At 51.5% G+C, this 121,896-nt stretch overlaps 3 protein-coding genes across 8 annotated transcripts; 2 read left to right on the forward strand and 1 right to left on the reverse strand.

Moving 5' to 3' along the window:
* Window positions 1-11,443: 11,443 nt before the first annotated feature.
* On the forward strand, window positions 11,444-32,065 carry RNASEH1 (ribonuclease H1). Of its 5 annotated transcripts, none has more exons than XR_010835660.1 (10): window positions 11,444-11,646; window positions 12,776-12,891; window positions 15,831-15,995; window positions 17,615-17,714; window positions 18,544-18,598; window positions 18,964-19,048; window positions 19,546-19,670; window positions 20,801-20,891; window positions 27,526-27,573; window positions 27,721-32,065. XR_010835660.1 is itself a non-coding variant. In XM_067008224.1 (9 exons), the coding sequence occupies exons 1-8, from the start codon at window positions 11,516-11,518 to the stop codon at window positions 20,885-20,887; spliced, it is 864 nt and encodes a 287-aa protein (XP_066864325.1). In that variant the 5' UTR covers window positions 11,444-11,515; the 3' UTR covers window positions 20,888-20,891; window positions 23,764-24,593. The 5 variants fall into 5 exon arrangements, 2 of the variants coding, with proteins under 2 accessions (XP_066864325.1, XP_058934251.1); XR_010835661.1 differs by having other exon boundaries at window positions 27,864-32,065; XM_067008224.1 differs by lacking the exons at window positions 27,526-27,573; window positions 27,721-32,065 and adding an exon at window positions 23,764-24,593.
* A 6,057-nt stretch (window positions 32,066-38,122) lies between these two features.
* Window positions 38,123-50,562, forward strand: ADI1 (acireductone dioxygenase 1). The gene is made up of 4 exons (XM_059078272.2): window positions 38,123-38,685; window positions 40,451-40,570; window positions 47,158-47,337; window positions 47,988-50,562. The coding sequence occupies exons 1-4, from the start codon at window positions 38,566-38,568 to the stop codon at window positions 48,105-48,107; spliced, it is 540 nt and encodes a 179-aa protein (XP_058934255.1). The 5' UTR covers window positions 38,123-38,565; the 3' UTR covers window positions 48,108-50,562.
* A 4,703-nt stretch (window positions 50,563-55,265) lies between these two features.
* On the reverse strand, window positions 55,266-121,462 carry TRAPPC12 (trafficking protein particle complex subunit 12). 2 transcript variants are annotated; one of them, XM_067008225.1, is made up of 13 exons: window positions 121,304-121,420; window positions 120,836-120,910; window positions 112,072-113,250; window positions 104,245-104,361; window positions 93,603-93,716; window positions 92,391-92,529; window positions 80,155-80,267; window positions 72,298-72,370; window positions 70,158-70,231; window positions 66,573-66,671; window positions 61,552-61,652; window positions 58,149-58,236; window positions 55,266-58,007 (listed from the first exon to the last, which is right to left on the reverse strand). In XM_067008225.1, exons 3-13 carry the CDS (start codon window positions 113,242-113,244, stop codon window positions 57,765-57,767), a joined length of 2,334 nt encoding a protein of 777 aa, XP_066864326.1. In that variant the 5' UTR covers window positions 113,245-113,250; window positions 120,836-120,910; window positions 121,304-121,420; the 3' UTR covers window positions 55,266-57,764. The 2 variants fall into 2 exon arrangements, with proteins under 2 accessions (XP_066864326.1, XP_058934246.1); XM_059078263.2 differs by lacking the exon at window positions 120,836-120,910 and having other exon boundaries at window positions 121,304-121,462.
* Window positions 121,463-121,896: the final 434 nt, after the last annotated feature.

Consider the following 121,896-nt stretch of genomic DNA (forward strand, 5'->3'; position numbering starts at 1 on the left):
GTAGGTGGCACAGAAGGGAAGGAGGGAGGTGGAGGCAGGCAGTGTGGCCACGAGGAGGGCCGAGGGAGAGACACGAGATGGTGCCAGAGGGGAGACTGCGACCAAGAAGCCAAGAAGAGGAGCCTGAGGCTCCTGGGCCACTTTCTCTTCCTCGAATCACTGTTGCCTCAATTGATCATAAAATCCTACTTTGCCGAGAGACAATTTTAGACCCATTATAATGTTGGGAAGGCGCAAAATACCAATTAAAGTAAGCTTTCCACTCAGTTTTGGAAAACTTTGAGCTATTTTAGTCCAATTTGGTTGCGGGGAAATTAGGTTTGGGATTTCAAAAGTTTCCCATGAGGGCCGTTGACATTTTAGACTGCCTTTGGTCATATCAGTCCATTTCGTTAGAAACACACACGAGGGAGGCATGCGGTTTTTAAACATAAAACCAGTTGGAGCCCCTGTACAGGGGGTTCCTCAAATTACTCAGTTAGATAACTGGGATTCCATTTCCTAGAGGTTTTCCTCTACAGTAAAGAACAATTTTCAAACAGCTTAAATGGTTTACAGCACAAACGGCTCAATTCAAACAGCTTGCAAGCCAGTCCCGGCCAGTCGTGAGGAGGCAGCGTGGTCCTGGAGGAGCCCGGCCAAGGTCTGTTTCTCAGCCCGTCTTTAGGAGGCCGCCCTTCTGAAGGGACAGGCCAAAGGCTGAAAACCCAGCACTGCTTCCCCTGAAGCAGTCCCTTCCCAAAGGAACTGGGCCAACAGCATTTTCAGCCACAGCTTCGGCTGAAACAGTCTGACCTCAAGAGTAGACCGAAGTGCCAGATGAAACTCTTATACAGAGCAAGGCCTTAACTGGCGAGATGAAACCTTTCAATAGATCCTGAATAAAGCCTGGAGAGCTTCAAACACAAAGAGGCCGTGAGCTTGGATCCAGGAGAAAGATGTACCTTCAAACTCCAGGGTCTGCAAGAAAAGCAGTGAGCCCAATGGGGCAATGTGGGTACCAGCCCTGTCTGCGCACCCGGAGGTGTTGGGAGTCTTCTCCGGTCCCTGTAAGGGCAAGAAAAGTGATGACCTGAAGCAAACAGACTGCCAGGTATTTCTCCAGCAAAGATGCGTTTATTCAGGATCCGCAGAGAGGTGGTGAGCCGCGTGGGAGCCCTGCATGGTGAGGGAAAGAGCACTTTGGCGCAGAGGAAGAGAGAGGCGGGAGGGCTGTGCTAGGCAGTCTGCGGCTTTTCATTGGCTGAGTCCTTGCCTGGAGGGAAGGGGAACCCTTCCTCCCGTTGGGCTCCGCCGTTGTTGCAGGGCATGCGAGCTTCCCGTTCTGGTCTCCCAACTCTATTTAATTCTGCCAATCAGTTTTTTACACTGGGTCGTTCTGGTCCAGGACAGAATACGGCCAGGGCAGGGAGCACAGTTAAACGAGCAAGATCTGTTCTCCTTTAAAAAGTTACTTCTTTTTTTAAAAAAATTTATTTTATTTATTTATTCTTGGCTGCTTTGGGTCTTTGTTGCTGCACGCGGGCTTTCTCTAGATGCGGCGAGCGGGGGATACTCTTTTTTTTTTTTTTTTTTTTATTTTTATTTTTTTTTGTGCTACGCGGGCCTCTCACTGTTGTGGCCTCTCCCGCTGCGGAGCACAGGCTCCGGACGGGCAGGCTCAGCGGCCATGGCTCACGGGCCCAGCCGCTCCGCGGCATATGGGATCTTCCCGGACCGGGGCACGAACCCGTGTCCCCTGCATCGGCAGGCGGATTCTCAACCACTGCGCCACCAGGGAAGCCCGAGCGGGGGATACTCTTGGTTGAGGTGCACGGGCTCTAGGCACGCAGGCTCAGTAGTTGTGGCTCACGGGCTCCATCCAGAGCGCAGACTCAGTAGTTGTGGTGCATGTGTCATGTGGGATCTTCCCGGACCAGGGATAGAACCTGTGTCCCCTGCATTGGCAGGCAGATTCTTAACCACTGTGCCACCAGGGAAGTCCCTAAAAAGTTACTTCTTTATTGTGTAAAAGTCCCCATGAAAAAGGATGCTGTGTTGGGAACGCTTCATCTCAGCTCTGTGGGCAGAAAGCCTAGAGGTTGCCGGGGTGAGAAAGCCTGGACTTCAAAGTCATTCTTTCCCCTCCAAATCACACCTCCCAATGTTAATAATAAAGTGACAGAAGAAGAGTTACCAATGGGTCCTTGAAGATAAAATGAATGTATGGACCTTCCTGTCTGATCAAGAATTAATGGATTGAATTTAACCAGAAGGTTTTTCTCTCCCCTCCACTTATTGCTGGCAGGGTTTTTATTATTATTATCTATCAGTTAACGTAAGAAGCACGTGAGTGAAATAAATGTGCGAGCCTGAAATGAATGTGAGAATCTTGTGCATTTAATTGAAGCAAGGTCACTGGCTTCTTCTGGAAAGTCTCAAGGTCACTCTTCCTAGATAACAATATGTGACCTTTAGACATTGGTGACCTATCAGTAGACAGAAGGTAATTGCTCACATATTACTATTTAAATTATAGAAATATTTACCCTTTTGACTTTTATCATAAACTGATCATTTGCTCATCTTCAATATATTTCATCAAAAGCAACATCATCCTTCCCATTAATCTTCATGAAACATGCACAGGATGAAAAGAATTGGTGTGCCACTGAGGACATGCTGTATTTCGGTCGTATTAGAGAGGCACGTGCAGTCAGTGGATATGCACAGCCACCGTGCACAGCGGCATCAACTCCATTTTTTTTTTTAATCTGTGCTAAGTTGGCTAGTTTTAGTAGCCATTCTTCATCCTCTAAGCACTTAGCAGAATATGGACTGCTGTGTTTGTGAAAGTACCCCTGCGGTTCACCATTCAGCTCGGACACCCTGTTGAGAATTCTTCATCTGCTGAGCCCTTGGATTTCTTTTTTCTTTTTTAATTTTTATTTTATTTATTTACTTATTTGGCTGTGTCAGGTCTTAGTGGAGGCATGCAGGATCTTCGTTTCGGCATGCAGGATCTTTCGTTGCGGCGCATGGGCTCTTTGCAGCGCGCGGGCTCTTTAGTTGTGGCACATGGGTTCAGTAGTTGCGGCGTGAGGGCTTAGTTGCCCTGTGGCATGTGGGATCTTAGTTCCCCGACCAGGGATCAGAACGCGGGTCCCTTGCATTGGAAAGTGGATTCTTAACCACTGGACCACCAGGGAAGTCCCCGTCATCTCCATTTTTCAAAGCACAGAACAGAGACGTTAAGCAACTCAACAAATTTATACAGCTAGAAACCGTGCAGCTGGAATCTGAAGTCAACATATGTGAACTTCATAGCTCAGGGACAGGAGAGCAGCAGGATTGGGGGACTGAGCTGCACCTGCAATTCCTCACTTCCACCACCCAGGCCCCCCCCAGGTGCACTGACACCCAGCGCCCCACAAGACCCCCGCAATTCCACGCTCAGGGAATCTGACCCCCACTTGCCAAAGGACTGAGGTCAGGAAACCTGCTTGACGAAGCCTTGCAGAAACGACCCTCATTGTCACTCTGTTGCTACCATTGTTCTCGTCTACAGGTCCCTGTTAGGTGGATCTTGGTGACCATCTTCAAGGACATCACGTAAACGGGTTAAATAAATAGCAAAAGTCCATTGTCTCAGGAAGATTGCAGCTAAAAAGCCGTTAGCTCAGTCCTTGATCTATGTTTTCTGGGCGACAGAGGTGGGGGGTGCATTTTGTACTGCTCTTCAAGCTGAGGGACAGGCTGGTGGACTGTTTCTACAACTAGTAGAAACCTGGTAGTGTGGTGGGCAGGGGCTCCCAAGGGCATTTGATGCCCAGGGTGGGTTATTATCTTAACACCCTCCTCTAGTCCACAGAAGTATTTCTGATTATAATCATGTGATTATCATTAGTAATCGTTAGTTTCTTTTTTAAAAAAAAAAACCCTCTTTATTTATTTGGCTGCATTGGGTCTTCGTTGCTGTGCGCGGGCTTTCTCTAGTGGCGAGCAGGGGCTGCTGTTCATTGCGGTGCGTGGGCTTCTCATTGCGGTGGCTTCTCTTGTTGCGGAGCACAGTCTCTAGGTGCGCGGGCTTCGGTAGTTGCGGCACATGGGCTCTAGAGCACAGGCTCAGTAGTTGCGGCACATGGGCTCAGTAGTTGCAGCACGTGGGCTCTAGAGCACAGGCTTCAGTAGTTGTGGCATGTGGGCTCAGTGTTTGCAGCACACAGGCTCTAGAGCACAGGCTTCAGTAGTTGCGGCACGTGGGCTCAGTAGCTGTGGCGCACGGGCTTAGTTGCTCTGCGGTGTGTGGGACCTTCCCAGACCAGAGATCAAACCTGTGTCGCCTGCATTGGCAGGCGGATTCTTAACCACTGCGCCACCAGGGAAGTCCCGGTAATCATTAGTTTCTTAATTCACTCTTTTAAAACTAATAATTAACGTTCAAAAAGATGAATAAATTTCAATTTTAATGATATTTATCAACTTTAGTAAATTTTTTAATGTACAAACTAAAATCTGCACTTTAACAAAAATATTCACCTTTTAGTTCTCACTGCTCTCTTTCATTGTTTTAAATTTTAAGCATAAGTGCTGACGTAGAATGACAAGTGAAGTAATGGAAGTTCGAATCCTACTTCTTTGTGTTTACAGTCATGGCTTACAATCTTTTTTTTTACTTCCAATATACTTTTTAAATGCAAGAGGACACAGTGCCCCAGGGGTTAGACCGAACCATGCCTGAAGCAAGATCTATACTTCTGAACCACGTGAACTTATTACAGCTGAGTGCTCTTGCATTGGAACCAACTGTATAACTGGGAGGTCTTGGAATTAACTTCCATGTAAAATATAATGTTTGTGAAACGTGTTGACCTAAAACAATAAAACAGCCAGTTATTTTACCAGCAAAACGCGTTTATTTGGGAACAGTGAAGAATTGCAATTCAAAACTTGCAACCCGTGGGGAACTAGAGGCAAGCCCTAGGAACAGAGGAGGGGAACGTATTTTATAGAGGAGGGGAGGAACTGGGAGGGGCTCTTCTGAACTAAGAGCCCATTGGAGGAAACTGGGAGTTTGAAGTGTAGTGGCTTCTCATTGGCTGGGCTGTTGCCAGGCGAGGAGGAATTCTTCCGCCCTTCTGCTGGGTAGTAAAGTCACAACCATCTTCCTGCTGGAGATGCAGGTAATTCTCTTCCTGTTCAGGCTGCAGTTGTTTTAAATGAGGTTCCTGTTTATTCATTTTCACAAAAGGTTAGTAGTGAAAATGGGAAACTACACCGTTTCTAGACCAACAAGAGAGGTTTTCTTCTGGGAGCAGTATCTGTCACTGACAGTGTTTGGAAACTTTGGTTGGGTTTTATTATCAATTTAAAATGCTCTACAGAACAGGCGCCTGGGTGCTGCCTGCACCAGGGCGAGGCTCCCCCCACCCAGGCGTTGGTGTCACGGTGGGCGCAGGGTTTGTGTGCTGTGGGATGACGGAGAAATGTGACGAGGTGGAAATCAGAAGGTGACACTATGGTAAACCACATCTGCATCCAGGTTTAGTGTGCGTCTAACCCCTGTGGTGACGAGCGTAAGTCACGGTCTCAGGGTGTGCGCAGTAAGGTCCTGAGTGCACTGGGGGTCCTAGCACACCGCGAATGGCCTACAGACGACGTGGAGCCCCGGGGACTGCCATCACAGTGGGCGTCTGGCTACAATGGGCCAGACCCCTGGAGGGGACCCGTGCTTGTTCTCTCCCCCTTGACTAAAGGCGGCAAAATGATGTCTCCGGCCGCTGCTCTGACCTTACTGCCCCTGGATTCCCTGTTGGTGCTACTCATGGCTTCAGATTAAGAGCCAGAAGATCTGGGATCAAGTTCCAGTTCCAAAACTAACTAGATGACTTTGGACAAGTCATTAAAACTCCCCGAGCCTCTGTTTCTTCGTTTATTAAATAAACATGAGATCTGCCTGTTGATCTCACAGGGTGAGGTGAGACGCTCACAGAGCAGCAGAAATGGAGACACGCGGCCCGCTCCAGGGCGGGAGGGGCGCCATTCAGCAGTGCTCTCAAACCTGAGCGTGCATCGCCGTCCCCTGGCGCTTGCTAAACCACAGAGTGCCGGGCTCCGCCCACACAGTTCTCATTCTGCAGACGTGGTGCGGATGCATCGTCCTGACAAGTTCCCAGGTGACGCCGTTGCCAAGGACCGCTCTTTGAGAACGATGCCTTAGGTTTCCCAGGGTGGGCGTTGGACTGCGGTCTGAGCCCTGGCTGCACCCTTTCTGTCTGCATGGCTGCGGCCAAGGTACATAATCACTTGAAATCTCAGCTTGCTTCTCTGTAAACGGGATAATGTTAGTGTTGGGATCGGTCATGGCTGTGTGTACGCTACTTAGTACAGGCTTCCTGAATATCAGTTCTGACAATGTGAAAGCGATTCTGTGGCGTCTGTACACTCCTGGGTACGAATAAACAAATACTTCATTTCTGAAGCAAGAAATGGCTTCAGAGAGTTATCTATCCAAAATCAAACATTTTGGGAAACGCTAACATGTTTTACAGAAACATGATATATAGACTGGTAGAATTTTTTTTTTTTTTTTTTTTTTGCGGTACGCGGGCCTCTCACTGCTGTGGCCTCTCCCGTTGCGGAGCACAGGCTCCGGACTCGCAGGCTCAGCGGCCACGGCTCACGGGCCCAGCCCGCTCCGCGGCACGTGGGATCCTCCCGGACCGGGGCACGAACCCGCGCCCCCTGCATCAGCAGGCGGACTCTCGACCACTGCGCCACCAGGGAAGCCCTAGACTGGTAGAAATTTTTATTCAAAAAATATAATTTGCCGGAAAATGTAAATTGGAGTTACAAGCACATAGTTTGAATATATGATGTTACATGTGTTCCTATGTTGATCTATAATTTTTGCTAGGTCAGCAGTTCTTAAGATTTTGGCCTCAGGACTCTGCACTTATTAAAATGATTGAAGACCTTGAAGAATTTTTATTTATATGGGTTATGTCTATTGATATTTACCATATAAAAAATAAAACACAGAATTTTCATGCCCTCTCTGGCACACCACCCTCCCAGCACCTCCACGTGTTCAACAACCTGACAGCTCTCTGAACTCCATTGTTTAAGTATGTGATGGAGGCTTCCTCATGTGGGCATGATTGATTATTACCTCAGTCTCCAGCCCTCTCCCCTCCCCAGAGAACAGAGGATGGAGTTGAAAGTTCCAACCCTCTGACCACGGCTTGGTCTTTCTGGTGACTAGAAGCCATCAAGGAACCCACCAAGAGTTGTCTGCTTGGAACAAAAGACGTCCCTATCACCCAGGAAATTCCAAGTGTGGTGAGATAACAAGGTATAAAAATGTTTAACTTTCAGAGGTAATGTCAAGGACATAAACGTCAAAAACAAAACTTTAAAACTCTTAGTGAAACATACAGGGGAATCTTTTTTATGGGCAATGGTTCTCAAAGCGTGGTCCCTGGGGCTTCCCTGGTGGTGCGGTGGTTAAGAATCCACCTGCCAATTCAGGGGACACGGGTTCGAGCCCTGGTCTGGGAAGATCCCACATGCCACGGAGCAACTAAGCCCGTGCACCACAACTACTGAGCCTGTGCTCTAGAAGCCGTGAGCCACAACTACTGAGCCCGCGTGCCACAACTAATGAAGCCCACGTGCCTAGAGCCCGTGCTCTGCAACAAGAGAAGCCCGAGCACTGCAACAAAGAGTAGCCCCCGCTCGCCGCAACTAGAGAAAGCCCGTGCGCAGCAAGGAAGACCCAACACAGCCAAAAATAAATAAATTAAATTAAATTTTTTTAAAAAGTGTGGTCCCTGGCCAGCAGCAGCAGCAGCAGCTGGGATTTACTGAGCAGGCATGTGTCACAAAAAGAACCCAGGTGAGGAAACGCTTTGGATGAAATGTCCATTGTCACCGGTGATCACAGAAATGTACCTGAAGACCACAGTGAGACACCGTTGACACCCACTTTCATAAATTTAAAAGTCTGAAAAACTCAGTTATGGGGAGAGTAGGGTTCTGCAGGCTCTCCGAGAATTTCCTGCTGAAAGTAAAAATTGGTGCAACTACTTTGCAAAAGTGTGTCACAACTTCTTAAGTCCCTTCTGATCCCATCGAGAATTGATACCTTTTAAAAGCTTCTTCCTGATTGACCACGTGAGGAAGAGGGCTCCCTACCATGTTACGACCGATGTCAGCAAAGCAAAACGACACCACGTCCCGCTGTGACTGCTCGACAAAACCTCACTGCGGTTATAACGCACCGTCTTCCACATCTCTTACCCGCATACTCCTCTTTCCTATCGCCCAGGTTATTTCTTTTTATCCCTTACAACAATGGTCAAGTGCCTGTCTCATGTGTCTAGTAATTCATTCCCCTCCCTAGAGCAGAAGCTCCATGTCATCTCACCCGTGTCTACAACAGTGCCCTTCACGAACTCAAGTCACAAGAGCAATTTAAACTTTTCTAGCTGTCGCATTTAAAAAGTAAAACAAAAAAAAAATAAATAAAAAGTAAAATGGGGCTTCCCTGGTGGCGCAGTGGTTGGGAGTCCGCCTGCCGATGCAGGGGACACGGGTTCGTGCCCCGGTCCGGGAGGATCCCACATGCCGCGGAGCGGCTGGGCCCGTGAGCCATGGCCACTGAGCCTGTGCGTCCGGAGCCTGTGCTCCGCAACGGGAGAGGCCGCAACGGTGAGAGGCCCGCGCACCGCAGAAAAAAAAAAAAAAAAGTAAAATGAAACAAAACATAATTTTAAATATATTTGTTTAACCCAAGATAGTCAAAATATTATCAGCTTAACATGCAATCAATATGAATCAATATGAAAAATTAATGACGTTTACCTTCTTTTTATTTTTCAGTCTTCAAAATCCAGTGGAATTTGGATTAGTCCCCTTTCACATGCTCAGTAGGCACATGTGGCCAGGTCTAGAAGAGTGCCTGGTATATTGTTGGCACTCAGTAAATGCCTATGGAATTTTTCAGTGGACCCTGAGAAAAAACAGCAGATGTTTCCGTTACCCCTCATGTACAGATTACAGTGGAAAATGACAATAGCTATTTCTATATGAGTATGTTATATGCCAGGCAGTAAACTATCCATTTTGCAAAATTTGTTATTTCTCCTAATACCTCAATTTAAAGAAAACCCTTTTGCAGTGGGAATTTTCATTCCCATCATTCGGATTTTTCAGTTGATGGAATTAAGTCTCCAAGGGCTAAGGATGTGACTGAGGGCACATATCCCCTGGTAGGTATCTTCTGACTCTGGTCCAGAGCTCAGCACCGTATTGAGAATGGGCCAGTTTGGGCCCAGGGTTAAGGAAAATCACACACTGCGAGCCAGAGATTCAGATAGAAAACATTTTCAGATGAGTAATCAGTCAATGAAATGCCAGAAGAAACAGTTTTGTAATTGTAGAAAGCCGCACGGATGACTGTCTGAATATACTCAGATAATTCCGAACTACAACTTTGTAGGGACCGTGAGTCTTCTGTGATAAGGGACCACAGGGACTTCCCTGGTGGTCCAGTGGTTAAGACTCTGTGCTGCCCCTGCAGGGGGAACGGGTTCAATTCCTGGTCAGGGAACTAAGATTCTGCACGCCATGCAGTGGGGCCAAAAAATAAAATAAAATAAATTAAATAAAGGACCACAGCCAGCTAATTTACAAGAAAAAGCAAGTCCCAAGTAGGTCTGACCCCAAGGTCAGGGGGATAGGGTCAGGCAGCACTCTTCCATGGGCCCAGCCTCTCTCCTTCCCCAGGGAATATTGCGGTCGACAGCTGTGTCTATACCCTACACAACTGTCATTGTTTCATAGCCGGCTGAGGATCCCAGTTCTTTCAGAGCTTTGAAGTGAAGACGTCTGCTTTTGGCCCCCACTACCCTAACTACCTTCCACTTGAGCTTCCTAATCAGAAATCCGCGCTTCCAGGTGCCATCTGTGTCCATAACTTAACCTGTGTCGCCAGGAGAACATGAGCTAGAGATGCTTCTAAAGAAAAGAAGGTCCAGAAAGAAAATTTCCAAGACCTGGCCGGTGCTCATCCAGAGGCTACAGGAGCTCCAGAGGCCCTGGGCAGAGGGGGAATGAATGACCGTAAAGAGAGGGGCTGCGGTCATCCTGAGAGCGGTCACTGGTGCATCCCTGGCTTTCATCATATATCTACAGGAGAGGAGATGAGATGATCTATCATTAATTGATTTTTAAGGACAACTTTTTTGAAAGAAGCTACCTTGAAGTGCAACAAAGTTAGGGATGAGGAATGGACTAGAGCCAATTTAAATTTAAATTAGGGAAGTTGAAATCTTTAAAATGGATGTTCATTGAGTTCACATGCAAGAACACACTGACTACACCTCTGCTGTCCCTTCTTCCTGGAATATCCTACTTTCTTCTCTCTGCCTAACTCACCTGAATGAACTCTCCTTTTATCCTGCAAAGCCTTACTCAGGCACTATTGTGTTCCCTGGCCCTCCAGGCAAGGGTGCTCACTCTCCCCTGCCTGGCACACACTTTGCTGACGTCCTCTATTTGTTCACAGGTTTATCTCGGGATTCCTTGGTGCTCAGACTACTGCCTTAGTGAATTCTGCATCCCCAATTCTGCATCCCCTGGGGCCTGGGGAGCACACAGTGCGTGTTCGATAACGTTTGTTGAACTGAAGACTTCAAGAAAATTAAGTAAAGTTAATTTGAAAAGCAAGACTTGTCAATAGAGAGGACTTGGAAGTCGGTTTGCTTACCGGGCAAAATGTGAAATACTGGGCAGAATTTTAAGACATTGCCTTTCCAACTAAATTTTCCCCTTGGGTCGTAGTGCGCTAAGTATTGGACATCCTGCTGGTTACACACCGGCCTGGGTGGGGCTGGGAAAAGGGCCACCCCCTTGAGCGGAGCACCGAGGCGGCGGCGAGCTGCAGCGCTCACACCCCTTTCCCCCTCTCCCTCAGCGGCACCCACCCCTCTTTTTCCTTTGTGAACCCCAATGTCTTCCCGGCCACGACAACAGTGAGCCAGTAGACCAGCCCATCCGCGTGCTTGGCCAGTCCTGAGTGCACCGCGCACCGCGGAAGCGCCCCAGAACCACGGTAGGCCGACGTCGGGGGCCCGTGGCCGGACGTCCGATGCCCACCGCGCGCAGAGCCTGCAGCGCCCACCGAGCGCGGGGAAACGCCCGAGCTGTTGCAGGCGGCGGGGATTGGGCGAGAGCAGAGCCGCATTCCTACCCACCCCGACCGGTCCCCGCCCACGCCGCCCAGACCCCGCCCAGGCGCCCCTATCCCCGCCTCTGCCCCTCCTTAGGCCCCGCCCCCGGGACTTCCGCCCAGGCCCCACAGTCTCACCGATGTCCAGGAAATTGAAGTCAGAAAAGCGGGAGTCTGGGCCCCGCCCTAGGTCCCGCCCCCCCTAGTTGCGTCATCTCCCTGCGCCGCCGCCGGAAGTCCGGCATGTGTGATGACGGCATGTGGCCGGGAGAAGGGGTTCTCGCCGGTGACCGGCAGTGAGCGATGACCAGACTTCTGGGCGTGGTGCACAGAGTGGCTTTGGCTGCCGTACATTGCAGTGGCCGCAGCTGCCGCGGGCTCGCCATGTTTTATGCCGTGAGGAGGGGCCGCAAGGCCGGGGTCTTCCTGACCTGGTGAGGGAGCCGCGCCTCCCCGGGAGCGGGTTTAGGGCGGCGGTGGGCGGCTCCGCGGCGGGGAGGCGGCTGCCACCCCCGGAGCGCACGGCCCTCGGCCTGGAGTCGGCGCGCGTGGGCTGCCACATGGAGGCCTCGACTCCGCTTCGTTTTTGCTGGGAGTGTCAGAAACGCCACTTACAGTCTGGGGTGGCCAGAGGCCTCTACTTAATCCTTTTTCCTATCTATTACAATGAAAGAGTTTCCACAGGGTTACACGTGGTGGAACTCAATGCCTAATCTAATCTTACGGGTGTTTTTAAAAAGGGAAATATTTTTAAAAATAAATTAATTTATTTTGGCTGCTTTGAGTCTTCGTTGCTGCGCGCAGGCTTCTCATTGCGGTGGCTTCTCTTGTTGCGGAGCATGGGCTCTAGGTGCACGGGCTTCAGTAGTTGTGGCTCGCGGGCTCAGTAGTTGTGGTGCACATGCTTAGTTGCTCCGTGGCATGTGGGATCTTCCCGGACCAGGGCTTGAACCTGTGTCCCCTGCATTGGCAGGCGGATTCTTAACCACTGCACCACCAGGGAAGTCCTAAAAAGAGAAGTTCTTGTAAACTAATGTTTGTATCCCTATAAGGGGTCCTTTGAGGTAGGTGGGATTATTCTCATTTTTGGTTGTAGTTACCATGGTCAAGAAATTCTTGGGGCTAGTAAGTGACAGATGTAGGACTTGAACCCAGGTGTTATGACTCCATAACCAGGACTCTTCCCACTGTATGATATCAAGGTTTATTATCAGTCTTTGTGTGTGTACGTGAGTGCATAGTGTTCCCCTGTACAGCTGGGCTACTGAGGAATAAGCATCTCAGAAGCTGGCCTTTCTGTTGTAATGAAATGATTGAAGACCCCCAAATTTTAGTATGCTTTGAGGAAAGCCTTATGGTGCAGGTGTAGTGACTCGTTGGCACCTAGCATGACACAGGGTGAAGGGTTGGACGTGCAAGATAAGACTACAAACTGTAAGGCATGATCCTTTGCCCCCAAGGAGCTGACAGCCCCAGCCCTTGTCACACTGTTCCCAGCCTAAGACAAGGATCGTGAAAAAATAGGGTGACGGAGGGAGGAGCTTACATTGCACTTTGTTTCAGGGATGAATGCAGAGCCCAGGTGGACCGGTTTCCTGCAGCCAGATTTAAGAAGTTTGCCACAGAAGAGGAAGCCTGGGCCTTTGTCAGAAGCTCCACAAACCCTGATGGTTCAGAAGGTAGTCACGACTCACATCGTTGTAACATTTTAACCTATTCAAAGCCTTTCATATCCCAAGTGTCACTTGGTCTATGTAGCTACTCTCTAAGCAGATAGAGAAGAATATGATTGTTTCCATTTTTCCATTTTGCAGATTAGGAAACAAGCTGAAAGCAATTTAGCATAGTGACTCCTGTTGGTAACAGTATTGGAGACAAGCCAGGACTCAGATCTCCTATTCCATTCAGTGTCCTCACTATCCTTAATTCCATCTTTTAAAAATACTTATTCTTGTTATTGGATTGAATGGGCTCTAGTTGTAAAATGACCAGTGTAGTTCTTGTCACAGCATGCACCTGTATGGTGTTTCATTTTTACCTAGGATAGAGTCACACAATCGGAATTTCCTCCAGTTTCACATGTTACCGGAAGTAGACTTAATTGAAGTTTAGGGCCCAATATAAGGGATATCAGGTAGGCAGGACTGAGGGTGGCTGCTTTAGAGCACAAAGGTTTAAAATGTAGCCTGCCTTGAAGAAGTGTCTTTAACTTTACTCACAGACATTTTTTACTACAGTGGATGAAGACTGAGAGGAGGATATTTTAAATCAGCTTCTTTTGAACAGTGTCTCGAGCCCACTAGATGCTCGAGCATTGAACGGGTGCTCCTCTGGGGTGTCCTGACACTTCTGGACAAAGCGGGATTCAGGGAGACGCAGATCATGCTAGGAGTCTGCCCTGAAAGGCAAGTTTCCGAGGCAGAGGAGACAGCTCATGCACCTCCGTTTCCCAGCAGCTTTTAAAAGGGGGCGTGATGTGACAGTTCCGTTTTCTACCCAGGTGAGAAATTGGCTTGGGATAGAAAGCTAGTGTGCAAGTATGACTCGTGTCTTGGTTGGGTTCTTAATACTTCTTTTCACGGGTTTTTCGTTTTAACCAATTAGTAATTTATTCATATCTCAGTTCTTCCAGTATCAGTATGTTTCTGTTTATTAAATTCTCCAAGTCTTAAGGCAGGATAGTTTTGTTTGTTTGTTTTTTTGCGGTACGCGGGCCTCTCGCTGTCGTGGCCTCTCCCGTTGCGGAGCGCAGGCTCCGGATGCGCAGGCTTAGCGGCCACGGCTCACGGGCCCCGCGGCACGTGGGATCCTCCCGGACCGGGGCACGAACCCGTGTCCCCTGCATTGGCAGGCGGACTCTCAACCACTGCGCCACCAGGGAAGCCCCAAGGTAGTGTTTTATATCTGTGAATCTGCTTTTCTTAAAACTTTACAGAGACCTTCAGTTAGTGACTTACATAATATATATAAATGGGATTTAGCATCATGAATGTTTGAGAGCCATACCAGGGCAAACCTGTTAGCCTCTTTCCCAGTTTTTCTTTTAATATTACATTTATCCTTATTTGGGGATTACTGAGCTATTTGCCAGTTACTGTGGTTTATATAAGTTGATTTTAGGTTAATTTACTTAAAGAAAAACCACAATTTTGTGAAGGAAAAATTATCTGACAATCGTAGTATCCTTTTCCTTCAAAGTCATGTCTGTTCTTCAACAACTTTCATTTCAATTTAACTTTCTCTGTTATAGTAAATAAAACCAATTATATATATCAATATTAAAATTCTGCAAAATTGCACTTCAGCCTGTACCTCTAGGGGTACTTTTGCAGAGCACCTGCAGGAGTATTTTCAAGGTCAGTATGAGGTAACACCAGTACAGCGGAGCGGACATGTCAGTACCGCTGTGGACGTGTTGGCGCTCCCCTCGAGCTCTGCCTGGCTAACCTTAGCATTCTTCGGAGAGGGGTGGGCTGAGAAGCTACTCCGGGCGAGAAGTTCCAGCGTATGCCTGTCTAGGCGGCGCTCAGTAAATGCTGGAGCACCGTCTCCACCCCTGGTTTAGGGGTTTAGAGCAAAAAGTGCGCTCTGCAGTGTTGAGTTAAGGTTGTTATTTTGGAGATACAGTGAGTTGCTCCTTGTGTGTTTCTAGTTCCTCTCCATAAAAGGGCAGCGTAGGAAAAGCTGTTTCAGATCACCTAATGCTAGGCCTCATTTTATAGCAGCTGAGGGGGGTTAAGTCAGTTGACTGAGTTCACAACTGATAAAAGGTAAAGCTCAAATTGAAACTAGTTTTTTTTTTTTTTTTTTTTTTTTTTTTTTGGCGGTACGCGGGCCTCTCACTGTTGCGGCCTCTCCCGTTGCGGAGCACAGGCTCCGGACGCGCAGGCGCAGCGGCCACGGCTCACGGGCCCAGCCGCTCGGCGGCACGTGGGATCTTCCCGGACCGGGGCACGAACCCGCGTCCCCCGCATCGGCAGGCGGACTCTCGACCACTGCGCCACCAGGGAAGCCCCTGAAACTAGTTTTTTGAATCCTGGTCTAATTCATCTTCTGCGTCAGCTGCCGTAATTATATGAAAGAGTGAGTGAGACACAACCTGAGTGGGTGTGAGAATCCCTTGGGGATTACCCTCAGGTCCGCCCTGGCTGGGCCACTGGAGGGAAGCTCTCCAACAGTGCTGTCCCTGCAGGGACCCAATCCCATTACCTTTTGGTTTCTATTTCCCTTTTTTAATATGTCCCATTATCTGGTCTCACTTTAGATATGAAATTTGGACTCTTGTTTTCTCTGGGGAAAGAGCCCCTCAGATTTTCAAACTGTCTTTGAGCGCTAAAGGGTTCAACACCCTTGGTATCTGTTCTGTCTCCATCGAAACTAGATTTCTTTTTTAACAGCAGCTTTGCTCTCGACTTCGTATTGCCCTCACTGAGCTTATTATGGAATATTTAATTTCCCAGGACGTCAGTGTCTGAGGTGGTGTGGCCTGTCTTAAGTCTTTCCCTCTATAGAGCCACATACAGGGGGTATTTAAACCTGACTTAGTAAAGTTCTGGATTCTCAGTCATTTCATGTTGTGTCCATTGTTTCTGGCTTTTGAGTAGACTCTACCTTTCAGGGCAGAAAAATAAATGTGTACAGGAATCACAAGTGGAGGCAAACAAGCGACTTCATGAGCCCTTAGATGAAGCTGAAGGTGAAACCACAGAGCCATGTGCAAAGCATGTGAAACTGAATGCAGAACCGCTGCCTTCAGTGAGCAAAGACACGTTTTCTTATATGGGTATGTCTTTCCTGGATTTTTAAATTTTTAATACAGTAATCATATAAGTATATTCATGTGTAAAAACTTTTCCCATTTTCTTAATGAGGGAAATTTGAACTGATGTATAATATTCTTTTTTCCCCCCCTTTCTTTTTACATATTTATTTATTTGGTTGTGTCGGGTCTTCATTGCACCATGTGGAATCTTTCGTTGCGGCACGTGGGCTTCTCTCTAGTTGTGGCGTGCAGGCTCCAGAGCGCGTGGGCTCTCTAGTTGGAGCGCGCAAGCTCAGTAGTTGTGGTGTGGGCTGAGTTGCCCCAAGGCATGTGGGATCCCAGTTCCGTGACCAGGGATCGATCCCGTGTCCCCTGCATTGGAAGGTGGATTCTTTACCACTGGTCCACCAGGAGAGTCCTAAGGTCACTATTTTATAATTGGTCTAATGGTGTAGAATTATTAGAATTTTGGACATTCATAGGAAAATCATTGTATAGGCTATGCATGAAAAACTCTTTGATCTTTGTAAACACCAGTGTTCTAAGTTTTTCAAGGGAAACCAGTAGAAAATGTTTGGTCAAACTGTATGAAAACTATAAATCAATTTTTGCCGTTATGTGGAAAGCAGAACCACATGTTCTTGATCTGATCATTGAGTGATAGTAATTGAGCAGACGCTTGTGAGGCGACTGGGAGACGAGCCGTTTGCAGTGCACTGACAGTTGCCAGAAGCGCGGGGGCACCTGGCACAGTGCCTGACGGGCACTGGCAGCCGCACGGAGTCGGGAGCAGGAAGGGGTCGTGTTGAACATCACGTTGAGTGGAGCGGAGGAGCCCTGCCCCGCGCCCGTGTTCTCGGAGCCCCGGCCCCACTCCGGCTACAGGAACGCGCTCTGCTGGCCGCTCGCCGCCCCCCGCCTTGCCGCTGCCTGTTCAGTCTGCCCTCGGCCAACGCGCACCTCACGGAGCGCGGCCTCCGGTCGCTCCACTGCCCTGCTCGCTGACACCGGGCAACCGAGTTCCCCTCCGCCCTGCCGAGTGCTCCGCTGCCGTCAGCAGCCGGAGGACGGCCTCGTGTCACGCCTTCTCTGCCTTTTGCTCTTTACTGCGTTGGTCTGTTGATCAAGCCCCCCGTCTAGATGGAAAGAAGCAAAGGCGGGACCACAGTTCACTAGTTGCGAAAGGACCAAGAAAAAACGTTAGGCCAACATTTGTCGGAGGACTTGACCTTCTGGCAGGCAGGTCATAATCGGGGCACTGTTGTCTGCAAGGGCAGCTCCTGGGGGTGAACGTGGCCTTCCTGCACTGCCCCGCACACACGTGAAGAGAGGGGCAGTGGCTTTGTTCGTTGGCCTCTGTAACAGGGAATGTAAACAGCAGCGGGGTCTGGGCTTACAGAGCGATTGCTTTCACCTTTAATTCCCCCTGGCAAGCAGAACCGAAATAGGAGTGGATTCCAAGCAAAAAGCGTCAAGTGCCCCCATATAAGGCACTGGTAATGTTTTCCTGCGCGGAAAGCTTCCACAGCATAAGCACTCTCTCAGTTTAAAATGCTAATTCAATCGTAGTAAGTTTTTAGGTGAATTTCAGCTTTTAGTAACGGTGATCTGGTGGCACTCACTAAGTTTCCCGCTTACAGGGCACTCTGTCGTCGTCTACACGGACGGCTGCTGCTCCAGTAACGGGCGGAGGAGGGCTCGAGCAGGAATCGGTGTTTACTGGGGGCCAGGCCATCCTTTGTAAGTAAACCAGAAAAGCTGGCTTTTATTAAGCTTCCATTTAACCGAATCATATTCCAAAACTTGGGAAAGACTGAGGCAGGATCCACTTACTGGTTGATTGTTTGGTCGCGTTGGCAGGGGTAGTGGAGGAGTCCCACGTCCCTGGGAGGTGGCTTTGGCAAGGATGCATGAGGGGCAGGCCACCATACTGGGAGCCCTGCCTGCCCCTGCGAGTCTTGAAGATGAGTGAGCTTAGAGGTGACCCATGTTTTTCAAAAGGCACAAAGTCAAGGTGATATGACGTGAGATCATTCAAATACACCTGCCCCCCAATATGCAAGAACTTGAGTAGTAACTGACAGCCCCAGAATTCAGTGTAAAAGAGGGGTTGGACCCCTGTGAAGTAGCCACTCACCAGTGTCCGGGTGCCTGAGCAGCCCCGGGCGTGAGCAAGGTCACCTGCGCACCAGTGATGCTGCTCTCCAGCCTCCCGGCCTGTAATTCCTTCGGCCTTCACGTCGCTGCTTCACTTAGCCTGGAACCCTCTAAGGGGTGGCAAGCTCGGGTGGCACGAGTGGCCGCCAGTTTAGTGCCTGCCCAAGAACACATGCTGGTGTGTTTCAGGTCCAGAAATTAAACCTGGCTTTTGCCTTCTGGTTCCGAGTTCTCCTACAAGACCACACCATGGCACTTTTCAATAAAATGTTAGTGTTGTTGGTTTGATTTTTGTATGATTTCATATTTCAAATAAAAAAGTATACAAGCCTGTTATCCATTAAGAGACTTAAGGAATCACTTTGAGAATCAGCTTATAATTTTATTTTCTTTTGTACTGTTTTGAAACCAGAAATGTAGGAATTAGACTTCCTGGGCGGCAAACAAACCAAAGAGCAGAGATTCATGTAAGTCATCAGAGGTATTTTTCCACTAAAAATGTAAGTTTATCGTCCTTTACCATTGACTAGAACGGTGTCAGTATACTGTCTACTCTCCGTGCGGATAAGGTACTCAGAATCCACAAGAAACTTAATTTGGGGCTAGTAACAGTCCTGAAGAACAGGAGTTTTCTAGAAAAATTATGAAACTTGTTTCAAATAGCTGTCTAAGCAGGAGAATTGTAGGTGTAGCGTTATTTCACATAGACAATATTATCATTATGGTTAGCACAGAAAAAGGAATTTAGATTTTAAATTTTTTGGTAATTTTGAACATCAGTGTCAAAAGTTGAACAATTTCTGCAGCATGACAACTGATTTGTATCTTCAAGGCAGCCTGCAAAGCCATCGAACAGGCAAAGGCTCAGAACATCAATAAGTTGGTTCTCTACACAGACAGCATGTTTACTATCAATGGTAAGCACTTACATTTGACTTCTTCTAGGGTTTTTCAAGTACATATGAAGGGAAATAGGTATTTCCTTCCCCTGGAGGAGGTGCGGCACCAGGGCAGGACCCAGACGGTGAAGGGGCTGGCGTTGGGCGTGTCTGGTGCCAGGGAAACCCGTGCTGCTCCGGTATGTGCGGCGGAGGCACGCTTTGCCAGGTGCCGGGGGCGTGGCCGCGAGGTGGAAGATGTGTGCTCCCTCTGGGGGTACCGTGTGTAGGGCCTGTGGGGTGGGGGCCTGGGGGGGGCGCCGATGAGGCTGGAGGGGGCGGTGCCTCAGTCCGACGGCCTCAGGGCAGACACGGGTGAGAGTAAAGGGATGGGGCGAGCCCGAGCACGGCCCCAGTAAGGAAAGGAAAAGCCCAGAAAGCCACTCGGTACACGTGGAGCATTGGTCAGAGGGGAGTCTAGGGAGGAACAAGTACCAGAACGTTCGAGAATAATGATCTGTGAGGCTTCCTTCTAGGCATCACCAATTGGGTGCAAGGCTGGAAGAAGAGTGGATGGAGGACAAGCACAGGGAAGGAGGTGATCAACAAAGAGGACTTCGTGGAGCTGGACAGGCTGGTCCAGGGCATGGACATCCAGTGGGTGAGTGTTGTCTTAGGTGGTCCCCGCTTGTGGCCGTTAGGACCAAATGAAAGAAACTAGCTGGACAGTGTAATGGTTTCTGTGAGTGATTTGATGACTTCAGTTAAAATAGCGGGGTCCGTGGAATTGCTGTCGTAGCGTACGTTAGAGCACAGTGGAGTCTTTTGACCATCCTCTGAGTAATGCTGCTCTAACAGGCGGGTCCTGCGTGCAGAGTGCTGGGTCCCGGCACTGAGACTGAGGGGCTCCGGGCTCTCCACGTCGTCCTCGCCCGGCCGTATCTCGCACTGTTAGAGCGACCTGTGATCGTCAGCCTCCTGGTTTCTTTGGAAGCAGCCGTAATGTCAGTTCAGGCTAATTTATAATGTACCCTCTTAAAAATATACTTGTGTGATTAGACCTTAGTAACATAATTTTTCTTCCCAAAATGGAGGTATTTTTCTTACACCAGGTCACTTTTTAAAATTACCTTTTCGAACAATACAGAGCAAGTTAAACGGCAGCCATTTTTTTAACCCTACTGTGCGCTCCCAGCCCAGGACCCCTGGTGACCGTTTGGCAACCTGACAGTTAAACATGCCTTTCGGGGAATTCCCTGGTTGTTCAGTGGTTAGGAGTCCGCCCTTTCACTGCCAAGGGCATGAGTTCGATCCCTGGTCGGGGAACTAAGATCCCACAGGCCATGCTGTGTAGCAAAAAAAAAGCAAACAAACAAAACAAACAAAAAAACAAAACTTGCCTTTCAGCAACATAAGTGCAAACAGTGGTTAAATCACATGAGCGTATCCCTTTGTAACAGCACTGAGGGAGAATCAGGTGTGTGTGTGTGTCGTATACATACCCATCCACACATCTGCTCTGTCCAGAACGCTTGCCGGGTCCCACTGTTAAGTGGGAAAAAGGCAATACAACAGTAAAATCCAATTTGTGGAGAAACAAAACGGGATTTCTGTCGGTGTATCCAGCACACAAGTGCGTTGTGCCGTCAGAATTGTGCTGAGGAGGAGCTGTGAAGGGCGCCTTCACACTTGTCTTCTCTGAACGGTTGACGTGTTTTACGGTGAGGATGTAGTCATGTGTTGCTTGTGTAAAACATTGGTAAAAATAAAAGGAAACTTTTTTTTTAACAGATGCATGTTCCTGGCCATTCGGGATTTATAGGCAACGAAGAAGCTGACAGATTAGCAAGACAAGGCGCGAAGCAACCTGAAGACTGACCAGGTCCTTTAATTCTTGGAACAACTTGAGCCAGTGGCTGTTTGTCACCTTTACTTACTGGTGTGAAAAATAAAGCTGTAGGCTGGACCACTGCAGTCGATGGGCAGACACAGCTTTCAGACTAAATCGGAAAAGCAGGGTAGTGGTCCATGGCATGTGCCTTAAAGGTGGTTGGATGTGTCAGAAACTGAACATCCTTTGAGACTTGAGAATTATTTGAGGTTTTGCTAGAAGTATGCTTTATTGGGCTTGATACTGTTCTCATTAGTTTTATTGCAGTCTAGACAAAAGTGTTAGGCCTTTGATTTAATAAGGATGAGTAAAACATCAGTTTAAAAATGCAGGCAAGGGCTTCCCTGGTGGCGCAGTGGTTGAGAGTCCGCCTGCCGATGCAGGGCATGCGGGTTCGTGCCACCGGGAGGATCCCACATGCCGCGGAGCGGCTGGGCCCGTGAGCTGTGGCCGCTGAGCCTGCGCATCCGGAGCCTGTGCTCCTCAACGGGAGAGGCCGCAGCAGTGAAAGGCCCGCGTACCGCAAAAAAAAAAAAAAAAAAAAAAAAAAAAAAAAAAATGCAGGCAAGAAGCCTAGACGTATTCTATGAGTTCACTTACCCTACAGTTGGCAAGACCGATTTTTAGGTGGGCTTGTACCTATGGGCGGGTTGGAGGAAGGCACGGCTCCCTTGCTGGGCGCAGTCCTGCCAGGGCCCACGCCTTGGCAGAGGGACGGTGGGCTGGTCTTACCTGGCGGGGCACTGTGATAGGGCCGCCTGCACACGGGCAGCCCTGCCCGACCGTTAGATAGCAACAGTCAACAATAACTTCTAAAGACCAAGATTGTAAATAAATGTTTTAAATTTGGGGGGGCAGGGGGGCTATTTTTGTTAAAAGCACTATGCAAGTTAAAAAAAAAGTTTGACGTGATTATTTTTATCTTTTATTACCTTTCTGTCATAAAAACATGCAGAAAACGATACAAAACAAATGTATAGCTTATTGAATTACTGTGGTTATTATAAGGCGAGTACCCTTGTAACTACCACCCAGGTCAAGAAGTAGTGCTTTGCCAGATGCCCAGAAGGCCCTTCACACGTTCCTTCCGTCCCAGCCCCTCCCTCCCTCCAGAGCTGATCCTGACTTCTACAGAAATGACTTCCTTGCTTTTCTTTGTGGCAGTTTTTAGTCTAGTCTACTCTTTTTCTTAAACTTGGTATTTCTTTTTTTTTTTTAACTTGGTATTTCTTAAGCCTCTTTAATTTACAGGTTCCATCTCCATCTCTGTTCTTACGGTCTGTCTGTTGAAGAGCCTGAGCCATTTGTCCCGTCGTTTCCCACTGTCAGTTTTGTTGCTCGCGACCTCGAGGTGCTCTCCAGTGTTTTACTCTGTCCTCGGTATTTCCTGCAAATTGGCGGCTGGATCCAGAGGCTTGATCACAGTCAGGCTCCACCCCTCGGGCACGTGTGCTACATGCTTTCATCAGAAGGCGGGGCGGTTTCATCCTGTTGTTGGCAGCTGCCAGCGCCCGGGGCCTAGATCCGTTAATTAGGTCGCAGGACGCTGGTATGCTGTCATTTTGCTTACGTTTATTGGCTGGAACAGTTTTAGAAGATACTTCCCCTCACCTCATGCTGGCGCTCAGTGTAGAATTCATGTACAAAAGGCGAGATAAATGCTAAGAGTGGCTCCCGGTCATCCTAAAAAGGTAGCCCAATCGGGGCTTTTATTTATATATTTTTATGACATGTAAACATGTGTATATGTCATGAACTCATGTACTTAAACCTGTTTGATGGGTTTCAGTCCATTGCAGTCTTCCTCCTTATTTAACCCAAATTGCAGTGGCTTTGGCCTGTAAGAGGGAGCCTCCTCAAGTTGGCTCTTGATTTCTTTTGATATTCATTATGTACACGTGTGCACAGACACACACTGACCACACACAGACACACGCACGCACAGACTGTGCACACGGTCATAGAGAGCTTTCTTGCAGTCTGAGGTGTCAGGGTGTTCTAGACCCATCTTGTACCTGTCCTGCTCTGGGCCTGGAATTGGCTTTCTCTCTCTGTAAAAGGGTCTGTGGTCTCTTTTTTTTTTTGTTTTTTTTGTTTTTTTTGTGGTACGCAGGCCTCTCACTGTTGTGGCCTCTCCTGCCGCGGAGCACAGGCCCAGCGGCCATGGCTCACGGGCCCAGCTGCTCTGCGGCATGTGGGATCCTCCCGGACCGGGGCACGAACCCGCATCTCCTGCATCGGCAGGCGGGCTCTCAACCACTGCGCCACCAGGGAAGCCCTGTGGTCTCTTTTAACGGCAAAAAAAAAGGCGTATTTCAGAGCCTCGGCGCTCGTTGCTACACGGTTGGTGGTCATTTCTAGGCCTAAAAGATACATACGTGTGCGCACACACATTTCAAGAGAGTGTCTTCTGAGCTCATGTTGACAGTCGTAAAACAAACTCAGGATCCAGGGCATTCACCCTCTTCCATGTCACAGCTGCGTCTCCTACGCCGAGTTCCTGGTTCTCAGGCTGTGGGACTACGGAGCCAAATATTCCCTGACACTTGCTTGTTCTACTTCAACATGTACTACGTGGATACTAACCTTAATATACCATTAATTACAATGAAAACAGCACTGGAGCCACATCGTCAACTGTTACATAGTAAAATCTCTCCCCGCTGCCCTCATTTAGTCTTATTTCCCTGTACTTAATGCTCATAACCAGGGTCTAGGTCAGTGTCAACTTGGCAGCCATACTCCCTGGGCTTCTGTATGTTGAATTCAGCCTGTGTCCTTTATACTTGAAGTTTTGCAGAATATGAAATCCTTGCCTACATTTTCTTTCCTTGAGTGTCTTAAATATTCTGTTTTCTTCCAGCATAAAGTGATGCATGAAGAGCCTGATGAATCTTATTTTCTTTCCAAGTCATGTATTCTTTTTGCTTAGATGTCCAAAGTGTTTTTTCCTCTTTCTCGAGTCAGCAGTTTTGTTAGAATGTGTCATGTGTTGGTGGCCCTGGGTCAGTGTTTGCGGGTATATGGTGCGCTTTTTCTGTATGTATTTTCAAATCTACTGTTTCAAGAAAGTTTCCTTGAATTGTGGCCTAGTGCTCTGTTTTAGTTTTTGCTTTGGTTTTCTTTTTGGGGGGACCCCTGTTATCTGTATGTTGAAATCTGATTTACCCATCTTCAGTATTTGTCACTTTATCTTGAATCTTTTATCTGTCTTAGATTGCTTCCATGTCTTGGCTGCTGTAAATAATGCTGCTGTGAATATAGGGGTGCATGTATCTTTAGAGGTCTGTTTTCAAAGAAGGCAGTTAAAGGCAAGGGGTGTGCCGACCTACAGATCCCCCGGCAGAACCCCTGGGTCCAGGAGAGACCTCGCTCAGCTGAGGCTTTTGAATCCCACCCTCTGTCCTTCTCAGCCCATGTCCTCTGTAGCCACACGTGGACCTTCTCCAGCACCGTGGTGGCCTCTGCATGGGGGGTCTGTATGATGAGCAGGGTACCCCATTCAGGTATGCGACATGCTTCAACTAACACTTTAGAACCTGGGGGCCAGCTGAATGTTAGTGTCCCCAAATTCCTGTGTTGAAGCCCTGACCCCCAGTATGGCTCTGTTTGGAGATGGGGGTGTTTGTCTCTCTGTTATGAGTGCTTGTCTTATGTTTTGTTCTTGTGTGTTTATTAAAGTCTGATGGGCAAGTCCTGTATTGAGATTATTGGGTAGCAAGAGGATGAAATGTGAAAAGAAGTTGTATGCAAAACAAGAAAGGATAGAGGGCTTCCCTGGTGGCGCAGTGGTTGAGAATCCGCCTGCCGATGCAGGAGACACGGGTTCGTGCCCTGGTCCGGGAAGATCCCACATGCCGCGGAGCAACTAAGCCCGTGAGCCATGGCCGCTAGGCCTGCGCGTCCGGAGCCTGTGCTCCGCAACGGGAGAGGCCACAACAGTGAGAGGCCCACATACCGCAAAAAAAAAAAAAAAAAAAAAAAAAAAAAAAAAGGATAGAAAGGTTGTCTGGTTCTTCTCCCCATCATACCCCAGAGAAGCGGCACCCTTTATGGTGTTTTTTAAAAGGCTCTGGAAATCTTGGATCGTTCAGTTACAGCCCCTTGGCCACCACGTTATCGTGACACGACGTGACGGGTTTTTTCATGAGGCCATGTAGCTTCGCCCCCCAAAGGGCCTGTGTTCAGGGCTCGTTGTCAGTAGCAATGAATCTGCTGGGCCTCCCCCAGGACTTCTCTGTGAACAAAGTCACGAATTAGCTTGAGTTTGGGAGCACGATGCTTTCCCTCTTCCCGCTAACTCCCCTTGGCATTCACCCCCGAACCCACACAGACACATGCAAGACAAAGGGTGAGGGCAAGAGAACATTTCTTCTACAAAGACAGAGAGACCGCCAGCTATGATGCAGCCCATCCTAAGGTTTGACCGAGATGCAGGGTGAGGCTGGACATCTTTTTAAAAATTTATCAGCTGTTTGCATATATGATTTGCCATCTAAAGAAGGTGATATCACACTTTATTCAGGCTTCCTACAGGGTACTTCAGAAGAAGCAGATGCATAGCATGGTGACTCTAGTTAACAGTACCGTATGGTATACTTGGATTTGCTATGACAGGAAATCTCTCATACACACACACATTTAAAAAGGTAACTGAGGCGATGGGTGTGTTAATTAACTTGACTGTGGTAATCATTTTAAATGTATGCATATATCAAATCATCACATTGGCCCCGAAATAGAACCCCATAAATATAGTTAAGTGATCTTTGACAAAGGAGCAGAGGAAATACAATGGGAGCAAAGATAGTGTCTCCAACAAATGGTGTTGGAACCATTGGACGTCCACACGCAGAAAAGTGGATCTACACTTCTCACAAAAATTAACTCAAAATTTTTCACGCTCCCTAAATGTAAACTATGCAGAACTATGAAACTCCTAGAAGGTAACATAGGAGGAAACCTAGATGACCTTAGGTATGGTGATGACTTTTTAGATAAAAAATCAAGGCACGGGACTCCCCTGGTGGCGCAGTGGTTAAGAATCCTCCTGCCAATGCAGGGGACATGGGTTCAAGCCCTGGTCCAGGAAGATCCCACGTGCCACAGAGCAACTAAGCCTGCGCGCCACAACTACTGAAGCCCGTGTGCCAAGAGCCCGTGCTCTGCGACGAGAGAAGCCACTGCAATGGGAAGCTGGTGCACCGCAACAAAGAGGAGTCCCCGCTTGCCACAAGTAGAGAAAGTCTGTGCACATTACAAAGCCCCAACACAGCCAAAAATCAATCAATCAATCAATTTAAATGGGCCAAAGACTTCACAGACACCTCAGTAAAGGAGATATGTAGGTGGCAACTGAGGACATGAAAAGATGCTCCACATCGTATGTCATCAGGGAAATTAAAACAACAGTGAGAGACCACCACACAGCTGTTAGAGTGGCTGGAATCCAGACACCGATAGCACCAAACGCTGGTGAGGTTGTGGAGCAACAGGAACTCCCATTCATTGTTAATGTGGATGCAAAATGGTGCAGCCCATTTGGGAGGAAGATTCTTACAAAACTAAACATACTCTTAGCATATGATCCAGCAATTGTGCTCCTTGGTATTTACCCAAAGGAGTTGGAAACTTCTGTCCATATGAAACCTGCACATGGATGTTTATAGTAGCTTTATTCGTAATTGCCAAAACTTGGAAGCAACCAACATGTCCTTTCGTACGTGAATGAATAAACAAACTGTGGTCCATCCAGGCAATGGGATATTATGTAGAGCTAAAAAGAAATGACCTATCGAGCCATGAAAAGTCATGGAGGAACCTTAAATGCATGTGACTAAGTGAAAGAAGCCAGTCTGAAAAGGCTGTGTGATTCCAACTATGGCATTCTGGAAAAGGCAAAACTATGGAGACAGTAAAAAGATCAGTGGTTATGGGGGTGGGGGTGGGGGATCGTGGAATAGGCGGAGCTCAGAGGATCTTTAGGGCCTTGAAAATACTCTGTATGAAACCATAATGATGATACACGTCATTATCCGTTTGTCCAAACCCACAGATTGTACAACACCAGAGTGAAGCCTAAGGAGAACTGTGGACTTCGGGCGATGGTGCTGGGTCAGTGCAGGTGCATCGACTGAAACAAGCGTCCTGCTCTGGGAGGGGGTATATGGATAGTGGGCCGGGGGGGGGGGCGGGACGTGAGAATTCTGCGTACCTTCCTCTTTGCTGCCAACCCGCAGCTGCTCTAAAAGCAGGCTTGTACACTTTAAATGTATACAATTTTATTTGTCCGTTATACCTGTGGAGGGGGAGCTGCAAAAAACGCCAACAATGTTTTCGATGAATGAAGAAAAACGGAAAAGAAACCGTTTTCCCACAGCGTCTTCAAAATTGCTAGTAAGTTTATTCCGGGTTTATCTCCTTTTCAATGCAGTTATTAAGACTGATTATCATTTATGTATAGAAAAGCCACTGTCTTTGGAAACATTAGTAATTCCAGCTTACTAGGCTCCTACTGGGTTTAAAACTGCTCCCATTAACCTCCTCGAGTTGTCCAGGTATACAGTCCAGTCATCTAACAATCGTCTCGTTTCTTCTTTCCCGTATGTTATGTCACTTCTTCCAGCCTCGTGTCTGATTGCCTCCCGGCACTTCCTGCCTGTTTCCCGTTCAGGTGAGAAGCGGCGGGGAAGGAGGGCCTCAGGGCAGACGTGTTCGGTTACGTGTGCTTTCAACCTCGTCAGGCGTGTGGTGCCGCCTCACGCTTGTCTCTGCCGTACCCCACCATCCGAGAGCACACTGTCGCGTTTATTTCTTGTAGTCGATCTTACGAAGGATAGGCCCCCGGGCGTCACGGCCCCCAGCCTGTGTCCCCGGCCCCGCCTCCACCTCCGCCTTTCACGCCCCCGTGGTGCCCAGGTTCTGCACACGGCCAGCCCCCCGCCTCTGCTCCCCGCCTTCCAGACGCTGCCGCGGCTGCTGCTTTCTCCTTCCTCACGGTTGCGCATCCCCGAGGACTCCCTGACCTCAGCCACCCGGCCCGGAGGTGTGCACCACGGTGGCCCTGGCTGCATGGCTGTGCTTCCCAGTCCGTGTGCGGAGACACCCCACTGGGCCGCAGGAGCTCGCCGGGGAGCTTCGGGGTCGGAGGGAAACGCAGCCAGACTCCAGCCTGGGGAGGCTCGCGTTCAGCGTCAGGCCACGCCTCCCGGTGACGCGCCCCCTTGCGAAGCGGGGGTCGCAGTGGCTGCTGGCCTGAGGAGCCAGTAGGTGCCGGGACCCACCGAAGGCCACGCGTCCGCCCTGGGACGGGTCCGCCGGGCGCACGTCCCGCTCGCCCACAGGTGTGGTTGCCGAGGAGTGAAACACGTTTCTTTTGATACGTATGTGGACTGACTCTCCTAACGACTAAGTTGCTGGGCATAGAATTTAGCTGTTTAGACCTAACTTCGTCCGGGAACTGCCAGGTGTTTGCTTTGGCCGCAGGGGGGCGTGGAAACGTTTACGGAGGCGTTAAGGATGCGGTGAATGGAGAGAGCTCCAGAAGCTGTGGGCTCTCCTGGTAGTTTTCTTACTGTTCCATATAAATCACTTCCTGCTTGTCTGTCTTTCCAGACAAGAAGTGGAATGTGAGTTTCCTGTTTGGGAGAGATTCACATTTTTGCATCTGTAACAAGGGCCTCCGTCGCACCTGTGTTCCCTCTGGGGTTTAGACGTGTCCTGTCACGTCCCAGTGCCACGTGGGCCCTTCCAGCGTCACCTGGTTGAGGGTCAAGGAGACTGAGAGCCCCCAGGGAGGGCGATCCCAGCACCGCAGTTCAGCAGCTTCAAGATGCTCGTTATTTGAGGTTTCAACATCTCTGAATTTGGGGTGTCTTATGGTCAGGGATGTGTCTCTCTTTAGCTGTCTCTTCACTCCTTCGGGGCCATGAAATAACTGCACTATTATGGCTGGGGGGCCTTAGCTGTGGTGGAATAGGTGGCTCAGTCCACAGGCAGTGTCTCGGGTTTGGGTGCTGGGGTCTCTGCCCACAGCGCCCCCTGCCCTGAGTGTGGAGGAGCTTCAAGGAGACAACAGACCCAGCCGCCGTGCATCTCCTGGAGGGTGGTCGGGTGCTGATAGCTCTTGGGTGCAGAGGCCACGTGGTCTGAGTCTGGGAAGTGGGCTGGGGCTGGGGGACAGGACACGCGAGAAGAACCGCCCCCACCTGGGGAGAAGACAAGACGGGGGCCTCAGCGGCTCGGCCAGGGCCAAACAGCACCTCTTAGACAAACGTCAAGTAATCAGGGTCCGGTTGGAGGACGTGGAGCTGCACGTGTGCTCGGGTGCCGCCATGGGCTCAACTGTGCCCAGAAAATTGTATGTCGGAGCACTGGTCCCGGCACAGAATGTGGCTGCGTTTGGAGACTGAGCCTTCAGTGAGGTGGTTGCATTATAATGAGGCTGTTTGGGTGGCCCTCGTCGCACAGGGCTCGAGAGGCACTTGCAGCCGGAGGGCCGCGTGAGGACACGGCCAGCAGGCGGCTGTCTGCAGGGCAAGGCGAGAGGCCTCCCAGAAACTAGCCCTGCCGGCATCCTGATCTTGGAGCCCCAGCCTCCGCGACTAAGGGCAGGGAAGCCTCTCTACTTAAGCCCCGGGGCTGTGGTGTGTTTCGGCGGCAGCCCGAGCAGATGGGTGCAGATACATTCGTGAACGTTTGGAGGATTCCATTTCAAAATAGAAATGGCGACCGCAGGTGGTGCAGTCGTGATGACTGCAGATTGTTGACTGAGTTATTGTTGCTAAGTTTCTCAACTAGTGTTAGGTGTTTAATACAAACACAAATTGAACGTAAACATTGAGGAAGAATCACCTCACACCTGTCAGAATGGCTCTCATCAAAAAGAACACAAATGGGGACTTCCCTGGTGGTCCTGTGGTTAGGACTCCAAGCGTCTACCGCAGGGGACACAGGTTCGATCCCGGGTCGGGGAACTAAGATCCTGTACGCCACGCAGCCCAGGCCGAAAACAAAACCCCACAAATTAAAAAAATGTTCGCAGGGCTTCCCTGGTGGCGCAGTGGTTGGTTAACAATCCGCCTGCCAATGCAGGGGACACGGGTTCGAGCCGTGGTCCGGGAAGATCCCACATGCCGCGGAGCAGCTGAGCCCGTGCACCACAACTACTGAGCCTGCGCTTTAGAGCCCGTGAGCCACAACTCCTGAGCCCGTGCGCCTAGAGCCCGTGCTCTGCAACAAGAGAAGCCACTGCAATGAGAAGCCCGCGCACTGCAACGAAAAGTAACCCCCGCTCGCCGCAACTAGAGAAAGCCTACGCACAGCAACGAAGACCCAACGCAGCCAAAAATAAAAAATAATAATAGTAAATTTATTTTTTAAAAATGTTGGCGAGGGTGTGGAGGGAAGCGAGCCCTCCTGCACTGCTGGTGGGAATGTAAATTGGTGTAGCCACTGTGGAGAACAGTATGGAGGTTTCTCAAGAAGCAGAGCTCCCATATGTAGAGCTGGAATTCGGGGCTTTGTGCCCCAGCCTCTAGTTTGCCAGCTCTCAGTTGGCAACTTGTGCTGGGCCTGGGCGGGGCTTCGGGTGGAGCTGGGAGGGACCCCAGAGCCAGCAGTGAACAAAACCTGGGCGGAGCCTAGAGGAGGCCGGGCCCCAGCAGAAGGCGGTGTCCACCTGTCCCCCGCCACAGCAGGGGCCCGCCCCGGGCTCCGGACGCGGCCCGCTTCCCGCCTGCGCTCACGCTGGCTGGCTCCGGCGCCCGTGAGACACAGCTGCCCGATGGGCACGGGGTTTCCAGCCTGGACCCTCCCCAAGCCCGGCCGACTGTCCTCGGCATCTGCCGCCAGACCCCTGGCAGACCTGCCAGACGTGCGCACAGCCAGGCGGTCGGCTTTGTCCCCACCCAGCCCGCCGCGCCCAAGTCTTCCCCGTCTCAGCGCGGCGCATCCCCTGCCTCCGGGCGGGCGCTCAGGCCGAAACCCTGGGAACAGCCCTGCCCCCATGCCTGGTCCGTTCCTGGTCACATCCTGTTGGCCTTCATGTAAGACGGATGCAGAGTCGGGCCAGTGGCCCTCAACCACAGCAGGCCCACCAGCCCGGGACCCAGGTCGGGTCCTGGCTTCCTCCTGCCTCCCCGCAGGCTATGCTCAGCCCCAATAGCACGCGGGGGCCGCCCTTCCCCTCCCTCCTCCCCGCCCTCCCCCTCCTCCTCCTCCACGCCCTCCTCCTCCCACGCCCCCTCCACTCCCTCCTCCCCGCCCTCTCCTCCCCGCCTCCTGCACCGCAGCCCCTCTGGGCGCCGGGACCCCGCCCTCAGGCCTGCCCTTGCTGTTCCTCAGCGGCGCACTTTCGCTCCTCCAGCCCGCTGACCGGCTCCGTTGTCTCCTCCCCACACCTGCTCAAAGGTCATGTAACCCGCAGCTTCCAGGCCACGCCTCAGACGAGTGCAATTCTGCTTCCCTGTCGTGCCAACTCTCTGACTCCCTGTCACCGTCACACACGTGTGCGCATACACACATGCACTGGGCTGCCACTTTTCTTCCTCTTCGCCTCTGTCGTGCTCCTGCCACCATCTGACCCACAGGCTGTTGTTTTTTGCTTGTCCCCCTTATTCGAACTTACACTCTGTGAAGCCAGGGAGGTTTTTTTCCTGTTTGCTTACTGTTGCATCCCAGGGCCTAGGATAGCGCCTGGCACAGAGCAGGTACCCGTAAATATTCGTTGAATGAATTGCAACACAGAGCCTTATCTGAAGGGTCTGAGCAGAGCAGAAAACCAGGGGCAGGGACTTCCCTGGTGGCGCAGTGGTTAAGAATCCCCCTGCCAATGCAGGGGACACGGGTTCGAGCCCTGGTCCGGGAAGATCCCACAGGCCGCGGAGCAACTAAGCCCGTGCGCCACAACTACTGAGCCCAAGTGCTGCAACTACTGAAGCCTGCATGCCTAGAGCCCACGCTCCGCAACAAGAGAAGCCCACGCACCGCAACGAAGAGTAGCCCCCGCTCCCTGCAACTAGAGAAAGCCCGCACGCAGCAGCAAACACCCAACGCAGCCAAAAAATTTTTAAATTAATTAATTAATTAATTTTAAAAAGAAAACCAGGGGCAGGTTCCCGGCCGGAAGTAGGAGATTAGGAACAGGCTGGAGCAGGCAGACTGAGGATGGGGGAAGGGGTGGGGAGGGGCTGGGCCGGCTCTGAGAGGACACCAGCTCCCGGCTGACTCCTTCAGGGACAGCTGGACCCAGCCCAGCGTTTAGGGGATCATCAGATGTGCTGAGTCACTGCATGCTTGGCCAGTGGGAATCTGTCACTTCGGCAAAAGTTTTACTTTTCATCAGAGTGAGATTTGCTTTCTGAAAAATTATCCTTATAGTTCAGATTTCAGTATCTATTATTTATACAGTCTTGTGGTTTTTATTACCAAGAAGATTTAGTCCTAATACTTACTTTTCTCAGTTGGCCTTCTCGTGTTTCTGCTTCCTGCCCTCAGCATGGGTGGGGTTAAAATCAAAAACAAACGGAAACCAGTCCTGAAATTCCCCTGAGCAGACAAAAAAACGACTTTGGCCACACAAACAAAGCTTAATTTAGCTTATTTTGCAAGACCACCTTGTCCTGGGTCATTTCTTGCTTAGGCCTCTGCAAATCACGGGCAAAACTCAAATGGTTTCCCCCAAATTGGTTATGAGGTAACCACTGACCAATTCCCTACCTTTAAAAAAAAATTCTAGTATTACAGCCAATCACTGTGAAGAGTCAGCAGTCACGGCCTCCTAGCTACACCTGCTGCTTTATAACCATACATCCCAAGCTTCCTTCTGTGTTTGTTTTTAAATTTTTATTGGCGTATAGTTGATTTATAATGTTGTGTTAGTTTCAGGTGTACAGCAAAGCGAATCAGTTATACATATACATATATCCACTCTTTTTTAGGTTCTTTTCCCATATGTGTCATTACAGAGTATTGAGTAGAGTTCCCTGTGCTATACAGTAGGTCTTATTAATCTGTTTTATATATAGTAGTGTGTATATGTCAATCCCAGTCTCCCAATTTATCCCTCCCCACCTTTTGTGTTTGGGTTGGAGTCCTCCTGGTTTTCAAACCCTTTTTGGTGTGTGCACAATAAATTTTTACTAATTACCACTCTGGTGCTGCATTGGTTTTACTTCTGGTACTTCTGAACGTTTGACAGTGTTTACCAGAGAACGTTCTGTGGAACACATTTAGAATTAGTGGATGCCTCTCTAGGATGGGGACAAGTTTTGTCACCACTAGGCAGTTTCTCCATGACAAACATCACCCGTTTTCAGAAGAGAGATGACATCAGCAGAGTTTCCTCAAAGTGTTTGACCTCAAAACCCTTTTTTTGAGTCATTTTCCTCAACATATGTGACTTGGAACACATTCGGGGAAAGGCTTTATTGGAACAAGTGTTTGGGGGACAGTAGGATCCCAAAGATGACAGGTGAAGATGGGAGAGGTGACCTCACACTGGAGTAAACATTCGGTTTTCTTTTCATCCTGGAGGCACGAAGGTTTGGGATAATTCACTGACGTGCTGTAAATACGCCTGCATTTCCCCCCCCAGGAAAAGGAGGCTAAGGTTGTGAGGATGTCTTCGACCTCATTTCAGAGATGTATTAAGATCAAGAGAAACGTTTTCCTCTTAATTAGTTTGAACAAAATTTTGCTGACTGGGGCCTCTAGGCAGCTGGTCCTGAACATTCCTTCTTTGTTAAGAAATCCAGACTCGTGTTCCCTTTTTCAGCTGAAAACATTTACATGCACAGATGGCTTGTTTCTCAGTTCCAAATCCCAGAACTTTTTGTAAAAATTAGTATCAGAATTTTTCAAATATACACACAAAAAAGAACAGTTTCATAGGCATCCAATTCTCAGTCACCCAGCTCCATTCTATTAAAGTTCTTGTCCTTTTATGTGCTGAGTTAGTGAACTTGCCGGGTCTTCTTGACTTGTGGGATCTGGGGCCGCCCCACTGGTTTCATTCCGTAGGTCTTACTGTTAACTCTACATTTATTGATGGATGGACCCGTGTTTCACAAAAAACTTTTATTTCTAGCTCTCTCTTTTCAAAGGCTCCTGAAACAGTGCTTTTCGTCCAGATGCTCTTTTGTAGCTTCTAGCTATTGCCATGTCCTCCATTATTTATTACGCCCAATCTCCCTGAACATTTTCTATATTTTCCGGAAAGCCTTCCAGGTTCTTCCGTTTAAAGACATTCACTCAAGTTTGGCCCTAACGGGAGAGGAGTTTAGACGCAGCCTCCCGCCGTGGCATTGGGTTTGCTCTGGCATCGCCCGGACTGGTGTTAGCCTGAGGGCCCGGGAGGGACGGGTGTTGAGCTGAAGACACAGAAGGATGAGAAGCCGAGAACCGTTTTGCTCTTTTATTCTCTCTTTATTAGAAACTCTCCAAAAGTAGGAGAATTGGGCAGTTTGTATTTGCCGTAAGCATCTGCTGCGCTGTCTGCCCAACTGTTCCTTCTTTCCCGGGGCCACGCTGTCTCCCTGCCCATCCTGAGGCTGTGATGGGGCTGCCAGGCTCGGGGCTTCCCTGACGGCTCCCCACGTGGCCACAACCAGGCCTCGGGCTCCCACAGAGACCTACGGCGTGGACACGTGGCTCTTGCTCCGCCACCTGGAAACTTCCATGAGACTGGATGTCCAGACACTACATCAAGAGCTCCTTTTCCCTGAATTACAAGCAAACAGTTTCAGACCTACTGGTGGCTGTTTCCTGACATGTACAAAAAGCTCATCCCGGTGGATGAGAATTAAGGCAAAGCACAGAGGAAAGCTAGTTCTTATGTGGAGAGAGAGGCAGACAGACAGACACAGGCAGAGACAGAAAGAGACAGACAGAGCTGTTAAGTTCCTCCGAGCCCCGAATCCAGTTGTGCTCAAGGCAAGGGATGCTCTAACCTTTCTCAGTATCATGAGCCAGGACCTCTGTTTTGTTTTGTATGCTTAAGCAGCTTGTTGGATTTCTGTCAACAGCACCCTAAACAACAGAGCTGAGGGCTGCATTTTTTTTTTTTTTAATTATTGAAGTATAGTTGATTTACAGTGTTGTGTTAGTTTCAGGTGTACAGCATAGTGACTCAGCTTTTTTTTTTTTTTTTTCTGCGGTACGCGGGCCTCTCACCGCTGTGGCCTCTCCCGTTGCGAAGCACAGGCTCCGGACGCGCAGGCGCAGCGGCCACGGCTCACGGGACCAGCCGCTCCGCGGCACGTGGGATCTTCCCGGACCGGGGCGCGAACCCGCGTCTCCTGCATCGGCAGGCGGACTCTCAACCACTGCGCGCCACCAGGGAAGCCCGACTCAGCATTTTTGCAGATTATACTCCATTGTAAGTTATTACAAGACAATGGGTATAATTCCTTGTTGTTTCTCTATTTTACACATAGTGGTTTGGGTCTGTTCCAGAGAGCTGCGTTCTTAAAGGGCAGGTGAGCGGAGGAGAGCAGCTTGGTAAGGATGCCAGGACAGTACCCGCTTCCCCCCGGGCTGCAGGAACACGGTGAAGCCAGGTGGGTCACGTTGCTGCTGCCTGAGAGTGGCTCTTGGGCCGCAGCACAAAACTACCAGCAGTGATCGTGTCCTTCACAAGACAAAGCAAAACAAAGCCCTGTTTCTCTTAAGAATGTCCTGATGAAGTAGAAAAAATTATTAATTTTATTAATCTTGACCCCTGAGTAGACATCTTTGTAATAGCCTCTAGGGCAAAGCAGGAAGCATACAGAAAGCATCTCTACTGTTCGCCAAAGTTCCCTGGTTGTTTTGAGGGAAAAAGCTCTTGTATGACTGAGCTGCAAGCCAAGCTTGCCGCCAAATAACTATGGTTATTCCAACCAGGGTGTTTGGCAGACATTATCCCCAAAATGAACTGAGCCTTATATATATATAAAGAAATTTATTTTATTTATTTTGGCTGCGTTGGGTCTTCGTTGCTGCGCGCCGGCTTTCTCTAGTTGCGGCGAGCGGGAGCTACTCTTCGTTGCGGTGCGCGGGCTTCTCACTGCGGTGGCTTCTCTTGTTGCGGAGCACAGGCTCTAGGTGCATGGACTTTAGTAGTTGTGGCATGTGGGCTCAGTAGTCGTGGCGCACGGGCTTAGTTGCTCCTCGGCATGTGGGATCTTCCCAGACCAAGGATCAAGCCTGTGTCCCTTGCATAGGCACGTGGACTCTTAACCACTGCACCACCACGGAAGTTCCGAGCCTGTCTTTTAAGAAAACAACTGACAGGACTTCCCTGACGGTCCAGTGGTTAAGACTCTGTGCTTCCAATGCAGGGGGCGCGGGTTTGATCCCTGGTCGGGGAACTAAAATCCCACAAGCTGCACCATGAGGCCAAAAACATTAAAAAAAAAAAAAAAAGATATTTACGCTGAAAAATGGAAGTACACAGGAGAAAAGTGCTTGGAGAAAGGAAGAGCAAGGAAGGGAGGTGGGACAACTGCATGTCAAAGCCCTGGCAGCAAGGAGGAACGGGAGATGCGGCGGAGGCCCGGGCACGTGGAGGGCAGAGAGTAAGAGGGAGAGGCGGTCAGGCGCCAGCCCCACGGGCCGTGGAGCCCGGGCAGAGTTAGCAAGGAGGGTTAAAGTCGAGCAGTGACATGATCTGGTTTGTGTTTTTGAATATATGCTCTGCAAAGGATGGCCTGCAGTGGGGCAGAGGTGGAAGCGGGCAGTCAGTTTGTTGTCAGTTCCATCAGGCCAGAAGACTGAGGCAGGAGGAGCTGGGGGGCAGGGACGTGAGTGGATTTGTGGTGTGTGTGGAAAGTCAAATCCACAGGATTTGCTGGTAGGTAGGACTGGATGTTGAGGGCGATGGAGAGGAAACAGGCTTTTGGATCAAGGCCCTGGTGGTTGGTGCTGCTGTTTACGGAGTTGGCAAAGGATAGAGAGAAACATGTTTGGATGTGCGGGACTCGAGAGTTCGGTTTGGTCACGTTGGTTTTGCGGTACTTGATTAGCCCTGGGACACCAGAACTGGGCGGGGTGCTGGGGGGTCGTAAGGAGCGGGCTGAAGGAACAGGGAGTGGCGGCTGTGATGAACTGGCTGATAAGAAGAGAGGCTGTGGGCTTCCCCCTGGTGGCGCAGTGGTTGAGAGTCCGCCTGCCGATGCAGGGGACGCGGGTTCGTGCCCCGGTCCGGGAAGATCCCACATGCCGCGGAGCGGCTGGGCCCATGAGCCATGCTCATTGAGCCTGCGCGTCTGGAGCCTGTGCTCCGCAACGGGAGAGGCCACAACAGTGAGAGGCCCGCGTACCGCAAAAAAAAAAAAAAAAAAAAAGAAGAGAGGCTGTGATTGGATCTGGGAACCTGAGGGAGTGGTGGGAAGGGGGAGGAGGGGAGGAGAGAGCAGTGGGGGGCAGAAAAAAAGCGGGCAGTGACGTCTCAGGTGGAAGCCTGAAGGATGAGCAGTAATTGTCACGTAAGGCGCTGGAGAGGCAGGCTCTCTAGGAAGGATGTGGGCACACACGTGCCCCCACGTTGCATCCTGTATTTGCAGTCAGGGTGCCACAGAACAGAACTGAAATAAAAGTGTGCTCTTCACACAGTGTTTCTGGAGGTTCTAGAATCAGCTGTATGCTTTGGGGATGTGCTGCGTCTGAGAGCAGTCCAGCCTAAGTCCCACACGTGTTCTAGTTACTTGATTCCCTGTTAAAGATACTGGGGTGAATGGCTGAGATAAGCTGATCTCTTTGATTGATCGATTTGAAGAGATAAACCTAGGCTGATAGAGCAGCTGGAACTTTTTTCCCTCTTGTCAGCTAAACTGATTAGAAATTCAAGGATTGGGAAGCTTGTATTTATTCTAGGACATGACATTATATAGGGAAAGGAGATGAGATGAAAAAGGGAAAAAGGAAGCAATTAAAAATTATAGGGTGGTATTGCAGACTGCTGATATTGTAAACATGGGGGGGGTGAAGAGTACAATATCCCACCCTGAACGATGCCGGGGGTCCTCTGTGGTGACTTGATCTGGCTTCAAGCCACAGCTGCGCACCATCTCAGCGGCACGGGCTTAACAAAAATCACTTCTTTTGGGCATTTGCTTTCTTCGCTGTAAAATACAAACTATTTAATCTCGGTATAAATTGCCTCACAAGATGGCGTCTGGATGTTCAAGGAGACTGTAGCCCTCAGCCCGCGAGGCACGTGCGCAGTGCTCGAGGGCGCTGAATTTTACCCGATCCCACGCACCGGGAACACAGTGCCGGCCAAGCAGCCCCTCCGCTGTACGACTGGGTTCACGCAGGGTCGGGCCACACTCGGCCTCCTGCAAGAGGAGCTGATTGACAGCCACGGTGGGCGGTCGGCCCCGCTCAGGTTCGGCTCCGTGGGGTCACCGGGCCTGAGCCGAGCCGGCGGACAGCCCTCGGGGGACACCTGCCCCGCGCTCGAAGCCCATCCGCCGGCCCGCGGGAAGGAAGCCCTCGGCCCGGGGCCTTCAGGGCGCTTCCCGCCCGCTTTCCTTTTCCGCGCCGCCCTCCCTCCCTCCCGGCGGCTCCCGGGGGAGGGGTCGGGGGAGGGGCGGCCTGCGCGGGTCCCAGGAGCAGGTCCCGGGCTCAGACCGGCCCGAGTAGGTCCGGGGACAGGTGGCGGCGCCGCCCCCTGGGCCCGGCCATGGTGCAGGCCTGGTACATGGACAAGTCGGCCGACGATCCGCGGCGGCCCCACCGCGGGGAGCCCGCGCGCCCGGTCGGCCTGGAGCAGCTGCGCGGGCTCGGGGTCCTTTACTGGAAGGTACGCGGGACCGGGGGCGCGGTCGGGGTTTCGCGGGGCGGGGTCTCCGGGGCGGGGTCGCGGGCGGGAGAGGCCTCCGCTCATACCCCCGGGGTCCAGCGCGCTCCGCGCCCCGGGGAACGGGGGCCGCCGCTATGAAGGGGCCCCCGCCATGATGGGGCCCCGTGCGCCTGCCCGGCGGCGGGGCCGAGGGTCGGCGTCCAGGCCGTGGTGCGCAGTGCGCACGCTCAGTAGCGGCGTGGGGGCGGTGCGGTGCCCAGGGCGAGGCGGGGGGGAGGGTGTGAGCGGTCGGAGCGCGGCGGAGGGTCCGGTGCCGGCGGGGTCGTCGGCCGCCCGGGTTGAAGGAGGGATGGGGAGGGTGGGAGGGCTTGGGGTCCCTGCAGGGCCCGCAGCGAGTGCGGGTCTCCGGGGGAGGGGCCGGGGCACCCCCACGACCTCCTGGAAGGCGGCGTCTTCAGGGCAGTATCGCGTCTGTTCTGAGAAGAAAATAAGTTTGTTTTACTGCAAATCCCTGCACTTCGGGTTTCGCGGTACACGTGACAGTTGAAGAGCAGGTGTGAGACAGTGGCCAACTTCTGAGTGTACCCGAAGGGTACAGTAAGACGCTGTAAAAGTCACCTCTGCGGTTTTCCAGGGGCTCAAACCCAGTTTCTCCTGCCTCCTCGTGGTGCTCTGGGTGGTGAGGCACAGCGCTGTCGAAATTAAACTTCGTTTGCTCTGTGTATTTTCGGACCTTTCTTAATAATCACCGCGCTTGAGCAGCGACAGCGGGGCAGCCTTTTTGCCTGTGCCGTCAGTGCAGCCGCAGGGCGGCAGGGAGCGCCCGCACGCGCAGGGTTTGAAGGTGGATGGAGGGAGCACGAGTGCATACCGTGTGGATCTGCTCATCTGGGGGGTCGTCTTTTAGCAGCTCATGTATCGCTGACGAGTGCTTTGAGGTGTTCTGAGTTTGCTATTCAGGAGTTGGGATACCGTGCGCATTTTATTGCAACATAAGGCAAACTATGTGAAATTCTTTGCCAGTAGTTTTAAGGAGGAGTTCATAGTAATGGTGTCTGGGGCCCAAGGGGTGTGGTTCATGAAGATGACCTTAAAATTGGACGTTAAATAATTGATGGGATTATGATAAGTGGAAACGGTGAGAGACCGTTACAGGCGTAGGAAGCGGTCAGGAGCAGGGGTGTGAGGCTGTGAAGCGTCAGGTATTTTTGAAGAGCAGCCCATAATCGTATTTGGCTTAAAATGTAGGTGTTTAAAGAACGGACTAAGGACAGAGGAGTAGAAAAGGCAGTCGGGGCCAGGTGGTAGAAGGCCTCTTGTCTTTGTCTAAGGAATCTGCCTGTTATTTGTAGGCTCTGACAGCTTCAGGTGTTTTGGCCCGGGGAAGCAAAGTAACCAAAGAGATGCTATCGAGAGATCAGTTAGACTTGCAGAGTGGATTGGTGGCAGAGGAACAGGACATAGTGGTGTGGACAGGCTTGAGGCGATGAGAGCTTCCCCTGGGCTCCTGGCGGTGGGACTGGAATCCCCCGCAGGACCATTGTGGAGAAGGGAGGTGGGACTTAAACACAACTGCGTAGACTTTAGCTGTTATGGAGAGTGGGAAAACCATGAAAAGAAATAGGGGAAGGAGGGGGAGAAAGCTTGGTTTAGTATGGACAAAGGACTAGATGATAAATTTAGAGTATAATCACATTGGAGATCCAGAAAGAGAATGTTTCGATGCATTCATGTGACCTCCTGTTTGTGTTTTAAACTCTTTTAGCTGGATGCTGACAAATACGAGAATGATCCAGAATTAGAAAAGATCCGAAAAGAGAGAAACTACTCCTGGATGGACATAATAACCATATGCAAAGACAAACTACCAAATTACGAAGAAAAGGTGAGGGAGCTCTAAATTATTTGAAAAGGGGAATCATTATATTTGCTATTAATAAACACAAGCTTTTCTTTCTTTTTTAATGTCTTCATTTTGGTTTTATATCAGAGTAATGCTGGCCTCATAGAATAGGCTGTGAAATACTCCCTCCTTTTCAGTTTTTTGGAAGAGTATGTGTAGAATGGGTTTAATTTTTCCTTAAATGTTTGGCAGATTAACCAGTGAAGCCGTATGGGCCTGGAGCTTTCTTTGTAGGAAGGTTTTTAGCTACGAATTCAATTTCTTTACCAGATATAGGGCTATCCAGAATATCTGTGTGTTGAATAATCTTAAGTAGTTTGTGTCCTTCATGGCATTTGTCCATTCCATCTGAGTTGTCAGATTTATTGGCATGAAGTTATTCAGACTATTCCCTTATTTTCCTCAAAATATCTGTAGAATCTGTAGTGCTGTCTCCTTCATTCCTGATATCGGTAATTTGTGTCTCTTCTCTCCTTTGCCCAAGTCCCACTAGAAGTTTATCGATTTTGTTGATCTTGTCAAACAGCTTTTGGTTTCATTGACTTTTCTCTATTTTTCTGTTCCCTATTTTCTTGAATTCTGCTCTTTATTTGCCTTCGTCTACTCACCTTGGGTTTAATTGCTCTTCTTTTTCTAATTTTTTAAAGTGGATGCTGAGGTCATTGACATGAAGCCTTCCTTCTTTTTTAATATAGGTGTTTGGTTCTGTAAATGTTCCCCTATGTGCTGCTTGAGTGGCATCACACAAATTTTGTTTGGTATTTTCATTTTCATTCAATTTAGACTATCTCCGAATTAACTTCCTTTTTGATTTCTTCTTTGAACTATATGGGTTTCTTGACATATGTTAGTTTCCAGTTATTTGGGGACTTTTTCCAGAGATTTGTCTTCTGTCAGTTTCTGATTTAGCTCCATCGTAGTGAGAGAGTGTATTTTGTATGATTTGAGTCCTTGTAAATATGTTGAGTCTTGTTTTTTGGGCCAGAATATAGTCCATCTTGGTGAATGCTCCATGCGAGCTTGAGAAGAATGTGTGTTCTGCTGTTGTTGGTCGAAGTATTCTGTGAAGGTCAATTATTTCCAGTTGATTGATGGTGCTGTTCAGTTCAACTATATCCTTACTGTTGTTAGAGGCATACTTGTTCAAGACTGTTATGTCCTCTTGGAGATTTGACCCTTTTGTCATTACACAGTATACACCTTTATCCCTTGTGAGTTTCTTGTGCTGAAGTCAGCTTTGTCTGAAAGTAATGTAGCTCCTTGAGCTTTCTTTTGATTAGTGTTAACATGGTGTTTCTTTCTGCAGATCTTCACTTTTAACCTACTTGTGTATTTATATTTAAAGTGGATTTCCCATAGAGAGCATATAGTTAGAGGGTTTTTTGTTTGTTTGTTTTTTATCTATTCTGACAGTCTTCTGTCTTTTAATTGATGGATTTAGACCATTCACATTAAATTGATTATTGATGTGGTTGAATTGATATATACCATATTTGTGACTTTTAATTTATTGTACTTGTCCTTTATTATTTAAAAAACGTACCCCTTTTTTCCTTCCTTGTCTGATTTTAGTTGAGCATTTTGTGTGATTCTGTTTTCTTTCCTCTTAGCTTAGCATTAAAAAAAAATGTTTTAGTGGTTGCCTTAGAGTTTTATATTCTGGACATAAAAGCCAGGAAACTCTGGGGCTCCCCTTCATACTGGGCTTCCCATGCTAGTCCACGCTTATCCTCCTGCAGTTTGTCAGAATGACCCCATAGGTGTTTCTACCAGCTTAGGCTTCAGAGGCTTCTGCTCTAGGTAAACTGATCTCAGCTGTGACTCTGGGTTCACCTCTGTCTGAGATTTCAGGATCGTGCTTTGTCCTGTGACATCAGTCCCCTGATGGATCTGAGAATAGTCATTGATTTCAGTTTGTTAAGTTGTTTTCTTGTTGTGAGCATGGCAGTGACAACTTCCAAGCTTTTACGTGTGGGACCAGAAACCAGAAGTCCTCTCCTTGACTTACCCACCTGCCTTCAAGAATTGTTAACACTTAATGTGTTGGAAGAACCTTAAAGTCACATGCTTCCTTTTCTCCCCTCCCTATCTTTGTGCTGTCATTGTCAAGCGTTTTACTTTTATAAGCCCCACACTCTATTATTTTTAAGTAGTAAATTATATGGTGAAGAGGATTAAATCATATTTAAGAATACTCTTTAATTCCCGTATAGTTGGCATTTCTGGTGCTCCTTACTCTGATGACTAAGTCCGTGTTTTCATTTGGAAACTCAAGTCTGAGTTGGTCTTGGTTGATTGATTTATCTTCTGGTGAAAGGCCATGTGTTCTCACCTCTTGGCATGTCTGGTAATTTTTGATTGGATGCCGGACACTGTGATTTTGTTCCCTTGGGTGCTGGGTATTGTTGTATCAGTATAAATATTCTTGAGTTGTTCTGGAATGCATGTAAGCTTATTGGAAACAGTTTGATCCTTTTGGGTCTTTCCTTTAAGATTTGTTAGGTAGACCAGCCTGTAGCTAATTTTTCCCCACTAATGAAGCACAGTTCCTCTGTGTCCACCACACAGAGCCCCGTGAATAGTGCGGTTTTTCCAGTCTGACTGGTAGGACAGGCGCTGTTCCTGGGTTGGCGTCAGTGCCAGGAACCGTTCCTTTCCACCCTGAAGAATCCGAATGGTTCTTTGCCCAGCCTCAGGTAGTTTTCCTCGGCACATTATGATGCGCTCTCAGAAGATACTGGAGGGAGATCCTCTGCGGGCCTTGGGGATTTTCTCTGTGACGTTCTCTCCTCGGGGGCTCCCGTCTTGCATACTAGCCCCCTGGGTCTCCCCGGGCTCTCAGCTCCGGGTGCTCTGCCTGGGTCCCCCGCTCCCTGCACCACCGCCTGAGAACTCGCTCAGCGTGTAAACTAGAGCAGGAGCAGGGGTCCCCTCTCTGGTTTCTGTCTCATGGGTCCCTTTCTTCCCTCGCCTGGTGTCTGGTGTTTTGCAAACCATTATTTCTTATATTGTGTTTGTTTTGATTGTTGGAGGTGGGTGGGGACATCCAGTTTCTGTTACCCCATCTCATATGGGAGTGAAGTCAGGGTTGTTTTAAGTTCTTAGTTTTATGGTGATTCCCGGGTGCCCGTTAATAAAGAAACTCACTGATCCTTGGCAAAATGAGAAAACAGATGTGCAGAGTTTTTAATAAGTTAAACGACTGCCTTGTTTTTGAAATTGTTATCGTTGCTTTCTCAGGAATAAGGTGACTCCTTTATGAAACAATAGCGACAATAATAGTTGTTTTAGAATTTCTTTTTCTTGACAAAGGTTGGCAGCTGTGTTGGTTCCAAGACTTTTTGTTTCGTCATGCTGAGCTATGAACTGTGAAGCTGCGGCCTTAAGTCACTGAGCTTTAGCGTCTTAATCTTATCATTGGACACCTGGAGGGGATGTGGACCGCTTCCCATGGCCATGTTGACAAAGCCAGGCCCAGATCCCAGGTCCTCCTCCTGGTCTCCGGCCCTTTCCGCTGAACCCGCCAGCAAGGCTCCCTTCCATTAGCTTGGACGTCTTGTGTGTGTGTGTTCCTGAAAAAGAAAATATAAGTAGGTGAACCAACACTTAACACGTTGACCTAAGAATGAAAGTGGTGCAGCAACACCAAAATTGTTGAAAATAGATGTGTTTTGTGGTCTTTATCGCCTTACTTTGTTTTACATCAAATTATTCTTGTCACTCAGAGTACAAATATTATAACACTTTACAAAATGGCAAAAGTTTTCACCAAGTGCCCTACTGAGTCATGAGATACTCCGAGATTTACATGGTGTCTTCTTACTTGGAATTTTAGACCTCCCATCTTGCACAGAAGGGGCTCATATATTGTAAATGCTAGTAGTTAGGTTATTTTTATCATTATCATCTTGTAGAATAGCTTCTCTCCTGAAATAAAACCCTGTTCCTAATATAGGCTTATCTCTCTTTTTCTTCTGAAACAAACTTCTTTATTATCTGACTATCTCGTGTTTGCCTTAGGTTTCCTCGTGGTTAGACTCAGGTTACGCGTTTTGGCAGGAATGCTACGGAAGTGGTGTTGTGTCTGCGCAGGCTGCCCTGGCGGGAGGCACGTGCTGTCAGAGCGTCGTGTCGCCGGTGATGCTAAACTTGGTGAGGCTGGTGCCCGTCAAGTTGCTGTGTTGTGAAGTGACCATTTTTTCCCCTGTGTAACGAATAAGAAATTTGTGGAGAGTTAATTTTCGACTGTGAAGCTCGTGTTTTCTATCAAACTTTGACTCGGCGATTTTAGTAAATCTTGATGATTCCTGCCTGAAACAGTAGCACTGTCGGTAAAAACGGTGACCTTCCAGCCATCATCCTCTTGTACTGACTTGGCCTCTCCGTTCTCTGCTGTCGATTTACATCAGTACGGGCTTAGGGAGCCTTATTTTCCTCATGGCTCTGTAGTCCATCCCTGCCATGATCCATTTTGATGTTCAGATTGTTCCAGACTTGGCAGGTGGGCACCCCTCTCAGTGGCCCCTGCCCTCCCGACGCGTCCCCTCGTGTTTATCAGCACCTCCGTGCTTTCTGGGTCGGCGTGTTCCAGGCCTTTCCCCTGACCCGGCCCTGGAGTCGGCTGTTCTTCCGGGGGGCTCGGTGCCCTCACTGCTACTCTGGGGTCAGTGTCCCAGGTCCTTCTGCCAACTGGATGAGGGGAGAGAGAGAGGGAGAGAGAGAGAGAGAGAGAGAGAGAGAGAGAGAGAGAGAGAGAGAGAGAGAGAGAGAGAGTGTGTGTGTGTATACTTGTGTGTGTATACTTGTGTGTGTATTGTGTCCGTGTGTATACGTGTGTGTCCATCTGTGCGTATCCATGTGTATGTCTGTGTGTCCGTGTACATATGTGTATGTATGTGTGCCTGTGTCTGTATGTGTGTGTGCGTGTGTCTGTGTATATGTGTGTCGGTGTCTGTATGTGTGTGTGCGTGTGTCTGTGTATGTGTGTCCGTTTGTGTTTGTGTGTGTCCGTGTGTGTGCGTGTCCGTGTGAGGGAAATCATTGGCTCACACTGATACCTCCGAGTCCAGTCACACTCCTCAGGACTTCTCCTCAGTCTGTAGAGACCCACGTCTCTGTCCTCCCACAGCAAGAACTCGGCCCCAGTCCCGTCGGTCCTGCTACACACCCCGTGGTTCTGGGATGGCGGCTGCAGCCACACCGTCACGGACGGCAGGCCGGTCCCTGGAGTTGCAGGCTTGTTCGTGGTCCTGTCTCAGACGGAGGAGACAGTCAAAGTAATGTGTTCGGAAAGTACTTAGATGAGTTCTCTCCTCCTTCTTTGGTTATGAGCATCTCTCGATTTCAGACCTACGGCCCCCCTCCCCGCCCCCAAGCTTGTTTTCAGTTTATTTATGTCTCTGTAAAACATAACTAGGTTCTAAAGCCAAAATTACACCACAGGGCAGATCCGTCTCCCCGCCTCCTCCACGCCGTCCCGCTGACCCCGTCGTGACCCGCGCTACCGCTTTCCGGGCATCGTGACGGCGCGCCCGCATGCTGTGTCTTCTCCCTCTCTCTGCCTGGGCCTTGGAATTGTTTCCAGTGTCTTACAGCCAGTACGGCAGGGAGTAGCGTGTGCGTATCGTGTGTCGCCAGGGCGTCTCTTCCGGGTGAACCCCACGAGGGGCGCGGGGTCAGCGCATGCTCAGCTGTGCTGACCTTCCAGGGGCTCCGGGCCCCGAGCAGCGGGGGGCCCGTCCGCACAGCCTCCCCAGCCCACGGGGTTGACAGGGAGGCGTTCATGCGCTTTACTCTCACCGTCAGGGGCAATTTTCCAAACATCTGGGGATTTTCCAGAAACGTGCCGACACTATTCAAGGAAAGCTTTAAAACTCCTGCGCAGGAGGGGGAGAGACGGGAGATCATAACAAGGCAAGATGGGTGTTTACTGTAGAATTCTTTCAACTTTTTTTCGTGTTTGAATACTTTTATTATAAAACGTTAGAGGGATAAAGATCTGAAAAACACAAAAGTTCATTTGGACAAGTGGAAAGCGTTCGCTGAGATGCTGACGGCCCTCCTCAGGTGCCCACGTGGTTTCTGATCTGCCCGTGTGATCAGTGCGGCTGCCGTGTGCGTGTGATCACGTGTGTGCGTGTGATCACGTGTGTGTGCGTGTGATCACGTGCGCGTGTGACCACGTGATGTGTGCGTGCGTGTGCTCAGCGTGCCTGCCGTGTGTGGTGCAGGAGCCCGGATGTCTGTGTGGGAGTCCAGGCTCTACACACCCAGGCTGTGTGACGTTGGGCTGGCGACCTGGCCTCTCTGAGCCACATCCCTCATCTGTCAAACGGGGCTGACAGAGAGCGCCCGCGTGAGTTACTAATCTAAACTACAGAGAGCGTTGCCCGGCACATGGTGCGTGCTGTGTGTGCATTCTTTCTTTTCCTGCTAGTCCGCTGGTAGGTTTCGTAAAACATTCTAGCTCCTGCCCCCTCGTACGCGGGATGGTCTTCCTCATCTTGTGGAGCGCGTGTCTGGCACCGCGGTCCTGGTCTCGGGGCTCACGAGAACCCCTCCTGCTCTAGGTGAAGATGTTTTACGAGGAGCATTTACACCTGGATGACGAGATTCGCTACATCCTGGACGGCAGTGGGTACTTCGACGTGAGGGATAAGGAGGACAGGTGGATCCGGATCTTCATGGAGAAAGGAGACATGATCACTCTCCCCGCCGGGATATACCACCGCTTCACACTGGACGAGAAGGTGGGCCTGCAGTCTGCTCTGCTGGGGCCTGGTCTGTGCACGGACGCAGACACTCAGCCCTGCCGCATGAGGCGAGGATGCTACCTCTGAGCGAGTGGCCGGCGCCCCGGGGCCCTCCGCCCGCCCAGGCCCGTACATGCCGGTCGGCGGGAGGCAGCCGTCCAGGGGTCCGGCTAAAGACCCCTAAAGATGGGTACGCCAACTGTTTCCAGTTTTTTGCTGTTGTAAACGGTGCCGTAATAAGTAGCCTCACACATTCGCCATTTTGTACTTATGTGAGTGTACCTGAGGGATAAATTCTTGAAAGTGAACCCTGGATGGACAGGTGTGCACGTTTCTACTGTGACGCAGGCTGCCCTCCCTTCTGATTCGTGGGAAACCGGTACCAAAGGAAGCGGGAGGGGAGGAGGGGCACGTGCCCAGGCGGGGCCAGCGCTCACGGCTGGTGTGTTTGCCGAGAGAGCGCGGGGTCAGCACTGAGCTGGAGCTGCAGGTGCTTTGGCCGCCCGAGCACGAGGTCTTCTCGCCGTGGCACCGACGCTGCCTTTCAGAAGATGGAAGAAAGCGCCAAGACCCAGGGATAAAACAGCAAGGAGCGTTAACCTCCGTAGCTGGTCTAACCATTGCTGCCGTGTTTGCTTGTTTTCTAGAACTACGTGAAGGCCATGCGGCTGTTTGTGGGAGAGCCAGTGTGGACGGCGTACAACCGGCCGGCGGACCACTTCGAGGCCCGCGGGCAGTACCTAGAGTTTCTGGCGCAGACGGCCTAGCGGTGCCCTGGGGCCTGGCGCACCCCGGCCCCCCTTGTGAAGGTCCCAAACCTGATGGCAACAGAAAATCCGTCATATTCTCTTTGCTTTTGTGTTGTAGACTTGATGCTAGGTGAGCTTTCCTCTGCAAGATTGTTGGATCAGAATATGTTTTAACGGGAGCAGCTGTAGAACCGGTTTGTACGTGGAAGCACCTGTGAAGATCTGGGCAAATCTGCTCGTTTTCTCTGATTCAGGATCAGTGGTCAGTGGCCCTGTGTCAGCTCGTGCCTTCAGCTGTGACCCAGTGAGTTTCAGCGCCCCAAACGCAGCCGCTTAGCTGCTCCATCTGGACCCGATTCTTGGACTTTAAGTGGATCCCAGGCAAGGCGACAGGGGATGACGGGAGTGCGCAGAGAGAAGACGCACCTCTCCCCAAACACGGGGGAAGCTGGGTGGGGGGTGCCGTGGGGGGCGAGCTGGCGTGTGAGGGGGGCCCTCGCTTGATTATGCCACGTTCTTGTTCAAGATAGAGGAGCTGCCTTCATGTTATGCTTGTGGCTTGGAGTTACCTTATATTCTGGTACATACGGTTCCTTAAAATCATCCCATTTAGATCCTTAGTGGGACGATATGTGTGTCTAATTAATTTTTATTTTATCTGGGTTATTACTTGTTCCAGGTGAGATTTCTAGGTTAAACTCCCTACAGTAAATCTCTTTTACAATCAAGCCTTTGAATTTTAACAGAAAAACTTGTACCTTTTTTTTTTAGTTAACAATTCTGAGATACAATTATACCTAATTCGTTATAATCATAGAAAAACCCTAAATTAACCTCATATTTGAAGGGCAGTTTGCTTTAAGTATTTTTTTTTAACTGGATTAAAAATCTTTATGTTAAAAGCGATCTGTCGGGACTTCCCTGGTGGTCCAGTGATTGAGACTCTGCGCTCCCAATACAGGGGACACGGGTTCGATCCCTGGTCTAAGATCGAACTGGGAACTAAGATCCCACATGCTGCGCAGCGCGGCCAAATTAAAAAAAAAAAAGCGATCTGTCATCACTTCCACATTGTTCTTGGGAGCGTGTGTCCACGGCAGAGGGAATTCTGAATTTTAGGATTAACGTGTGCTCTGGCAGCACGATGGTAACACCACCAGGGCCCCCGCGTGCTGCACGTCCTCGCCTTGATGGGGCTCCGGGGACGCCTCGGGGCAAGGGCGGCTGCTTCTGCAGGCCTGGCTCAGCGCTAGCGAGCACGCTCTTTCGTGCGTTCACGGTCGTCAGGACGCTACGTCGGGGTCTCGCAGGAGCGCACGGCTGTGAGCTGAGCTGCCCGTCTGGAGCCAGGTGCACCCGCTTGTTGAGTAAGACACAACAACACGTGTGTTATTTTACAAACGTGTCCTCTCTTGAAAGGCATGTAGCACTTACTGGAGGGCGGCGTACGGCGGGGACGTGATGAGCCAGAACGTGAATTATTGCCCTTGGGTGTAGCTTCACACTGGTTCACGTGTCGGCACTTTAAAGAAATGCCCACTTTCCCCTTGCGCCTGCTGAGGGTGTCTGCCGTGCACCCCGACCGTGCGAGGAGAGTCTGCCCGGTTTGGGCCCGCGCCGTGGTTTCCGTCCAGAGGCAGGCGTGGCCAAGCCAGGATATGGCCAGCCTTGTCCTGCCTGGATCCAGATTAAACATGTAGCAAACTGACGTTTTAGCCGCTCGGTACTTCTCCCTGCTTGAAATCCAGCCTTTAAGGCTCCTGCCTTCCTACGGGGTCCCCGCTCTGGGTGCTTCGTCCGTGTCTCCTGAGGGGGCGTGGCCGCGTCGTCCTGACGTTTATCCAGCAGGAAGGGTGGTGGGCGAGCAGGGCAGCCTCCCGGCCTGATGCGCCACTGATTGTCGCTAATTAGAAGCAGGGAGAGCTTTGCGGGTGTTGAGCTGTTTCTGCCCTTCAGATAAGAGTTCTCATCTACTCGTTCTGTTCACACCCACAGAGAAGTTGTAAGTATATTACAGCGAATTTCCCTATATTTACTTTCATCTGTGGTCACTCACGTACCAATGATATTACTGTATACGTTTTGAAATGTAAGCTATTTATAATCTGTTGAGAGAAAAAAATGCAGTCTCCTTTCGGTAACAGTGTATCTACATACGTTACACACAAAGAAAAATATTCTCAGTAGTTTTCTCTGGATAGTAAAATTATGGATTACTGGTTACGTTTTTAGTTTTGTCCATATATAGTTGATAAATTTGTCTACAAAGAACACAGGAAGCTTCTGGTCTGAACTCTGAACGTTCAGACTCCTAAGTCGGCCTCTAACAGAGAGAAGGGAGTGTGGTGGTCTGGTCAGGACCGGAACCGGGCTGAAGCAGGAAGGGCCGCGGGGGGCTCGGGGCGCCGCCACCCCACGTCTCTCTTGGTTTGCTTTCTGGGTCCCTGTTTCTCGTGTCTTGTTCCCGGGCCCCGTGTCCTAATTTTTGGTTGAGAAAACATGGCTGCTAGATTGAATTCTTGCATCGAAGCAGTGCTTTAAAATATGAAAGTGTCGGATGCCGATCTTGCCAGAACGAGGCAGTCGCAGGTGCGAAGCCCAGGGGCAGCCTCCTGTCTGTCCAGTGTGGCTTCCCTGCCACGAAGCTGGTGGCAGTCCTTAGAGAACTGGGAGGAAGCATTCGTTTGGACCCAGTTGTTGGTAAGCCCCAGACGGCTTTTCGTTTTCCCTGGGAGGAGTTGTCCTGAGTGGAGGTGGAGTCGACCTTTGTTTAAGGAGGCACTGATGGGATGACCCGCAGGAACGCAAGCGAGGGCGGTGCTCGGCCGCACCAGGTGGCGGTACCTGCTGATTTGCCGGAAGTCAGGAGCGGAGCCCCCGCCCCTGCAGGCAGGGCCAGAGCTCAGACAGGCGAGCAGGGTAGGAGGAGGTGGTGCCCGGGGCGAGCATCCCGCGGCTGGCTGGAGGCACGTGGAGGCTGGTGGGCAGGCGCTGAGGGGAGGGCTGGCGCCTGCTGCTAACGAGGCTCAGCCCAGGTGATGGGCCTCGTCCCACCGGGGACCCCGATCCTGTGCTGCTCCCAGGAGCTCAGGCCTCGCAGGGCTGGCGGGAGTGCCTCCGGGCGACGGGCAGCCGCCTGACCCTCAGTCCCGCAGGTCGGCTTCATCCTCTACCCCTCCCGCCGGGGAGCTCGGTGCAGACGCGTTTGGGGCCTGGCTCCTCGCAGCCCACTGCCCGGGAGGGCTGAGTCTCTGCCCAGCTCTTGGCGCACGCTTCCCGGGGCTGGCGCTCAGAGGAGGGGCGGCGGGCGTCTCCCACGTGCGGAAGGAGCAGCGCGGTTCCCGGATGTGGGGCGGGGCGGCCTCTATCGCTTTGCGGGGGAGCCGGTCTCCCTGGGCGTTCACACACCTCCCGGCAGCCCGGGGGCGAGGGCAGACAGCCGCTGGAGGCGGATCAGAGCAGGCTTCACGCTTACTTTGCGGGTTGCAGCTCCTCAGAAGTGAAGGCAGCGCAGGCCTTGCTGCAGGGAACAGCCGCTCCGGAGCCGCCTGACGCGGGCCGAGCCCCGTGTCTCCATCCGTTCCCGCCACCAGCGCGGGACACAGCACAGACCCCGAGTTCCCGCAGCTCTGGGGCTGCAGGACCGGGAGCAGGGGCCGGCAGGTCGGGTTCTGGGGGGGCCCCTTCCTGGCGCAGAGGGAGAGCCAGCCCTGGGGTCTGCGGCACTGACCCCTCGTGGGCCCCTCTGACGCCACCCCCTGGGGCCACTCGGCCCGTGGCACACTGACAGCGGAAGCTGAAGAGCTTTCCCTTGGAACATGAATTCAGGCTCCCTGCGTTGGCGCAGAACACCAGCCTCCCACGTCACGTCCAGGAGCGGTGGAGAGCCCTCCGCTGGCCAAGGCGGCTCCCTGGCTGCCGAGGCCGACAGGCAGCTCAGCACCGGTACTGAATCAAACAGCCCTGGCCCTGCTGACGAAGAGGGGAAATCTGATTCCAAAGACGTTTGAGGGTGGGCGTGTGTGTGCAAAGCGCGCGCGCACCCCGGCTCCGGACGAGGGGGCTGCCAGCTCCCAGCATGCGTCCCTCCCCGTCTGCTTGGGGGCCCTGAGGCGGGAGGGGAGGAGCCTGGGGGGCCTGGGGCCGCTTGCTGGTGCAGCCGGGCCCTGCTGCGTCGGGAGAACCTTCCGCAGCTTCCCAGGGAGCAGGTGCTGTTTCTCTTGAGTTTCCAGGTGTTCTCAGGTCTCCTCTGCCTTAGGAGGTCGTTGTTTTTGAAAGCATCCTCTGAAATGCGGTGGCGTCCAGGGTCCGGATGGGAGGAGGGCACCCAAGTCGGTGGGTCCGGGGCTGGCTCGTCCTGCAGCTCAGCACCCTGGGCCTGTGTGCACAGCGACCCGTTGTGGAACGAGGTCTGCTTTTCCAAGGAAAGAAGCCCTCCGCTCAGACCCCCTTTTCTTTGTCTTCGTTCTGTCATTGTATTTTAATGCCTCTTATTTTCCAGGTTTAAGATGCTTGTGTTTGTTTTGCACAACTCTTCCAAGAAATCCCCAGTTCTAAAACCCAAAGGGGATCTCATGTGAGCGATACAGGAGCCCAGCAAAGGATACGGTGAAATCAACGCGATTTGCTTTTGCACCCATGTTTTCGGGCCCGCTCCATCGTTAATTAACCCTGATGGCTGTCTGGTGAGGCAGGACGCGGGCTGCCCCGACGTTATCGATGGCCCCTGCGGGGCACGGAGGGGGCACACAAGGACACGCTGGCAGAGCCTTGCTCCCTGGGGGCTGTAGAGGGTGTAAGGCAGAGGGGCCGCCCGCGCGGACCCAGAAGCACGGCAGGTGGTTTGTTCCCGGGTATCTAACAAATCCGCGTTAATCCTCCCTGAGAGTGCTACCAGCAGGGGTCGTGGGCTGGATACTAACCACCAAAAATTCACGTCAGCTGGGACCTCAGAGCGTGACTCTATTTGGAAATGGGGCCTTTGCCGATGTGATTGGACAGGGCTCTCGGTGAGGTCCTCCTGGGTGAGGGCGGGCCCTGAACCGAGGCCCGGGGCCCTTACAAGAAGAGCAGCCACGGAGGCAGACGTCGTGTGAGGACCCCTGAGGACGGAGGCGGGGGGCTGCAGCCGGAGCCCCCGGAGGAGCCGGGCTCGCGGACGCCCGGGGTGCGTACCGTTGGCCCGCGCGTGAGATGGGGGACTTGGGTGGTGTCCAGCCGCCCCGTCCGCGGTGATTTGCCGCGGCAGCTTCGGGAAACTAACCCAGTCTCTCAGATGAGACCCCGGGGCTGGGAGGGTTCAGCTTTCCACCCACGCTCGTGGCGGCCAGCAAGAGGCTGGCCCCGGGCCGGCGTCTCCCGGTGCTGGTGTGGGGAGAACCCGGCACAGCCGTGGGCCAGGAGGGAGCCCCGGGCACTGTCCCCGCTGCTCGCAGGAGTCCCGGGTTGGCGTCCTGGGGGACGGCGCCCATCTCTGAAACTGGAACCCTTTCCCCGTCGCCGCCGGCCCTGCCGGTCCCGCCCCAGGAACGTGTCTGTCGGTGCCCCCGCTCCGCTGGTCCCCGGACCCCCCCCCCCCGCACCGGTGCACCCGGGTCACGTCCTCCCGGGGGGATCCTTAGTTGAAGGCTCCTGACTGGTGGCCGGAGTCCACCCTGCTGCCCGCCCGCACGAGGCCACCTGGCATCGCAGTCACCCTGGGTGCCCGTGTTGTCCGCCGGCCACATCGGCGCCGTCTCGAGGGGACGTCCTCCGTGCACTGTCCCGTCGTCCTCCCGGCTGAAGCGAGTCTCTCCCGCGCCTTCGCCCACCTTGCCCGGCACCCGCCAGACGCCCTGCTCTTGGGAGTGACGGGTTGGCCGTGAGGACCAGGCGAGGGGACCCAAGGCTGTGGAAGCTGCGCCGAATCACGGCGCTGGTGGCCCCGCCGACCTCGCTGAATGAGCGGCCCTCTCCCCCAGGTGGCGCCCGGGGGCTCCCGGGGCCGCAGCCCAGCTCCGTGCCGGCCGCGTGCGCTGCGTGGGGCCCCGGGCGAGCCTCGCGGGGACGGAGGGGCCGTCCCGGGCTCCACAGGTCTATTTGAGGGAATCGTCCTGCACAGCCCGTCCTGCGTGTGCGTGTGCGTGTGCGTGGTGTGTGCGCATGTGCACGTGCAGGTGCGCGTCACGGTACATGAATGCACGCGCTGCCAACCCTGACAATTCCGAGGCGGCGTGTGAAGCCCCCTTCCCCCGAGGGGCCCCAGCGCCGCCCCTGGAAAACGCACCGTAGGCCTTGGATGCGGCCCCAGCCCTGCCGGGTGCAAGACTGCCTTCCTGAACAGCACGTCTTGTTAGCGTCAGCACGTGGAAGGAAAGACTTTATCTCAGCGGCTCTTGAGTATGTGGTATGGATTGGAGTATTTGTGTTCCGGACGGGGGGGCACTTAACGCTGTGTCCCGCTTTTTGGCTTGGCTTTGCTTTCCGTGATCGCGAAGGGTGCCGTACACCCTTGTGGGCGGCGGATCTTGGGCGCCCGCGGTCCAGCAACATGAGCGCTCCTGCCAAGGCTGCTGGTGGACGACCCTCCCCCTCACTCCCGCGCGCTCCCTCCTCCCTGGGCCCTGAGGGTTGCGGAGCCCGGAAAGCCCTGCACTGCGGCTCCCACCGCCAGGCCAGGCCTCGCCCCTCCCAGGGCACTAGCGCTGTTCCCCGCGGGCCGCGGAGGCCCCAGGATGACGAGGCTGTCGGTCTGAGTGTCCCTGTGTCGTGACACTGACCCGCCGGGACCGGCTGGCCTTCCGTGGCAGCAGTGGGAACCATCCTCAACCAGGCGTCAATTGCTTTATTTCCAGAAATCGAGAGAAAACATAAAGGGTGTCATTAAACCACCATTCTAAACAAGGGACTGGCCCTCTGCAGACACCCGTGCGTCTCCCAGGACCGTCCCCCAGCCCCCTCCTCGCTCCCCTGGGACACTCACTGAGCCACGGGGTTCCTGCACCTGTTTTTCTCCAGTTCTGCAAACGTGGACCTACAAACAATGTTTGTATTTTACAAATAAGTGGCATTTCATTGTATATACAATCCTAATCTTGATTGTTTGAGCAGGTGTTGGATATGTCTATGTGAATACATGTCCAGACCATTCCTTTTAATCGCTGTATATACTCTTCAGTTATAGAGCACGTCACACTATGATTTTTAAATCACTTTTTATTTTTTAAAGGCAAAACATTTACCAATTTTGATGATTTTTTCCCTCTGGTTATAAAAACAACACACACACACAATGTGGAAAAACGTGAGGTTCAGAGTCACAGAAGGGCAGATAAAAATGCCTTTGTGCTCATCCTTGCTGTGACTGCGATTTAACATCTAGTATTACTTTTCAGTCCCTTCTGTTAACATCTGCACGTATTATGTAAATATACATTTCTTTTGCGTACTTTTCCATGCCATTAGCTTTTTAAACATGGTCTTGCATAAATGCGTCTTAGGGACATGGGGCAATTAGTGAAACCATTCCCCTACTTTAAAATTTTGACTCAGTTGCTGCAAACTTCTTTTCCAGAAAAGCTCATCTCTTTCTGCTCCTACAAGCCAGGCCTGGGTGTGTGTCTCAAGACGAGGTTCATGGACTGTCAGGTCTCCCGCCTGGTGAGCATCTGGCTGGGGGGGAGGAGGGGAAGCTGGCCCCGTTTTGGACTGGCTCCTGCTGGCTCAGTCACTCCTGGGCTCACCAGCTGCAGACGCTGTCCCAGGCCCGAGGGTGCCACAGCGGACAGGCCGCCCCGCGCCCTACAGGACACAGGTCACGGAAGGGTGGAGGCGAGCTGTCGCAGGGGCCCTGCTCCCCGCGGGCTGCCCACAGCGTTGGCGCAGGGACCGCAGGGAGGGGAGTGGGTGTCTCGCCAGCTCAGCTGCTGTGACAGATGCCACCGACAGTGGCTCTGGGGGCTGGAGGTCCGAGCTCCAGGTGCCACAGGGCTGGCTGCTCCCAGGCCTCGCTCCATGGCCGAGTCCGCACATGGCCTCTCCCCCCCACCCTGTGACTCCATCTCACCTGTGTCACCTCCTTGAAGGCCCATCTCCACAGACGGTCACGCTGGGGTGAGGGCTTCAAACCGTGAGTTTTGGGGAGCCTCTGCGGAAAGAGCTTTCTGGGCGCTTCCCAGGAGTCTGTGTGATGCGCGGAGGGGTCCTGGGTCTGGGCCCAGGGCGCGGGTGCAGACCCGGCCTCGTGGGGGTCGGAGGAGACCACACACGGCACCACCTGACGCATTTAATCTTTTAAGAAATTAAGGAAAAGGAAAACTGAGTGCGAACAAGATAAAGTACAACTGTTACCGCAGACCTTACAGACACCCAGGGCGCGCTTCCCTCACTGCCTCCGAGGATCTGCAAACGTGCGGCGCCCCAGCGGGCAGGGGTTTAGCGCTCGCCCTGCCTGTCTTGACACCCCCGGAGGGAATGGGGGTCGCGGGGTGTGTGTCCAGGATGCAAATACTGATTTATTGGGGAACCTGGAGTCTGGTTTCTGACTGGCCTCCACCTGCGTGAGCCTGTGCAGTGTTACCTGCTCTGTACACAGGGGACCGGGAAGGACGGTTCCGGAATCCAAGGGGATCCGAGCAGACGCCTCCCGCCCTGCACAAGTTCAAGGTGGAGGCCGAGCCTTGTTTACCAGCACCCCTCCCCCGCCCTACCCGCTGCCAGACTGGAAGAAAAACCCTCAAGGTGAAGAAATTAAAATGGAGTATTTTGGGGCTTTTGAAACATAAGGAGTTCTGATCTTTCTTCTTGAAAAGAGACGATTTTAGAACCTCCTTGGTATCCCACAGTCCTCTTGGTGGTCTCATCTTTTTCTCCTATTTATTTTAATGTGTAATGAATCTGTACTTCAACAATTCCATTGGGACCATCTGCTCAGTAGATGCTGCATTTGTGTTTTTACTTTATTACAAAAATGACCAGAAATACAGCTTCGCTTTGCTTTACGCAATAGATGTTTATCTCAGAGTCTTTAAAGTGAGTTCCATTTTAAAGTGTATTAGAATAGCTGGATATTTAAAGGACCCTGGCCCCAGAGTTCTTTAGTGAAGAAGCACTCAGGTACTTCAGAGACTTTAAGGGCAGGAGTGACCGTGTAAACAGGACCGCAGACGCCCTGACCCTCAGACCCGAGAGAACATGTGACTGCGCCGTGAGGCCCGCCCTCGTTCTGTGCAGTAGGGCCCCGAGTTCTCTAGAACCCAGCCCCAGGCGTCCCCGCCCCCGCCCCCTCTGCTGTGCAGGTGCAGGAGGAGGAAGGCCGGTCCGCTCACCCGTCACCAGGCCCGTCTGAGGTGACCAGCACAGGCTGGGAAGGGTCAGAGGAGCAGAGTGGACGCGGTTCGCTTTGGGGCGTGGGCGGGGACGAACGGTCTCTCTTCCCCCTTATCTATCTGTGAATCCTCTAGAACATTCAGGCTTGGAGCGAGAATGGTTTGTGTTACGTGGCTCAGCTTAGCACACGAAGCAGGTCAGCTTCCAGGAATGCACTGGAGGGGCCGAGGCGCCCTGGACCCCCTCCCTCGGGTCACGTTCACCCCGCGTGTGCAAACGGCTGGAGCGGCCTGGGCCTCGGCTGGGTGGAGAAGGCCGGCTCGCAGACGCCAGGGCAGGGGGTTGGTCGGCTCGGGCGTCAGGCGGGAACTAGGCCAGCTTGAGGCACTGCGTGTTGAAGCAGTCCCCCTCCTTGCTGGCCACGGCCTCGAGCAGGGCCTGCTTCTTCTGCAGACTCCGGGATGACTCCAGCTCATACATGGTGGTCAGGTTGAAGAGCGCGCTCTCGTGCAGGCAGTGCCGCGGGTCCTGCTGGGTCATGGCCTCCAGCTGCCGCAGTGAGTCCTTGAGTCGGCCCAGGTAGAGCAGGCACACGGCTGCATTGTTGTTGGCCTGGAGGGGGACACGTGGGACTGGATGCAGCCTCACAGGGCCCGAGGACCTCCCTGGCCCCCATGAGAGCGCCCGACGCTGGCAGACTTGTCGGCGGGGTGGGGGGCATGGGGGGGAGCCACCTCTGCTCGGGTGTCTTACCACCGCATTTGCTGGGTCAATCCTTAGAATCTCTGTGAAGCATCGGTGGGCTTCTGCAAAGTTATTCTGACCGAGGTGAAGGAAAGCTCTGGAAATAAAGCAATACACAGAGGATTAACCAGGTAAGTCAGGATGCGGGCAGGTGCGTGGCAGCAACACTGACGGGGCAGCTCCCAGAACTGGAAGCCCACAGGGAGTATCAGGCAGCACTGGCCCCTCAGGCGTCACCCGAGCCAGGTGGTGTCAGTGCTTTCCGGACGTGGCAGGGGACAGGGCATTCTGGGGAGCAAACTGCAGTGGGTCTAACGTCTGTTAGTTTAATTCAATCCCTGTCAAAATACCAATGGCATTTTTCACAGAACTGGAACTAAAAATTTTTAAATTTGTAGGGAAACACAAAATACCCCAAATAGCCAAAACTATCTTCAGAAAGAAAACTGGAGCTGGAGGAATCATGCTTTTTGACTTCTGACTATACTACAAATCTACAATAATCAAAACAGTATGGTACTGGCACAAAAACTGACATAGATCAGCGGAACAGGATAGAAAGCCCAGAGACAAACCCACACACCTATGGTTGACTAATCTATGACAAAGGAGGCAAGAATATACAGCAGAGAAAAGTCTCTTCAGCAAGTGGTGTTGGGAAGACTGGACAGCCTCATGTAAAAGAATGAAATTAGAGGGAATTCCCTGGCAGTCCAGTGGTTAGGACTCGGCTCTTTCACTGCTGGGGCCCAGGTTCAACCCCTGATCAGGGAACTAAGATCCTACAAGCCCTGTGGCATGCCCCCCGCCCCCGCCATCAAAAACAAGAATGCAATTAGAACATCCCTTCATGCCATACACAAAAATAAGTAAACTCAAAATGGATTAAAGACCTAAATATAAGACCAGAAACCAAAAAACTCTTAGAGGAAAACATAGGCAGTACACTCTCTGACATAAATAGCAGCAATATTTTTTTGGATCTGTCTCCTAAAGCAAAGGAAATAAAAGCAAAAATAAACAAATGGGACCTAATTAAACTTAAAAGCTTTTGCATAGCAAAGGAAACCATCAATAAAATGAAAAGGCAGCCTACTGAGTGGGAGAAAATATTTGCAAGTGATATGACCCATAGGGATTGATATCCAACATATATAAACAGCTCATTCAGGGACTTCCCTGGTGGTCCAGTGGTTAAGAATCTGCCTTTTGAGGCAGGGGATGTGGGTTTGATCCCTGGTTGGGGAACTAAGAATCCACATGCCACGGGATGCCTCAACTAGAGAGCCCGTGCACTGCAACGAAGAGCCCACTCGCCGCAACAAAGATCGCGTGTGCCACAACAACCAAGACCCAATGCAGCCAAATAAATAAATAAATACTAAAAAAAATAAACAGCTCATTCAATTCAACATAAAAAAAAAGATTAAAAACTGGGCAGAACACCTGAATAAACCCCTATTTACATGGTCGATTAATCTATGATAAAGGAGGCAAGAATATACAATGAGGAAAAGACTCTTCAATAAGTGGTGTTGGATAAACAGGACAACTGCATGCAAGAGAATCAGACTAGACTCCTAACTCACACCACACAAAAAAATAAATTCAAAATGAATTCAAAACTTAAATGTAAGACCTGAAGCCATACAACTTCTAGAGGAAAATAGAGGCAGTATTCTTTGACATCTTAGCAATATTTTTTTGGATATGTCTCCTCAAGCAGGAGAAACAAAAGCAAACATAAACAGCCAGGACTACATCAAACCAAAAAGCTTTTGCACAGTGAAGGAAACTCAACAAAATGAAAAGGCAGCCAACCGAATGGGAGAAGATATTTGCAACTGATATATCAAATAGGGGTTAATAGCCAAAGAACTCAAACAACTCAACATCAAAAAAACCTGATTGGGCTTCCCTGGTGGCGCAGTGGTTGAGAGTCTGCCTGCTGATGCAGGGGACGCGGGTTCGTGCCCCGGTCCGGGAAGATCCCACGTGCCGCGGAGCGGCTGGGCCCGTGAGCCATGGCCGCTGGGCCTGCGCGTCCGGAGCCTGCGCTCCACAAAGGGAGAGGCCACGACAGTGAGAGGCCCGCGCACCGCAAAAAAAAAAAAAAAAAAAAAAAAAAAAACCTGATTAAAAAAATGGGCAGAGGACCTGAATACACATTTTTCCGAGGAAGACGTACAGATGGCCAGACACATGGAAAGATGTGCAACATCACTAATCGTCGGGGAAATGCAAATGAAAACCACAATAAGATATCACCTCACAACTGTGAGAATGGCTGTCACCAAACAGAACACGAACAACAAGTGGTGGAGAGGCTGTGGAGAAAGGGGACCCTTTTCCCCTGTGGGTGGGAATGTAAACTGGTGCAGCCACTGTGGAGAACAGTATGGAGGTTCCTCAAAAAACTAAAAATAGAGCTGCCATATAAGCCAGCAATTCCACTCCTGGGTATTTATCCAAAGAAAATAAAAACACTAATTAGAAAAAATACATGCACCCCTACGTTCACTGCAGCATTATTTACAATTGCCAAGATACAGAAAGCAACCTAAGTGTCCAGCAACAGATGAATGGATAAAGGGGTGTGCGTGCGTGCGTGCGTGCGTGCATGGACTATCACAATATTACTTGGCCATAAAAGAGAATGAAATCTTACCATTTGTGACAACATGGATGGACCTAGAGGGCATTATGCTCAGTGAAATAAGTCAAAGAAAAACAAATACCGTATGATTTGACTTATATGTGGAATCTAAAAACAAATGAACCAACACAGAACAGAAACAGAGTTACAGACACAGAGCAAACAGGTGGTTGCCAGAAGTGGGGTGGGTGAGGGGAAGACAGAAACAGGTGATCAAGGGAGGGAGATAAAGAGATACAAACTTCAGATGCAAAATAAACATGTCACGGGTCTGAAATGTACAGTGTGAGGAATACAGTCAGTAATAATGTGATGACTTTGTGTGGAGACAGGTCATAATTAGACTAATGGTGGTGATCAGTTTGAAAGCTATAGAAATATCAAGTCCCTATGTCGTATAACAGAAACTAACAGTGTTGCAAATCAATTATACTTCAAACAAACAGAAAAAGATCAGATCTGTGGTTGCCAGGGGAGGGGAGGGGGGAGGGGGGATTAGATGACGGTGGTCAAAAGGTACAAACTTCCAGTTATACGTAAGTACTAGGGATGCAGTGTGCAACACGATGAACAAAATTAACACGGCCGACTGTTATCTATGAGATGATGGATGTTCATTAAACTTGGGTCCTCACTTCATGAGATGCCAGTGTGTAAATCAAATCATCATATGCTGCACACCGTAAACTTACACCGTGCTGTAAGTTACTTATATCTCAATAAAACTGGAAGGAAAAATAAAGAAAAAATACATACCTGTTCATTAAAACCATTATTTTACCCTGCAGTCCATCCAGTTTCTGTGTTACTTTCTCTACGTCTTGAAAGTACTTTTCAGCTGTCTTTATGTCTCCAATCTGCTTTGACAAAATTATGTAGTCAGTTCAGCTGACAAATGTTAAATCTACACCCACATATATAGTTTCCTAATGTTATGTTAGGATATCGAAGACATTTATGTATCAGGCAGAGGGTAAAACTCTGGTATAACCATTTACTGATTATCACTTTTTGTTACCAAAAAAAAAAAAAAAAGTAAGAACCATTTAGGATACAGCGGGATGTCAACATCTATCTCTATGTCAGAAAGTGAGTGGTTAATACACCTGCATGTTAACAAGTCTCTTACAGTTTTTAATTTGTACTCTTCAAAAGGAATCCTGGGGCTTCCCTGGTGGCGCAGTGGTTGAGAGTCCGCCTGCCGATGCAGGGGACGCAGGTTCGCGCCCTGGTCCGGGAAGATCCCACATGCCCCGGAGCGGCAAAAAAAAAAAAAAAAAAAAAAGGAATCCTGGCATAGCATTGTGAAAAATAAAAATAACCCCCGACTCTGGCCTGGCCTCGGGCCCATTCTTAAATGTGGATCATTTCAAGAAACCTCTGTTTGCCATGTAGCACTCAGGCAAAACACGCTCCACAAGTCCAACTTGTATATTTGGCAAATTAAACTTGATATTATCGTTAAAAAAACAAGACTGACTAAAAAAATACCACATTTACCTTTTGGTATAATATTACAGTCTCCCAATCAATTACTGGGGGGTTATTTGTGACCAGTAAAATGATAGAGATCATCAAAGTAACACATTTCAGCCATATTCTGACCCAATAATACAGAACTCTATTGTCCGAACAAATGGCCACACTCTTATCAAACGGTTACGGAGACCTCAGCTCCCTCTGAAATGAAGCCAGAGCCACTGGGGGTCCTGATGGCTAACCCCCCTCCCCCGTCCTGCCACCGCTGCAGACCACAGCCTGGGGGGTGGGGGGTTAGGAGGGAGTCAGGTCTCCTTCTGCATGAGGAAGGAGATCACTGACCTAAGGCTTAGACTGCAAAATACAGGAAAAATGAAAATCCTGTGACAACAAAAACCTTACCACCAGGGTGAAGGAAGAACAAAGGCCTCTGTGTTGCAGGCCTAAAGGAGCAGCTGACTCCAGGGCATCTCGTTACAACACCCCACGAGATGTCTCTGCGTCTGCCGAGGGGACAGCATCGCAGCTGCAGTGGTCAGCGCCCTCTCTTCCGCACGCTCACCCCCATCCCAATCCCGGGGTCCTCCAGCCACCTGCCGGGAGAGCTTGTTCCCTTCCCTTTCCCTCCAGGGAAGCCCGCGGTACCTCCCTGCAGCCAAGGGCAGGTGTGCCCACCACCCAGCACCAAGGGTCTGGGTTACTCTCCACAGTGAGACCCCTGCAGGCAGCACCCGGCCCCTTCACGTTACCCTGGGAAACCAGGGCCTGGTGTTTGGTGACACAATGACACTGGCTGCACTGCTGTTGCTGTGAGTAATGAGCGCCCTCCGTCGCCAATCCGGGGAATCTCGAGTCCTCGGCCAGCGCCCATCAAGCTACCCTCATGGTCTCCGGCCCCTCTCTGTTGTCAATGCTGCCCCCGAAAAACACCCCACCAGGAGGAGGAAACAAAGTGGTGCCACCTGCGCATCTGCCCGCCCCACCCCCCTCGTGCACACGGTGGGAGCATCCGGGGTCCCCCACAGAGGCCTGGCCGTCTCTGTTCCCCATTCCCTGCAGCGCGCTCACTTACCCTGCGTCCCCCAAGGGCCCAGGTGCTGATGGAGATACTGACGCTCACCGGCTGATAACAAAGGTGCACCAAGCCCTAAATGTCTGCTGGGTGCTGTGCTAAGTGCTTCCCACAGCTCACAACTTCTAACAAGCTGTGCTATTGGTCCCACTCCTTTCTTCACTCTCTGGATTAAAAGGATGAGGCTCACTGGGCTTCCCCGGTGGCGCGGTGGTGGAGAGTCCGCCTGCCGATGCAGGGGACGCGGGTTCGGGCCCCGGTCCGGGAAGATCCCACATGCCGCAGAGCGGCTGGGCCCGTGAGCCATGGCCGCTGAGCCTGCGCGTCCGGAGCCTGTGCTCCGCAATGGGAGAGGCCGCGACGGTGAGAGACCCGAGTACCGCAAAAAAAAAAAAAAAAAAAAAGATAAGGCTCAGAAAGGCTGGGCAGTTTTCTCAGGTCACGTAGCTAACATAACAGAATGGGACTGTCCAACTCCCAGACCACGTGACCATGTGCTGGCCCTCTGCACCACATGGCCTCAAGGAGCTGGTATGGGACTTGCGCTGAAACTATTTGCTGGTGGGAGATAACGAAGGAATCTTAGAATTTTCTTTGCCACCTACTGATTTTCCTGGTCATTAGAAGGTAAGTTCACATCCTTATATTTCTGTTTTTTTTTTTTTTTAAAGAATTAATTAATTTATTTTTGGCTGCACTGGGTCTTTGTTGCCGTGCACGGGCTTTCTCTAGTTGAGGCAAGTGGGGGCTACTCTTCGTTGCGGCATGCGGGCTTCTCATTGCGGTGGCTTCTCTTGTTGTGGAGAACAGGCTCTAGGCACATGGGCTCAGTAGTTGTGGCTCGCAGGCTCTAGAGTGCAGGCTCAGTACTTGTGGCGCACGGGCTTAGTTGCTCCACGGTGTGTGGGATCTTCCCGGACCAGGGCTCGAACCCGTGTCCCCTGCACTGGCAGGCGGATTCTTAACCACCGCGCCACCAGGGAAGTCCACATCTTTATAATTATTAAAACATAATTAGGATTTAAAATCCTACTGATTTTCTAAGACTTAGAGGCAGCGTAAAAAATTAAACAATATAAAAAGGCAATTAAAAGTATTGCAAAGTATCTAGTTAAGCAAATAAACAAACCCAAACCAGTTATTTGAAGAAAACAACAGGTAATAAGTGGATGAACTAATCAAGGAAAAGAAAGCCTGAGTAAACAATTATAAATGTAAAAGGAGAAATAACTATAGTTAAAATGAAATTGAAGTAATTATGAAAGAAGACTATATTTTACAGAACTCTAAGCAAAAATATATGTGAATACACAGACCAAACAGCTGATTTTCTTGGCACTCTAAATTGCCAAATTGATCCCAGAAACAGAGAGAAAAAAACCTCACACGTGGAACACTAAAGCCATTAGTAACAATAATATTAAGTTATCCGACAAATCCTAGGAGGGTGGCTTAGGCCTCTTTGAGGTCAGTTATTCAAATCTCCCAGGAACATGTAATTCCAGAGTATCCAAAATATCCCAGAGAACAGAGAAAGCAAGCAAGTAAGCTATTTTTATGAAGACAGAACACAGATACCAAATGCTTTTGAGAAGGGCACGCTCGCTCGCTCGCTCACACACACACACACGCGCGCGCGCGCGCACAAACCCAGACCAATTTCACTTATAACGATAACTGCAGAGATATGGGGACACTTCCCCCGGGAGCCCAGCGTATTGGAGACACAAACATGAATACTTCTGTGGCCAGAAATGTCTCCAGGGAAGCACCGATGACTGTCAGGGTCCCTCCCCAGGGCCATCAGGTCCGTGACTGCCACAGAAAGACTGTGCTTTCATATTTCAGGGTTCCTAGATGGATTTCCAACATACATTTCTCAAATTATGCAAATTAAGACAGAAATGAAGTTTCCGAGATTGTCCTGAGTAGTGAGAAATTAGAGCAGATACGGAACATTATTTTAGTATGAGAATCAGGATAATAACCGGGCACCATGAGATGCCGGGCACGGCACCGTATTCTTTACACGGCTGTCTCTTTTCATCGGCACAAGGACCCCAAGAGGCAGCCACGAGCGTCCCTGGTGCACAGAGGAGAGGACGCAGCTCAGGAGGGTGGCTAGCCCAGGGTCAAGGCTAGGTACGCACCAAGGACCAACAGAAACCCGGGTCTTTCAGATGCTAGAACACGCATTCTTCAACATCCATGCGTTACTCAGTGAAGGTCAACCTTCAGAGCCTGGGGCAGGGACCCCGGGCGTCCTGGGAGGGACTTGGACGACACACATGCGGCCTTCACTGTTGGGTTGTCTTGGGACGCCCCCTTGGGGGAGCAGCGTGTCTGCGGGGCGTGGAGGTGGGGCGCGTGTGTGCACGCATTCGTGTGCGCAGTGGCCAGGAGGTGCAGGAACCTGGGCTCTTGGTGACCTTGTTCAAATTCCTCCTGTGGGCCCGACCCCTGGGACCTCGGGCAGGTCAGTCGACCCCCGGGAAGCCTCAGTCTGCTCCTCTGTAGAGTGGGCTGGTCACACGGCGGAGGAGGATGGCCCAGCAGGGCACCCGCTCAGGGCCAGAGCCTCCCCGCATCCACCCCCCCTTGCTTCGACCACCACGGACGGCCCCGTCAGGCTCCCGCCCAGGCTGCGGGTGCTACGGTCGACACCCTTAGAGACTGACGGCGCGGGGACGAGGCACCCGCGCTCGGCCTGCGAGTGTGCGCCTGCCGTCTTGGGGAGGACAGGAGCGCGGACGGGCGCCCGGCACCCCGGCACCAAACGCGCCCCGGCCTCAGCGCCATCCCTGGCAAAGAGGGTACGTCCCGGCTTCCCGCACTGCCGGGACCGTGGCTCCAAGAGGGACCTCCTTCGTCCACGCGCGTGGATTCAAGCGCGCTTTCCCGTAAAATATCAGCAACTGGCCACGTTATCAGCCAATGAAAGTAAGATTACTGACGGCTTTGTCAACACACTTCTACCTGCAACAGGGCAATTTCTCAAGGAATCCATCTCAGCGCTTCCCAGATGAAAATCTACGAAAATGCTCGTCTAGCAATCGGCTTCCTAATCACGTCAAAGCCCAGAGCACAGTCAAACCGGGACCAAGAAAACTACCCCTTCTACAGTCACAGAAGTCGGATTTGATGTATTTCCTGTGCTCTTTCTTAAATCTACAGCATCCCCGCTACGGCAACCCCCGGCCCACCCTGCCAGCCGCGCGGCTCCCACCTGGAGGAAGATCCGGCCGATGCAGCTCAGCAGCTGGGGCTCCTGCTCCGGGTAGTACTGGATGACCGAGCGGTACGCGTCCACGGCCAGCACGTAATCCTGTGGGGACCCAGAGAGCATCCTAGAGTTAGGAGGGTCATGCTCCGTTTTACACGTTACAGGAGCTCAGGTACCTGCAGACTCGCACGGGAAGCGGAAACGCGAATGCGTGGGCAGGTGGGACGTGGCACCGCCGTGAGGGCGGCCGACGGCCCGGCAAACCAGGCTCTGAGCTCTGTGTGTAACTACGGTCCCGAGAGCCTTCCTCTCCCCGAGGGGCTCTGGTTGTGCACTTAAGGGCAGAGGGACTTTCTTCTTCCATCTTCTGAGCAGCAATTAGTATTTCACCTGGACTCACTCTTTTCTGACAAAATCCTTAATTGGTGAATTCTGTCTTGCCTCCATCTGCCAGACACAGAAACTGAATTTATTAATAGCGTCTCTTAAGTATTTTCTTTACTAAAACTCGAGGTAAAGTTCTTAAATGTAGACAAACGAAAGCCGCGTAAAACAGCTGGGCCGGGAGAGCTCGCTGGCTCTGGCGGGAGGAGGCCATCCAGGGCACCTGGCCGTCTTGCCAGGGTCACAAGGACAAATCCCCAACAGCCCCGAGCTCAGACGGCAGGGTCACCGTCCCGCCCGCTGGTGGAAACGGTCCCGGGCTGGGGCGAACAGCTCCCCGCGTCCCCCGGGTCAGCAAACAGCAGGCCGTGCGGCAGTGCTCTCCTCACCGGGTCTTCGTAAAACCCCAGAAGGTACTTTCTTTTCTTTAGTCGTCTACGTTTTCAATCTCATGAAAACTGGGACAGGTGTTACTAGTTCCCTAACTGGGATGTTATGAAGACAGACAACAAGGAACATTCCAGTTTAGCAGGGGAACAAAATGGAAAGACCCCCCAGGCTGGCAGCGTCAAGAGCAGCTAGCTCATCACAACGACTGGACTCGCTGGTGCAGGCGGCGAGCCGGCAGCGCGCGCCTGTCCCCCGCGGCGCCTGGGCTCCTGGCACCGCTGCCCGCGCCCTGCCCAGCGGGAGCGTGTGGGTGCGGGCGTGCCGAGAGCCCTCTCCCGGGGCGGCAGTGACCCCCGGTGCCTGGGGCCCGCGGGACGCTGAGCCCTGGATTTCTGCGGAGAGACGGGGGCACCTCGGCGCATCTGAGAATCACCCACTGTGCTGACCGCCTACGCCTCACTTCTGGTTTAGGGCGAACGAAAGGCCGCCTCGCCGAGCGCGTCCGGCGGCGCCCAGCTGTCACCGGCTCAGGCCAGAGCACACGCCCGATCCCGGCCCGCGTCTCTGGCCGGCGAGACGCAGCGCGCCTCCGGGTGGCTCTGGCCGGCGTCGCCGCCTGACGCCTCCACGTCTCGGCGCTCCGGCCTGCCACGGAGAGGCATGCGGCGCTGTCCCGCCGCAGCGGCGCTCCTTGGAGAGCACGCCTGGGCGGACACAGCCGTGCGGACCCCGTGCGGAGGCTTTCAGACGAGGCGCCGGGCCGGACGGGAGCCCCGGGCGGCTGCGGCCTCGGGCCGAGCCCTGGCGGTTCCCAGGAGCCCGGCCTGCAGTAAGACCAGAGCTGAGCGCGGCCCAGAGCTTGTCAGCGGACGACCGTTTATTTACCGGAGGAAACGAGTAAATGCGGCCCCGGCGGAAGGGCGCTCTTGAGGGCGAGCGCCGTCCAGGCCGCGGTCAGGCGCGCGAGGCCCGCTCGCAGGGACCGACTGCTCTAGCTCCGCCCTCCCCCTCCTCTTTCAGCAGCTGCGCCGCCTGGCGGGGCGAGGTCGGCAAGAAGGCGGCGTACGGGCAGTGCGGGCGGGCGGCGCGGCGCCCTGAGTCTCCCAGATGGGCTGGGGTGCCCAGGCTGCGACAGTGTTTCAGGCACACGTTCGGGCTGAAGTGTGTGAACAGACTGCTCATCATTAAAAAGGTGAAGCAGCGTTCACGTCGCCGTAGCAGAAATGTTATTCAGCATAAGAAGCGACTGCTGAAGTAACCCAGCGTCGCCCATACGCGAACGAACGGAAGGGACGGGACGCGCCGGTGAGGCCGCCGCTGCTGTAACGCTGGGCTCGCTCACTAGGTGGCGACAGGATGCGCACGCGTGCTGGCGCCCCAGCCGCAAAGTTTTTCATTCCTTTTTTTACCTCGTGGAAATGAAAGCAAAATCTAAAATCTCAAATTAAACTGCACTTGTGGTAAAAGTATTTTTGAAGCACAGTGATCTGTTCTGTACTGAGTCCCGACAACGTAGGTACAAGACTTAGTCTGGCGCCTGGTGGTATCATCACTCCAGCAGTAGACAGGGTGTTTTTATCCCACAATTTTCTATTAATGTGCCTTAAAAATGCACATATGAACCCACCAGTGGAACAGGAGACCCTCCTGAGGAGTCCCAGCCCGTGACCAAGGAGACACTGATCGGCCTGTGACTTTACAACGCGTCCTTTGTTTCTGCGCGTGAGCTGGCGAGCTCCGCGGAAGGAAGGCGGCAGTGGCCCTGGGCGGCTCCCTCCACCCGCGGGAGGGACAGGGCGCCGTGTCGGGGGTCGGGGCGGCAGGAAGGGAGGAAGGGAGGAGCTGAGAGAACCAGAACGCCTTAACCCCAAGGCGCTGTCCAAGGGGGGCTGCAAGTGCATCCCTTCCGGGCCTTCGTTTCAGGGGAGGTCCCCGGGGCTCGGGGTTGGGAGGGGCACGCGAGGCAGTCTGCATCCCAGGGTCACAGCGACGCACGGAAGGCAGGGTCCTGGGGCAGGAGCCGAGCGCACACCCAGGCTGGCCTTCTGCACGGGACCCACAGCTGGCCCGGGACGCGGTCCCCTCGCGGGGCTGCCCTGTCAGGGTTCGACACCAGCTCCCGGAGCCCGCTTCTCCCCTTGGCCATTTGCCTGCTCCGCTCTGCTAAAACCAAGCTCAGGAATGACCCTGGGCTGGCCCGTGGGACGGCCACGACGTGGCCTCTTAATGGCCTAGAAGATGTTAACGGAGCTGCTCTGGGTATCTGCGGCTCACTGATTCGGGCAGCAAGCAGCCTCCAGCCCCTGCAGCTGGGCCCTGCTGGGGAGGCACGGATGGAGGATCAAAGGAGCTGTGCCCTCGGTTCAGCCTCCTCATCCCCCAGCCGCCTCCCCGGGGGCTGGCGGTGGGGCGGGGGGCGCCCATGGGGGGCGGGGCTAAGGAGCAGATCTGGGGAAGCCTGTCCCCAGATGCCACGACCATTGAGCGCAAGGCAGGTCAGGACGAGGGAAACCACCTCCTCTAATGGGGGGAACAGAGGCCAACTCTGGGGCTGAATCCAGAGAAAAACAGGGGGGAGAGAGAATTGAGAGCATGAGGAGGATTTCAATTAAATCATCTCGACCCCTGTTCGAACAATTAAACTTGGCAGTGTAAATTCTACATTCTATTGACATTTCTTTCAGTAGAAATTAAAGCACGTTTATCCTGAGTGTCTCACTGGCCTCTCTGCTCGATAACCGCCCCCCCCCGCCCCCCGCGCATGCACAGCACCTCGAGGTCCCAGCGGTCCCCCACGCCCTGAGAACATCATACCTTCATGAGCAGCAGGCAGTTGGCCATGGAGCACGTCACCCGGCCCAGGCGGGACCGCCACAGCTGCACGGAGGCTGCAAGAGTGGAGTACAGGTGAGTGCGTGGGGAGCGGGTCCTGCCGCCCGCCCGACCCAGACGGACGGACGCCCCCGCCCCCCGGCCCGGCCACCGCTCCCTGTGCTGCACAGCCCACACCTTGGGCTGTGCTCTCGGCGACCTGCTCAGCCTCGGGGAGGACAGGTCCCATGCCCTGACCAGGGCCACGTCCCCAGGTTGGCACGCCCGAAAGATGGGAAAAGCCAGCCAAGACGACAGCCCTCGCCCTGCAGCGGGGCCACTCCTGGTGTGACCTGGATGGGCTGGAGGCCTTCCGGCTGTAGGGCTGGTGGACGGTCACACCGCGGTGTCAGCAGCTGCGCCCCGGTTAACAGCGGCCTGCCTGCCCAAGGCCTAGGTGTCGTGACCTTTTCAGTGGAAGCAACAATTCCTAACCCATCTGCCTCAGCAGGCTCTGAGGGTAGGGGGAGCAGAGTAGATGCGGGGCGGGGAGGCTGGAGAGGCCGGTGCTCGGTCAGATGTTGAATCTGCCATCCAGCTCAGGCCCAGGGAGAAGCACGTCCCAGACACGTGTGAACGGTGACCACTGGGCGACCTTGCCTTAAACTGACCTTCCTCCCACTGCCGGGACCAAGGGTCAATTTTGGGATAACAGTCTCCTAGAAATGACGCTTACTCCTGGAGTGCTTGAGAAAAGGACAAAAAACTTAATTGTCAGAATTAAGAACGTAACTCACTTTGCCTTTCAGCAATTAAATATGCATTAGCTGCTTACATTCCCCTTAGGACATCATTTTTGTGAAAAGAAAAATTCTGAATATCTTTCCTTAACGAATGTAAAATGTGGATTCTCAGTGAACTGCATTTTATTTTGATTATCTTTAAGGACTTTCTAGTGCTTTCTTCCCTTCTTTGCCTTATAAATCTGTTGATCTGCTGTGAGCTGTCAGGTTTCCAGGCACTGCTTCCTGAGCTCCAACAACTACCTGCTCTTTGCCACCAAAACACAGACCCCCCCACCATGGGATGACATGGCCAGAGTGGGAAAGATGCTAGGGCGGGATGTCCCAGGGCACAAAGATGCCCACGTCAGACTCCTGTTATCTACCTGCACTTAAATCCCTGAGAAGGACGCACGAACATCGCACGTACAGACCTGGTCCCCTGGGATTTCTCAAAGAAAGGGATCTGTGTTTACAGCACAAACGCAGACAGAGCTGTTGGTCCTTGAGGATGGACATCTCCTGCCTGGGATGCTTCCCCCTTTCCCACAGTCACGGGCGCGTCCACGGTGCCTGGCGCCCCGGGCCCCGCTGTGCCCGAGGCACGGGCGCAGATCTTTGCCCGGGGGGTTCTCCTCTCAGGCCACCTCTCCTGCTTCTGGCACATCTGTCTCCTCACAGCGTGGCTTCAGAGGAAGCCCACCCCTTGCCCACATCATCCGTGCTCACCCGTGGTCACCAACAGTCGCTCCAAGTCAGGTGCAGAGCGGGGGACCACTGAGCCCCTGGAGACCACATAAGCCCACGGGCTCATGTGCAGAGGTGCCAGCCTCTCAAGGAGGTGCCGTCTGAGCTGGGTTTTGAAGCATGATTAGAAGTTCTTCTCTCTAATGTTCTCAAGAAATCTCAGCCAGGATAATCTTTTCGAAATGCAGTTCAGCCCCTGCCCGCCCAACACTCACATAAAGACCCATTTCCACGGCCTGGCCCCCGAGGCTCTACACGCAGGGCCCCATCTTCCTTTCCTCTCCAGCTCTGCCCAGGCCTCAGGCTCCCTCCTGACACCCACGGGCGTGCGGGCCAGGCACCCACCTTGCTGTGGACGCTCACATCGATTTCTGGGGTTACATGCTGCAGGCGGGTCTCGGCCTGACGGGGCTCCCCGAGAGCGGGGTTCACGCCTTATGCCAGCAACAACCACGGTGCCTGGCTTGGTCCAAGAAAGGACGGGGGACATGAATGCACGAGAGGATGAGTGCATTACCGAGTGAGAAGGAAAAGAATGAGACAGAGAAGCCTTTGGGGCTGAGTCCTCTGGCGATGTTGGCTGATTATTTAAGGAAGGCAAATCTGGCACTGACCTTGTCTGTTCTCCTGGGCCATGCTGTTTATGCTGCCATCCTCCGCCAGGCCCTGCTCCAAGTTTGTCAGGATCTGTGCGAAATGGAGGGAAGAACAACAGAAATTACTTTGCTTCCAGCCGCTGCCACAATATACTCCGGGAAAAGCACATTTCTCTGGATGGAAACCCACTTGTCAAGGAGCGTTTCGCAGGGACACATTTTAAGCTTCGTTGCTCACAAGGCACGGAGGTGACTGAAAACAGGGAGCTGCTCTCTGACTGGTGGGGGGTTGGGGTTTATGGCGCTCGTAAGGCATCAGAGACCCCAGACGTGGGGCAGATATCCTCTGTCTGTCAGGAAAGCATCAGGAACGTTACACAAGAGGATGATTATTAACTTCTGTGAAAACATCAGTCTCGCTCCTCCAGGGCGCCTGAGATGTGCAGCCTTTTTAAATGTATCAAATAAATTCTGAGCATCTGTCACTTTACGTAGTTTTTACTGTTCAGCTAATAACCTTGCGTTGCTTCCTCTGTGATTTGGTTTCCCCGAAAGGAAAGAAGTTGCTACCACGGTGATCTGGGCAGAGGCTGTGTTCTTTTGGAGGGCAGGATGAGGAGAAGAACCGTGTTAATAGTAAACACTGTTTGCAGGGAAGGAAAAGAAAGACGTGCTAACTGAAAACGGGGGTCTCATGCTTCTGTGACGGCCGACTTCAGGCCACGCGCTTTGGGGAGGCACCCCCTTGTGTAGTGGGCCACCCTGCCAGGCAGCACGGCCCCAAACGGCCCACCCTCAAGAGGCCAAGTTCACGACCAGCGAAGCAGCTGCTCGGGGCTCTCACCGGCCTCGTCCCATCCACACAGAGACGGGCCAGCTGGGCCTCTCTGCTGCCAAGGGTCAGCGCTCCTCAAAAGGTGGACGACAGTTCGCTGTGAACACGAAGGCCTGTCCTACCGTGACCACTCAGGACACACCCGGGCTTCAAAACTGTAACCTCGAAGATGAGCTCGTTGGTCCAAACGAGGTCAAATGATATTTTTCAGCTACTCGGTCTTCTGATAAATAATCATAAAAACAGAAACTGACCAGGAAAGAAGGTCTCGAAGGTGCCATTGAGGAGGGACAGGAATGAAGAGAAGGACTAAGAAGTTCTGAAAAAGAAAAACAGGAGGCCTGGCTCTTCCCAGCCCCGGGGGCCACGCACAGCGCAGAGGGCCCGAGGCCTGGCCTCCACTCACAGGAGGAAGGATGGGACATGGGGGGAGAGGCAGGCCTGACAGCCAAACCAACCACAACAAGAGAGCAAGAGAATCAGAAGCACAGACTCCGGGAGGGCGGGGTCGGGAGTGGTCCTGGCCCCTGCAGGGCATCTCCAGGCACCTGGGCAACCCACCCGGGGGGCGGGGGACACAGTTACCTCCAGCCTGAGCTAAATCGCAGGAGAACAGTGTCTGGGGGAGAGAGTTCCCACCCCTATGACTTCACACAGTCACAGTAACAGCACGCTGATCTACCAAAGGTCGTTTCTGTAGAGCAAAGTGTAGAAACGCTCCCACCCAAAGCCTGAGCTACTCAGATGGCAAATGTGGCCGCATGCCCCTCCTGGCCCTCCTGTCCAGGTGCAGGTCGGACGCCACGACCAAGGCGGGCCGCGCCCACGGCACCCATTCTGGAAGATGCTCCGGAAACGCGAGCGTGGGGCGGCCGAGTCGGCAGCAGCCGGGCTCCGGGCGAGCCATGTACTTCTGAAAGTGACTACAATACGGAAATGACAGTGGTTTGAGCGTGTGAAGATGCTGCCTGGACATGAATAGGGAGCAGCCGGGAGGAAATGTGGGCCTGGGAGACGGTTCTGGACCCGCTGTTCTGTCAGCAGGTGGGCGTGACCAGAGCTGAGAGACTGTATCGACCCCCCCGCCCGCCCCACCCGCGGGTCCTGGGCTGTCCTGGATTGGCTCTGGGACGGGCAGTGTCACTCCAGCAATGCAGACGCCGTCAACACTCTGCACAGCAGCGGAGGGAGGACAAAGGACTCAGGAGGCCCGGGCTCGGTTGTTTTGTCCAAGGAGAAAACTATACGCCTCGCACGAATATCCCAGCTGCCTGACTCCATATGTAACCAAGACCACTTGATCTCAGGGCTTCCCTGGTGGCGCAGTGGATAAGAATCCGCCTGCCAATGCAGGGGACACGGGTTCGAGCCCTGGTCCGGGAAGATCCCACATGCTACGGAGCAACTAATCCCGTGCGCCACAACTACTGAGCCTGCCCTCTAGAGCCCACGAGCCGCAGCTACTGAGCCCAAGTGCCGCAACTAGTGAAGCCCGTGCCCTAAAGCCTGTGCTCTGCAACAAGAGAAGCCACCGCAATGAGAAGCCCGCGCAGCAACAAGAAGCCTGCGCATCGCAACGAAGAGTAGCCCCGGCTCGCTGCAACTGGTGAACGCCTGCGCGCAGCAACGAAGACCCAACACAGCCAAAAATAAATAAATAAATTTTTATACGTATATATATATACACACACACACACACACACACACACATATAAAGGACCACTTGATCTCAAACAGGCAATATGTCACCTACTCATATTGAAAGGGACCAAACCCATGCTCCGACTTCTCTGCAGTTACTCTGGGTTTGGAAGATCACTTACAAACATTTCTGGGTTCCCGGCGAACTTGAGCAGCCCACAAGAAACACCCCATTTACACCTCTCCAGAAATCCTAGAAGTTCGTGGGCCCTGGTGCACGCGCATGACCTCGGACTCCGGTATTTTAAACTCCAGGTTCTGAGTCATATGCGGGGTGCAGCCCAAACCCTGCCCTTCTGATGGGCTCCAGGCAACACCAGTTATGGGTGGTCTGGGGACCCCGGTTTGTGGGAAAGCGCTCGGGGAAGGAGCCCTGGTCCTGTCCTTTGTTGGCCTGTCAACGGGCTGTGGGTGGGGAAGGTCTAGGCACCGGGTTTACACACAAAGCGTCCAGTCCTTGGACCCCTGGGGGCCGGCCCTAACTCAAGGACCCAAGGACTCACTAACGACCTGCGGAGTTCAGACTGAGGTGAGAGCAGGTCTCCCTAGAGGGGCTTAGATTTCTCTGGAGAGTCCTGGGACCTTCTCAGCCCTACCAGTCTCCTAGGGGACCTTTCTGGAGGCTTCTTGGAGTTGCTGCAAGCCACTGCAGGACTCTTAAACACTCCCATGGGCCACGCACTGTGCCAGGTCGCTGGTCATCGAACCCACACAGCAGCCTGGAGGTGGCTGGCGGCTCCTCCTCCTCGGGCTTCTGCAGGCGGGTCACCCCACCAGGAAGAGTCAGGGTCACACCTGGAAACACCCGGCTGCCTGACTCCAAAGCCCCTCCAACCACGGCCTGTGGGCATCCCCCCGGCAGGGCATCACACCTGGCAGCAATGCTCTCTCTTTCCATGCAGGTCAGAGAGTGAGAACCTTCGATGCCAAGGTAAACAGTGCCAGGATGCAGATTCCAGACCTCTCTGTTCCACCGAGGGCTGCCTGTTGCTGGGCTATCACACAGGTGCCGGGCGGGACCGCCCGCCAACTCGGGTGACCTTACGGCACACTGTGGGTCACCTCTGGCACATGGGACTTCACGCGGGGCTGGGGCTGCTGAGGGGTGTGGTCAACGTTCCCACGTCTGTTCTGGGATCTGCAACGACGCGACCTGGAGTTTCCACAGGCGCGAACTTCCACGTGAGCCGCGTCAGGATACAGATCGTGCAAACCCTGACGACCGCGACGCTCCTGTCACCCCCTCCTTCTGGGCCCTCCGAGCACACCCGGGCCCAGGGGCGCGAGCGCCGATGGCAAAGGGCAGAGGTGTGGCCTCGACCAGGGAGCAGGAGCCGTCACCCCCCTCCTCTCCGTCACCTCCCTTCACCTGTCAGTCACTCCCATCTTATCTGACGGAGCCACCGTCCGTTTGTTCTCTGCTGGAGCAGCAGGGCAGAGGGGCACGCGGGCCGTGGGCGCCAGGTGAAGCCGGGCAGCGGCGGGCGCGGCCAGCACGCCGACGGCCAGCCCAGCTGGGCGCTTCCCCGAGTGGCTGGCAGGGGAGGGCGGGCGATGTCTTTTCTCCCTTCCGTTCTTAACTGCGTTTACAAGTAAAACAGCATAACCGAGCAGGTCCATCTGTTGGAATTCCTTTTCAGTACAGATATGAACCCTTCCTGGAAACGCCCCTCTCACCTCTGCCTCATTAGGGTGTCCAACCAAGAACAGAGCAAACCGACGTCCCTTCCCAAGGGGCTCCTTCGGCAGTGAGGGTCTCTAAAGAGGCACTTCCTTACCTGGTGCCCCGAGCCGGGCTAAGGTGGGGCGGGCGGAGGCTGCAGAAATCGAATTGTAGGCCAGGGCAGCACTGAACTTAAACCCACGCGGCACGTCCCCATCAGCGGCGACCCGAGCCCCACGCTGATCTGGCATCACGACATATGCCAACAGGCTTAGAAACGTGTTCCCTGGCTCTCTGCCGACGGGACCCAGAGGTGCGGCGGCCCGCAGAGAAGCCGAGGAGCGGGGATGGGGGCACAGGTACCGCCGCTGTGGCGTGACACGGATGTGGCTCCCCCAAGCCACGGGGCTCACTTATTTTAAATCGAGGTACGTTTTGTTCCTCATCGCTGCCACTACATCTGATCCAAACGGTTCCTACTTCACCACGTGGTGCTTACTTGTCACCTTCTATTTCAAAGACAGCAGAGAAAACCCTGGACCGTTTCGTAAAGGTGAGCGACGTTCTGCTAAAACTGGGCCGCACCTAAAAACTCGAGACAGCGCTCTCGTCAGGCTGAACACACAGGCTCTGACCGTCCTCCAGTGAACCTTCCGTGTAAGGAAAGCTCAGCTTCTTCTGAGCAAACGGCGCTGGGGATTCCATAACGGGTGTTACGTCCCGCTCTGCTCTGCTTACCTGGACCCTCGGCGCCAGCCCGTGTGTGGCAGAAGCCTTGCCCATTGCCGGCCGCCCCGCTGTGTCTGAACTTTATCTTCCCGTTGGCCCGCGGCCCTCATTTAGTTCTGCAGAAAAACTTCTACTTACAAAACCAACACGCACGCCGTGTGCGGCCTGGAAAGAGGACCGAGGTGACCTGTAGTCATTACCCACACCGCTAGCACGCTGGGGTGCTCTGCCTTCGGGGCGTACGACTCCCTTCACAGAGGCCATCCTGTAGCTGTAATTCTAACTCTGCAGGCTGGCGCTGACAGCGGATGTCACAGCCTGAACGCCTCCCACGTGGCGGCTGTGGAGCCCGCGTCACGCGCCCCCACACCGCAGCCCGGCGCCCGGGGAGCCCCGGCTCTGTGTCCTGCTGCTTTGGTCGGGGAGCGGCGGGAGGCCTCGATCCCGGTGTGTCCCTTTGCAGAGAGGGCGCCGGCTGCCCGGGCCGGGGGCCACCGGGTGGCCGGGGTCTGCCCCTCACCCACCCCGGCTGCCCCCGCCCGCCCACACCTCACTCTGCTGCCCCCCCGGGCCGTCGCCTTCCACTTGGGGAACCCGTGCTGGGGCTGAACTGTGCAGACCTGACGTGTGCTGGAGAGGCGGCGACCAAGAGCGGGCCCCGAGCACACGTGCACACCCCCCCCCGCAGCACCGAGCGGGCCCCGGCTGGCTTTCTCACTAAGGACGGAAAGCTTCGTGCTCTCCTCCTTGCCCCCTTCCCGGGCGCGGCTTCCACGCCCAGCCCTGGCCTCCGGAGCGACGACAGACGCCACACACGCAACGAAACCGACGGGCACGGAGCGCTTCGGGGGTGTGGGGCGCGCCGCGGCTTTCCTTCCGGAGACGACGCCCCGGTTTCGCTGCCCGCCCGAGCGAAGCCCTCGATCGCCGCCAGGGCTCTGGCCGGTCGGCGGCTCCTGCCCGCCCCAGCCCCCGTGACGAGTCCAGGCGGCGGCCCTGCTGGACCCGCCGCAGCTGCACCCCGGCAGGCAGTTGGGTCTGGGAGGCCTGGCGGGCGCTGGCTGAGCCTGGACCCCCTGGGTCTGGGGCGGGCAGGAGGCCAGCAGGCCCGGCCCGGCGAGCAGGCTGGCGAGGGGAAGCCGAGGCGGGGGGCTGGGCGCGAGCGTCACCCCTGGGAGAGGCTACGTCACAGGCTGACTCATCTCCTTCCCTGCTGGACGCACCCCCTGACCCACTGGGAGCAGCTCCTGGCAGGGGAAGCGCGGCTGGCGCCCTCCGGCACCGAGGGTGACGCAGGAGGCCGAAGCCGCGATCCAAGGCTTCCGGGCACACGCCGCACGTGCGGGGAAAAGGGCAGCAGCTGGACCCGCAGAGGGTGCAAGGCGCGGGCGGCGGCCGGTTGACGGCCGGCGACCTGCTCTCGCTCAGGCCCCTCGCGGCCGGACCTCAGCTGTACTTAACCCTCGGAGGCTCCGTCTCCTTGTCTGTACGTCAGGCATGACACGGCCTTGTACAGTCATCGCGAGCATTTACGGAGCTTTCACGTAAAGCGCGGAGCACAGCACCCGTCGTGCGGGAGGGAGCGCCGAGCACACCCCCGTGCCCGACGTCCGAGCCCGTGGCGTCAAGGGCAGCAGCACGTGGCAGCAGGCGTGGCGGGGAGAGCACGGAGCCCGCCGGGGAGGCCTCGGCAGACAGCCTTAGCGTTAAAGCCTTAGGGTTCATATGCACTTCCGCTGTGTGACACGGAGGTGAGTGAAAAGCAATAAAAAACAGTCATCTGTGTGTGATTTAGAACATCGCTGATTTAGTACCAATTACAAGTTTTGCTTTCCTATTTCTGGAAATAACTGTATTTTAACCATGTTTGAAGAGTCAAGGAAAGGAGTGTTAGACTCTAAAAAATAGTGATGACACAATTTCCCCCATCAACGGATCAAATTAGAAGAGAGCAAAGTTCTTCTTTTTATCTTTTAAGCGATAAAAGCCAGAAGCCGACGCAAAGCTTAAGAGTGTCAGGTGGCCTGCTGTGGCGTCCACTCTGTGAGGGCGGGAGCCCTGCCACTTCCCTGCTGGGAACACGGAGGACCCCCCGGTTGCTCCAGGAAGGTCCACCAAGAGCAGCTGGGGACTGAAGCAGGAACTCGACAAGTACAAATAACCTCGTTTAAAAACCTGTCACATGCTGCCGCTCCTAACTGCTTGCTATTACAGCTTTGGAAGGCCTTCCACAGACGACGCTGCAGCTGAGCTGCACAGCAAGGCTGCCAGGCGGGTAGGAAAGGCAGGCTCACTTCCAGTCTGAAGACGGAGGCTCTCGGGGGCGCGGCTGCCCGCCGCCCGGAGACGGGGAGACTCTGAACCCCACACCTCTCCCTCCCATCTCATCTTCTGTTGATACAACTCGATGCCTTCCACGCAACTGTTACTTTACAACCCAGAATAACTCGGGAAGCACTTCTGAACCTTATCTGCCTTCGGAGTCAGTACTGCGAATGACACTTGTCATGATACACTATAATTTGCTTTGATTCTGGAACATTTTAAACCATTATCTCTTTAAATACTGCTCTGATGCCTCCGTCTGACATGAAGCAGGTGCGCGTAGACTTTTGCAGGGTGCGTGAGTGGTCGGGCAGCCCGGCACGTGTTCACGTGTGTGATTTCTACACAAGAGGAAACGCTCCTGCTTTTCATTAACTAATAATACCGGGAAGAAAGATTTCAGGCTTCAAGCTTTGCCAAAACCCCGCCCCCAGAATAATTCAGCAAGAACAGTGAATTGCAGGGTCACAAGGAAGCGGGTCAGCCTGCCTTTCGGGGGGGGGAAGCAGAGTGGTGGGGAGGGGGCAGGGTGGCGTGAGGTGCCTCTCGTGAGGGCGGGGAGGTCTGGCTGAGGCCTCCGTCAGGAGGGGAGGCGCCAGCGCCCACCCGGAGCGGCGGTTACCTTGCTGCAGACGGCCTTCACCCTGTGCAGCCGGTCCAGCGACTCCTGGGGGTTCCCCAGGTACTGCTGAAGCTCCGCATGTAGGATCCGCATCGAGAAGGGGACCATGGAGCCTAGAACCAAAGTCAGAGCAGAGTGAGTCTGTTTGCCGTAACTGAGCTCAACCGAGCACCCTCTCAAGAGTGAGCAGCCACGCAGCAGGGCATCTGCAGATGCGCAGAAGGGATGACGGAACCCCTCGTATCTCGCTAAAGTGTGCAATGATGCCAATTATAAAACGTGTCTTGGTTTTCTCTGTAAAGCTGTATGTTCTAGACAATGACCAAAGGAGAAAGCTGGCTGTCACCACTTTTCCACTGTTACGCCACAACCGTGTAGAAGTTATCTCAAAATGAGTAGAATGGTAGAGACCACCGCCTGCTCCAGTAAAAGAAAACAGAACACTCGTGGATTCTGTGTACTTCTTTGGGATGTCTGAGCTCCTGTAGAAGGTTGCGTAGGTCGGGTTACCGGGGAGGGAAATGAGAGACGGTGCGCCTCGGGCCCAGGTCCTAAGGATGGAGCGTCAGCCTGACTCCGGGGTGTGTGTGTGTGTGTGTGTGTGTGTGTGACTCCGGGATGTGTGTGTGTGTGTGTGTGTGTGTGTGTGTGACTCCGGGATATATGTGTGTGTGTGTGTGTGTGTGTGACTCCGGGATGTGTGTGTGTGTGTGTGTGTGTGTGTGTGTGTGTGTGTGACTCTGGGATATATGTGTGTGTGTGTGTGTGTGTGTGTGTGACTCCGGTGTGTGTGTGTGTGTGTGTGTGTGTGTGTCAGCTGGCCTCGAAGACTCCACTGCCCAGGGCTGGCCCAGAGGGAGTGAGTTCTGGGCAGTGCCACCTCCATCAGCGTGCCGGGGGGTGTGATCCGAAAAGGACTGCAGTTGAAATGAGCTTTCACACAGCGTCTGAATGTGGCTGTGTTCTCTCAGGGTGAGGGAATCTTTCTGTTAGTGTCACGTTCCTCTCTGACATGACTTGGATATGTATCTGTATCGGTATATATTGTAATTTAGTAAGTATATAAGTATATAAATGCCATCAAATAATGAAACAGCCTGTGCTGATTATGAATGACTTAACGGATGTGACAGTGCCAGCGCAGGGCAGTCACAGATTCAGAAGGGACCTCTCAATACTTAGGCCTGGACTACACTTTATTATTATTTTATTTTTTGGCTGCGTTGGGTCCTCGTTGCTGTGCGTGCGCTTTCTCTAGTTGTGGTGAGTAGGGGCTACTCTTCGTTGCGGTGCGCGGGCTTCTCATCGCGGTGGCTTCTTGTTGCTGAGCACGGGCTCTAGGCATGCGGGCTTCAGCAGCCGCAGCACACGGGGCTCAGGAGTCGCAGCATGTGAGCTCTAGGGCACGTGGGCTTCAGTATTTGTGGCTCACAGGCTCTAGAGCACAGGCTCAGTAGTTGTGGCGCACGGGCTTAGTTGCTCTGCGGCACGTGGGATCTTCCCGGACCAGGGATCGAACCCGTGTCCCCAGCATTGGCAGGCAGCTTCTTAACCACTGCGCCACCAGGGAAGCCCCTGGACTACACTTTAAAGATGGTTAGAAGCAAGCTGTGTGACAGCTGCAAGCTGCTCAGCCCCTCTGTGCCTCAGTCCGTCCATCGTCCATCCAGCAACCATCAGCGAGGGTCTACCATGTGCCACACTGAGGTGGCTTCATGTTTGTGCTTCTTGTCTTGAAAAATTGTATGATGCTCTATGGTCTTCAGTAAGGATAGGGAGAAGAATGGTCAAAAGGACAAACAAAACTAAGGAATACTAAGGAAAATAGTTTCTATTGTGATTGTGAGCCTAGAGAAAAGAAAGATGTGTTTGAATTTTTTTTTTTTTTTTGATGACACTAAATAATTGCCACGTCTGAAGAAGACGGATGACTGAGTTGACATCATGGCATCAGTCATTCCGGCTTTTCCTAGAAGAACCATTTCTTTTTTTTTTTTTTTTTTTTTGTGGTATGCGGGCCTCTCACTGTTGTGGCCTCTCCCGTTGCGGAGCACAGGCTCCGGACGCGCAGGCTCAGCGGCCATGGCTCCCGGGCCCAGCCGCTCCGCGGCATGTGGGATCTTCCCGGACCGGGGCACGAACCCGTATCCCCCGCATCGGCAGGCGGATTCTCAACCACTGCGCCACCAGGGAAGCCCAAGAACCATTTCTTGACCATCGGCATCACTAAAACGGAATTGCGCTAACATGGTAAGTCACACATAAGCTGTGTCTGTCATCCCTATACATCAAACAGAGAACAGGCTGTAGTCGTTCCCACATGGTTGAGAATTTACCTGCAGGGAGAGAATCTCTAGAACACTTTAAGCTTTATAAGATAAATGCAGGAACAAAATGTCTGTGAAGTTCCCAAGCCCAACTTATAAATGAGCTGAATATATGACAAAAGGTAGCCAGGAGTTACTTGCTCTTTGCCCTGGAAACTGCCCATGGACCTGGGTAAGTTTTTGCATCTAAAAGAACATATGAAGATATTTCAAACTCAATGAAAATGAAAATACTACTTATCAAAATTCGTGGGATGCAGCAAAAGCAGTGCTAAGAGGGAATTTTACAGTTTTAAATGCATATATTTAAAAGACCTAAAATCAATCATCTAAGCTTCTGCTGTAGGATACGAGACAAAAACAAGCAATATAAAAGCAGAAGAAAAGAAAGAAAAGAGCAGAAAGCAGTGACACTGAAAACAGGAAATCAAGAGAGAAAATCATCAAAATCCAAACCTAGTTCTTTAACAAAAATCAATAAAATTTATAAAACTCTAGCCAGGCTAACCAAGAAAAAAGAGAGAAGACATGAATTACTAGTATCAGAAATGAAAAAGGGGTCATCACTACTGATCACATGGACATTCAAAGGAAAATAAAGGAACATTATGAACAAATCTATGTCAACACATTTTATAACCTAGATGAAATGGGCCAATTCCTTGAAAGACATAACCTACTTACTAAAACTCATACAAGGAGAAATAGATAATCGAAATAGGCCAATATCTACTTGAGAAATTACATTGATAAAGAATAACCTTCCAAAAATAGAAGGCACCAGGCCCAGGCCCAGATGGTTTCACTGGTGAATTCTATAAAACATTTAAGGAAGAAGTGGTACCAATTCTCTACAATCTCTTCCAGAAAATGGAAGTGGAGGGGAGGCCCCCTAATTTATTCTATGAGGCCAGCATTACCCTTATAGAAAAATCAGGAAAAAAAATCAGCATTATAAGAAAGGAAAACTATAGATGAACGTAGCTAATGAACATAGATACAAAAATCCTCAACAAAATTAGCAAGTCAAATCCAACTAAATCAAAGCCAACAAAAAATTAGCAAATCAAAACTAAGTGTATAAAGGAAATCATCCACCATGACCAACTGGGATTTATTCCAGGTATGCAAGGTTGGTTCAACATTCAAAAATGAACTAACATAACCCATCACATAAAACAAGCTAGACAACAAATATCACACAATAAATCAAGAGAAGCAGAAAAAGCCTTTGACAGAATATACCACCCATTCATGATTAAAACTGTCAGCAAACTAAGAATAGAGGAAAACTTCCTCAATTTGATAAAGAACATCGATAAAAACCTACAGCTAACAGCATAATCAATGGTGAGAAACTAGATGCTTTCCCCCTAAGGTCCTGAATAATGCCGAGATGTCCCTCCCCTTTTCACCGCTCCTACTGAACATGGTACTAGAAGTCCTAACCAATGCAGACAGAAAAAGACCTTTTGCAAGACCAAAAGAACGTGCCTGCAGTTCTGTCTTCTCTGGGCCCTCACACCGTCTTCTCTCCAGGCACCGTCTACTATGGAGTAACAGACATCCCTGTCCCAAACGGTCGAGCTTTCCACCAGAGCCTGTCTGTGCTGGACCAGACTCCCGCAGCTCTGGGAGGGGGATGCAGGCAGACGCCGGCGACAGGTGACACTCCACGTGCCTCCCTGTGACTCGCATCTGGAGTTGGGACTCTATCCAGACGGCCGAGAGCAGGAAGAGGAAGAGCCAGCACCGGTCCTCCTTAACCACGTCACCCTTGCCCGTGGCTTTCCTGGGGGTGTCTGGGAGAAAGCCAGGGCCAAAGTGGGAAACCGTTTCCCCCTCTTCTCTCCTGCTAGCACTGGGAAGGTCTCATACTGCTTAAAAAACTCACAGAGCAGAAATCGAGACGGAAGCACACACACAGCCTCATGACACATCAGAAGGAGAAATGCCCCTCTCTAGAGAAATACACTGTCCACACAGCCAAAACAAGAAAAGCAGCTGGAGAAACGCGGTCTGTTAATCCCAGCTTGAACAGGTTAGCAGCCAGTTACTCAGTGGGTTTTAGGCGCCAACGCAAGCAGAGGCGCCGGATGTACGCTGGTCACGAAGGGGATGTGACCGCTGTTCCCAGGCACACCCCACAACCTCGCCGATAAAACACAACAGAAGCTGCTTCGACGTAACTCAGGCCTTTCCTGCTTTTGTTTGTTTGTTTGTTTTAAAGAAATGCAAATAAAAGTACCTTTAAACGGATTCTCTCAGTCTAGCAAACCCAGCCTTGCTGTGTGTGAAGAGTCACTGGGAATCAGTGAAACCCTTCGTGCCAGAAGAATCCGGAGACGTGAAATGCGCACAGCTCCGCACCGGCCAGAAGCCTGTCTCCCCTGCATGGAGAACACGCCTTGAAAAAGAGGGCAAGTCAGAATCTGGAAGGAAACGTATTTCCCAGTGGATCTGTTTTTTCTGGAAAGTTCCCGCATATAGTCATGACCTGCCAAAATCTAGGTCGGTATAAATACGGTAGAAGTGCTCTCATTAATCATTTAGAAAACATTAAATGAAAACACTCCTACACAGTTCCTGGTATCCAGTCCCCTGCAGCACTGCAGACCCACTTGGCAGCCACAGAGTCAGAGCGGGATGCACCAGAGACCACGCAGGCCCCGTGCTGGGCAGCGAACTTGAAGGAAAAAGCAAGAGGAGGAACGTCAGCTTGACTGCGGGGGGGGGGGGCGGGGGGGGCACACAGGCACAGGACTTCCCTGGCGTGGAGACGGTCTGGACCTCCCGCCACCCACTCGCCTGCGTGCTGGGTGGGTGGCGTCCTCTCTCAGCTTTCCTGGCCGCCCGCCCAGCAGGACAGGGGACTGGGACACGGCCAGGCTGCTGGGAGGCCCGAGTGTGCCGATGTGATGGCGCATGGTGCCTGGTGGACGCCCAGCGGAGCGCAGACTCCGCGGACCCTCTGCCCACGGTCGGCAGGCTCAGCTCTCCCCCTGGGGGCCCGGCAGTTCCCCTTGCCGTCAAGGCAAGCAGGACCCGGTGCCTGACCGCTGCTCTGCACTTGTTTCCCTGGACCTGGCGCCCACCCCCGTCCTTCCTGGAGCCCTGCGACCCGGCGGCACGCGAGGAGCGGAGCCCCTGCTTCCTCTGCTCTGCCACGAGGACACGGGCCGGGGGACGCCCGTGCCTGGCGGAGAGCACAGAGTCCCTCACCCACCACAAAACAACCCTCAACGAGACACTTCCGACTTCAAGGCTGCATCTGAAACAAAAAACCAGCCTGAGCGGGTCCTGGGCGACTTATCATTAAAGGGGTAATTCGGTGCTGCCCCAGAGCCCGCGGCAGGAAGGGGAATTCAGGATGGCCCGTGCTGCCTCTGCACGAGTCCGAAACGTGGAGTCTGACGCAGGGGGTGCTGGGAACGCACGCGTCTCCCACGTTTCTCGCGTGAGACGGGTTACAGGAGGCTTCCCTCGGGTGTCCTGGCGATAGAGGTGGCGCCCCGCACTGAACATTATCCTCTCTCTTAACCATCTGTTCCGGGAAAGACTGGAAATGCCAGAGCTCGTCAGGAGAGCGAGCAACGCGAAAAGCTGTAGGGTTTACCAACCAGCCTTCTCGGGCTGAGGAAAGTACGCTTGGGGTGATAAACTCTGAAGAGTTCCGGCACAGAGGAAAGTAAACTGGAAATCGAACCTAAGCAGCAGATGTTAACTCTGAGACACGAGTTAGTTTTCTCATGGAAAACAAAGTATGACATCTGAAATGTGCTGAACAATTCTGAACCACCACGTATGGTTATGTGTTGATAAAAAGGTTCTGAATTTAGTCTGAGAACTAGCAATGTGACTTGCATGATTCTGGAGGGAGGGCGGAAAAGGACTGAGGACCCAGTGACAGTCCACCTTTGCTGACCCAGGCGCGGAGGGAGCTGACGGGACCCAGAGGGTCACAATCCCAGTGTCTGTCTCATCGGCTTTAGTCTGACTCGGTAATTCATAAGGACCAAGTTCTGAAATAAGACTTCATATGAAATCGTTGTCGCTCTAATCACTTAAACTAAACACACAGATTTGAATTTAGTATCAGAAGAGGCACTGCGATCTGTGCGTTTCTTAAACAACAATCAAAATGTCTTTCATTTCTAACAGAGAGATCTGTGGCTTCACAGTTTTCCTCCAGGTGCACGGAAAGCTGGAGTGAACTGTCCTACGCAGAGGTGCACTTTGACAGCCCGAAGCTCACTTCCAACATTATGCTTTCTTTCGAACAGGAGACAGAATTCCAACAACAGACAGAAAAGATGGTGCTGGGATGGGAAACCTTAGTGTCCTCCAAGAGGCTGAAAAGAACTCCATCAGGAATGGGTATGTTAACGACATCAGGAACGGACATTTCATCTCTTTTGAAGGTAAAATTTAAAGAGTGAACCCAAATGTAATGTTAATAATAATGTATCAACACTGGTTATCAGTTGTAACAAAGGCACCAGACCAAAGCAAGACGTTCATTAAAAAACACTGTCAACGATCTCGTAATACTATCCATGGATATAATCCCTCTCAGCAGTTCTCAAGAATACAAACCCAGTAAGAGGAGAAGCCATCTGTTTTAGTGTAACAATTACAGTATCAAAAATAATTTGATTAAAAGCAAATTAAAGGGAGAAGGCTATTATAAACATATGAAGAATGGCTCTCAAAAGAGAAACAACATGAAGGGTTTTGAAAAGGTACTTTAAAGCCTTAACAGGAACAGTAATTCTGAACTTGTCAACATTAAAGACAAACAAAACCCAAAACACTTATCTGGGAAAAGGCTGGCATCCGTGACCCTCTTGTTTTCTCCCCGGGAGCTGAGATGGGAGCAGGTTTCCCGGGAGGGTGGATGCTCTGCGGGGTGTGTAGGGTGGTGTCTGTCTTCAGGGCCAAAGACGATGTGGGCAGGGAGCGTGGGGGACCCTTGCTAAGCTGACAAAAAGGTTATGTTGGTATTTTTTAGGGTTAGAAACAATATTTCCCAGAATGGGAGAAGATATTTGCAAGATTCATAACAAATAAAGGATTAGACACCTAAAATATGTAAAGAACTACCACAAATCAATAACAAAAAATAACCCAATGGAAACGTGGGCAGATTATGAGGAGTGGGTCCCCTCAGAGGAAACTGCAACAGCCAGTAACACACAAAAGCCATTTAACCCTAGAAGATGTAACGAGAGGTAGAATTTCAGACCTGCCAGATAGAAGTCTTATCGATAAGACTTATTCACAAGTGGGGAAACAAAAACTGGAATACACTGGTTTTGGGAATCTAAATTAGTATAACTACTTTGGAAAGTAATTTGACCATTTCTTGTAAGATTGGAAATACAACCACCACACAGCCTGGCACTGACACTTTTAATTTACACCTTAGAGAAATGCAGGAACACGTGGCCAAAGAGAAACACGCACCACAACGCATCGTTCATCAGGGTCTGGAATTGGAAAGATCCTACGTGCTCACCTCATGGATATGTACGGATACAAATAATGTTACGTGGGAAAAAGAAGCAAAATGAAGAAAGATACACTCCTCACGTGTGTTTCAAAAGCCTGTGGTTCTCTCTGTATTGCGTGTGTATGTGTGTGTATGCAGTGGAAATGTCAAAACATGATATGGAAACACAAATTCACGCTAAGCTGCTTTGGGAGGGGGTGGAAATGGGGAGCTTTAAAGGCTGAACCAATAATACTTGAGTTTATTCCCCCAAAAATCTGAAGTAAATATGAAAAAAAATGTTAATATTTGTTAACTATCTGAGTGCTTAGTAAAACCCTTTTTTGACATTCTAAAAAATTTAATTTTCGTTGAGTAAAGAGTGGATTCAACCAGGAGGCACCCCAACATAGGACTTCTCAAAAGGGACAGAATTGGGTGGGTAGGAGCACACAGGACGCGAGTGACAGAAAAACCAAGCGTCTCCAGCTGCGAGAACCGGTCAAGCAGCCCAGTGACACCTGGTTCCGCAAAACCGTGTGTGTGAGGACCCTGCCGGAAGCACAATCAAGAGCTCTAGACAGGGGCCTGCCACCCCTCAAGCAGCGGGACGCCGCCAGGAAAGACAGCCTTGCCCGGGAGAGGGGACGGGCTCTCACGGTGCCGCTGGGGCTCCGGGCTCAGGCCGCTGTTCTGACATCTTCTACCAGCACGACCGGCGCTGAAGCTCTGGGTTTCCAGAGCTGTGTGACAGTCACAGGTGGAGAAGCTCGGTGGCCGGGTGTCGCCCTAGCGTGTCACATCTGGGTGTGTCCTGCTGGGGTGTGGGGACCACACGTCAAGGAGGAGACGCGCGCTGTCTGTTCACAGCCCCCCGCCAGGGCTTCTAAACCCCACACCTGGGAAGGAGCTCTGCTCACCACGCTGTGAGCAGCTTCTGGCCCAGCCTCTCGGGCCTGGAATTACAGGGAGGCGCATACGGCGAAGGGGGAGGCGGCAACCGACGGAGAGCGCGGAGAGGGAGGACGCAGGTGAGGGACGAGCGAGGACAGAGCTCGAGGAAGGGGCTCCTCCAGCCTCCGGTCGCCTGTTCAGCAACCACTGCCCTCATTCTTTCTTGTGAACAAGGCTGAGAATTCCAAACAACTGATTAAAAGGCGGCCTGAGTGTGTGAAAACACACACTCCCTGAAAGTAACTCCATGAAAACTGGTAGAATTGTCAGAGGATATATAAGACCACAGTACTCTTCCTTTCTTAGATGAAAATTAAGAAAGAAAATTTCATGGTTTTTACTTATGATTCATTACGACTTGTTATGAACATTCTGAATGGGTAAAAATTATGCCCAGTATTTAAATAGAATATATTAAAGCTCATTCATAAATGTTATTTATTAGTTTATATCATTATAGCTTCCTTTTAAAAGCACACTGTAATGACCTGCTCTGCTTATATACTGGAAGCTAAGATGAAATGAATGAATCAAAATCTCACACTTGGGCTTGTTACGCCACAAAATGAGAAGAAAAATGAGTGAATAGTCAGCGTATCATTATGGATGAACGTTAACACACTTTAGCTCAAGTATACGTATGATTTATGTCTATTTCATAAGTTAAATTAGCTGCTTAATGATGCAGGGCCACTAGCTCCTCTTTACCGCGATCCCAACGCGATTTAACCGCAGGCAGAATCAGAAGGCCACGTTCAGTGCGCACATCCTTAGGACGAGACGTGCTGAGAGCTGAGGGGAAGGACGACGGAGTTCTACACCTGGACCCGAGGACCTGATTCCTCATTTCGCAGCAAGCTCGGTGTCACCTCCGTGAACCTCTGTCTGTGAGGAGGGAGAGCAGGGCCGCAGTGGCCACAGGACAGAGTACCTGTAGTTTAGAGCCACTGGGCGATGGCCCGCGCGCTCAGAGTTCTGAGATTTTGTCAGCAGCAGACAGAACCCCTGTCGGCATCAGCTGCCGAGCCCCGGAGCCAGCGGAGGGTCCCGCGCTCTGCCGCGAGCATGACCAGGCCTGGGGGTGAGGGGGAGGCAGTGGGCAGGCCGGCGTGGGAGCCGTCAGGCCACAGTCCGGCACGGTGGGAAGAAACATTTTTCTCCTGTGCTGAAGGGCAACGTAGCTGCTCCTTTTACCAGAAGGATGGGAACAGCCGTCTCTTGATTATCAAGGCTGCCCGGTAGAACTTATTGAACAGAAATATCCCCACACTTCCCCACGTAACATGCCTTTAACCTTTCCATCGAACACCTTTCCACTATTAAGAAGTGGCGACAGAGACACATCCTCATTCGGGGTAGAAGCCTGCTCATCGCCTTCTGCGGAAGGGATGGACCACAAATGGCTAGGAGGCGTAGGCGAGAAAGGAACGCAGGACCTCCCACGCCGGGGACAACCGGGGGATGCCGGGCCTCTCCAGACGAGCACGGGAGGACGTGGACTTCCCTGCGACGCCGGGCGCACGGGTGAGCCTTACGGAGCGAGAGGATGGCTGCGGCCCTGCTCCTCAGCGCTGGGGGCCTCCTGGCACACGTGTGGGAGGGTGACCTTCCGAGAGAGGAGGCGGACACGTCTGCCTGCCCTGGGCAGACACCACGGGGCTCCCAGAGCAGGAAGCACAGGCAGGTGAGCAAAGCCGGGGGGCCTCCCACCCACTTCTAAACCTGTGGAGCCACCACTGCGGCTGGGGCCACACCCCTGAACGCTTGCTCACCAGGGCTCCTGGCTTTGGGCCCTTCTTGCCTGGTCCTCTGGAGACTAGCTGGACCCGACGGGCCACTGGGTGGTAAGAAGTTTCACAAATTTGGGACGGGGACCCTGCCGCCCCTTTTCTGACTCTGCGCGGTATAGCACGGCTGGTTCACTTCCACTCAGTCGCGCCAACCTCATCAAGACAACCCGTCTGATTTCTGCCCTGCTGTAGGTTTTAAAAGCTACCTTTCCCCCCCCTTTTCTACAAGGGGTGAGTTCCTTCAGTCAAAAAGAAGAAAAAGAATTTTTACACTAGTGAGGCTAGAAGTCTAACAGTACCTCACGTTGAAAATCCTCCTTCTAGCCTGGAAAAACTCAGAGCAATACAGACCAACTCCCATTGCGTGAAAAGTGGAGATGCTGAAGGATGAAGCACTGAGGACTAAGAAAGCCTAACCCCCCAACCTTTCCTGTGTCCCCCAAAGAAACAGGATCTGAGATTTAAGGAAAAACAACAGAAAAAGAAGTTGAGAAACGTGTTTTCACTTCTGGTCTTCTCAGTTCATCATTTACACCAAGTTAAAGAAGATGTTGATTTGGTTTTTTGAAACTTCTACAAAAATTACCATCTTTATTATTAATTGGGCCTTTGTAGTCTCTTGTCCTGTTTTTATATTTTCTTCCTCAATCAGGCTCTGCATTTCCTGGCAACCAGGACCTTTCTCTGTCGCTCTACTGCTGCATCCCACAGACGCTGACCAGCCAATCTTACAAAAGATGGCAGTGACCTACGGTGTGTCACTCGTGAATCAAGAACAGATAAGAAAAACAGCCAGTGCAGTGATTACGACACGCGGCCACTTCTAAGCAACGTACACGTACGACCTCATTTCCTCTTCACGACTCTCCAGGAAGAAGCAAGGCTACCACCCCTGTTGTACCGATAAGGACACTGGGGCAGAGGTGCCGAGTCACTGGCCCAAGGTCACCCACGAGTTAAGAGGAGGGGCCGGGATTTAACAGGGAGACTGGCTCCAGAGCCCGGGCTTTCAGTACCCGTGCTTATGCTGCCTCTCAGAGGTCCTTCCAAACTGTTTTACATTTAATACAAACATTTGATGGGTTTCAAACATATTTACAAGGTTCTCCACCGAGAGATGTTCATTCTACCTCAAGGCTGCTCCAGAAGGCTCTCTGTAACCGGCCCTCTCCCTTCCCCAAGTTTTACTTCTGGCCACCTTCCGATGGCCCACCCTGCAGCCCAGCGTCTCCAAATGATGGTCCTGACCCACTGGTGGGCTGCAACCGGACTTTTAAATAAATCAAATAAATCAGAACGGAGATTAGGAGAAAATGGCACAGAATAAGTACTGCTGCATGACCGGCCGTCCCTGTTTCATTTCTGTGTGTACGTCTGCACTAGGTCACGATACAAGATTATCTTTTACTCCGGAGCACGGTCTGAATGTCACCACCGAATCCTCATGCCAGGTCTTGTTGCCATGGCACGGCAGGCGCCCGAGAAATGGCTGTGGAATACGCAGACGGATGCGTCAGTGGGTCCGTCCGGGTCAGCGTGTTCAGGAGCCAGAGTGAGGTCACCCTGTAGGTCAAGGCCCACTGCGGGCCGCTCGTCTGATGACCAGGACTGGATACGTAAGTGCAGGCAAAGCAAAGCACATGCAAAAGCACTGACGTTAACGCCCAGCCTTACCCCTGCGCCCAGGGTACACGTGCGGGTAGTACTCGTAATAGAGATCTGGCTGATCCAGGTTTCCGAAGGGCTCAAACTCCATCTCGGCATTCTGGAACAGGCCCAGCTTCACCAGCAGCGCCAGCCTCACGAACCAGAGCTAGAAACACAAAATATAACGGAAATAATAGGTTATCTGTGTATCGCAGGTTCAGAGATTCCTATTCCCTTTTAATTTGATATTAGAGCTCGATTTCAAACACATTAAAACAAGAGCTAAACTTTCTTTCTTAGCACGTTTGCATAATTACAGGTTTATAAATGTATAAAAATGCATTTAGAAAGAGACACCCCCTGCTCGAAGGAGAGCAGAATCCAGGGGTTGGGGTGAAGGAGCGGGGAGGCCGGCGAAGACAGGCGGAGCGGACGGCGGAGCTGTGTCGGGGGAGGGGCGAAGGGCGTGGCGTCTCGTGGGGAGGGGCGTGGGGGGCGCGGCCGGTTCCGGTGGCCAGAACTCAGGGCACCTTCAGGAAACCAGCGGAGGCCACGTGAGAGGGCAGGGCTGGGGCCTCGGAAGTGACCCAAGTCAACCTCGCTCCATCACGGAGAGAAACCAGGTGCAGAAGCAGTGACCACGTGGCAAGGGCCGGACTGAAAAGCCGGGGCGCCGCTCCGAGCCCGGCCTGCCGTGCGTGGCCGCCTGGAACCTGGGGGCGGCGGGCAGGGCTCGCAGCTGCAGAGCAGGAAGGTGGCGGCAGTCTGGGACGACGGTGAATTGGGAGCGGGGTCGGCTCACGCAGGAGGCGCCACCCTGGCCGTGCGGACGGGCTTCAGAGATGAGGAAGGAAAACCTCCTCCGCTTGGGCCTCGGGCGGGGCGCCGCGCGGGTAGCCGGGGCCGCGCGCTCCTGAGCGCCCCCCGCCAGCTCCCCGCGGGCGGACGCAGAAACAGGCGCACAGCCCCGACCGCCGCGCCCCGAGGTCTCCACGGCCCCTCCTCTCACCAGCTCTTCACGGACCTGGTTTGATTGGGGGGGCGGTTCCCGTAGAATTTCGAGTAAAAGTTAGCAGACGCCCCGTGGAGAGGCGGGAACTGAAGGACTTTTGCAGCCGCTCCTGCTCGCCAGAGGAGCCTCCTGTGTTCAGAACTCTACTTTCCGCGCTCCTCCCTCTAAGAATTTAAGGCCCCCCCAGCCGCCAGACGCTGCTGAAGCCGAGAAGGATGGGGCTGTACCTGCAGGGAGTCGGCGGTATGGCTGGTCGGCAGCCCGCTCTTGCCGTAGCCTTGGCCGTGGGCCGTAAGGAGCCGCCCGCACAGGTCCACGGCTGCCCTCCAGTTCTTGCAGCTCTGAAAGACACGGGGACACGTCACCAAGGGCTCAGCCGTGACAGGCAGGAAGGGGGCCGAGCCGGAGACGCGCTTGAGGCGAGCGAGAGAGAGTATCTTACCAGTTAGCCACGGACAGAGCGCGGGGGCAGAATTCTCGTGGAAAGCTCCCCGACCGCAAAACCGTAAGGCTGCTTTCCTTTTCAGCAGGACACCTCTACCTTGTGGTTTTTATCAGATTACAGTCGAATGTTTAATTTTAACCTGTGTGCTGGATAGATCTGTAGCTAAGGTCTGTGTGTGGCTGCCTGTAAGTGGTTTATATGTCTAACATGATTCTGCGTTCTCAATATGAAAAATAAACCAATGAGCTACGCGCATTGAACACAACGTGTTCTAGGCCCTGTATCCGCGTGCAGCGCTTCGCGTTATAACTAGAACCACAGGGTCGCTGGCTGATACCGACACACGGGCTCAGGGACCCGGCCTCACCGTGCCCACCTCTGCCCTGCTGCGACCCAGAAAGGAGGGCCGCCAGGCAGATGGGTGGGGAAACACCACCAGAGGGAACGTTTGACCCTTTAAGAGGCTAGAAGTGGATGGTGGACGCAGGCTCTCCCGACAGAACAGGCACCACCCGCCGCCGCGCACGGCAGAGGCTGGGCAGGTCTGCGGGGCCGGGGGCGGGGCCGGGGGCGAACACACATCTCTGCACCTGTGAACCTTGGCTCCAGCAAGGAAGGGGGACAGTAAAGTGCTGTTTTCAAGGACGCCCCGAGTGACTTTGTGTCTGTGAAGTGCTTCCTGAACGAGAAGCCGGCGGTGCCGGGGGAGCGCGCCCAGCCTGTTCTTTCCCCAGCGAGAATTCACATTTCTTTTTATGACGCACTCAGCAAGGACCAGCTCCGCGTGGAGGACCCCTCCTTCCCCTTCTCTCTCTCTCACGTGCGTGTGCGCGTGTCCGTGTGCACGCCCAGCCCGCTCGGTGCAGCTGGCCCGGGAAGGATACGGCGAACTGGTCGTGTGCCCTAACGCAAGCCGGCTGCCCTCCCCAGCCACGGGCACCTCAGGCTCCTCACGGCGCCTCCTGACCTGACAGGTCACGGCTTTTCAGTGCTGAGTGACATTCCAGCGTCTGGACGGACCACCGTTACCCATTCACCCGCTGAAGGGCACCTTGGCCGCGTCTGGTTTTTGGCCACAATGAATAAAGGTGCCGTGAACATGCAAGTGCAGGCTTTCGTGTGGACGTGCGTTAGAAATCCCCTGGGCAGACAGCAAGGAGCAGGACCGCCGGGCCGGATGGCAGGATCGTCTGGCTTTACAAGGGCCCTGAAGGCCGTGCACACCTCCTGCTCTCCATCAGTAGAGAGCGGAGCCTGCTGGCCACACGCCCGCCAGCACCTGCGGGGTCAGCGTCTGGCTTCCGGCCGCTCTCACTGGCGTGCAGCGGTCTCTCAGTGTTGCGCGGGCTTCTCAACACTTTCTCGCGTTACTGTCCCCTCGCATTATTTTCCTCGCTGGCCCGACAGCCAGCACCAGCTATCAGATTCCCGTCAGCAAGCTGCAACTGTAACAGGATGACGCAAACCTGATTTCTTAAAATATATCTTGCAGCTTTTTCTTTCCACGATGAGAAGACTGGCATGTCAGGCCTCCTCCTCCAGGGCCATATGCTGTCCAGCTCTGAGAGCCACTGGTCCATCCTGAGACCGGACTGGAGCCACTTCCCTCGAAACGGTCCAAAGTACGACAGAGACGATTTCCAGGAACACAGGACTTCCACGTTCTGGTGGGTAGCTCAGAAATATTTTTAGGCTGGTTAAGATAATTTATACTAAAACTATCTTCAGATGCTTTCTCTGGTCTAAATTCGGCGCAATAATCCCTTTCTATGGTAACAGCAGCCGTGTATATCCTCCTTGAGCTGCAGACGTGGAAAGGGACAGGGAAGGGTGTTCTGCTGAGTTCGGACCAGCTCTGTGTGTACATCTCAGCGGGTCCCGTGTACTGGGCTTGGTGACGGCCTCTTCCTGCCCACCTGCGTCACACACGCCGACCCCTCCTGCTGGTGACACTAGATCGCAACAGAGCACATGGGGCAGTCTTCCCAGGAAAGGACTTCAGCTGAGAGCGAGTAAGGGATGACCCAGTGAGGAGGGCAGGTGTGAGCAGCCGGGAAGCACAGGAGGAGGGAAGGCCCTGTGGCCCGAGGGAGGGGGCCGGGTGAGGGTGGGCAGCACAGGTGAGGACGGGGGCAGGGAAGGCCAGGCCCCAGCGCAGGCCTCCAAGAGCACGGCGACATTCTGGAAACAGCAGCCCCTGCCATGATGAAGCGTGAGGGGCCATGCAGATGTCGCCGCCGCACTCGGGAGGGTACCCGGTCCCCCAGGCCCCGCGTCGGCCAGTGGACCACGCCCACCGCCGCTTGGCCCCTTCCGCAGGCTCCAGGCGGCTCCGTGCGCCCTCCGAGGAGGTGGGCGCTCATCTGCTGCCCGGGGAACGAGCAGCCTGCAGGGCCCAGGATACTCCGTGGTCCCGACAGGACACGCGGCCGCTGCCACCTCGGAGGGACTGTGGACTGTGTCCCCTCAATGGCTTGTGACTGGTCCACAGCGAGAAAGGCCCGGAGGCTGAGAAAATTCTACAGGATGAGATGTCTATCGAATAAAATAGTAACAAAAGGCGGCTCGTACACGGTGCATCTCATTTTTCTCATTATTATTAATTGACATTGAATTTTACAAAAGTTTTAGTCTGCTAAAGACTAGAAAGTAAAAAAACAACAACAACAACAAAAAAACAAACCCCCGAACCACGAGAAAAACCCAAACCCAAACCCCAGTGTCCTCGGCGCTGAGGCTGAGAAGCACAGCTGCAGGTGGCCTGTAGCAGTGTGTGGGGGGCAGAAGGCAGCGGGACAAGGCTGGGTGACAATCTGGGCCTCTGAGGTACTCAGAGGAAAAGAAACACAATCAGCTGGCCGTGTGGCCTGTGCCCGCCAGAGGCGGAACGTGGGAGAAGCTGCCCGTGGAGGGTGGGGGCAGCGGCGGGGCAGGGAGAAGGGGCCGTCCGGTCGGCCGGGCGGGGACACAGAGCCAGAGTGAAGGAAGGTGGCGTCCTGGGAGCAGGGAGGAGACGCGGGCGGGTGGGGGTCAGATCCACGAGACGGGAGGTGAACGAGCAGCGGCCGGCAGTGAGGAGGCAGCTCCGGGGTCTGCAAGTCGCCAAGCTCCCGGGGGCAGCGCCAGGGACGGCGAGACTCAGTGCTCGTTTCCAACCAAATACTCGGAGCCTTACAGAGCCAAGGCGGACCAAGCTGGAGACAGGCCGACTGCCCGCTGGGAAGGAAGGAGAGAGCTGTGGTCGGGGAGGGACTCGGACCGCAGACCTCGGAGGCGAGCGCCGGAGGGAAGGCAGGCAAGGCTTCTGTCCGGGGGTGGCGTGGGGAGGGGAGGCCATTCATTGAGGAGTAGGGGGAGGGGCGGGGTCTGAAAGAAGCAGGGACCCTTTAAAAAGGCACTGAGAGGAAGCAGGAGAGCCCACCGGCACACACACAGGGGATGGGACTTGGGTCTTGGGGACAACGGGTAACCCAGCGGAAAACCTGACTCCTTAGTCTGTAGCTTCCCGCAGGCTCAGGCTGGCGGTGAGCAATTAGGGAAACGGCTAGCGATGTTCCTCCGGCGCCAGTACTGAGAACTGGGCGGGAAACACTGCTCTAGCGGGCGGCCTAGCTCACCCGTCCTGCCCGCGTAAAAGACAGCCTCGCCTTCCAGGTAACTGTCAACTGCCACTGTGTCCTGTCTCCTCCTCGGGGTGAGGTCCTGGGGCAGTGGCCTTGTCTGGGGCACTGGTTTTAGCCTCTAACAGTATTTCTTTACTATGGCCCTTATCACGTATAGATGCTCAGAGACTTGTGAAACATGAAATAGTAAATTCATAGAACTATAAAAGGCAGTAAAAAAAAATACATTAGTAATGGAAGAGATGCAAATCACAATTTACTAGTGATTGACCTTCAACAGCTCCCACCGCACCCCCCAAAAAAAAGAAAGATAGAAAAAAGAGAAAAAAAAGCAAATGCCATTGCTTGCCTAAGAAATGAGAAAAAACAATTTTTTAAAAAGAACAAGTCAGGGCAGACAAGGAGACATGAAAGCAAGTACGTGCACGTGGTACCGGTAAACGCGCACTGCTATACTGTTTCTGAAAAATACGTATTAATAATCTGTATTAATATGTTTCAAAACTGTCCCTACTCTGACCCAGTCATTCTCCTCCTAGGACTGATCCTAAAGAAATAATCCAAGGAGGACTGGGTCCAGGACCTGCAGGAAAAAAATCCACGTGTAGGTGGATCCACGCAGTTCACACCCATGTTGTTCAAGGGTCAACTGTAATACGGAATTGTGTTTGTATAACACCAATACATATACATATATCTATCAATATGCACACAGAGACACACTGCACGTATACACACACACTAAACTAAATGTTAGTACATAATACCATCATGATATCGCTTATATGTGGAATCTAAAAAAAATGATACAAATGGACTTATATATAAAACAGAAACAGATTCACAGACATAGAAAACAAACATGGTTACCAAAGGGGAAGTGGAGGGAGGGATAAATGAGGAGTTTGGGATTAACATATACACACGACTGTATATGAAATAGGTAACCAACAAGGGCCTGCTGTAGAGCACAGGGAACTCTATTCAATATCTTGTAATAACTTACAATGGAAAAGAATCTGAAAAAGAATATATATATATATACACATATATATGCGTCTGTATATATATATAAAACTGAATTGCTGTGCTATACACCTGAAACTAACACAACAGAGTAAATCAAATATACCTCAGAAAAAAACATCAGTACATACTAACTAAGACGTTAACCGACAGTGGTTTACACAATCAATTTCTCCTCCATTTTTCCGAAGTACGAGCACGCTGTTTGTAAACTGAGGAAGAGAGGTCTGGGACCGAGCACAGGCTGCACACCCGCTGGAACAGCAGCCTCACAGACGCGGCCTTGACGTCCTGGTCTAGGAACGGACGGTGGCTTGTCCACCTCTGCCCCACGTGATGGGGCCCCGACTCGTACCTGAGGTGCAGGAACCACATTAATGCCTGTAGAGATAACACATCATTTTTTCTACCACGTGCAGATGTGTACCAAGTACTAAGTACGGCAGCTGAAGCAAGAGGGGAGAGGGTTTCTTCTGGGGTGGGTGTGCGGGGGGCTTTAGCTCTAGGACATAAGGAGCCCATTGACACCGTCCCAGAAAGAATGTGTCTGGGAGCAGAAATATATTAACGAGACTATCTGATCATGGATGTTTATGTACTTTTGAGACAAATAAGAAATAGTTATTACACAGCAAAGGCTCCTATGTTATTTTATAGCCCCTATATATATAGGTACCCACCACTAATAAAACATTTAAATGTGGAATAAAATTATTTGCAGTACTTGCAAATATGAAGTGCTCCATAAATGATTAAAAATAGTAAAATGTATCACATAAAAAGCCTTCGGCTCTTGCTAGGATTCTTATACTAAGATATGCTTTCTATATTTCAAACCAGATCACCATTAAAAATGAAGCCAAAACCTACCATCTTAATTATTCATTTTTTAAAATAAATGTAATAAGTCTTTTCAAAAGTGGCTTCTTTCCTAACTGAAAACAGAAAGCAGACCTGTTTGTGCTCCTGTTAGTTTCTTCCCACTGACGACTGGGTACAGGCACTCCCACTCCCCCTTCCTTCCCCCCATATACACAGGTTCCGCATCCAAGGAATCAACCAACCTCAGACTGAAAATTCAGAAGAAATTCCTGAAAGTTCAAAAAAGCAACACCTGGACTTGCCCTGCACCAGCAAAGAGTCACGTGGCACTTAGACGGTATCAGGTGTTGTTAGTGATCTAGAGATGGCGTCAGGGACACGTGGGATGTGGGTGGGTTACATGCCAACACTCTGCTCTTTTATACAGGAGATGTGAGCGCCACGGGTCTCGTGTCCGCGGGGGTCCTGGAACCAAACCCCACGACACCGAGGGACGAGTGCCAAGGGAGACTCACGCCGATACTTGCCCCTCTTGACGGCACGAGCCTTTCTCAGGCTGAGCCCTTTTCTGGTTAATATCACTGGTCGGTAAGTGACATGCAGTCATTTCTAAGCACGCTTACACTAACCCGGCGGCCAAACTTCTAGGAGTCAGAACGACCTACTTCCTCGGGACAATTAATAACAAACAGCACGTGGAGGGAGTCTGGGCGCCTCCTGCGCACCCGTCGGCAGCCGGACTGAGGGCTCATCCTGCTCCCCTCTGGTCACTGCAGCTCAGGACCAGAGGTGACCAGACAGTTCCTCTAATGTCTACGTTAAATCTGATTCTCTTCTGGTTTGAGAGTCAGACATGGTGGCAGAGGAACTGGAGAGGAGAAATGAATTTCTCTGTATCATAATTTAAAGAGAAAAAAAGAAAGAAAAAAGGGAAAGAACATAAAGAAGTTGCTAGAAAAGGTGACCGTTTACAATCTATGATTCGTCAAATAATATCCTTCCTGACAGAACATTTACGTGGCTAAACTACAAGTTTACTGTGTACTTCGAAGACACTTCCAGGCACAGGAATATCTGTGTTCACGCCAAGTGGGATCAACACAGACTGTCTTGTCCACCAGAGGCCTGGCAGCCATCAGGGGCTACTGACTGCTCCCGGGGGTTGCAGGAGCGCCGGGTGAAGGGGCTGCCGCAGGAGCATGGCCGAGGCCAGGAGCACCTCGCAGGGGCCGCGATGCAGCCAGGGGCCGCGATGCAGCCAGGGCTGGGCGACAGAAGCAAGCGCAGGCCAGAGGTGACGGCCGCAGGAGAGCTGTGGCTGTGGGACTGCCGTCAGGAAGGAGCTCGCCGCGCCCTCCAGCCCCTGGTGCCCCCTCTCCAACGGGGAAGCAGGAGAGCAGGGGCAGGGCAGGAAGGGCCGGAGGACAGATGCGGAGAATGACCAGGGCTGGCACCGGGTGAACCTGGCCGAGGCGGATTTGCGGCCAAAACTAGTTCGAGGTTTCCAGGGCCCTCCCGGTTTCAGGGTTGAGGCTGAGGGATTATCAGCTCGTTTTCAAGCATGAATACGAGCCGGGCATTACAGGCAGCCTTTGCACTTCGTTTTTCTTGCTCAGCACTGTTCTGGAAATTTATCCATACTGATGAACGTGGCTCTTGTGCACGTATTTCAACCGCTCTGGATATTAAGGTTTTTAACAAAGTTTTTGGCCGATACAAATCATATAGCACGTTCCTGAACACATCTTCATGAGCATGTACAGAGTCTCCCTAAAGTGTGTGATTAAAAGCGGCACAAGCCACGTATCTTACCAGCTGCTGCTAAACTGCTCTGCGAGGCAGCCCTTCCGGTTCAGGTGCCCCCGCACGCGCTCCCCTGCTGACATCTGGTGCCACCAAAACGACGGGGCTGACACGCAGGACACTCTTGTTTCACTGAGATTCCTGCGGTCCCAGTGAGGCTGAGCATTGTCTCCATGCTTATTGGCTGTCTGGTTTCTATGAACTGCATCTTCGTGTCTTTCGCCTATTTTTCTATCGGGCTGTATCTGTTTCTTATAAATCAGACGAAGGTCTTGATGTATATTTCAAATATCTTCTCTCATTTTTTTAACGCTGTTTATGGTGTTTTTGCTAAACACAGTTTTAAATTTCAAAGTAGTCAGGTTATCGATATTTCCTGGAAGGTTTAGTTTTTCGTGTCTTGTTAAGAAGTGCTTCTCTGGCCTGAGTCACTAAGAGTCTCTTCTAGTTTTGGAAATTACTTCACTTGGAATTCCCTTCTGGGTCTTCTCGGAAGCAGCGGTCTTTTTATTTTCCCACTTGAACACCCAGTTAATGCCGTGCCCTCCATGCATCAGTCCATTCCCTTCTCTCCCCAACAGCCTGCCACGCGGCTCTTCCCACACACGTCCCCCGCGCCAGTCCTGCACGGCCCCTCGGTGTGGGGACCACCCCTGGCCTCCATCCTGCTGCTGTGGCCGGCACGCAGCGCCTGCTTCACTTTCACTCTTTCCAGCTCTCGTCCTTGTGTGAGTTTCCAGTGAGGACACGGGGTGGACGCCGCCTCTATCCCACACGTCAAGCGTGCGCACGTGTGCATACGTGTATGTGCGTGTATGCACAGACATGTGCGCTGGATGCAGGGAGGCGGGGGTTACTGCTCCAGCATCGAAAGAGTGTGCACTGCCTTCCGCTTTCGGATGCTCTTTCGCTCTCCGGACTTGCCTGAGAGGTGAGGTAGAGCCGGCAGGGCCAGGGTCCCTCTCTGTTCCCAGAAAAAGGCCGGAGGAGACAGGGCTGGCCTCTGCCCCCTCCTCCCCATCTCCCTGCACAGCTCTGGGTGGCCTGATGGGCGAGCCAGGTAGCAGGTGTGCAGGAGGGGATGAAGGGGAGCCGAGGACAGGCCGGGGCGACCACACAGCATTGGCTCTAATGCCCGGCACCCCCTTCCTTCAGGACAGCGGGACCTCAGCTCCGCAACCCGTGCGAGCCGGGGCCTGTGATTATAGGCCGCCTGCTGCTTGACGATAATTACGGATTTCTCCAGAGTGTCTTGTGCTATTTCTATCTCATTGTTTTCCACCTCTAGTTCCCAATTCTTGGTGGTCCTCCTCTATTTTCAACAGTAGATGTCAGAAATGTTTTGGTAAAGAAATTGTTTTTAAAATTAGAATTTAAATATACCATGTTAATCTTTAAGTGCTGTGGAGAAAATCTTAAAAATCTCATAATTATTGTATATGACATGTACAACTCTGATAATGAAGGTATTTAGATATGGGAAAAAGATCTAAGCTTAAATAAATATGACTTTTTAAAAACTAGGAAGTAAGGTATAGACTCTATTTGAGAAACTGAACATAGGCATTCCACAACTTCCAAAAGATGAGAAAAATAGTCCAATAAAAATCACTCAAGTAACTCACAGTATGTACATAACTCTTCCCCACCTACGACTCAAATGAAATCATTAACCGCCACATATGACACCACTGAAGTGATTAAAATGTCTTTCTCCAGAGGCTGTGACATTCATTTCCCTGTATGTTACAGTCTTAGAATACTCTGACATTACTTAGGAAAATACATTGAGAAACTCTTTCTTAGTCTTAAAGACGAGAGCAATTATTTTAGGACATAATTAAAATGCCAGGGCAAGGTTAACAGTCTTTTTATGAATACATTTCCCACCTTAAACAGGTCTCCTTGTTAGGACTGTTAATAAAATGTCTACTGGCCTCAAGTATTTTCAATGTATGAAAAACAATCAAACCACCGCACACATTTATTAACAGCAGGAATAATCAGAGGAGGTAAAAAGATGGCCTGAGAATTAATGACACTGCCTGTGTGTGGCTCTGCGTGTCCTCTCTAAGCTTATCATTGCAAGTCACACTTTGGGTACAGCCGACTGCTCACGACACTGGCCAAGGAAAGCCAGGAATGACAGCGGCCCACTCCACAAGGGAGACGTGTTCATTCCACCAGATTCACGTGGCCTGGACACAGCTACCTTCTAAGACCTGTAACTTCATTAACAAACGATAATGCATACAGACACTTAAAGGTCTGCTGTTCTCTCTCCCTTTTAAAAATAGAATATCTCCACATCTTTCCTTCCCAAAGCTTCTCATTCATAGGAATAAGTCTAGAATCACTTCAGTGAAAGAAACTCAATGAAACATTTGATGTACAATGTACAACGTACAATCAAATGTACATTTGATGTACTAAAAACTAAACTTTAATTGGTTTCAACGTGAAAATATCAGCAAACCGCCTAAGCAAGTGTTTCTTTCTTCTTCTTTTCTTTTTGTCAGGTCTCTCTCTCTCTCTCTTTTCTTTAAGCAAGTGTTTCTTGCTGACCTTTTTGAGGACACAAGCTTTTGTAAGGTCATAAAAGATGCCGTGGGGCAGACAGTTTCCAGCGGCTCACAGGCCACCGGAAGCATCTGCCCCGCCCAGCTTAAAATGCCTGCAGTCAGAGTTTCCTATTTCAGAACAGCGTCTCTGTCTGGTGTTTGCACTTACTCCTGTTGATGAATAAAGAAAGGCTTTTGTGTGCATTTCTGGGGAATCCACTCATTTAATAATAAACCTTCTATGCCAAGGGGAGAAAACAGAGTGTTTTAAGAAAATCAACATAAAATTATTTCACTCTAGTTATTTTTGATGAAGCATATTCAGTCAAAGTATATACTGCTTCCAGTAACTTGATCATTTGAAATAATGCTTTTTAAAACCTGGACTTAAAAAATAAAAAGTACGTTAACATGATGCTCTTTGCTGCACAGGACTGGTTATCTCATCCAACAAAATTCTATTTATGTGGAAGGGCTTAGGATAAAATACTCAAAGTCATTAACTGGAGGGAAAATATTATGAAGGGAAGCAGGACTTATCAAAAAAAAACCAACAACAACACAGAAGATCAAATACATTCTTACTTACAATGAGCTGTTTCAATCCAACAAAAGACTGTTCTACCGAGTTGGCGTTTAAGACCTGTCTCTTTGCTGCAGCTTTTTCACCCAGGAAGCGAAGCATTAAGTCTTTAACTGCATCTCCCTTGAAAGAATATAAGAAAAACATGTCAGGACAATAAAATGTTAATTAAACTCAGCTAACCAGAACCCATAGCTAACCAAATTTTCTTTTTTCTCCATTGGTGTATGGAGGTCAAAATGTGGTTATGGTACAGTCAAACTTCAATAAAGCAGATGCTAAGGTATCACGATCTTTACTAAAATGTGCAGTTTAGAATGGCTCTTTCTCTTGGAGAGGAAGCAGTGAATCACCAGCGCCTGTACCAGGCTTATGTAAGGGGCACAGCAAGCCAGGCAGGGGGCCAGAGGCACGGGGCGTGGGGGGCGCGAGCGACACCGCCGCTGGGAGAAGCGGCGTGCACGGTGGGGCCCAGGCTGGGGCCAGCAGGCCGGAGCGCCCTCTGCCTGCATCCTGCCAAGCTGCCGGCCGGCCTGGGCCCCGAGCCCCTAGGGCCTGGCTAGAATAGTTAGTGGTGGCCCCGGGCTGCGTCTCTCGGGGTCCCTCCCTCTGCTGGGCCCCCCAGCTCGGGGAGCGGGCTGCTCTGGAAAGGCCCCCACTAGCCTCCACGCAGGGGTTCTCTCAGCCCAAGCCTCGGGTTAGACCCGCCTGCACCTGGGCTCAGTGACCGCACGGGAGGACAGATGGGCGAGGCCAGGGGAAGAGGGGTCGTCCAGGGCCAAGCGACCCAGGAGAAACCTGGGAGGAGCGAGGGTGGAGGCCCAGGTGCTCAGAGACCAAGCTGCACGTCTTACACGGGGCAGAGATATAGAAGCTGCAGCTCTGTGATTTTTTTGCTTTCAGAGGGTAAGGTGAAATGCTTCAGATGCCAGAACCACAGAAGTGGCTAACTGATCTAGGAGGGATAATTAAAGGGCGGAATAAAAAGAACTCAGCCATATGGCTCCATAAAGCTTTGCACAAATGTAACTCCTATCAGACAAGGAGCTTTATCTGAGCCAGAGGAACTGCGAACCAGGAAAGGGCAAAATCACATCTTCATGCCGCCCGAGGGGAGACCCATCTAACTTCTCCATCCTTGCAACCTTCTCAGGTAGTAAGACCACACTGCGAAAATCTCCTGCCCTTTAAAATTCTGTGAGTTAACACCTGAGTTAGCAGGGAAGTTCCCGAGACACGAGCGTATGCAGAACTGACAAACATCTCACCCCTGAAAGCCCAAAGACGCGACAAAACGCCTAACATGCACCGGCTCTTGTCGTGTCACTCAGCTGAAGGCACTTCTGACACGGGGGGCACAGCGCCTTTGCCGCAGACCCTCCATGCTGACTGGAGCGAGGGGAGCAAGCTTCCTCCCCAGGATGTCTTGTGAGCTACGCGGGGCGGGATCCACCTAGAACCCCAGGGACCCCTTCCAATCAGCAAACCTTCAGGGGAGGGCACCCAGGCCAGGGGCGTGAACAAGTCAGGTGCTGGAGCTCAGCTTGCAGAGCGCCTCCCCACCTGCAGTGTGGGAACGGCTTCAGCAGTGCCTTCTACGTTTTAATGGATGGAGTGAAAGCAAAACCCGGAGCAGCTGACCCCCAGAGTACGGGCTTCGGGCTTTACCGCCAGGAAGCCTGACGACACACGCGGTCACAGGCAGCGGTGCTGAAAGGACAGGGGCCAAGCCTCGCCCGGCGCTCTGCCTGGGCACTGACGAGAAACATGGCTGCTCCTCCCGGGAGGGCTCCGTCCTCTCAGTCCAGGGGGAGTGAAACCCCCCCAAAAGACGACATCCCGGGCTTCCCTGGTGGTGCAGTGGTTGAGAATCTGCCTGCCAATGCAGGGGACACGGGTTCGAGCCCTGGTCTGGGAAGATCCCACATGCCGTGGAGCAACTGGGCCCGTGAGCCATAACTACTGAGCCTGCGCGTCTGGAGCCTGTGTTCCACAACAAGAGAGGCCGCGACAGTGAGAGGCCCGCGCACCGCGATGAAGAGTGGCCCCCGCTCACCGCAACTAGAGAAAGCCCGCGCGCGGAAACGAAGACCCAACACAGCCAAAAAAAAAAAAAAAGACGACATCCCAACAAACAAAAACAAAACGAACTCCAAGCTCGAGGTCGTGGAGACATCGGGACGCGCAGACGTCGCTGGTGGACTGGACAATGGTGCAGCCGTTTTGGAAGACAGCTTGGACATTCCTCAAAATGTTCGCCACAGGTTTACTACGTAACCCAGCGGCCAGCGACCCCGCACCGCGCAGACCGCGTTGTGCGAGGTCAGCCGCGTCTGACAGCAGAGAGGAGCGACGCACTGACACGCGCTACGGTCCGGACGACTCTTGAACAGGCTTCCGTGAAAGAAGCCAGTCACGACGGACCCCAAGTTGTGTGATCCGTGTGTATGAAGTGTCCGGAAGAGGAGAATCCAGAGAGATGGAAAGCAGGTCAGTGGTCGCCTGGAGCTGGGCTGGGGTGCAGGGATGGGAACTGAAAGCAGAAAGGCCTGCGGCTTCCTTCCGGGCGATGAAAACGTTCCACAAGTCGACTGTGGTGATGGCTGCACAACCCTGTCAAAAATGCTAAAAACCGCTGAGCTGTAAATCAGGGGCGCGAATTATATGGTATGTGAATTGCATCTCAATTAAGCGGTAAAAGCAAAAACAAATCTAAACCCCTTTCGCAGGGGGCCCTAAACAAATCGGTATTTAAGGGAAGCCGTTCACTGATACGTCGGCCTTAGGACGGTTACAAATCGGCTCGCACCGCCCACTCCAGACCTTCCCTATGTCACACGCACGTTCAGCGTAGGTCAGCATCCTTCACATCAGGAACCTAAGGAAGGGGAGCCAGGCCCACCCGTGAACGCGGCGAACAAACGCGGCGGCAGCAGCTTCTGCTTCTGTCCATCGCGGAGTGACCCAGCCTGGGCTTATCGTCCTAACGTGAACAACCAGAACACGGAAAACACAGACACAACAAGTGTCTTCCGACACAGAGAAGGATGTGATCTGAGACAAGGGAGAAGAGGAGCTGAGTTCTTTCTTGAACCTAAAGGCAGCTGTGGACCACAGTGGTGCGGGGGGCACACCAAGCCTGGGGACCTCGCCGAGCGCGGACTGGCTGGGAGCTGGAGGGCAGCCGGCAGGACCTGGCAGTCAGAGCACCAGGCAGGACGGAAGCGTACGAAGAGCAGGGCTGGAAATCCGCGTGGGCCCTCGAGGGTGCCGCTGAGTGGGAAACGGTGCGTGCTAAGGGTGGATGCTCTGAGGACGGGGAGCAGGGACAGGGCAGCTGTGAGCTCACGTGGGGCTGAGAGACGTCCAGTCCAGGCCAACCACTGCAGAGCGCCCCCGGACACACAGGCACTCGGTACAGGCGTCAGAAAGGCCACCCAAGTATACAAGCTACTCTAAACTCACCCCAAGAAGCTAAAAAATGAACCTGAAAAGGATCAAATAAATCTGCTGGCCAGAACAAAATACACGTCTTTTTGAAGGGAGATGACAAAATACAGACACTCAACATTAGGAAATCCACAATATCCACCCTCTGATAAAAAAATCACTGGACGTGTGAAAACGCAGGCACACGTGACTCACGACCAAAAGAAAAAGTAAATACAAATAGACTCTGAAATTACAGAACTGATGGAATTTTCAGAATAGAACGGTGCAAGAGCTATTATAAATGTGCTCAAAGATCTGAAGTAAAACTTGAACAGAATGAGGAGAGAAAAATATATAGAAAGGAACTGAATGGAAATTATAGAGACGAAAAATTTACTGACTAGCATCAGCTGCAAAGTACAAAGTGCAGAAGGCAAGGTGAACAAACTGAGGGACAGAATGACAGGATCCCAAGCTCAAGTACAAAGAGAAAAATGACTGAAAACAAAAACAGGAACAGATCTGTAATGACCTCATTAGTAATATCAAGTAATACGTGAAACTGGAGTTCCCAGCAGCAGAGGAGAGAGCGTGAAAAACAGAAGAGCTAACTGAAGAAGTAATGACCAAAAATGTTCCAAAATTGATGAAAATAATAAAGCCACAAATCCAACAGGGTGAACGAAACCTAAGCAAGATAAACATAAAAGAAAACCACGGGAAGGCACATCAGAATCAAACTGTTGAAAACCAGCGATAAAATCTTAAAACCAACCAGAGGAAAACAGATACAGTAGGTACCGAAGAGCAAAGATAAAAATTACTACAGACTTCACATCAGCAGTGCTACCAACCGGAAGACCACGAAAGGACACCTTCAAAGTGCTGAAAGGAATAAAGCTGAATCGATCTCCAAGTCTACATGTTGCGAACACACTGCATTTCCGGCAAAAAGGGCTTTGACAGTGAAGATGAAATTTCTTCAGACTTAGAGGGGAGAGAATTCGCAGCTGGCAGACCTGCGGGAACAGGGACGTCTTCGGCCGTCTGCAGGTGTCCAACACAGGGACTTCGCATGGCCCGGGAAAGCGGTTTTCACAAACTGTGGGCTTCCCTGATGGGATTCCCGTCAAATCCAAATTGCAGGAAGGGCGAGGGGAAGGAAGGAATCAGGGAACAGAATCAGACAGGGTGGTGGAAAGGCCCAGCCAGTCTCAAGTCTGGACGTTGGGTTTCCAGACCCACCAGCAAGGCCACAGCATTCTGAGTCCCCACCCTACTCTCTTGCCTTCACTATCTTACTACCTTTACCACCGACACTGTGCTGCTTCTATTTACTTATCTCTTCTGTCTCTCCCCCTCTCCCTCCTTTACTCCCTCTCTCTCCCTCCTTACTGGACAAGCTTCATACAAATATTCTCCAACTTCCATTCTTCACTGGTTCTGAAAATTTCTGAACGATCACTTCCCCACAGACTTTCCATTTATCTCTTTAAGAACACAGGCCATCTAAGACTCTAATTAGTTAAAAATGCTTGGGGCTTCCCTGGGGGCGCAGTGGTTGAGAGTCCGCCTGCCGATGCAGGAGACGCGGGTTCGTGCCCTGGTCCGGGAGGATCCCACGTGCCGCGGAGCGGCTGGGCCCGTGAGCCATGGCCGCTGGGCCTGTGCGTCCGGAGCTTGTGCTCCGCAACGGGAGAGGCCACAACAGTGAGAGGCCCGCGTACCGCAAAAAAAAAAAAAAAAAAAAATGCTGACAGTCCTCTTCTGATGCTATGTGGTTGGATGAAGTGTTATCGCTCACCTTCACGGCCTCTAACATAACTCAGACTCTGCTATACAAGTCACTTCGTAAGGAAACAATTTAACAATTCCCCCCCCCCCCCGCCAAATTTTACCCCATAGGAAGGAATTTTTAATTAGGCACCAATAGGTGAGCAATTTGGAAAAATTTCGAGGTGTTTTAGAAAGCTGACTTGGAACAATGCTGCAAGTTACAGTGGCACCGGGAGACACTTGTGAACAGGTAACTCCAACAAATGCTTGGTTGACCGCTTACAAGCTTGGTGCGCGCAGTGAGTTAACAGATGTGTTCTACCCCGATCTTAAGTCCTCTGGCAAATAAACACAGCATTTCCAAGGTAAACCACACAGTTTTTCTTTTCTATCCTGGGAACGAAAAGTTCTCTGAACGATAATATACAACGGAAGAGACACGGGTGAAGAAACAACCAGCACATTTGTTCTATGGGAAAGTCAGAAACATTCTAGGAACTATTCTTAATTCGTACTTCAGTTTGCCATGAGGTTTCCAAAACAATCACTGTGAATTGCAAGAGGTACGGAAGACATTGCCTTAGGATTTAAAGGAAGCAGAAAGGAAACACGCTGTCTCCTGGCTGGCCGCTAGTGTGGGTCCTGCCCATGCAGTGGGCTCCCCGACCCTAGCTGATTCACGCAATGCCCTGCTTATTTCACAATTAGCCACCTGGAAGCTTCAAAGCTGCAGAGGAGCTATCACAGAACCCGTGCTTTCCACTAGCAGAGAGGGCCTCCATGCCTGATTCAGTCTGGGTTAAACTAGTAAGGAACATCAGCACTTCGTGTTCCCCAGCTCGAGAATGACCGACACGCTTTACTGCAGGAGACCACCCAGCCACCCCGGGGCATTCAGCACCCCCAGCCCTGTCCATGAAAGCTCATTAGGCAGCCACACGGAAATACCTCTACATGGCTCTAAATGCACCCTGTTGGGAACCACTGTGTTAAGTCATCAAATCCTGAACATCAAATATCCCTGAAATCAGAGTCCGCAACTGTGACTCACTGAAAAGACCCTGTGGAGGTAAATTCATGTTCAGTACATTCTACTCATGAGGGTGGAGAAGGGGGCTGAGGACAGTGCCCGGGGGGCAGGAAGCCCACAAGGAAAGATGTGCTTAGCGAGCAAATACGCCGTAGAGACGGACATGCAAAATATCTGGACCCTGCAGGCTTTCACTTCAGTTACTGAGAAAAACAGCCAACTGGCCTCACTTCTCCAGCAGCCACTCTGCTTCGTACGGGACTCGGCCTCACGGGGCCCAGGGCTGCACTGCCTGCACTGGGCTTTCTGACCCTGCCGAGTGTGCGGGAAGGGGGCACTCCTTCCCCCGGGAGGGCCTGCCGAGGACCGCAGGGTCCCCCTTCAGTTCCCGGAGGAGAGGCCCACACAGGACCTCGTGGGGCACAGACACTGCTGAGCCCACCTGCAACCGGGCAGGGCAAACTACCCCTGACGTGCAACTGAGCTAACCTCACGTGGACGTACACGCGCACCTACAAAAACATTATCACGAAAGGCAGGCTACATGCCATCTTATAAAATACGAACCTCATTAAGTATTCTGCTATAACATCGTTGTTATTTTTTCTTTTTTTCACGATAAAAATATTTATTTCCATATAATATCATTTTTACTACCTACGTAAATATTCCACTGAAAAAACAAGATGTGTCAAATGTATTCACCCAGCCATGATCAGCCTGAAAGTCGTGATGATGGACTTGCAGGTGGTCTCCGTCTCTTTGCGATTATAAACCTCACGCTGACGTGCAGCCCCAAAGCCGGGTGTCTGCACATCGGTGAGATTATTTCCTCACAAATAATCCCGAAGGGTGGGACTTCTGGGTCAAAGGGTACGCACATCTGGACGTGCATTTTACAACTTTACTTAAGAAGGTTTGTACCAAATTATCAGTCCCACCAGGGCTGCTTAAGGAGGCTATTTTCTCACATTCTAACAAAGATGGAATAATTATAAATAACTTAAGACAACAGAAAATGAAAATAACTTTATCACCTTTGATTACTGGTAAGACTGAACTTTTTAATATTGCTATTTACTGTATGTAATATTTATATATTTTTACGATTTATTATTTTGAGGGGCCATTCGTACTTTTTTTTTTAACCGAATCTATAAGAACTCTTTCTACATCAAGCACATTATATGTACTGCAGATATAATTTTCCATATGTAAAAAAAGGAACGGGGACTTATCATTTACTAGAGCTCAAATGTCATAAATAAACTGATCACGCAAAGTTCAGAACTACTTCAGAGAACTGTGATGCAAATACCTTGTTGGTACTTATTTCTAAGACTAAACCACATTATATCAGAGAAATCAGCAGGGTTCCAAATTACCTAGTGACATCATAAAGATTCTCGCAATCAGAATCTTTGGAACTGCTGAAAAAGAAGGGTTTTTCAATCCTCAAAAGGTTTTTTACACATGTACACACACGACACAGAAGCAGACGAAAAGGAGTGAGCCGCGGACACAGAACCACCAGCCGCACCGAGGAGGCGCGCCCACCAGCCCACGGGCGCCCCAGAGCCCCCCGCTACTCTCACCTGGAGGTTGTCGAACTTGAGGCCCGGCATGGTGAGGTCCTCCTTGCCCACGAACACCGTGCTGTACTGCTGGGTGGTGACCGACATCAGCGCGCTCCTGGTCGCCTCCCCGGGAATCCAGGCGTCGTTTCTCCGGTCCATCTCGCTCATGCTCAGGGCGGTGGCAAAGGGGTCCTCGCTCCCGGCAAACACAGCCTGGATCTGCGAAAACGGTTTTGGAGACTGAGGAATTTCCAGAGAAGCTGTGGAAACACCTGACTCTGATCTTTCCGTCCCTGGGGAGTACGAAGGGGCGGCAGAGCCCAGGGAGTTTTCTCCCACCGGGGTGGCGGCGAGTGAAGACAAGCTTTCCGGAATCGAAGGGCTGGCGTTGGGATTACTGACGGAGATGAAGGTGGAGGTCGTGAAGGAATCAAAGAAGTCTGAGGCCAAGGAGTTAGTGCTGGTTGTGTCGCCGAAAAATTTGCTCAGGCTGGGGCTCGGCTGGACCACCTGAGGAGGGGTCCTGGCGGCCGCTTCGCTCGCGCCGCTGAAACTGGGCGACTTCACCATCTGGGACTCGAAGCCGTCGCGCAGGACCTGGGGCTGCGAGCCGGCGGGCGGCGGCCGGCTGAAGATGGTGCACACGGGCACCGGCTCGTCTTGGGGGGACAGTGCCGGCCCCGCCGCGGGCGCCCTCACGTGCCCTGGGCCCAAGTCCTCTGCAGCCTCGTGCTCAAAGGCGGGCAGGTCTTTCACCTCCTCTTGCTCTGGGCCCTCCTTCAACGATGCTCCGCTGTCGGGGGTCATGTCCGAGACGCCTTTAGGTGTGTCCTCTCCCTCACTTTCACCGTCCTCACTCAGAGCGTCCAGCGCTTCTTCACCGACGCCGCCTTCCCGTCTGCGATCTGCGCCGCCTTCTGCGGTCTCCACGACATCCTGCAAACAACCCAGGTCCCCCGCGCCGTCCTCGCTGTTGTTCGGGGAATCAGAGATGAGGACGCTCTCCATCATGGGCTCATCGAGCTTGTCCACTAAGTGATTCGAGTCTTCTGACCCCAGCTCGTCTCCACCGAGATCAATAGTTTCCTCGCGATAGAGGAGCTGCCCCTGGTCCTCCTGGGGCCCTCGCGGAGCCTCGCTCTGGGCCGGCCCCTCGGGCGCCTGCTGCTCGGCACCTTGCGCCCGCTCCATGGTCACCTGAAACAAAGACAAGCACGCACCAGCCTCATCAGCTTATGTCTCAGTTACTACTGCGATGATCCTGTCTTACTGAAATTGTTTTTTAATTTATAAAAATGGTGAATTCGTGTCCTTGTAGTGGTGGATACGCATCACTACATACACTTGTTCAAATGCACAGAATGTACCGCACGGAGATGAGACCTGAAGTGGACTGTGGACTTTGGGTGATCATGATGTGCCGACGCAGGCCCATCAGTTGTAACCAGCGCACCGCCTGGCGGGGATGTGGATGACGCGGGAGGCTCTGCCCGTGTCGGGGAACCAGGGAGATGAGAAGTCTTTGCACCTTCCTCTCAGTTTTGCAGGGAATCCAAAACTGCTTTACAAAAATAAAAGTCTGCTAAAAATGGTTATCAGTTTATCCGCTATATATTCAAATGGTTTAAAATTCAATAGCCACCATTTCTCCAGCCATTTATTTATTTATTTTTGTGGTAGAAGACACATCATATAAAATCTACCACCGAAATCACTGCTAAATGTACGGTTCAGTGGCACTGAGTACATCCAGTTTGCTGTGCGACCATCACCACCACCCATCTCCAGAACTCTTCTCATCCTGCAAAACTGACATAAATAACACAGCAAACACGAACTCCCCATCTCCCACTCCCCCCGCCCCTGGCAACCACCATCCTCTTCTCTGTCTCTATGAATCTGGCTACGCTAGGGAGGGTATTTGTGGAATGACGTGGTATTTGTCCTTTTGTGTTTGGCTTATTTCACCGAGCACAATGCCCTCAAGGTTCACCCATGTTATTGCATATGTCGGAATTTCCTTATTTAAAAAAAAAGATTTATTATTATTATTATCTTTTATTTATTTTTGGCTGCGTTGGGTCTTAGTTGCGGCATGCAGGCTCTTCACTGAGACGCCCGGGCTTCTCTAGCTGTGGGGCGTGGGTTTTCTCTCTCTAGTCGTGGCGCGCAGGCTCCAGGGCGCGTGGGCTCTGTAGTTGTGGCACGTGGGCTCTAGTTGAGGTGCGTGAGCTCAGTAGTTGTGGTGCGCAGGCTCAGTTGTCCCGTGGCACATGGGATCTTAGTTCCCTGACCAGGGACCAAACCTACGTCCCCTGCATTGTAAGGTGGATTCTTTACCACTGGACCACCAGGGAAGTCCCAGAATTTCCTTATTTTTAAGGCCAAGTGATATCCCATTGTATGTACATACCATGTTTATCCATTTATCTGTTGATGAACACTTAGATTACGTCCACCATTTGACTCCTATGAATACTGCCGCTGTGAACGTGGGTGTACAAATATCTCTTCGAGACCCTGCTTTCCACTCTTTTGGATAAAAACCCAGAAGTGGGATTCCTGGATCATTCATGTGGCAGTTCTATTTTTAATCTTGTGAAGAACTACCCAAACTATCTTCCATTAGTTACACCATTTTACATCCCCACCAAGAGTGTACAACGGTTCCAATTTCTCCACATCCTCACCAGCACTAGCTAATTTTCTGTCTTTTTGACAGCAGCTATCCTAACGGGTGTGAGGTCTCAGCCTTTTAAACCCTACTCATTCTTTAAGACGCAGCTGAAGTTCCGCCTCTGCCCTCAAGCCTTCCCAAGACACTTCAGCCTATAGTAACACCATATACAAAAATAAACTCAAAATAGATTAAAGACCTAAATGTAAGACTGGATACTATAAAACTCCTAGAGAAAAACATAGGCAGAACACTATTTGACATAAATCGCAGCAATATTTTTTTGGATCTGTCTTGTAAGACAAAGGAAAAAAAAAAGCAAACATAAATAACTAAACTTAAAAGTTTTTGCACAGCAAAGGAAACCTTGACAAAAGGAAAAGACAACCAACTGAATGGGAGAAAATATTTGCAAATGATATGACCGCTAAGGGATTAACATCCAACATATATAAAGAGTTCATACAACTCAATGTCAAAAAATCAAACAACCCAATTGAAAAATGGGCAGAAGAACCAAATAGACATTTTTCCAAAGAGGAAATGCAGGTGGCCAACAGGCACATGAAAAGATGCTCAACATCGCTAATCATCAGAGGAATGTAAATCGGAACCACAGTGAGATACCACCTTACACCTGTCAGAATGGCTATCATCAAAAAGATCACAAAAAATGTTGGCAAGGGTGTGGAGAAAAGGGAACCCTCCTGCACTGTTGGTGGGAATGTAAGTTGGTGCAGCCACTGTGGAGAACAGTTTGGAGGTTTCACAAAAAATTAAAAATAGAACTACCATAGGACCCAGCAATTCCACTCCTGGGTATGCATCCAAAAAACCAAAAAACACTAATTCAAAAGGATACATGTACCCCAATGTTCACAGCAGCATTATTTACAATTGCCAAGATATGGAAGCAGCCTAAATGTCCTTCAACAGATGAATCGATAAAGAAGATGTAGTATGTACGTATGTGTGTATATACATACACACACGCGCGTACACACAATGGAATACTACTCAGCCATAAAAAAGAACAAACATTTTCTATTTGAAACAACATGGATGGACTTGGAGGGCATTATGCCAAGTGAAATAAGACAGAGAATGGCAAATACTGTATGATGTCACTTATTTGTTGAATCTAAAAAATACAACAGGGCTTCCCTGGTGGCGCAGTGGTTGAGAATCTGCCTGCTAATGCAGGGGACATGGGTTCGAGCCCTGGTCTGGGAAGATCCCACATGCCGCGGAGCAACTAGGCCCGTGAGCCACAACTACTGAGCCTGCGCGTCTGGAGCCTGTGCTCCGCAACAAGAGAGGCCGCGATGGTGAGAGGCCCGCGCACCGCCATGAAGACTGGCCCCTGCTTGCCGCAACTGGAGAAACCCCTCGCGCAGAAACGAAGACCCAACACAGCCAAAAATAAATAAATAAATAAATTAATTAAAAATACCTATTGATCTATAATAAAAAATATCTATTAAAAATAAAAAATACAACAAACAAGTGAATATAACAAAAAAAGAAGCAGACTCAAACTAGTGGTTACCAGCAGGGAGCGGGAGAGAGGCGATACAGAGGTGGGGGGGCGAGAGGTACAAACCACTGTGGCTATGAGACAGGCGACAAGAATGTGTTGCACAACACGAGGAATACAGCCAATATTTTGTAATAACTGTAAGTGGGCTGTAACCTTTAAAAATTGTATACAAAAGAGAAAAGACAAAGAAAAAAAACTATACGCAGCTGGTCTTTAGATAAGATTACTTTTTCCTCTGTCAACACTTTCATCACAGTATTCCAAACTAGCTCTCTTTCCCTTTTATAGCCTGGACCACCCTGAGATCCAGAAGCAAGATTACTTTAAAGTCGGCTCAAAGTTAAACATTTTGGAGAAGTTTCTTGACCAGCATAGTCAGTTACGAATTCCTCATTTACCACATATTCACTTAATAATTATTAGCTATAAATAAGTCAAAAATACAATGCAAAGGAATGAAAGCCCCTTTATTTGTAATGTTTCACATCTCCAGTGGGAGGCTGCCTCAGGCACATCAGAGTGGATGCCCCCCGACGCGTAAGGCTTTTCCCTGGTCCCCCCCAGGCAGGACACGAAGACCACGCATGAAGACCACGGAACGGCAATGACTTTGTTTAACCTTTGCCAACAGCCAGACGAGACAGGCATCAGCTGCCCTAAAACACAGATGAGGACACTGAGAACCCGAGAAGTGATGGGACTCATCTGACCGGGAATGGGAGCAGGCCCCCCGACTAAGCCCCTGAGGACTGAAGTACCCCTGCGCCCAGCACAGTGCCTGGGACCTGGGAGATGCCAGGAACTACTGTGGTTAACTGGGCGCTTCTCGGAATAAAAACAGTGCAGATGACCATGCCAGGTGCCCCGTCACTACATTAGCGGACACTTGTGAAAAACCGTATGATAAAAGAAAAGGTCCGATACAATTACAGGAGAAAGTGAAGAATATCAAAACTGGCAAAATCACATAGATACTTTCTTTATGTGCAGGGAAAAGTGGAGAAAAGTCTACTCTTAAAGTAAGCAGAAATCACTGCCAGGTTAATTTGTGTGTATTTCAAGATACAGAGAAAGACAGACTAAAATGGGGGGACCTGGGAAAGACTGCACACAGATGACCTTGAACTACTTCTCATAAGGCAATGCAATAAGAGAAGACTCATCACTACCAAGACCCATTCATTATGTGGACTGGATCATTACAGCAAGAAACAACTGCTTAAGCAATGATTAAAGAAACCCAGATTAAAACTATGATTTTAAAAACTTTGACCTGTGAAACAGGCAAAGAGTTTTAGAAGTGACAGTTCTGGGGAATTTTAGGGAAACACTGTTATGGATAAGGGGAATGCCACCTTTCTGAAGAACGGCTTTGGCAGGAATAAAACTCCGACAAGCAATTCTGCGCTTACCAACTCACCCAAACTTCTTGTTTTCAAAGAAATCATCTTCTGAAAGGAGGAAAGCTAAGAGGAACGCTCTTGCAAGTCAAGGCTTAAGTCTGTAACTTTGTTTTGATTCTCTCCAGTCACCCTGTTTCTAATCCAACCTAATTTAGAAAATCAATGTCACCTGTTTCCTAGTGACACTGTTTACACAGAGGTTACCCAGCCCAGAGTAAAAATTCAATTGTTTACCTTAATTTCGGAATGGAAACTACACATTTACTAGAAACACCGGCAAAGGACTGGGCTGAGGCGCCCTGCAAGTCAGGGATCATTGCTCGCCGAGCACCACTGTGTCTCAGACACCAGCTACATTAAGGCTACGTTACTGGCTCTCAGGGAGATGACAGAGAGGAAACTAAGTAACTGTGAGACACACGCCTTACCGGCCCCAGGAAAGAGGGCTGTCTATGGAACGGGACAGCGGTAAAGCCCCGTCTTGGCTTTCTGACTCCTTCCACCAGAATCCCTTATCAGGTTCTTGCTCCTTTCCCTGACTCTTCTGAAGGCCCCTTTTCTATAAACAACTTTTATTAAACTGGAGTGGATACAATGTTTATAACACCTACTTCCCCTCCTTTTCTGGGCTAATATTCTGAGATTTGTCACACCCTTGTTTTTCCTTAATTTTCCACGTTTGTTGCCTCAGACATGTTAGATTTCTCGGTTGTTGCCTTAGTTTCCCCTCCCCACTTTTAACCTGAGAACCGACCCTGTAAGTGGCATTAAGCTGTGATTCATCTTTGCTGACGATGCTCTATTGTGTGACGTTCCACACCCTGATATCTATTCTTCTGTTGATGGATATTTGAGGTGTTAGGTTTGTGAATCTACAGACAGTGCTGGTATGAATATTCTTGTACATGTCTCCTGCTGTACGTGTGAAAACTCCTTCATGACATTATTAAAAGTTAAGCGTGTGCGGTGGGTCATTCATAGAGAATACACCTCTTTATCAGATAACGCCAAATTGCTTTACTAAGTGGTTGTACCAATTTACACACTTAGTAGCAGTGTGTAAGTAGTCTTCTTGTTCAACACATTCACCTACACCTGATATTTTCAGACTTCATAATATCAAGATGATATTAAAAATTCCTACAAATCAACAGGATTACAGATGATCCAACAGAAAAATATTTTGAACAAAGATTTGAACAAGGTGAAAGGGATACACATTTCACAAGCATGTGTCCTGTGACAACAGCCACACAACTTGATTTTTCTAGAATGATTCTACTTTATACATACCCATGGTTGCAGTAAAATTAAGCACCTCTTTTCACTCTCAAGAGTCCTGGCTGAGACAAAAATGGTCCCACTACTTATGTATCACGGAGGAACTCCTGCACATGGGCACCATAAGCTATGACCGTGAATGTCACAAACAGAAAATACAAACCAAATACCGCCCCCTTTTCAAAGCCCCCAAAATAAAAAATCTGGAAACCACCACTGCCCATAGGCACCATAATAAATAAACAGCAGTATATTAAAAAATGGAATACTAAACAGCAGTGAAAACGAATGAGCCATCCTATAGTGAATGCAACAATGTTTGAATCCCACAAATCTAATTCTGCACCCAGAACCGGTAGAAAAATAAACAGTATGATTTTTCTATATGAAGTTCAAAACATGAAAATTAAACAATATACTATTTTAGGAACACAAACACAAAAATAAGCTGATAATAATGCCCAATTCGGTTGGGGAGGAGCTTGGAAGTGACAGCAAGGGGAGGTTTGATGGGGGAGGGACACATGAGAGTCTGAGCTGATGGCAGCACTAGAGGCAGAAGACGCCGTCGGGTCTGCACTTGAACTTTGTGTTTTCCATGTATGTTACATGCAGTCTTTACATTTCATAATCTAAAAATGGAAAAGCATATGAATCTGTTCTTGATTTGCATGTGATATAAATCTTTGCTTCTCTTACTACTGATTTAATAAATTTTATGAAATCATAGACATGGTTTTAAGCCTATGTCAGCACCAAAATGCTAGCAAAGAAATTGGACTTTCTCTTTGTCCAGTTGAGTTCTTTGCCCAATGACCTTAATTAATGCCTTAAAATATTTTTAAAGTACTAACTTTAAGTGATGTAAATTCACTAAGAACAATGAAAACTACTGCTGTTCAGGCTCCCTTTCTGGACATTAGACTCTGCAATTACAAATCTTTTACCAGGTTGCAATAACGTAAACCGTATTTCCATGAAAGAACTATGCCACGAGGTAGGAATCTAATTAGCACATATTTATAAAAGCCCCACGTAAAGAACACCCACCACAGATCAAGCATTTTACATGAGTTATCATATTTAATCCTTAGGATCAACTCACAAAGTATTAGCTCCATCATACAGCAGAGAAAGTCAAGTGATTTGCCCAAAGCCACAGTACCAATACTTGCCGCTGACAGGATTCCAACACAGTTTTTCTGCCTCTGCTCTCCTTGTAAGGCTCCTAGAGAGGTCGTGACTGAGAGCCGCAGGCTGAGGCACAAAGAGCTGCGAGTAACTGCTTGAGTCTTAGCTTCACTACTAAATAAGGTGACCTCTGAAAATGATTTAATCCCTTAGCCTCGGCTTCCTCATCTGTAAACTGGGATAATGAACATTAAGTAGCAACGGATGCACAGGAACTTTTTAAACTGTGATGAGCTGCACATAAACATAGTAATTATAAGTTTAATGACGAAGCAGAGTGGTAACACAGTCTTGGAACGGTGAAGATCCTGTTGGAAATCACAGGATGTGCGGGCTGGTAAGTATTATCCTATTTGCGGTCCTCAATCCCCTTCTCCCAGCCCATCACACAGGGGCCCTAACTAGCTGTATGCCATCCAGCAAAACCTTCTGAATTGACGAAAAGAAACAAGAAGTATTTAAATACAGTGTTTCCCAGTAGCTATAAAGAGATATGGCAGGTCCAAGGAAATGTTTCATTGGGGTCAAACTCTTTTGTGGATGAGGGTGAGGAAAACAGGTATATTTTAGAGCACATCTTTGAGCCGTATGCTCTTTTACAATAAAAGTGTTTTCAGATCTTCCCAGTATATGCACTCTTATCAGTCAGCTCTGTCCTGGAAGGAATCAGCCAACATTTACAAGACTTACATGCTTTTACACAAACCACCGCATTTTGTCCTCACAATACTGAATCTGGTCTGGAGAGTCACTGTGAACGTCCACCTGCCGAAGAGTAAACCAGGACTAAGAAGTCACTGAGGGCCACAGCTGGGACCTGGGCCGCAGACCCCTCCTCAGCTTTCGGTGCCAAGCGTTGGGGGCTGCTCCGGGGGTGTGCAGCCAACGGCCGCCCCCGGAAGGGAAGGCCCGCGCTGCGGACCCGGCAGGACCAGCCTGGGCTTGGCGGGAGGAGGAACAGAGACGAGACCCCGGGGAGGAGACACCCTTGGAGAGGAGAGATCCGGTGAGAAGAACCCCCGGGAGGAGACCCTCGGGGAGAACACCCCAGGGAGGAGACCCGGAGAGAAGACCCCCGGTCGACAGTGTCTGCGGGCCGGCGGGGCTGCGGTTAGGGACAGCACGACCCCCTCCCTACAGCCCGGGCCCTGTCCTCACCTGCCACCGGCCCCCTGGGGTTGGAGCAAGAGTCACCTACAACCGTAACCCAGTGTGCAAGGAGAAGGCAGAGGAAGCCGGGAAAGTGGGACTGGAATCGGCGCCTCCTGCGGCTTCCGCGCCTGCGCGCGCCTGCTCCCGCGCATGCCCAGTGCAGGCGCCGAGCGCCCGGGACGTTTCCGGTTCATGCTGCGGCGGGCTGGGCGTGGGCCCCAAGGTGGAAATCCGGGGCGGGGAATGCGCGGGGGGAGTCCAGCCCTTCCCTGGGACTGGGGAGCGAAGTCGTTGTGACCCTCAGAGGCGACAGACAAACCTGTGGCAGAGGGGCAGCTGGAAGGGAGATGGTTAAGCTCTTTTTTCTCCTGGCCAAGGCACCCTAGAAACATTTATTTTCAGGGATTTGTCTTTGTGCCTATCTGTATTTTCAGCTTTTCCTGCCATGCATCTGTACTACTGTGTAACCACATTAACGGTAAAAATGGTAATAATAATAATAATAATACGAATAATAGCTGGGTGGATTTAATCCAGCAGTATGAAGATCCTGCATTCCTTAGTGCCACAACTTAATCTTAGGCAAACGGTGCGGTGAA

This window comes from Kogia breviceps, chromosome 11, assembly GCF_026419965.1.
Source record: "Kogia breviceps isolate mKogBre1 chromosome 11, mKogBre1 haplotype 1, whole genome shotgun sequence".
Classification (NCBI taxonomy): Eukaryota; Metazoa; Chordata; class Mammalia; order Artiodactyla; family Physeteridae; genus Kogia; species Kogia breviceps.

What these genes read in the sequence shown, in the direction of transcription:
- RNASEH1 (XM_067008224.1), top strand. Translation starts at nt 11,516, where the DNA reads ATGACCAGACTTCTGGGCGTGGTGCACAGAGTGGCTTTGGCTGCCGTA. An exon ending in AAACCCTGATGGTTCAGAAG is followed by an intron (nt 12,892 to 15,830) that starts GTAGTCACGACT and finishes TCTACCTTTCAG; the next exon opens with GGCAGAAAAATAAATGTGTA. An exon ending in TGGGGGCCAGGCCATCCTTT is followed by an intron (nt 17,715 to 18,543) that starts GTAAGTAAACCA and finishes TTTTGAAACCAG; the next exon opens with AAATGTAGGAATTAGACTTC.
- ADI1 (XM_059078272.2), top strand. Translation starts at nt 38,566, where the DNA reads ATGGTGCAGGCCTGGTACATGGACAAGTCGGCCGACGATCCGCGGCGG. An exon ending in TCGGGGTCCTTTACTGGAAG is followed by an intron (nt 38,686 to 40,450) that starts GTACGCGGGACC and finishes AAACTCTTTTAG; the next exon opens with CTGGATGCTGACAAATACGA. An exon ending in TACCAAATTACGAAGAAAAG is followed by an intron (nt 40,571 to 47,157) that starts GTGAGGGAGCTC and finishes CTCCTGCTCTAG; the next exon opens with GTGAAGATGTTTTACGAGGA.
- TRAPPC12 (XM_059078263.2), bottom strand. Translation starts at nt 113,244, where the DNA reads ATGGAGCGGGCGCAAGGTGCCGAGCAGCAGGCGCCCGAGGGGCCGGCC. An exon ending in ATAATGGTTTTAATGAACAG is followed by an intron (nt 58,237 to 61,551) that starts GTATGTATTTTT and finishes CTTTATTTCCAG; the next exon opens with AGCTTTCCTTCACCTCGGTC. An exon ending in TTGACCCAGCAAATGCGGTG is followed by an intron (nt 58,008 to 58,148) that starts GTAAGACACCCG and finishes GTCCCCCTCCAG; the next exon opens with GCCAACAACAATGCAGCCGT.